Source organism: Crotalus tigris, unplaced genomic scaffold (genome assembly GCF_016545835.1).
Source record: "Crotalus tigris isolate CLP2741 ecotype Arizona unplaced genomic scaffold, ASM1654583v1 scf7180000024316.1084291, whole genome shotgun sequence".
Taxonomy (NCBI): Eukaryota; Metazoa; Chordata; class Lepidosauria; order Squamata; family Viperidae; genus Crotalus; species Crotalus tigris.
The window spans coordinates 793937-920453 of record NW_024100488.1 but is presented as its reverse complement, the minus strand read 5'-3'; the positions used below and the strand labels follow the sequence as shown (position 1 = coordinate 920453).

The window sequence follows — 126517 nt, the reverse complement described above, 5'->3', positions numbered from 1 at the left end:
CTAGCCCATGCTGGTCTCCCCTGCTAGCGACGAAACATCCCGGCTTCTTCGCCTCCTTGTTGGCGGTGGGCTTTGGGGGCAGGAGAAGGGGGCTTTGCGCATGTGATGAACAAGGGGGTGATGAGGGTGAAAAGTTTGGGGAAAGAACATGGAGAGGGAGGGGAGGGGATTATAAAAGTGGCTGGATGGCCTCGTCCTGGGCTAAGAGGAAGGGGTGCTTGCTTCTAAGCGGGTGGGTGGGCTGCATGCCTGCAGAAGATATGGGAGCCACCAGATTTGACACCTGGAAGCCATCAATCCATGGCGTTTCTCAATTTTGGCCATTTTAAAACGTGTGGACTTGGACTCCCAGAATTCCCCAGACAGCTGTTCTGGGAATTGAAGTCCATCCCTCTTAAAGTTGTCAACTTTGAAAAAGCCCTGGCCTGGGACACAAGCTGGGCCGAAACCTGGAAGGCCATCGGTCAGGAGATGCCTCCTGGCTAGCTGTCTCGTTGCCAGGCTAGGCCGCTCCCAGTCACTTAGGCCGATGGAAAATCCCTTTATTTTTTCCTTGATCAGGCCATTCCAGGCCCAGACGGGCAAAAGGAGACTCCGGTTTCCCTTTCCAGGTGCAACGATCGCCGGAATGTGATGCGGGAGGAGGGGGACCTCGGGGGCTTCTCCCCTGGCATAGCGACTACCGCAGGGACGCAGAATCGGGGTGCCACGGCATTCTTGGCAAAGAGCTGCAGACCTGGCGGGAAAGGCTTTTCGGGGCCGTGGCAGCTGGGAGGAGACAATGGAGGAGGAAGCCAAGGGGGGGGGTGCTGCAGGTGCCGGGAGTCACCTAGATCAGGGGTTCTCAACCTTGGCAACTTTAAGACTGGTGGACTTCAACTCCCAGAATTCCTCAGCCAGCTTTGCTGGCTGAGGAATTCTGAGAGTTGAAGTCCACCAGTCTTAAAGTTGCCAAGGTTGAGAACCCCTGACCTAGATGGAGTTGGGGAGCCATCAAGACGTGGCAGCTAGATGGAGGCTTCTTAGCCCTGGAAATAAGGTGGGGGGGTTGGTAATTGAGTAGGTCTGGAGGTGGGGGAGGCTGCTTGTGTATACTGGATCCTCCACGGGGTCTCCTCCCCCTCGTCTTTTTTTTTCTCCTCCTTTTTTCTTCTCTCTTCTTTTTTTCCTCTCCTCTTTTTTCTCCTTTCCCTCCTTTTTTCTTCTCTTTTCTCCTCTTTTTTCTCCGTTTTTCTCCTTCCTCTCCTCCGCCTCCCCCCCTTTTCCTGCTTCTTCTCCTCCCCCTCCCCCCTTCAAATAAACAAGTAAATCCCAAGGTTGCCAAGGCTAGTCTCATTGCTTCCTGTTTGGCCTGGATAATAGATCCACTTCCTGGACCTTTTGACGTTACCTCACCCTTCCCCTCCACTCTGGGAAGAGGAGGAGAAGCTTGACAACAGGGAGACAAGATGGCGGGTGAGGGGCTGCTCCCCTTTTGCGAAAGGACGACAGCAAAGCTCCGAGGTGCTGCTCCATCGTCAGGTTGCCGGGCAGGCATCCTAAAGGCTGGTGGGGATGCGCTTCCGGCAGAACCTGGGAGGCCACTTGGGTGTGGAGCATCCCTGTCCTAGGCATTCAATGTGCATTGAATTCAATGTGCAACGTGAATTCGATTCACATTGAATCGAAGGACATCCTTCGATTCAACGTGGAGGGCAATCTGAGCCACTGCAGGGCCTCAGTGGAACCTCCGGCCTCTGGTTCAGCTCTGGTTGCTTCCTTGCGCGTACGGCTTTGCGTGATCTACTAGGAGGCTAGCTGGCCTTCAAGAATTAGGACTGCTCTACAAGATCCTGGTCTCTGAAGCAGCCAAGATCGGTGGGGTTGCCTAGATCTTTGCTCAACCAGCTTGAGGGACGAACGCCCCTCGTCCCGCAGAAAGCACCCAAGCTGATTTCAGTGGTTTCGCTTAACAACCGTTGCAAAATCAGGTGCGATTCATTGAACCCCCCACCTTGCTCAGCAATGAAAAGGCTGGCCTCGGTCGGTAAAGTCCCTGAAAAAGCAGCATCACAAGGACAGCCGGCCGTTCGGCCTTTTCCTTCGCACCAGCCAAGGCCGAGCTGCCTGTCAAGGCCCAGGAAGGGTGTCGTGTCGTGTCATATTCCGGGTCAGAAAGGTAACTCAACCTGTCGGACCCGAGGGAAGCGCTCCCCAGTCCATTCAATTGCCGGAAGAGATTGTCTGGGTCCCTCATTTCCAGCCTTGTAATCCTAATGGCTCTGCATTTTCTAAAATAATGGGGAGGGGGCCGGTCTCTCTCCTCTTCTGAGGGGCCTCCGCCATTCCTTCCCCAAGCCCAAGCTGGGCTTGGCAGACAAGCTGGAGACAAAGCACCCAGCATTTCCTCCTATTCATTGGCAGAGTCTGTGCCCACCCTCTCCTCCTCTCTTGCTCCTTACCCTCCCCCCCCCACATCCCCGTTGCCTTCTTGGAAGAAAAAAGGGGAGGGGGTAGAAGGTCTGAAGTGGAGGGGGCTGGAGGATTCGGAGCACTTGACTTTCTGGTTACTGGGCAGAGCCAGATGGAATCGATCAGTAAGGTGGTCCTGTGAATATATTTGATTGCCTCTATCCTTTTACTCCTTCTTCTTGCCCCACAACCTGCTCCGAATCTGAAGGTCTCTGGAGATTCTCCGTCATCTAGTCAGGGTTACCTCAAAGGCACTGTTTCAAGACGTTTCACTTCTCCTCCAAGAAGCTTCTTTTTTCATTATTATTTTATTCAGAACAGAGTTAAAATACAAAATACAAAACCAAATAAAAATGCAAGAAGACATAAAAAGAAAAACAAAACACAAAACGATCAGAACATTAAAAAGGTGCATCAAAAAAACCCAATACATTGTACACATATTATCCCCTCCAGTTGAATACTGATTAATATATTACTACAACATTAGTTCCCACCCCTTGCAAAACATGCCCTCCCAGAATTTTTAAACTACTAAACCTATTAACCATTTGTTGACCTGTCTCCCATATGACATATTAGTGACAAAGTAGTTAACAGGAAAAAGAATAATAGTAAAACAGAACAAAATTAAAGTTCTCTTGTTACAACAAACTGTTATTCAAATTTAACCCACTCATAGAAAATTTAACCAGGGCATCTTAACTATCCCAGATCATCCCAAAAGTTATAAATAGATCGTGCTAGGTCAAAAATCCACGTTTCTTTCTTAATATCCTCTGAATGAATGAATTAGGACAGTCAGTCAGAACTGAAGAAGCTTCTCGGAGCTTCTTGTTTTTTCTTCAAGGAAAAAACAAAGTCCAGTTACTGCCTTTTGGGAAAGCACCTTTGAGGCTGGGAATCTGCAGATTCCTGGGGGGAAGGGACCCTTTTCTCCTTCCTGACCCCCCCCCCCACGACCGCAAGGGCCACTTCCAAACTGGGATGCCTTGCTGGTGCCCGACTAGGGAAAGCTGGTGGAGGGTCGAGGGCCTTCTCTACAGACACCAACCCTCACCAGCCCACATCCCTGCCCCTCTAATTCAGCCCAAGGGTAGGCAGAGCAAAGGTCCGCTTTATCCCTGGCACACCTAGGGGTCCTGATTGTTTTCACAGTTGTGTCCCCCTGCTGCCCCCTCCCCTTCCTCGGGACGCCTCAGTGCTCATTTCAGAGAACCCAGAAGCCAAAAAGGAAGAGCTGTAAATTCTTCCTTGCTGACATCCCTTGGAAGAAGGGCGGGGGGGGGGGGGAGTTGGAAAGTTGCCCCCAAGAGAATCCTTCAGCCTTTCATGCCATGCTGTGGTAGCCCTGATCTCTTGGGGGGGGGGCAGAACATTGCTGCAGTGTTGGAGAGAGGAATATGCTCCCAAAATATTGGACAGTCCAGATGTTGGGGTCCTTGGTGCTTTCCGAGGCTTGGTGGTTTTCTGGCAGACATTTCATGACCCAGGTGGGTAGTATCATCAGTGCTAGAAGAGGAGGTAGTTTGCAGAGAGGAGGAGGAGGAGACCACTTCGTGGCTGCTCTGTGGTGCCAAAGTGCCGCTTGCAAAGTGTGTCACTCGGAGGGCCAACCAACCAACCCACCCAGCGAAAGCTGCCAGGCCCTCCTTGATCCGCTCCGTTCGTTTGTTGCCAAACAGAGACCCTTTTAAATGGCAGCTTTCTGGTCCTCCTCGTCCGCCAGGAAAAAGAGCCTTTTCTTGTCGGCCTTTAATTGCCCCTCGTCCTCCTGCGCTGGCAGTGCCAATATTTTGACATGCCCAGCGCCTAATGCAAGACTAATGCTTGTTTACAGCCTGGCGCGGCGGCGGAGGAAGGGAGCCCAGCCCTGGCATCAATGGGCCATTGAAAGCGGCTTGGCTGCTCTCCCGGGAGAGGGCCACCGCCGGTCTTGCTGACGCTAAGCAGGGCAGATCAGCCCAGCACGGATAGCTGAATCGGCGGCCAGCCGGTCAGCCTTATGAGGTGGACCAGATGGGAAAGACGACACGGTGCGCCGATTCCTCTTGAGTGTAATGCAAATCTTGCAAGTGCATTTCTCTGCCCCCTCCCGCCTTCGTATACAGCTCAAGAAATTAGGGGGGGGTCCCTCCTGAGATACAAGCAGACCTCGACTTACGACCTTAGCTGAACCCAAAAAACATCATAAATTGCTTTTTTCAGTGCCATTATAACTTCAGTCACTAAATGAACGGTTGTCAGTTGAGGGTTACCTGAAGTTGCCAGGTCCCTTTTCCTGTTGGGGGCTCAGCTGCCTCCGATCTGATGGTTCTCTCAACTGCATCTCCCCCCCCACACACACACAATTTCCCCTGCTTCCTTGCTCAGCTCCCCCATCCCTTTGGGAAAATCAGCCCAAGCTATTAGCTTTCCTTGGACTTAACAGAGCCTGGGATCTTGTTTCCCCCCCCCACACACACACACACTTTTCTCTCCCCCCCCCTTTTTTTTTTTTTTCTCTTCTTGGAGAGGCTTCTGTCCTTGCCTGGGAAACAGGTGTGTTTTTCCTCTGAGCCTGTGGGAGAGCCTCCTTCTCCCCACCAAGTGTCCAGGTGTGAATGTGTGAGTGTGTCTCCATCCCCCCCCCACCCTGAGCATTTCACACTCTGCAGGCACATGGCAGGAATTTGAGTTCACCCCCCTCCCTTGCCTCCCAGCTCCTCTGACACCTTTCCTGTTGCTTCTGACACCTCCGTCTGGCAAATGCATCGGAGGAGGGGGAGACAGCGAGCCTGTCCTGGGAAAAGCATTAAGGCCTTCTGGGGGCAGGGCGGGAAATCCCTGACCTTTGGAGAATGGCTGAGTTCCTTCAAGGGAAGGTGCCGGCCAAAAGAGGTCTGGAAGTCCCTGATATGTCCTTCGTTTGGGGATGATCGTCCTTCCTTTTTAAAGTTTCTGGTCCTCAAGATGACGGGATTCAGAGCAAGGTCCACCGACTTGTGGATTGGTTCTGTTCTAGGCTCAAGTGTTCAACCCCCCCCTCAAAAAAAGAGAGATGAAATGGACACCCCAGTTCTGTATTTATAAGAGCTGTGGAGCTCTGTGATCTTTCCTTCACTTGGGAGCGATTGTCCTTCCTGTTTAAGTTTCTGGTCCTCAAGATGATGGGATTCAGATCACGGTCCAGAGACTTGTGGATTGGTTCTGCTCCCGGTTTAACTCATGCAGTCTTCTTTCTCCCCACTGCTGATCCTATTTAGCAGGAAATAATCCCTTCTGCAGAAGCTGCTTTCTTCTTGGGCTCCTTTTCTGCACTTCGGCCAGGCGGGGAGACCTGACTTTGCTAAGCCCCCCCCTCCCCTGCAAAAAGATGGCGAGAAGGAAGGAAACAAGCGTGAAAGAAGATAAGCAGGCTTCCTACAGTGGGGAGAGCCCAGTCTGCCTTTCCAGGCTGCTGGTCAAACTGGTGAGGGGCCTTTGCTCAGGGGAAAATTTGAGGTCCAGCCTCGCAGCGGCTGAAACCAAAGCATCCGTGGAGGTCACCAGATCTTCCTCCACCCCTTTTGAGGCAGAATTTAAATCTCCTCGACCTGTTTCCCACTGACCCAACTAGGTTACGGCATCCGTGCTAAGAGGGAGGGAGATTGTTGTCTGGTTTGTCTCCTTTCTAGCACTGATCATGTTACCTAGTTGGGTCATGAAACGTCTGCGAGAAACCACTAAGCTCAGAGGGGCTCCAAGGACCCCACAGTCCTCCTCCTCCTTCCTCTTCTGCCTCCTCTTCCTCCTCCTTCTGCTCCTCTTTTTCCATTAAACCCTAAAGCAGTGTTTCCCAAACTTGACAATTTTAAGGCATGAGGACTTCAACTCCCAGAATTCCACAGCCAGCGTTGCTGGCTGTGGAATTCTGGGAGTTGAAGTCCACATGCCTTAAAATTGTCAAGTTTGGGAAACACTGCCCTAAAGCAACGTTTATGATTTGATCTTTGTATTCACTTTAAGAATCTTCTGTATGAAAATATGACTCCTGCTCCGATATTTCTTCGCTTGTCCACCATAAATGATAAAAGTCCCTTCTTTACATTGGCGTTTCCAACATTCCTCCTCCTCCTCCTCCTTTTTGAGCGCGTATGCAGTTTTTCCTATTCTCATCTTACTTTTACATTTTGCCTTGGTAGGAAGGCTGGGCATAAACAAAATAAATGCATACCTTTCGTGATTTATTTATTTTTAATTTATATTTGTTTGTTTTCACAGGAAAAGTCAACGATGACAATTTATTCATCACGAGATGCCAACAATCATTACGGCTGGCTGGCACGTTGTGATCTTGAACGGATTTTGAGCGTCTCCCGCAATTTTCAATTGGGATTCATAGCATGCCATTAATGACTGGGAGGGGCCCCATGTGCCTGGCCATCTTCCTTTCCGTTCCTTGATGAAGGTGAATATCAGCCTTCCGAGAGGTGTCCTCAATTTACAACAGTCTGTTTAGTGACTGTTCAAAATTACAGCGGTACCGAAAAAAGGGACTTACCACCATTTTTCACGCTTACGGCCGTTGCAGCATCTCCACGGTCACGTGATCAACATTCAGACGCTTGACGACTGACTCATATTTATGACGGTCGCAGTGTCCCGGGGTCACGTGATCCTCTTTTGCGCCCTTCTGACCAGCAAAGTCAATAGGGAGAGGCCGTATTCACCTAACAATTGTGTTGCTAATTTATCAGCTGCAGCGATGCCCTTAACAAGTGGCCCAAGCAAGGTCGTAAAACGGGGCAAAATTCACCTGACAGCAGATATTATGGGCTCCATTGTGGTCGTAAGTCGAGGACTCCCTGTAGGAGCTTAGTCCTTTGCAGCCGGAAAGAGATGCTGGGGGGGGGGTTAAAGTTGAAGCCATCAGTACATCATAAATCCTATTTTACAGTTATGCATGGGGTTAACCAAATTAATTTGGTGGAGAACTGCATTGCTTTGAACGCAGCCGACTGCATCAGCTCCCCCCCCCCCGAATTTCAACATGTCCATGGCTGGCAAAGGGGGGGGGGGGAGAAAGACTCCAGAGGGGGGGCAGGTGTTGCTATTAGCATACAGCTGATGCGTCCCTGCTGCCGCCCCTCCCCCAGCCCTTTCAAGGGAAGACAACCAGGCAGGCAGTGCCCCTCCCGGCTGACCCCCCCCATCAGCTCTTTCAGTGCTTGGACGGGGGTCTTTGTCAGGTCGCTGCGGGTTGCAATACAGGCAAACAGGCTTTGCCCGGAAGCGACCCACTTCCCCGGCCTCAATAGCGAATTTGCTCCGGTTCTGGGATTCGCGCCCGCTGAGCCGCACAAGCCATTTGCACACAAGGCACCCAGAGGCTGCGGGTTCAACACACCGGGGGGGGGGAGCGAGCGGGGAGGGGCTGCTGAAGCTGGGCTTGGGAAAGAGAGCAGAAAGAGGGGTATCTGTACCCCGCAGGAAGCGGTCGGCTTACCAGCCACGCTCCCCAGGCCAGGCCGAAGCCGGGGAGCGGGGAGGGGGGGCTGGCGTGAAGCAGACCCCCCACTTTACAAGGGTGGGGGTGCCCTGCACTTGTGGACAGAGGACAGAGCAGACCCTCCAACTTTTCAGGGATTGTTGGCTGGAGTTGCAAACGAGCCCCTCTCCCCCCCCCGCCAAGAAACCCACGTCAGTTTGGGGGCGCCTTTCGCTCTTCTGCAGCCCCCCCGCCTGCAATGGGACGGCTGTCAAAGGAGGGAGAGGCGCGGGGCGTTTGGGGCACAGGGACTCTTCCCAAGCCAGCCCTGACGGCTCCCGGGCGGCGGGAGTTCTGCAGGTGCGGCTTTCCTCGGAAAGCTACACCGGTTGGGTCGCTGTCTACCAGGAGCGGCAGAGGCAGAAACCAAGCGTGGGGGGCTGCAGGGACGGCGGGGAGGCCTTCTGGGCTGAGCCCCCCCCGCCCTCTCGGGCCCCCGAGCCAGAGGGGGACCCCGCGTCCTTCTCCCCCCCGCAAAGCCGGGCAGCAGCCCGAGGGCGGGGCTTGGGCGTGGCCAGGGGAGGGGAGGGGCGGCGGGGGGCGGGGCCGCGGCGTCCGGCAGATAAAAGGCTGGCCGGGGTCGCCCCTCCGCCACTCCTCTCTGCGCCGCTCCTGTCCCGCAGCCGCCTCTCCGCCTTCGCCGCGCCTCTTAGGATCGCGTCCAGGATTGCTCCGGCCCCCGCAGGCAGCTTGATGGCCCCCCGCCTCGCCGCCGCCGCCGCCGCCCCCCTCCTGCTGGTGCTCCTGCTGCTGCTCGGCGCCCCGCCGGTAAGTGCGCTGCGCGGCCCGCGATCCTCCGTCGGGATGCGCCGAGCGGGCAAAGTCCGTCTGGCGGTCGCAAGCCCGAGGCGCGCCTCCAAGAGCGGCGCAGCCCGAGAGGATGGAGAGACCACCGCTCCCATCGTTCCCAGCCAGCTACGCGGGGGGGGGGAAGGCTTATTCCACCGCTGCGCCCCGAGAAACTTCCGTCCCGCGGAGGCTTTCGCCGTCGGAGCCCCCGCGCCCCGGCCCCGCTTCCCGGGACTCCGCTCCCTCTCGGGATGCGGCGCTCCGGAGCGAGCGGCCCGCAGGTTCGCGGGGCAGCGCTGGGAGGCCAGAATGCGGGCGAGCCGCGCACGGAGCTCTTAATCAGGAGCGCCTCCGCCTCGTCCCCCCCCCCCGGACCGCTCCCGGGAGTTTTCTGCGGGGCGGACGGGAGGAGAGGCTGAAGGAGCCGGGGGAGGGAGGGAGGGGAGGGAGCTGCTGTTTTTTGGGCGGGGGGGGGTCGGGTGCCAGGGGTCGCCCTGTCGGGGCTGCTGCTCCCTTCGCTTAATGTCGGTTGGAAGTCTCCAGGCGCTGGCGGGGATTTTAGAGCGGATCCTGAGAAGGTGTGAAAGAGGAAGGAAGAAAAAGAAAGGGAAGGAGAAAGAGAGGGAAGGAAGGAAGGAAGGAAGGAACAAGTGATCTACAGGGGAAAAAAGACTTGGAGGAAACACTACAAAGTCCTGGGAGGGAGGGAAGCTGTGAGTGATTTAATTCAGCCTGCAGGGCTATAAAGTACCAGGCCTGCAATCCCCGCAGGATGGGTGTCCTGACCCAGCCTACCTTGCAGGGCCGGCACCCCCTTTTACTACTTTCTCCAGCACCCCCCACGGAGCCCTCCTCTCCTGCATTGAGAAGCTGGGGGTCCTGGCCTCCAGCACCCGGGCATTTTCAGCTGTTCTCTTTGTTTTAACCTTGCTGCCACAGGTGGCCTGGATTGGCCTCCCCCCCCCCTTTTGATAAGCTAAACTTCACACTTTTTGTCAAAGCCTGGAAAATTTTGGGCAGTTTCCAGCTCAGGCTTCCTTTCCTTCCATGGGCATCACCCAACTCAAAGTTAAAGCAAGCAAGGCAGGGCAACAGGAGAGGGGCCTGTTTGGAGGGGGGAGGGTCCTCACCAGGCTCCCCCAGCACAGAATTGTGGCCCTTATTTTCCCCCCCCCCCCAGCCCTTGCAAACAGCCAGTCTCCTTCCCTTCCTCCTGCAAACTCTGCAACCTGTCAATCAAACAGAAATACCTATCAAAAAGATTAAGGATTAGACAGCCATCTGACCAGGATGCGATGAAGAGTCCCACCTTGATCAGAGGATTGGTCTAGAAGAATACCTTGCAATCTTAGGATTCTATATTTTATGTTTTATATTTTATGTTCTAAAAATCAGAGGAGACTCCAGGAAGCCTGATTGTAGAGTTGGATTAATCCTGGTTATTTTTATTTTTATTTAGTTACTTGATTTCTGTTTCTATAGCTGCCCCAACTCAACCCAAAGACTGTTGCTGGAACCAAAGTTCTTCCTTTTTTGCTTCTGGCTGAAATGTTTGATTTAAAACAGCTCATTTTGCTTTGATTTAAAACAGCTCATTTTGCTGCAGAATTTCTGGGGCCTGCTTGGGGCAGTGGGGAACTGCAGCCCCCTGAAAAAGAACACTCTACCATTTGTTTATTGAGCTATTTATTTACTTACTTACTTAGTTTCCTAATTACTAGCTGGTGTCCGGTTAAATTGGACTCTTTAAACCTGGATTGTAGGTTTGACTCTTTAATGTGGTGAGAGCTGGGAATGCTGGTTTGGTGGCTGCAAAGAAAGTTTGATAGTTTAGCGTCTGCCCAAGTGGAGGGATTCAAATATGTGACCGAATAGGTTCTCTGTGTGGATGCCACTTCTGGAAGTCCATTCTGGGCCTGGCCAACAAAAAAATTGGCTACCAGTTCTACCGAAGTGGTATGAAGCGGCTGAATCCCCCCAGTGGTCTGCCCACAGGGGCGTGCCTTTGCCCTCTGCCCCGTGGACGAAGAGAAGGATGACTGGTGGAGGAAGGATAACCACACATAGCTGAAATGTTTCCATTTTCTCTTCTCCCCAAACAGGCCGAACCGGCGGGGGTCTTTGAACTCCAGGTGCATTCCTTCACCACCAGCAACCCCCAGAAATTCTGCCGGGGGGCTCAGCCCTGCCACCTCTTCTTCCGGGTCTGCCTCAAACACGCCCAGGCTGTGGTCTCCCCGGAGCCCCCCTGCACCTTTGGGGCAGCCCTGAGCAACATCGTCCTTGCGGACCGTCATGCCGTGGCTGCCAGCGGACTCATCCGTGTCCCCTTCCATTTCAAGTGGCCGGTGAGGGACCCCTTCCGCCGTCTCCCCCCTCCCAGATCTGGGCTTGTCTTCTTTGGTGTCTCCTGCAGCAAACGTGGAACCCCAGGGTGTTTCATTTTATTTATTGATTGATTATGAACTTTATGTGCTGCTCCGCACGTATCCAAGGACTCTGGATCTGGGACTGTGTTGCTCCCCCCCCATTTGTCCTCCTTTCCTGCTCCCGTTTCCTTGCTTCCGTGTGGTTCCTATCGCTTCTCATGCGTGGCTGATTGTCCTTCAGTTTGGGGTGTTTTCCTGGCTTGGAATGTGTGGATCGTACGTACTTCTATGTGCAACGGAGAAGTTGGAAGAGGGGAAGGCGAGATGGGAGGTGGGTCTTCCCACTGTTTGGAAAAGTCAGCATATTTCTTAATTTTCCTCTTCCAAAGCTTGGGGGTCATAGGCCCTGCCCGTACCTCATAGCATAATTGGGGGGGGGGTTCCAAATGCTCATTGGGGATGGGCTAACATTTCAACTTCCTGTTCTGCCCTGAAGGCTTAGACAAAAAAGCCGGCTGCGTGACTTTGGGCCAATCACCAGGAGGCTGGGAGTTCTACTCCAGCCTTAGGCAAGAAAGCCATCTGGGTGACTTTGCACCCATCACCAGGAGGCTGGGAGTTCTAGTCCTGTCTTAGGCAAGAAAGCTGGGAGACTTTGGGCCAATCAATCCTTCTCACCCCATCACCTGGCAGGGTTGTTGTTGTTGTGGGAAGAGGAGGAGGAGGAGGAAGTTAAGAGATGTTTGCCACCTTGAGTTATTTTGTAAAAAATAACAAAGGCCAGAGTATAAATAAATAAAATCCCCTGCTTCCTTTTTTGACCTCAGCCCCTGGAAAAGAAGGTGGGGGGGGGGGAAGAGAGAAGAAATTGACAAGAGAATATTTAGGCATCAAAAGTCCCAAGGTTGGTTTTGCTGTAGAATGTGTGTGTGTGTGTGGTTCTGTGCACTCTTGGAAGCTGCTGATTCCTTTGTTTAGAGGGGCGTCTTCACAGTGTGGCGGTTTTCACTTGTCTAACACTGGATTTGTGCAAATCCTCAGTTTCCCAGCTAGGCATTGACACCCTCTCCTTCCAGGCTTCTGGCAACTTCAGGCGACTTGGATATTTTCTTTGCCGTGTGCCAAGAGTGGCTTGCCGTTTCTTGAGTGGCAAATCTTAATCTTAATGGCTTGTTGAGAAAAACTTCATTAAGTCTTGACGGGGATGTGTCTTTTAGTGGTCCCCCCCACATCTTGATAGTTACTTGGTCTGACTCGGTTTACCTTTCGGTGAAGGTGGTGAGGTGCTGCCCCCTAGTGGGGCATGCCCAAAGTAGATGTCTCCACTCTGTCTTGTGTAGAGTGCAATTTTGTGTGGTTACTTCCCAGTTGTCCACCTTTGGCAACCTTAAGACTTGTGGACTTCAATTTTTGAGGGGCTGCCCCAAAGAAGAGGGGGGACAAGCTATTCTCCAAAGCCCCAGAAGGCAGGACAAGAAGCAACAGATGGAAACTCATCAAGGAGAGAAGCAGCCTGGAACTAAGGAGGAACTTCCTGACAGTAATCAACCAGTGGAACAGCTTGCCACAAGAAGTTGTGGGTGCTCCCTCACCTGAGGTTTTCAAGAAGAGACTGGACAGCCATTTGTCTGTAATGGAGAGGGTCTCCTGCTTGAGCAGGGGGTTGGACTAGATGACCTCCAAGGTCCCTTCCGACTCTGTTATTCTATTAAAAGGCAGCATTTTGACTCATTATTGCAGAACCCTTGTTAACACCTCTGAATTGTTGTGACGTGTCTCTTTCCTCTTTTCAGGATTTTCTAATCCCCCCCCCCTTTTCTTTCCTTCTTTTCAGGGCACTTTTTCCCTTATTATTGAATCCTGGAGGGCTGAATCAGGAGAGCCATCCACAGGTAAGCCGGATCCGCCCCCTTTGTGGGTCTTTCACACTCACTCTTTGTGATCAAACAGTAAAAAGGGTTCGCCTGACTGCTGCCAAGGCGAGTTGCAAAAAGTTGTTGCAAGGGGAACTAAATTGCGGGCATAAAAACAGCTTTTCTGTTCCTAGCAAGTTTTGAAATGAACATTTCCAAGGCTGGCTGGGGAACTATGGGAGTTGTAGTCCACGGATCTTAAAGTTGCAGTGGTTGGGAAACATTAGTTTAGAACAGGGGTCTTCAAACTTGGCCCTTTTATGACTTGTGGACTTCAACTCCCAGAATTCCTCCGCCAGCCCTCAGGGCTGGCGGAGGAATTCTGGGAGTTGAAGTCCACAAGTCATAAAAGGGCCAAGTTTGAAGACCCCTGGTTTAGAGGCTGTTAGTTACTTTCCGGTGGGGTCTCTAGCTGCCTTTCTAAGGGTCTGCGGACCCTCCTGTCTTTCTTTGCCCAGAAGATGCCCAGAGGTTGATCAGCCGGTTGGCGACCCGACGGCGCCTGGCGGTGGGTGAGGAGTGGTCTCAAGACGTGCAGCTGGGGGATCAGAGCGAGCTGCGCTACTCCTACCACGTCACCTGCGACGAGCACTACTACGGGGAGAGCTGCTCCGATTACTGTCGGCCCCGGGACGACCCGTTCGGCCACTATGCCTGTGACGAGCTGGGCCAACGCATCTGCCTGGTGGGATGGCAGGGCGACTATTGCTCAGAACGTGAGTAGCTGGGAGGGGGCGCCTGCGAGGAAGGGGCAGCCCACCCCTCCAGGGGCTTCAGCTTCCTGGCCTGCTCCCAATTGGACCCTGAGACAAAGCCCCCAGACCCAATAGAGTCCTTAGACCAGGGGTCTCCGAACTTGGCAAGTTTAAGACTTGTGGACTTCAACTCCCAGAATTCCTCAGCCAGCAGGTCTTTAAATTTGCCAAGTTTTGGACATCGCTGCCTGAAGACACGCCAGATTTTAGCCCAGGAAAGACCCCATGAAGACAGGGTCCCCCCAAAATAGGACCGTTCTCTTCTCCCCATGTTTGGCAGGAAACACAAGCAAACCCAGGACTGCAGTCTCCAAATGTTCTTTCTTCCAAAAGGACATCCCGACTTCCATGGGGTGCCCCATGGATCATGAGCAGGAGATCGCCCAATGGTACCACCGGGCGACTCTCTTTAGAGAACGGGATATCCTGGGCTGGCTGGAGTTTGAAAGCAGGCCAAGGCAGCCCAAACCATCCCTCCCTTCCCTCTTAGGAGCAAAAAGTGGTCACTTCTTTTGACCCCCCACCCCACCCCTCCCTCCAGAATATCCATCTGCTACTCAGCCGAGCCTGGAGATCGCTCCATCTGTCCAAGCTGCAGCAAAGTTGCCTGAGATTGCAACTGGGAGAGAATTAGGGAGGGTCAGGGGAGCTGCTTGCAGGGTCCTTTGTTCCTGGGAAGGCCCTCCACTGAGGGAGGGGGCCGGTGGGTGGATGGATTACATGTGGGGCTGTGCCCCCCCTTCTCCCCAGGACCTCCACTTTTGCTCCCAAGAAACAAGGGGGCACATGGTCCAGCCCAGCCAGGCCACCCGAGGGTCTCTTGCTTTTGGGGGGGGGGGCAGGCTGGCACAGTTGGAGCTGGGTAGCAGTGCCCAAGGTTGGCACAACGGCTGCCTCCCCAGCAGGAAAAGCAACACTGGCCCCACTCTCTTTCTCTCTCTCTCTCTCTCTCTGCCCCCCCTCCAATGTCCCCCCCCCCCGCTCGCTTCCTTCTTTCCTCCCTCCCTTGCAGCCATCTGCCTGGCCGAGTGCAGCCACAGCCACGGCTACTGCGAGACGCCCGGCGAGTGCAAGTGCCGCATCGGCTGGCAGGGCCCCTCCTGCGACGAATGCGTCCGCTACCCCGGCTGCCTGCACGGCACCTGCCTGCAGCCCTGGCAGTGCAACTGCCAGGAAGGCTGGGGGGGGCTCTTCTGCAACCAGGACCTCAACTACTGCACCAACCACCACCCGTGCCAGAACGGGGCCACCTGCGCCAACACGGGCCAAGGGAGCTATACCTGCTCCTGCCCGCCGGGCTTTGTGGGCACCAGCTGCGAGGTGGAGGTCAACGAATGCGACAGCAGTCCCTGCAGGAATGGAGGCAGCTGCAGCGTCAGTATTGCCCTGACCCCCCCCTGCCCTCTGACCCTCCTTCCCACCCACCCACCCCCCTGTGCAAGCCCTCAAAGCTGGGGGTTTGGGCCAGGCCCCCCAATTGGCCCCTGGCTATCCTGACCCTTGAGAGGGGTCTCTGGAGGACGGGGAGGCTCAGAGGCCTAAATGATGACCGCTGGACATTGACTGAGCGATGTTTCTCAACCTGGGGGAGTTGAAGAGGTGTGGACTTCCCAGAATTCCCCAGCCAGCGTGTTCTAAGATGGGAGGACTTCATTTCCCAGAATTCCCCAGCCAGTGCACTTCCACTGTAGCCACTTAGAGTTGCCTCTTGGCAGGATGGATGATGGGTATATTTAACAAATAAGTAGATTTACAGAATTCATGCCTGCTGGCTGGGGAATTCTGGGAGTTGAAGTCCACTACCTCTTCAGGCTGCCGAAGTCGAGAAACGCTGCCTTAGAGGCAGGGCTGGGGAGCTGAAACAATCCCCCCCCCCCGCGTCTCTCAGCATTTTGAAGGGGGCGCCAGGAAAGGAGGAGGTGGGGTTTCAGATCCCACGATTGTCCCTGCCCCAAGGACTGGAGAGGGCAGCCAGTGGGAAGCGAGTGTCTCTTCGGGGTCCAGAAGGAACACGGCTTGGAGCTTGCAAGGGTTTGGGGGCTGCTTTGCCTCCCCGAATTCCTCACTTGGAAACCGAGCTGGAAATTGGGGGTCAGAAGCACAAGCTTTTCCCGTGGCACCCAAATCCCGCCACGGGACCCCAGCTTTTCCTAAGGGTTGGGGGCAAGAAGGATGGGGAGGAGAGGGAGGACATTTGAGGGATGGCCAGGCGGCCTGACCCCCAGCCAGAGAGGTGGGGCCTCACCTTCTGGAGAAGCCCCACACTTGTTTTATTTGGGGAACTTCTGCCCGGTGGAAACTTCAGGTAGGTCCCTGGCAGCTTTCCAGAGTGACTCTGCACAGTATCCCGGCTTAACGGCCCCGGCCGCCCTATGGCACCCGGTTAGCTGAGCTCCACACCCTGACATGAGAATGAGCCCAACATCTGGAAAAGAATTGGCACTCGCTGCTGGAGTGCTTGTGTCCATGCGCCGTAGGTGCACCTTGCTTGGGTACCTCTGCCTCACCTTGTCCCTTGCCCAAGTGACCCTGCCTCTTTTCTGCTGATATGCATCGTTGGTGGGTTTCTCCGCCTGTTCTTAAGGCCAGAAGGGGGAATGAAGAGATGGGAGACCACTAAGTAATGCACCAGGGCTGTACTCGATATAGGAAAAAAACAAAATGTCCCAGAAGAAGGTCCGGTAGGGGACAAAATAGAAACTTGGCTTAAGGGAGGGAGGTTTGGGAGGGGGGGATTCCTGTTCCGGTTACAGCCACCCTCAGACTTCTGAAGTGGCGTGTTCCCCCCTGCCCTCAAGCTTTCTTTCTTTCTTTCTTTCTTTCTTTCTTTCTTTCTTTCTTTCTTTCTTTCTTTCTTTCTTTCTTTCTTTCTTTCTTTCTTCCTTCCTTCCTTCCTTCCTTCCTTCCTTCCTTCCTTCTTTCTTCTTTCTTTCTTTCTTTCTTTCTTTTTTCTTCTTTCTTCTCTTCCTTCTTTCTTTTCTTTTCTGTTGTTTTCTTTTCTTTTTTTCTCCTCCTGATCCTTTTTCCTCCAGTGACTGGTAGTCTGCAGGTAATCAAGGATGGCTAGCAAAAAGTCTTGTGGCTTCTTTATTTATTTCAATTTTTATCCCACCTTTATTATTTATCAATAATTTGAACCTAACCTTATTTGCACCTAATCCTCCTCCTATTCTGCCTTTAACAACAACCCTGTGAGGGGGGCTTGGCTGAGAGAGAATGACTGGCCCAAAGTCACCAGCTGCGTGTTGCTGCTCAGTGCTGTTCCTCCCCCCCCCCCCGGTGCGGTTCCCCCCTCCTTCACAAGGCTTAATTCCAGCCCCTCCTCATCCTCACGGCCTTCCTCTTAACTGGCACTGAGTTGAAAAGTGGGCGATGAACAGGTGGCATCAAGACCAGCACGCCAAGCCAAAGGACCCTGTGATTTAGAAACGGGGCTTGCCTTGATGCAGCTGACGATCGCATTCGCCTTTTCTGTCGCTGCATCACGGTGCTGGATCTCGCTCAGCTATTCCAGGTGCTTTTCACGTGTCCTATACCTGTGTATTTATTTGGGGTCCCCATCCTGACTGAAGTGGGTCCCCTGGGATTTTCCAGCTCCATTCTGGGAGATTCGGCCCGTTTGTTTAGCTCAGGGGTAATCAACCTTGGCTCTTTTATGACTCGTGGACTTCAACTCCCAGAATTCCTGAGCCAGCCGTGCTTTCAAAAGCCAATAGAATAAAAGGGAGCAGCACAGCTAAGGAAAAGGGGAAAATGGCGGACTGCGTTGTTTGGCGACCCCTGTGAAATGGTTGTTCGACCCCAAATGGGGTCCCATCCCACAGGTTGAGAACCACTGCCCTAGGGCCATCTATGGGTTGGGGTTTGAAGGATGAGTCTGGCTTTCCCGGCTACCTTCTGCTTTTTAGCAGATTTAACAGAATAACCGAGTTGGAAGGGACCTCGGAGGTCATCTAGTCCAACCCTCTGCTCAAGCAGGAGATCCTAAACCGGGGGTGTCCAACCTTGGAACTTCAATTCCCAGAATTCCCCAGCCAGCAAAGCTAAAGCTAAAGTCCACAAGTCTTAAAATTGTCAAAGGTTGGAGGCTTTTGCCCTAGTCCAGTGTTTCTCAACCTTGGCCACTTGAAGAGGTATGGACTTCAACTCCCAGAATTCCTGAGCCAGCCGTGCTTTCAAAAGCCAATAGAATAAAAGGGAGTAGCACAGCTAAGGAAAAGGGGGGGGGGGAAATGGCGGATTGCGTTGTTTGGCGACCCCTGTGAAATGGTTGTTCGACCCCAAATGGGGTCCCATCCCACAGGTTGAGAACCACTGCCCTAGGGCCATCTATGGGTTGGGGTTTGAAGGATGAGTCTGGCTTTCCCGGCTACCTTCTGCTTTTTAGCAGATTTAACAGAATAACCGAGTTGGAAGGGACCTCGGAGGTCATCTAGTCCAACCCTCTGCTCAAGCAGGAGATCCTAAACCGGGGGTGTCCAACCTTGGAACTTCAATTCCCAGAATTCCCCAGCCAGCAAAGCTACAGCTAAAGTCCACAAGTCTTAAAATTGTGAAAGGTTGGAGGCTTTTGCCCTAGTCCAGTGTTTCTTAACCTTGGCCACTTGAAGAGGTATGGACTTCAACTCCCAGAATGCCCCAGCCAGCACAGCTGGCTGGGGAATTCTGGGAGTTGAAGTCCACAAGTCTTAAAAAGTTCCCAAATTGGCTATCTTTATCTTCCTGCACCATTTCAGGCAAATGGTTGTCCCATCTCTCCTTGAAACCCTCCAGTGATGGAGCAGCCACAACCTCCGGAGGTCATTTTAGACCGTCCACCCCTGAAAAGCATCCCAGCATTTCTCAACCTTTTCAAGTTTCAGATGGGAGGACTTCCCACTCTGGAAGGCTTTTCTATCCAGATTACCTATCACGGCTCTGCTCTCAGAAAGGGTACTAACGGCCAGATGACTGCAAAGAATATAAATCCTTCCATTCCCCACCAGAACCGAAGAAGCCTCTTGGATGAGAAGCGAACCATTTTCAAAGGGGAAAAAAGAAACAAGGAAGTCTAATTGACTTTTGGGTGGGTGGGTGGGGGAAGCATATTTGGGAGAATCCTGACCTGGATGGTTGAGACTCTCCAGAGATGTTTATTTGGGAAACTCGGAGGGCCTGAAGCAGCCTAAGTCTTGTGGGTGTGTTGGGCACAGGCCAGGCAAGGTTGTGTTGACTCTCTTGGAGCTTTGGAGCCCACTAAACTGGGTATCTATAAAAGACCCCATGGCACTAAACCAGGCAGTTAATGGAACACGAGCCTCGTGGCCTTCCGGAGAAGGGGCAAAGAGCAGAGGAAGACCACCCTGTTGGGGTGTTGCTGTTGTCCTAGGAACAGAATGCTTCAGATTTTCTTCCAGGGAGCAGAGAAATTTTGGGGGTCCTGACTGCAAAGAGAGGTAGCCAGTCTGTATGAAGGGGGTCTCGGCCTGTTCAAGGCTGCACTGGGTTTTGACTATTCTCTCTTAAAAAGGGATCCAGTTATTTTCACCAAGAATAGAGTAGAGTAGAATAGAATAGAATAGAATAGAATAGAATAGAATAGAATAGAATAGAATAGAAACTGGAAGGGACCTTGGAGGTCTTCTAGTCCAGCCCCCTGCTCAGGCAGGAAACCCTATCCCATTTCAGACAAATGGCTATCCAGATCATAGCATCTAAAGCCAGGTCAGCTTGCTGTCAATAGGTGACTTGACTTATGACCACCACGGAGCCCCAACTTTTGTAGCTAAGCCAGACAGTTAAGTGAGCTTTGCCCCATTTTACGACCTTTCTCGCCACACTTGTTAAGCAAATCCCTGCAGTTGTTCAGATAGTAACACGGTTGTTAAGTGAATCAGGCTTCCCCCCCCCACTGACTTTGCTTGTCAGAAGCTCGCAAAAGGGGATCCCCTCACCTTGGGACACTGTGACTGCCATAAATAGAGTCAGTTGCCAAGCGTCTGCATTTTAATCACATGCTGCAATGGTCTTAAGTGTGAAAACAGCCATAAGTCACTTTTTTCGGTCCTGGTGTAACTTTGGTCACTAAACAGACTGTTGTAAGTTGAGGACTACCTGTACAGTGGGGGCGGGGTCACAAAGATATACAGTAAATCTATATTTTATCATGACATGGGGTGCTGGAAAGGCAGACCCCCTCCCCTTCCCTTCCCTCCCCTCCCCTCGTGCGTCTTTAGCAGAAAATAACAAGAATGGGAAAGGACCTCAGAGGTCTTCTAGTCCAGCCCCCTGCTCCAGCAGGAGATTATATACCACCAGTGTCCAAATTTTAAGTAATGTGGGAGGGCCAAGCACATCTGGAAGGGCTCTGTGGGGAAAGGCCAGGGGACGATTTGGGATACAGGTGGAGGGAACCTCCCCCCCCCAGAGGTTTGCAGATAAAAAAATTGTGGAGGGGCAGGAAGAAGGAGCCATGCAAGAGAGCCAGGAACAGCTGGTGTGCCCCACCACAGCGGTGTCCTGGGCCAGATGTGGGGTTTTTTCCCCTCCTGATGCTGCACTGGGGTTGGGAGAAGGCAGACGGAGGGAAAGTCTGAGCAGCTGGAGCGAAATTGAAAGGCTCCCCTGGAACCAGCAGCATCTTTCAGCTGAACAATCAATTGCCAGCATTTTGGGACCCAAACGAAAGAACAGGAGACGGGAGGAAGGAAAGGCATATTGTACAGGTGGTCCTCAGCTTATGTCCACAGTGGAGCCCAAAATTTTGGCTGCTAAGCAAGACAGTTAAGGGAATTTTGCCCCGTTTTACAAACTTTCTCACCACAGTTGTTAAGTGAATCACTGAAGTTGTCAAGTTATTAACACGGTTGTTAAGTGAATCTGGCTCCCCCCCCCATTGACTTGGCTTGTCAGAACATCGCAAAAGGGGATCACATAACGCCAGGACGCTGCGACCGTCATAAATAGGAGCCAGTTGCCAAGCATCTGAATTTTGATCACACGACCATGGGGATGCTGCCACGGTCGTAAGTGTGAAATAGTCATAAGCCACTTTTTTCAGTGCTGTTGTAACTTTGGTCACTAAACGAGCTGTCGTAAGTCGAGGTCTGCATATACAAGTTTGCAAAAATGCTTGGTCCACCCTGCTCCCGGCAGATTGCAAAAGGCAGGGTCCGGTTGAAATCCCAGTGAAGACCCAGCTGTTGTCCCAAGAGGCAACTGGACTGTCTTGTTTTTCTTTGACGACGTTTCGCTTCTCATCCAAGAAGCTTCTTCAGTTCTGACCGAATGGTGGAGGAGTTACATTCCTTGCAGTTGAAGTCCAAGTTGCCAAGGTTGGAGATTTCTGCTCTAGTCCAAGGCTGGCTAGGGAATTCTGGGAGTTGAAGACCACAGGTCTTAAAGTTGCCAAGGTTGGACACCCCTGCCCTACATCATTCCGGACAAGCGAGTGTCCAGTCTCTTCTTAAAAACCTCCAGTGATGGAGCACCCACAACTTCTGGAGGCAAGTCGTTCCACCGGCTATTTGTTCTCACTCTCAGTGGCAGCCAGGGCCCCTTTGGGGCGTTGCTCAGATGTTGCAAGAACTGGCTCTTTGTCCAGGGACATGCATGGGATCCGGGATGCTGACTTGTGTCCCGGTGCAATTCCCGGTTCTTCTTAGCAGCTTTCTAATTTCCGGGCAATCTGATCCTGTGGGGTCCTTTATTCCAAGTGGATCTCTACCTGAGTTCCTTCTGCCCTGGAACTGAAAGCCCTGCTTGGAAGGAAGGGGAGGGAGGAGATGAAAAATGGGGAGCAGCTTCTCCCCCACCCAAGAAATCAACCTGCAAGAGATGCTCAAAAAAAGGGATGTATTTCAGACCAAAGCACAAGCCGAGGGAACAGCCCCTCCCTGCCTCATTCAATCGGGGGTTAGGGGGTGTTGAATTGGGAAGAGGGGGACCCCAACGTAGCCGACTGCTATGACTTTGCCCCGCCCTCTCTGATAAGCCTGTGGGATGTTCACTTTTCTTGGTTTCGGAGGGGTGAGGTTTGCAGAAAATGTGTGGATGTTCACCGATTCCTGCCCTTCTCTCTGGGAACACGTGTGTGACGTGCTTGGCCATCCCCTTCATGCCACCCTTGGGAGGGAGAAAATTTTGCAATTCTTCAGCCAGGCTCTGAATTTGGGGGAGCAGAAGGAACCCTTAAACCGAGTAGAGGTTACACCAATAGAATATTTGTAGCTCAGGGTTGAAATGAAGGGTCCTGGGTGCTCTCTGAGCTGGGTGGTTTTCTTGCAGACGTTTCATCACCCAACTAGGTAACATCATCAGTGCTAGAAGAGAGTGGGGTTTGGGAGAGGAGGAGGTAGAGGAGGCGTGCGGAGTCCTTGGTGATGTTTGAGCTGGGTGGTTTTCTTGCTGACGTTTCATCACCCAACTAGGTAAATTCTTTCAGAATCCTTAGACAGTTTATTTAAATGTATTAAATTGTTTTAGAACCCCTTGGAAATAGAATTAGGTCACCGTTTTATTTATTTGGCAATAGAATTGGGTCAGGAGTTGATGTGAAAGGAGGCTGGCAGGCTGCTACGTGCTGCGTCAGCAAAATGCAAGCAGGAATACTGGTCTGTTTCCTTGCAGACATTTCACGACCCAACTAGATAACACCATCAGCAGTAGAAGGGGGAGGGGGTTGTAGAGTGATGGAGGAAGAGGAGGGCTGCGGGGTCCCTGGTGCTCTCTGAGCTTGGTTGCTTTCTTGTAGACATTTCATGACCCAGCTAGGTGACATTATCAGTGCTACGGTTATATGTTTGTCCGACAGTGCTGGAGTTTTGAGGTGGGGAAAGTGGGCTGAATCCAGAGCTTGCTTTGACATATATTTTGCTCTCCGTGTATCCTCTTTTTCATCTTTTGCTGCCTCAGGGACATTCAAACTAAGAGGACACCATCGGGATGAAAGGGACCTTGGAGGTCTTCTAGTCCAACCCCCTGCTTAAGCAGAAGACCCTATACTGTCCTGAACAAATTGCTGTCCAATATCTCCTTGAAAACCTCCAGTGTTGGAGAACCCACAATTTCAAGAGGCTGGATGTTCCACTGATTAATTGTTCTTGTGGTCAGGAAATTCATCCTGAGCTCTAGATTGGCTCTCTCTTGGTCTCCTGCCTTCTTGTGCCCCCAGAGTGGGGGTGTTGGTGGTGGGGGCAAGAGGGAGAGAGAGAGCAGCAATTTCACTATTCACTGGCTATTCTCCAGGATAGTCTAGGACTGTAATCAAGAGTGACTTCATTTGGTTTCTCCGGGAGCCAGCCCCCCCCCCCCCGTGCCCTCTCCCACCTTTCCAGCTTGGGCAGAAAGCCCTAACGAGTGGGTCTCCTCCTCGTCCTCTGCAGGATCTGGAGAACGACTACAAGTGCACCTGCCCGCAGGGCTTCTACGGCAAGAACTGTGAAATCAGTGCCATGACTTGTGCCGATGGGCCATGCTTCAACGGAGGGACCTGCATGGAGAAACACTTCGGGGGCTACACGTGTCGCTGCCCACTGAACTACCACGGCTCCAACTGTGAGAAAAAGATAGATCGGTGCAGCAACAACCCCTGTTTGAATGGTAAGTGTGGCTTTGCCTTCTGTGAAGGAGAAGGTCCTAGGTTGATCTTGGCGTGTGTCCTAGTGACGGATCTCCCTAGGAACAAGGAGGAACGGTTCCTATTTCAGGGAGGGCTTCAGACAGATACCCAATCTTCTAAGGGGAGGTCCTCTGTAGAAAGCTCACCTTTGTTTTCTTCTCGTTGCCTGAAATTATGGATGTCCACCTCAAGGGCATCTCCAGCAACCGTTCCTTCCAGAAGCCACCAGGTTCTCCACCCTGATGTCCAACTGTCCTGTACCTGCAGCAAAAGTACAGGGTCTTCCCACCTTCTCTGCTTCTCATATTGTCCTGATGATGATGTTATCCATTCAGTTGAGTCCTTGTTGTGACAATTCTATGGGTCAGGCCACGTCTTTTGATCTTGCATGGCTTCTTTGAGTTTTTCTATGCTCTGGTTTATGTCAGCTTTCATAGTGTCCAGCCACTAACTTTTCCCAACATCATTACTTTCTCCAGTGAATTGTCCCATATGACATGGTCAAAATAAGTGAGACGCAGTTTCATGATTTTGCCTTCCAATGACGTTCCTGGTGTGATGCGCTCCAGGACTTGCTTGTTAGTCCCCTTTGCTGCCCAAGGCATAATGCAGGAGGCTCCTCCAGCACCATAGCGCAAACAACTCCGTTTTCTTCCTGTTTTGCTTTTTTTAAGGTCTCACTTTCACAACCATAGGTAGCTACGGGCAATACAATAGACTAACCTACATTTGGTTCCGTTAACTGTTAGATCCATTGTAGACAGATTCCTGTCTAAGCCATTAACTGCAGCTTTGTCCAAGGTCAGAACCAGCAATGGTCTCCTTGAGCTCAGGACTCCACGTAGATAACAGAATAACACAATCACAGAGGTGGAAAGGACCCTGGAGGTCTTCTACTCCAACCTCCTGCTCAAGCAAGAAACCCTACACCACCGGTGTCCGACCTGGAAACTCTGGGAGTTGAAGTCCACAAGTCTTAAAGTTGCCAAGATTGGACATCTTTACTCTGTACCCTTCCAGACTATCCAATCTCTTCTTGAAAACCTCCAGTGATGGTAAACTTCCGGAGGCAAATTGTTCTTACTATCAGGAAATTTCTTCTTAGTTACTTCCTGGTTGCTTCTGTCCTTTATTAGTTTCCACCCGTCGCTTCTTGCTCTGCCTTCAGGTGCTTTGGGGAATAGGTTGAACCTTCTTCCTTGTGGAGGACCTCTAGGCACAATCTCCTTCCATCCTTTCCGCGTTGCGTCCTGAGTGGATGGTCCACGTGGTGACACATTCCGTATTGCCTCTCCTCCCAGCGACCAGGGCCCAGACAGCACATCAGCCACAGCCAGAAGTGTGTCAGTGGACCTTAGCAATCTTCTCCCTTCTTTCAATCAGGTGCCCGTTGCCTGGACCTTGGTCGGAGTGTGCTCTGCAAGTGCTATCCGGGGTTTGCTGGCTCCCGCTGCGAACTGAATATCGACGATTGTGCCTGCAACCCCTGTGCTAACGGGGGCACCTGCATCGACGGCCCCAACTCCTACTCCTGCTCTTGCACCCTGGGCTACGGGGGGAAGGACTGCAGCGTGCGCATGGACGCCTGCATCTCCAGCCCCTGCCAGAACAGCGGCACCTGCTACACTCACTTCTCTGGCCACGTCTGTGAGTGTCCAGCAGGCTTCATGGGCTCCAGCTGCGAGTTCCGCGTCCAGCTGCCCACGCCCGTCAGCAGCCAATGGATGGCCGAGGGACCCTTCCCCACCGCCATGGCCGTCTCCTTTGCTCTGGGGCTGTTGACCTTGCTGCTGGCGGCCTGCGCCATCCTGGTGGTGCTTCGGCACATGAGGAATGGGCCTCACCCTCTGAAAAGCCGCGTGTGCAACGACCTGGCGGCTGTCAACAACTTCAGAGACCGGGACAACTGCCTCCTTTCACGCGGCTGCTTTAAAGTTTCCAACAAGGAGGCCCGGTTCCACAGGGACCGGTTCAACTGCAAGAGGAAGCTCCTGGATCAGAGTTACGAGTCCATTTGCAAGAAGCTGGACAAGTAAGTGGCACCCGATCTTGGTTTGACCATGTTTAGCTAGGAACTTGGGGGTCGGGATAAGGGCCATCCCATGTTAGCCAGGTTTCGAACGTGACCAGAAAATAATTTTCAGCCTCGTACTCTGGAGGAGAATCCAGGTGCTGTGTTTGAATCAGGTGAACCTGATCTGAAAAAAAAGAAAATCCATTCAGATATAACTCTTCAAGCTCAGAATTCGTGTTTGCATGCTGAGCCGGAGTAGATATCTGTTACACGCCATGATGGCGTCAAAATGTCTGGCTCCTTTGTTGCCTGCCAAACAATTGCAGGTATTTGCAGGGCCTTCTCCAACCTGGCGCCCTCCAGATCTACTGGTTCCTCTTCCCAGCATAGTCCTTGCTGGTAACATGGGTGAGATGTTTAATCTTCCTCCTCCTACTACTCCTCCTCCTCCCCCCTTCCCTACACTTCAGAATCTTAACACCAACCACAGAAGTCACATCTTGGAATGTCAGAACCTGGAGGTGGAGTCAAGAGAGGCATCAGCCTAGAATCCCTACGTAGCTACAAGAGAACTAAATCCAACCTCTCTTGATTGCCACTGACCTTGATCTAACTAACCAGGTGCTCACCACTAGTTGAGCAGATTCCTGGGCATAATCTCTTAGCAGTGCTTCAGTTTTATTGGATCTTCATCTGGGGACCTGACCTTTCGTGCCTGGCAAAGATATTTGAAAAGGAGGCGTAGCCTTTCCTAGCCAGGAGGTGGTGAAACAGACCATCGGCCATCCTGTTTACGGGAGACCTCCAGGAAAGTTTGGCTGGGGTGCCCTGCAGGGAGGGAGTCCCTGCCTCTGGCTCAAAGCTTGAGAAAAAACATCCTGGATCAGGTCTAATTTGCGGGAAGGACGTTTAATGACAGCCTACTTACTGAGTTGAGCAAAGCTTGTCTCTTTTTTTGTCATAGTTCAGAGAAACTGCACGTAAAACGGAGCGGCGTTTCCATCACATGGCTGGGACCTCCTTCTTGATGCCCCTGCAGAGACCCTGCCCAGATTTAGCTTTTGTGACCCCGATTTGCGGGAAGAGCGCTGAGTCCTCACCACCCGCCTGCCTCTTTTCTCCCCTGCAGCAAACCGTCGGAGCCCAGCTGGCCCGTGGCTGCGGAGTGTCCGAAGGACGGTGCTTACCACCCCATCTACATCATCCCCGGCCAGGTGGAGCCCTGCGTTTACGCCACAGAGGTAATGGGCCGATGCTGCCCCCCCCCCGGGGTTCTGGGAGTCTCTGAAGGGCGATCTCAGCCTTTCAAAGGAGGCTAGAAAAAAGAGGGAGACCCTGCAGGGGGAGTGTACTTGAATTGGGATAAGTGGAGTCGGACAGTCTCTTGGAGTCTCTGCCCCTCTTCTATTAAACAGTCAAGGAGGGGCGGCTTTCAGCTTCCTTCAAGCTCTGGCTTTGGGGAAATCTTTTCTCCAAGTTTTCTTTAGGGGCTCTTTCATACCATTCCTGAGGTCAATTCCTTCTCTCTTTCTTTTTCTCCTCCTCCTCCTCCTCCTCCTCCTCTTCCTTTTCCATCTCCTCCTCCTTTTTCATCTTCCTCCTCCTCCTCCATCTATCTTCTCCTTCTTCTCCATCTTCTCTTTTATTTATGTCCTCTTCCTCCTCCTTTTCTCCTCCACTCTCCCTCCTCCTCCATCTTCTCTTTTATCTGTGTCCTCTTCCTTCTCCTTTTCTCCTCCTCTTCCCTCTCCTCCCCTCCTCCATCTATCTTCTCCTCCATCTTCTCTTTTATCTGTATCCTCTCCCTTCTCTTTTCCCTCTTCTTCTTCTCTCTCCTCCCTTCCTTCCTCCTCCTCCATCTATCTCCTCCTTCTTCTTCCTTCTTCTCCTTCTCCTTCATCTATTTATGTTTTCTACCTTCTCCTCCTCCATCTCCTTCATCACCTCAGTCCCTTTCTCCAAAGAGTACAGAAGGGAGAAGACTTTACAACTACCTTGTGAGGCAGGAGAGGAGAACAAAAATCTCTGCATCCACCGGTCAGCCAATGCCATCCTTAACCGGTCAGCCTGACAGGGCAAAGGCAGAATTACACCACAGTGGCACCGCTGTAAACTGGGAAGAGCTAGCAAGACTAGCATGTGATTTTTAGGCCTGGCTTTGTATATCGGAAAAGGCTGACAGGTCATTATAAATTCTGGGACTTGAAAGCTTAAGCCATTCATTGCAAACCAGAGTTTTGCAGTGATGGGAGTTTGGCTCCTGGTCAGCTTGGCAGTTGAGCCCCCCCCCCCCCAGTGGACTCATTTTGGTGGAAAGGAGATGCTGGCCATCCTGCTACAGGCAGCCCACATGGGGGGCTCCCTGGAAGCGTTAAAAGGGGGCTTTCCTTCGTTTAATACAACTCAGTCTTGCTTTGACGGCTGAGAGTTGGATTCGATCTCCAAAACAACACTGGAATCTGGGGCTGAGCTTCCCCTCCTGTCTTCAGCGATTGAAGGCTGCCAGGAAAAATGTGACATTTTTTTGAGATTGAATCTGATGCATTGCACAATTCTCTGTGGTTTGCGCTTGCAGATGATTGTTGTGAAGCAGGCCAAGCAACAGCTAGCTGTGTTTTTACAAAAACAGGAGGAATCATTGTTAAGTGAGACCCAACAGGCGTAGTTCATTTTCATTGGCGCAGGAATTCGCAATGGGACGAACCCTCGTTTGCATAAATAACAAGCCTAAACCCCCAAAGTCCTTTATTTATTAGGCTTGTTTGCTGCCCATCTTGCCAAGGTGGCACTTTTCCTTTTCAGCACGGCATCTCTTGAACGGAGCTGGCGATTGGCTCCTACGTGGTCCCTGAAGAGATAACTTGGATTAGGCACCTTCCCTGGCAGTTTAATCTCCTTGCACCCCCCAAAAATATTACAGCAGCAGAGGAAGAATCTAATTGCTGCAGATCAGAGTAGAGTAAAAAGTGTGGATCGGAGCGGAGAAATGGAAGGTCTCTTCCAAAAAATATATACAGTATATATATACTTAACCAATATTTCAGGATCCAGCGCAAGTTTGGGAAAATACCTCCGCATGAACCTACAGTTCTCTCTCGGTGGGTGCTGTGTGGCCTGGACTAGGTCACTTCTCTTGTGTTCCTGCAAGCAAAGCCACGGGACCTAGCAACCATGATTCCCCTCTGGTGGTAGAGAAGATAGGTTAGATGGTCTTCTGAAATTGGGGCAGGGGTGTTTTGTCTTTCAGAGGCAGATCCAGACTAATCTTAGAATCTAGATGGGCTCAAATCCACACAGAAGATCTAGACCAGAGGTCCCCAACCCCAAACCCCCATCCCAACCAGGGAGAGTGGTTTTTCCACAGACCGGAGAGTGCGTTGTTTTGTGTGCTACCTGCATCCCACGGATGGGCCTTTGCTTGTTTGTGCAGACCAGTTGCTGGCATGCCGCAGACCAGTACTGGTCCATGGACTGGGGGTTGGGGACCCCTGATCTAGACCTTCAAAAGCTGAGGTCAGTTTTCAGATTTTTTTCCCAGGAGAGCCCTCTCTCTCCATGGGAAGGAGAACAGGAGGACTTATCTGAAGGCATCAGCCCAGGTTTAATTTTAACAGTAGATTTAACCCAACAGTAGAGCAAATTTACCCCAACCCACCACAATATTAAGTTTGCTGGTTTGCCCCGTGGCTTTCTTGCCTGCCAGAACAGGTTCTAGAGTGGCCTACTCCAGAACCCTCTCCACCCACCGAGGAGAGGACAATTTCCACGGTAAGTCCCACGTTCTCATCTCCGGCGTGGCTGAAACATCTGTTGCATGGTCCAAAGAGGTCCTTGCTGGGTCTCTTAGAGGCAGGCTGGACGTGGAAGGTCGTAGTTGGGGGTGGTCTCGAGGAGATGGCCAACGAAGGGTCAGTCCCTTCAGAAGTGGAAGAGAGTGCTCCAGCTGACCTCAGGACCACAACCCCTCTTCGCAAGCCAGGATTTACCTGGCCATAAATTTGGGAGGTAGTGGTCACCTCGCCATTGTCCCTTCTCGCATCCTTCAGGTTACCTTAGAGCAGTGGTAACTTGAGGGCTACCTGTCGTGTTGGCGGTCTCTTCTCCTGGCCTTTAAGACCCATTTTAAGCAGACAAGTGATAGAGGAGTCCAAATGGTTGCAAGGCCTGATCTTGGCCTGCTTAAATTAGACATTGACCAACATTGAATGGGGCGCTTTTTTTTTGATTAAATTGATAGATTTAACCCACTCCTTTTGATAAATTTTGCCCTGTCCCATTTCCTCCTCCTCCAAGACGTCCCAGCAATGATAATCTGGACCTTCCTAGTTTGAAGGCTTCAGTTCTAGCCCCCCTTTTCCTGCCCCATTCTGCACCGCTAGATTTTCAGTCTCCCTCAGGACAGGCAGGCAGGAACGGGGCAGGCACAGGAAGCCCCCTCCCATTTATTTGGAGAAGCAAGGGGTGACTTCTCCAGTCCCATCAGATGACAAGAGACTTTTTTTAAGGAGACTGGACGGTCATTTGTCCAGAATGGTACAAGATCTCCTGCTTGAATAGGGGGCTGGACTAGAAGACCTCCGAGGTCCCTTCCAATTCTATTATTCTGTATCCCCATTGACAGTGAGAACAACTTGCCTCCAGAAGTTGTGGGTACTCCATCACTGGAGGTTTTCAAGAAGAGACTGGACAGCCATTTGTCCATAATGGTAGAAGGTCTCCTGGTTGGGCAGGGGGGCTGGACTAGAAGACCTCCAAGGTCCCTTCCAACTCTGCTCTTCTATGTTTTGCCATAGTGGGATGTTCTAATTTCTTCCCTGCTCTTTTCCAGGTCTAAAGAAGATCCACCTGCCGAGCCTCGGACTCTGGCCTCTGTCCACTATTTTATTTTAATTCTTTTCAGCTAAAGGAATGTTTACAGATTGCGCACACTGCATGGACTCCTGGAGCAGTCAACGACGTGCTAATAATTATTTTTGAAATCACTAGAGTATTATAAGAAAGACTCCTTTTTTAAAGGAAGATATTTAATATTTATTCTTGCTGCTATTTTTATAGTTATTGTTGTTATTGTTATTATTATTATTATATTATTATTATTATTGGCATCGAGAACAAGAGACAGAACTGTTGGATCTGACTGGAACGGAAATGACCAAGAGATTGGAAGAAAAAAATGCAAAGCGAGAGCCGGATTTCAAAGAAATTTGTCTTTTTTTTTCGGGCGAAAAAAGAGAAGCTGATTTGGGGAAAAAAGGAAGATGAGAAAGAAATAAAACTGCACTAGGGTTCTCTGAATGGGGATAAAAGGCAGGTCCTTTCCCTACATAAATGCTGGAACCGAAGTTGGTTTTTGTGACGCTTAATTCTTTTTTCTTTTCTTTTTTCTGGTGTCAGTCCGGTGGGATTTTTCCTGGTCCACTAGAAAAAGAAAAACATTGCTTGGGACAGAAAGCTCTAAAGCAGGGGTCCTCAACCGTGGCAATTTCAAGACTTGTGGACTTCAACTCCCAGAATTCCTCAGCCAGCAAAGCTGGCTGAGGAATTCTGGGAATTGAAGTCCACAAGTCTTGAAGTTGCCAAGGTTGCGGACCCCTGCAGTCTAAAGGACAGCATTAGATTCCAGCTCTGCCTTTGATTTGATTTGATTGAAGCAGAAAAGTTTGGTTTGGTGACCAAGAAACGGCAGGGCCAGCTCAGGAATATGCAGTGTTAGAAATGAAGGCAATTACAGGTAGTCCTCGCTTAGTGACCATTTGAAGTGACAATGGCACTGAAAAAAGGGATTTAGGGCCATTTTTCAGTTACGACCGCTGCAGTCTCCCCAGGGTCACCTGATCCAAATTCAGCGGTTCCCTTAACGTCTGTGGCCAAGAAAGGTCATAAAATGGGGCAAAATTCACTGAACAAATGTCTCGCTTTGCAACAGAAATTTGGGCCTCAATTCTAGTCGTAAGTCGAGGACTACCTGTAGGCACATAGAAGTCTAATAAAGTAAATAAATATTTTTTGCTGATGGTGCGTTGACCAAGCCATGCCCGTCTGAAAATGGCTTCTCCCTGGTTATGCCACCTTTTGCCACACGAGGGCAGCACCAGGAAGCAACAGATTCTAGAGCTGTTTTCTCTGGAGAGACCCCCACCATCATTTCTTGTCCGGCTTGATGACCTCTGTATTTCCCCGAAAGCCACCCTACACTGACCCGCTCTAGACCTGCAGAAGATTTTGGCTCAACCAAATGTTTGTTCTGCAATCTAGCTCGGGACGGTCCTTCTCAGCCATTAAAATATATATAATTTTTCAAGAGAAGATCGATCCACCTTGGACTGGCAGTGGACAATTTGCAGAGGGAAGCGTTTGTCGTTGCAATGGGTAAACACGTTTCGGGAAGAGCTTGCGATTGGTTCTGGTACTGAATCAAACGTTCCTGAGCTCTGGATATGCTCAGAGGCACCCAGGTCCTTAATTCTTAGCAGGCTTGCATCCCTAGTTTGCATGTGTTTTCTGTTGCTTGATCTCAGGGTCAGAATCAAAAATGGAATTGTGGAAAGAAATCAAAGAAAAACAACTCAGATTCCGCTGATCTGGAACCTCCCACCCCTGCCTTAGAGTTCCCTGGGTGTGGAGGGGAGGATGGGAATTTGAACCCCAATTGGACGATGAAGAATTACTACGAAGGGCTTCGGTTTTTCCCTTGCATTAAGTGCTTTTCTATAAAATTTCAGCAACTGCAACCAATAGAATCTGTGGCCGTTTACATAAAAACTTGTGCGCACGTTGTAAGTTGCTTGTCCATTGTGTTAATTTTGTTTCAACATTTTGGGGCGGTTTTGTTTTTTGAGAAGGGACCTTACCATTTTCTTTTCGCCAGTTATGGAAAAGTTAAGATTTTTTTCCCCAAAAAAAGAGTGAGCATTTTTTGGAATGAAAACCGAAGTATGAAGAGACAGAATCCTACTTTTAAAGCATCGCTTATATAGCAACAGAGTCATCTTAATTTAATTTGAAGCCCCGTGGCAGCTGCCTTTTTGGTTTATTTCAAAAAATTTAAATGTGTAGCCTCGGATGGTAAAAATCAAGAATTTTAAACATCCCAAGGAGGGCAGCAGTTCTTTTTAAATTATCTCTCCCTCCCCTATATTTCTTCTTTTAATTTAAAAACAAACAAAAATATTGTACAGTATTAAAAAAAAGGAAAAAAGAAAAGCCTCCTGGAGATAATTATATAAATATTTATGTTGTTTTTGTGTATATTTATGTGTTCTCTTGATGTATCTTTTCCCAGCTTCTGTAACTATTCTGTGTGGAGTTTTTTAAAGTGTGTTTTCTCGCAAAAGAAAGTTATATAAAATATCTATTTTGCGCAAGTTGCAATCCGTCTGATATTTTCTGTTCTGATTGCCTGCCGTGTGGCCGAGTGGGTGGCTGGGCACATGAGGTTAAGTCAAAGTTTTTCAAAGATTTGGTGTAAATGGTGTGCAAGTTTTTTAGCCTTGTCCAGGCTACTCACTTATCCCGCTGCTGGGAATGACTTAGTTGAGCAAATGGTTCCTGCGCGCGAGCGAGCGAGTGTGTGTGTGTGTGTGTGTGTGTGTGTGTGTGTGTGTGTGTGTGTGTTTTCTTTGGTTCCGCCTCCTCTCTAACCAACCCAATCCAAGAACAAGGGTTGTCTTCTGTTGTGGCTTATGGGAAGAGTTAACCCCATCAGGGGATCCAGTGCAATTCTGTGGGGTCCTGAGTACTCTCTGGGCTGGTTGTTTTCTTGCAGACATCTCATGACCCAACTAGGGAACATCACTAGTGCTAGAAGGGAGGGGGGTTGTGGAAAGGAGGGGGGGGGAGGAGGACTGGGGAGGGGGTGCTTGGTTTTCTTGCAGACATTTCATTACCAAACTAGGTAACATCCTCAGTGCTAGGAGAGAGAGGGGATATCTATCTTCTCTTCCTCTTTTCTTCTACCCTTTTTAGAATTATCCAACTTTTCCCTAAACTTTGCCTACTGTCACCAGCCTGGGGGAGGGGCAAAGATCCCCAGCCACGGATCTCTTCCGGCAACCCCTGTTTTTCGACACCCCCCCCCCCCGTCTTTCACTTGTGGGCTGGGAGGCGCCCTCTTTCCAGCCATCCCCCCCCCGGTGGAAAACCCCCCCCCAGAAGACCCCCTCCCCTTGACTGCAGGGCTGCCCCTGGGCTCTGCTCAGACGCCAAGCGGGCCGGATCCCCCGTTTCTTTCCATGCGACCCCCACCCACCCCGGAGCCGTCACGGGGCTGAGGTCGCCCGAGGTGCGGAGCCCCCCGAAGGGGGCGCAGGAGCCCCGCAGGCGGAGGGCGGCCGTAACTGGAGCCGGGAGCAGCCTGGCGGGGCTGGGAGCCAAGAGGGGCGGAGCGGGGCGGTCCGGCCGCCCCCCGACCCCACCCGACCCCGCGGCGACGCCTCCGCTTCCCGGGCCAGTCCGAAGCCTCGCCCAGGCTGGGGGTCGCCATGGGCGCGCAGGGCTCGCAGCAGCAGCGGCCGGTTCCGGAGCAGGAGGCGATCATGGCCGAGACCGGCTGTAAGTCGCTGCCCTCCGGCGGACAGCAGCCCCGCGCCCGGGCTCCCGCCGCCAGCACTCCAACTCCCATCATCCGCGGGAGAGCCGAGCTGCGGCCGAATCGGGGGCTCGGGCGAGGCTGGAGAGCGCGTCAGTCGGGGCTCCGGAGGGGAGGGGCAGAGTGGGGGGCTCCGCGGGGCCCCAGAGGGAGGGGAGCTCAGGGGTATCAGCGCCCGCCTTGGCTGCGCCCGCTGGGCGGTGTAGTCGAACAGAAAGGCTGGGCACGGGGGGGGGGCGGTGTCGGCAAAGTTGGGTCTTGGTTCAGCGGGTAGGGGTTGATCTCGGCTACTTGTGGCTCCCTGGGGAAGGGGAGGGCAGAGGCGCTGCTTCCCCCCTCCCCGTCTGTGGTAGGACTGCCTCCCTCCCCCTGCGCCCCTCCCCCAAGGCCGAGTCTCCGACGACCCCGGCAGGGGGGGGCTGCTTCTTCGCCTGGTGGGGGTCCCGGCCGGCCTCGGCCAAGGAGCAGTTGGGCGAGAAGTCTCGCCCACTTGCCCGGGAGGGGGTCGCGGTTCTTCTTCTCGACCCCCCCGCCAGCTTTGAAGTTTTCCGGCCGGGAAGAGAAGGGCTGACTGAGGTGGGGCCCCGGCTCGCTGCACCGGACGGACGGACGGACGGACAGATATCTTGGGGGGGTGATCAGGTTATCATTTGGGGGGGTGACGCGGAGCTGGGCAGGGGGGCGGGAGGTTGCCTTCCACTAGTTTTAAGCCCGCCTGGGCTACTTTGTCTCCCAGGGGGTTACCTGCCCGCTTGGGAGGACTCTCCTGCCCCCCCTCCCTTGGCCCGCTTCTGCCCCCCAGCAAAAGGTCCACCTGAACTGACACCATCCCTCCCTATCTCCCCCCTCCCCACACCCCTATTACCCCTCATGCAGAGAGCAAATGCCCCCCCAATCCAACCAGACTCGCTCCCCCCCTTGCAAGCGAAGCCCCCCCCCTCCCCAAATCAACACTTGTAACCAGCACAAAGTCCATGGCTACTTTACTCTTAGTAGCCGCAAGGTCAAAATAACCTGCCAGGATTTCCTGCAATTAATCATTAAATCCGCTCTTTTTTCGCCCAGTTTCCGAAGCCAGCCTTGCCCGCCTTCACCAGCGCTTCCAGGCCTTGGACAGGGAGGAGAAGGGCTACCTGAAGTAAGTGGGAAGGGGAGGCAGAGCCAGGAAAGCGTCCTGCCTTATTTATCTTGCCCTGTAAATTGAGGCCGCTGGAAAGAAGCTATATTTTCAGCCGTCCCCCAAAAGGAGCCCGCCAGGGTAGCTGCAAACAAAGGCTTCGCAGCAGGTAGTAATCAGCAGGAAAACAGCCGATTCCAGAAGAAGGCAGAATCAGAAAGCTGATTTTAGATAAGCATCTCAAAATAACTCTCTGTTTTGGAAACAATGGACATCTGCGTTTGATTATTTGTGCGTCCAGGTCCCACCCTGTTTTCACCACCCTGGAGCTCCTCTGAGCAAAACGGTGGAACGTATTAGAAAATGCTATTAATTCTAGCGTGAATGTACAGTTGAAGCCATCGGGGCCCAACCTTGGCAATTTTAAAACCTGTGGACTTCAGTTCCGAAGCTGGCTGTGGAATCCTGGGAGTCCACAGGTCTTAAAGTTGCCACGGTGGGAAAGCCCTGGCTTAAGCTGTTGCCATAAAGTCACGTTTTTCTCTCTTGCTCTCTCTAGCCGATACGATCTGGAAGGGATCGGGGAGTTGGCAGTGAACCCCATCGGAGACCGCATCATCAACGCCTTCTTCCCGGACGGGTGCGTGGGGAGCAACCTCCAAAGTCCAGCCAGGGAGGAGGGGCTGGGAATGGCTGGCCCTCTTCCTTGTGCCCTGCCCTAATCAGAGACTCTGATTCACCGTCCACCCACTTTTGTTTACCAGCAGGCAGAGAAAGAGCATCTGAGCAGCCAGGCTAAGTCTTTGTAGGGACTCTTTGTAGCTCAGGGCTGAACTGTGGGGTCCCTGGTGCTCTCTGAGCTTGGCTGTCAGGGCTATAAGGCAGGGGGGTTGTGGAGAGGAGGAGGAAGAGGAGGAAGGAGTGTGGGGTCCTGGGTGCTCTCTGAGCTTGGTGGCTTTCTTAATAGATGTTTCATGATCTAAAGGGGAGGAGAAGGAGGACTGTGGAGGCCTTGGTGTTTTCTGAGCTTGGTGGTTTCGTTGCAGACGTTTCATGACCCAACTAGGTATCATCATCAGTGCTAGAAGAGAGTACGTTCGTGAGGAGGAGGAGGAGGAGGAGGAGGAGGAAGATTACTAAGGGGTCGGTGCTCTTTGGGCTTGGTGGTCTTCTTGCAGACGTTTCATGATCTGATCTAAGGCCACACTTGGAATCCTGCATCCAGTTTTGGTCACCACGATGTAAAAAAGATGTGGAGACTCTAGAAAGAGTGCAGAGAAGAGCAACAAAGATGATTAGGGGACTGGAGGCTAAAACATACAAGAAACAGATGCTGGAATTGGGTATGTCTAGTTTAACAAAGAGAAGGATGAGGGGGGACAGGATAGCAGTATTCCAATATCTCAGGGGCTGCCCCAAAGAAGAAGGAGTCAAGCTATTCTCCAAAGCCCCTGAAGGCAGGACAAGAAGCAACAGATGGAAACTCACCAAGGAGAGAAGCAACCTAGAACTAAGGAGAAACTTCCTGACAGTGAGAACAGTTAATCAGTGGAACAGCCTGCCTCCAGAAGCAGTAAATGCGCCAACACTGAAAGTTTTTAAGAAGAGACTGGACAGCCATTTGTCCGAAATGGTGTAGGGTTTCCTGCCTGAGCAGGGGGTTGGACTAGATGACCTCCAAGGTCCCTTCCAACTTTACTACTACTACTACTACTACTATTATTATTATTATTATTATTATTATTATTATTATTATTATTATTAGATAACCTCATCAGTGCTAGAAGGAAGTGGACTTTGCAGAGAGGAGCAGGAGGAAGATGACTGGGGGGGGTCCTTGGTGCTCTTTGAGCTTGGTTGTTTTTATGTTTCTAGAAGGGAGTGCGGTTTGCGCTCTGTAGCTTGCTTGTAGTCAGCAAAGATCATTCTCTTCTATTCTTATTCTACTAATTATTTTATCCGGAAATGTCCATGGATGAGGAACGTCCTTAAGAAAGACCCCAGAAAAATGCCAGGTCTCGTTCTCCCCCAGGGGTGAGGAGGCCGACTTCCGCTCCTTTGCTCGGGTGCTGGCTCACTTCCGGCCGGTCGAGGCCCCCGGCAACTCCGAGGACATCAACAGCCGCCTTAGCAAGCTGAAGTGTGAGTGTTAAGTATATTCGCGGCCTTGAATTATTTGTAAAAATGAATAAAACGAAGGCACGAACAAATGAATGAATAATAAATAAACAAACAAACTCAGTCTTATGAGTGCTGGCATCGTATTTCCGGTTCTTTAATCTTCTGACTGTCATCCTCGGTTCTAATTCTTGGCTTTTTCTGATTCTGGCAAAGTTGCTTTTCAGTTATACGACCAAGATAAGGATGGCAAGATCTCCCGGGCTGAGATGCTGCAGGTAATTGCTGGCTGATCTATCCTCCAAAGCCCCTGAAGGGAGGGAGGACAAGAAGCAACAGATGGAAACTCATCAAGGAGAGAAGCAACCTGGGATTAAGGAGGAATTTCTTTCATTGTGAGAACAATTAATCCGTGGAACAGAAGTTGTGGGTGCTCCATCTCAGGGGGGGGGGTTTCAAAAAGAGGCTGGACATCCATCTGTATGGAACGGGATGGGGTTCCCTGCATGAGCAGAGGGTTGGACTAAATGACCTCCAAGGTCCCTCCCAACCTTATTATTCCAGCTAAGCTGGCTGGGGAATTCTGGGAGTTGAAGTCCACCTGTCTTCAAGTTGCCAAGGTTGAGAAACCCTGATCTACCCTTTTCGCCGACGCCTCTGGCAAAAAGAACGTCCTGGGTCTCTGCTGAGCAGCTGTGCTTTATTTTCCCCTTGCAGTGAAAAGACAGATAGTGGCAGTTCCGAGTTCAAATTCACCCGTGAAAATGGTAAACGGTTAACTTGCACCGTGAAGCCAGAGTCGACCTCTTCTTAAGTGAGGGTCGGTCCTTCCCGGTAAAATCCAAGTTTGGCCTTTGTCAAGAGATGATCCAGGGGTGGGAATCCGCCCCCCCCCCACTCCCAAACCTCTCTGGCTACACTCAACTTCTGCTTGTCTCCGTTCGCACCCAGGTCTTGAGAATGATGGTGGGCATCCAGGTGACCAACGACCAACTGGAGAATATCACGGACCGAACCATCCAGGAGGCTGACAGAGATGGAGACAACGCGATCTCCTTTGAGGAGTTCACCAAGGTCTGTCAGACAAAAATAAATTGACAATTTCAGGGGGGGTTGCAGATACAGAGCGGCTGGGGAGGGGGAGGCAGCAGTTTCATGCCACAGAGAGAAACATTGGGCTCAACTGTGGTCATAAGCCGAGGACTGCCTGTTAATAGGGCAGGACATTTTCCTAAATCTCCCTCTCTGCTGTTTTTGCAGTCGGTGGAAAAGCTGAATATTGAGCGGAAGATGAGTCTGCGCATCCTGAAATGAGGAAGGCGCAGGGGGCTCCCCAAAGAGGATTTTATGGCGAAAGGTCAGGAAAAATATGAGTTGCAAAGCATCCGGATCTGGTCCAATCTTTCTCGGGTTCCCGACAGACTCTTGGGAGCCCCCTGCGCAGAAGGTCTGTTTCGGAGATGTGACCACGAGTTCGGGCAGCTGTGACTTGGCCTGCGGTGTGAGTCTTAGGCCTCCAGTTATGGATTAGCTTAGTTAGTAGAACTGTGATCCGAAAAGGAGCAATTTATGTAATGGTGCGGTGCTTAAAGGCAGTCCTCGACTTACAACCATTTGCTTAGTGACCGTTCGAAGTTACAACGGCACTGAAAAAAAGGACCGTTTTTCCCACGGCCATTGCGACTTCCCCAGGGTCATGTGAGCAAAATTTGGACGCTTGGCAACTGACTTGTGTTTATGACAGTCACAGTCGTGTCCCGGGGATCACGTGATCCTCTTTTGAGACCTTCTGAGCAAGCAAAGTCAATGGGGAAGCCAGATTCACTTAACGTCCGTGTTTACTACCTTAACGGGTGCGGCAATTTGCTTAACCACCACGTTACTAATTTAATCCCAGCAGTGATTCAGTTCACAACCGTGACAATGGGGCAAAATTTGTTTAACGACCGTCTTGCGTAGCAGCAGAAATTTGGGGCTCAATTGTGGTCATACGTTGAGGACTGCATGCATTTTGTGCGTTCGTGTGTATTGCAGGCGCTTTGATCTGTTTCAGAGAAGGGGAAATCTGTCTAGCATTCAGGGCTCTTTTATCCCATTGGCACAAATATGAGGACTTGCAGGTTTTCTGGATGTTTTACAACGGATTCCGGACGTAAAAGATGCATGAAAGTAGTCCTCGATTTACAGCCATTTGTTTAGCGACCAATTGAAGTTACACCAGCACTGAAAAAAAGGGGACTTACACCCAGTCCTCGCACTTACAACCATCGCAGCATCCCCACGGTCACGTGATCAAAATTCACTCTTTGCAACCGGCATGCATTTACGACAGTGGCAGCATCCTGGGATCTTGTGATCGCCATTTGTGACCCTCCCCGGTTGACGTCCGGCAAGCAAAGGGGGTGGGGGAAATGGCCACTAAGTGGAGCCAACAAAATCCTGTGCTGGATTTACACTTATATAGATTAAATGCTTCGTCAGCCTGGACCCGTTTCTGGGTTTTCTTTTTTATTTCTAGCTTTCCTTCCAGGTGTTCCACTCGCTGCTTCTCCTCCTCCCCAACCAGGATGGATCAGATTAGATTAGATAAACTTTATTGTCATTAAAAACGAAATTTAGTTGCTTGCTCTCAAAGTGTACACATACATAACACCCATTTAAAACATACTATATACAACGTATGTATAGACCTTCACCCTTACATATGAGTAACATATAAATATTAGTAAAAATATTAATTAAACAGGTGGTCCTCAACTTGTAACCATTCATTTAATGACCGTTCAAAGTTACAACGGCGCTTTCTCTCTTTATCTTACTTTTTTCCTCTTTCTGTCTTTCCTCTCGCTCCTTCTTTTTTCTTTGTCTCCTCTTTCTCTCCTTTCTCTTTCTCTTCTTTCTCTTTTCTTTGTCTCCTCTCTCCTTCCTCTCTCTCTCCTCTTTCTCTCCCTCTCTCCCCCCCCCCTGTGTGTGTACACAGAACCAGGAGGGAGCTCTAACTTCCTTTTCGCTGCCAGGAAAGTTCGCCCACCAGCTATTAGCATCCCCGATGGGCACAGCATTCCTGGCAGGGGCTGAGCTGCCAACTGCCAATGCCTGGGAGCCAAGAATTTGCAAGGGGTGTGTGGAGATTTTCCCTGGATTTCTTCAAGGGAAGGAAAGCAAGGCCGACCCTCCCCGGCTGCAAAACTGCATCTTTTATGGGCTAGATAGAAGATGCATCCCACCTATTGTATGTGAGTCCAGGGTGATTTATCTTATTTATCAGATGGGTATCCTGCCTTTATTGTTTTTATTAATAACTCAAGGTGGTGAATGTACACCATGTTCCTTCCTCCTCCCATTTTCCCACAACAACCCTGTGAGGGGGGTTGAACTGAGAGGAGTGGTTGGCCCAAAGTCACTCAGCCGGCTTTCGTGCCTCAGGTGGGACTCGTCTCTCCTGGTTTCTAGGCCAACACCTTAGGCACTACAACAACCACCCCCCCCCCCGCTCGCTTTCTCTTTCCCCTCAACAACAGCCCTGTGAGGTGGGCTGGGCTGTTTCCCAGATAAGTTTTCCATAGCTTTCGAGCGGGGGAGGGTGGAATAGACCCCGAGTCCCCTCCGTGCCAGCCCCTCCTTAAACTCCAACCCGGCTCCAGCGACTTTAGCTCTCTGCCTCCAGCGAAGACCCCCCCCCGACTTTGGCCCTTCAGCTCAGGAAAAGCCTCCCCCCCCAGCACCGAAGGCATTTTTTGCAACATCACAAGACCCTCTTGAAGGGGGGGGGAGGTCTCCTCACCCCTCCTCCCTCTTCTCAGGCCGGGGCAGGAGCTCCACGCGAGGGGCGAGGAAGTGTCCGTCCACACGTGCGCAGACCCCCGCCCCACCCGGGTGGGCACGAGTCCAGAACGACGTTAAACTCCCCCCCCCGGGTGCTCGATGCGTCTCTCCACGCCTCTCTGCCCACCCCATCACCCCACCAGCCCCCCCCTCCCGGGAGACGACGCCCCCTCCCCACCTGCGCGATGCATAACGCTGGCCAGCCGATCCTCGCCCCCCCCCCACTGCAGCCCGGCTCTGCATGGTCGCATGACGTCATTCCCGGGGCTGGCCAATGGCTGCGCACCCAGCTGGAGCCCCCACCCCCGCCGCCGCAGGACAGCCGGGCCGGGGACGGAGCGCGCCAGCTGCCGCCGCTGCTTTAGGGGCGGGGGTCGCCGCGAGGGTCTCTTTGTCTCGATCGCGGAGCCGCCGTCACGTTGCATCGGGGACCGGCCGGGGCTTCCCTCCGGCATGGCCGGCCTGAGCTTCAGCTGCAGCTCCCCGGGCGGGAGCCCCCCACGACCCCCCACCCTGCAGGTAGGGTAGCCCCCCCCCCGGCTTGACCTCCGCCTTTGCCTCTGCGGAGCGCATCTCTGGCCCCGCTCCAGAAAAAACAAAAACAACACCCAGGTAAGGCAGCGCTTGCCGCCTTCGCATCGGACGACCCCGACCCAATACAAGTGGGTGGGCTAGGGCTTCCCAAGTGGGGACCCTCGGACCGCAGGAGGCTGGTTGGGGGACTCAGCAGGGAGGGCCTCAAACCTAAACTCCCCCCCTCCCCGCTGTGTGACCTGAAGTCTTGGCGTTGGGGGTCCTCACTCATTTTAGAGGGGGGGTCCTGTATTAGTGGAAATGTGAGGTGTGGATTGCCCCCGAGCCTCACGGCAGGGCCCAGAATTTAGGCTGCACCTGCGTTTGGGAACAGGCTCCCCCTGATAAATGTGCATCCTCCCAAGGCTTGGGTGGGGGAACCCCAGGATGGAAAATGCATGGATTAAATCGGCATGGGGCTGCTCAATTTAATGGGGGTGGGTGGGGTTCCTCTTGGGTCAACCCCAAATAAACGCAAAAGCACTGAAAACAAAACGAGACACAATGCATCTGGGGCTATCAGAATTCAAAAACAAGGACACAGAATAAGAGTTGGAAGGCACCTTGGTGGTCTTCTAGTCCAGGGGTCCCCAAACCCGATCTGTGGACCAGTACCGGGCCCCCAGCATGCCAGCAACCGGTCCACACAAACAAGCAAAGCCCTATCCGCAGGATGCAGGCAGCACACAAAACCACGCACCCTCCGGTCCGTGGAAAAAACTCACTCCATGGAACCGGTGGTCCCTGGTGCCCAAAAAGTTGGGGATCTCTGTTCTAGTCTATCCCCCTGCTTGAGCGGGAGACCCTGTGCAGGGATACTCAACCTCACAACTTTTAAGACTTGTGGACTTCAATTCCCAGAATTCCCCAGCCAGGATTTGGGTATGGCCAGCCTAGAGAGAAGAACTAGGGGTGACAGGATAGCAGTGCTCCAATATCTCAGGGGCTGCCCCAAAGAAGAGGGAATCAAGCTATTCTCCAAAGCACCTGAAGGCAGGACAAGAAGCAACGGATGGAAACTAATCAAGGAGAGAAGCAACCTAGAACTAAGGAGAAACTTCCTGACATTTAGAACAATTAACCAGTGGAACAACCTGCCTCCAGAAGCGGTGAATGCGCCAACACTGGAAGTTTTTAAGAAGAAACTGGACAGCCATTTGTCAGAAATGGTATAGGGTTTCCTGCCTGAGCAGGGGGTTGGACTAGATGACCTCCAAAGTCCCTTCCAACTCTTGTTATTCTATATTTAATTTTAAAACCCTTTCCATTCACCATTACTTCCTGGAGGTGCTCTAACACAGGTGCTCGTGCCTCAAATACATTTTTTTTTCATTTAAAAGTTACCAACACAATAATCTTGGACCCACGCAGCCTTACGTGCCCCAAAGACAGTCACAGCTAGGAAGCCACCCCACCTTCCCTGGCGAAGTCAAACCGGGGGGACGCTGGACTTTTGGAAAGGATTGTGGCTACCATGTCAACCATCAGCCCCGAATAGTAAGTATCCTGCAGCCCAGAAGGCTCCCTTGCCGGGAGGGTCTTCCCTACATCCTGCCAAGCACAGCATGATGGATAAGGAGTCACGCATGTGAGATGGGTGGGGAAGTAGATAAATAATAAATAATTCATCGAAGGCCTTTTAGAGGTAGCCTTTGAATTACGACCACAGTTGATCCCAAAAACTATGTTCCTGAATTGTTAAAAGTGAGCTTTGCTCCATTTTACGGCCTCTTGCCAGAGTTGTTAAGCGAATCGCTGCAGTTAAGTTTGTAACATGGTTGTTGAGTCTGGCTTCCTGTTGACTGTCCGAAGGCTGCAAAAGGGGATCACGTGACCCCGGAACGCGGCAACCGCCATAAATACGAGTCGGTTGCCAAGCCTCTGAATTTTGATCATGTGACCCTGGGGACATGGCAAGGGTCACTAAATGAACGGTTGTGAGTCAAGGGCTACCTGTATTTCTAGGGTTCCCCTCCTTCGGCCCTTCCCAACTGGGGGGCCTGGGACAGCGACAGATCGCAGCCACAAAAATGTGAGCCCAAGAGCATCGGTCAAAGGAGAAAGAAGCATCCAGACAGGGCTGTTTGCAATACAGGGGGTCCTCAACTTACGACTTGCTAAGCAAGGTGGTGGATTTTCACAACTGTTTTAGCCAGGGTCATTGAATTTGCTTGATGGAAGCCAGCTGGAAGGGTCGCCAATGGCGATCTCGTGACTGCAGGACATTGCAACTGTCGTAAATACCGAATGCCCTTAAGCCGTAAGTTGAGGACTACTTGTGCGACGCATTTAAAGGCTGACCCTTTTTTTGTCTCCTTTTGCTCCTTTTTGCAGCGATTATTTATTTAAGTTGCTGCTGATCGGAGATTCCGGAGTGGGGAAATCCTGCCTCCTCCTCCGTTTTGCGGTAAGAGGGGATCTTCCGTGGAAATTGATGGGGGGAGGGGGGGAAACGGCAGGCAGGACTCGAACCCAGGGCCTCGTTCTCAAGGCCAGGTTGAGTGTGGGTCTAGAGAGGAGGAAAAGGCTTCTGAGAAAATACTCAAGAGGACCTTTTTGCAATCCTGCGCTGGCTTCTGCAGAAGTCCCTGGGGCTGGACGGACACGAAGGCAATGAACCTAATGCAGATTCAGGCCAGCTGTCCCTCAAACCTCTTGGGGCTAGAGGGCGAGGGGCATCTGGGCAGGGGTCAGATCAAAGTCCAGACGAGGGTCACTTTCAGGAACACCCCTCACCTCCAGCCAAATCCCAAAGTTGCTTTTCCAAAGGCAACTGGACTTTCTTGGGGGTTTTCCCTTGAAGATGTTTTGCCTCTCATCCAAGAAGCTTCTTCAGGTTCTGAGCTTCATGAACCAATGAAGCTCGTGAGGATAAGAAGCGAAAGGTCTTCCAGGAAAAAAAAACCAGGACAGTCCAGTTGCCTTTTGGACGGCACCTTTGGGACAAGCATGAGCAGGATGATGGCGAATCCCCCTTCACACGCCAGCCACATCCTTGTTTGTGTGTCCAAGCGGTGGTTTCAAGGGTTCTCCAGTTCCAAGAACTTATGGAGCCCACCAACCTTCCTCTCTTGGAAGACATCTAGAACATCTGCACTCTTAAATCTCTGGTGGTCTTCTTCTTCCCCAGGATGACACCTACACGGACAGCTACATTAGCACCATTGGAGTGGATTTCAAAATCCGGACCATCGAGTTGGAAGGAAGAACCATCAAGTTGCAGATTGTGAGTATCTCCGGGGGGGGGGGTTTGGAGGAGAGGTTGAGCATCAGGTCTTCTGCCGCTTCCTCCCATCTTTAGGGGCGTCTGGTGTAACTTCAGCGACTAGGCCGAAAAGAGGGCAGGGTTGGCCCTTCTGATCCTTCACTCGGAAAACTGAAGTTCTTACTCCGGAGTTACTCCCGGGATGGAAAACCCATCAGTCAATAAAGACGGCCGTTACACACGTTATTGTCACAAAATTGTGTGAAATTCGGCATTGTATCAATGCCTAGGAAACTTATGGAATGCCAAAAAATGGAACGTTCAACTATGAAACGCTTAAAATTTCACCCATTTCTGGGGCATCCCGTGCAAGGCCAAAAGGGAAGCTGGCAAAGGACGAACTACTCCTGCTAGGAGGCCGTTCCAACCTTCCTTGTTGCAACTCATAGGTCCACATTGATGTTTGTCTCTCGTTTTCTTCAGTAAGAAAGTCCTGCGCTTTATTTTGCATTTCTTGTTTCATTTTCATACACGGCTTTTCAATATAGACCGTCCTCAACTTACAACAGTTCATTTAGTGACCGTCGAAATTACAACAGCTCTGAAAAAAGTAACTTAGTATCTCCTCTCTCCTTAGTGGGACACGGCTGGCCAGGAGCGCTTCCGAACCATCACCTCCAGCTACTACCGAGGCGCACATGGCATTATCATTGTCTACGATGTGACGGACCAGGTGGGGCAGCTGGTTCTCCAAGGCAGGCAGAGAAGAGGCCCTGTTAGGTGGTCTCCATCCAGAGGGTCTCCTGCCCAAGCAGGAGAGTTGAGCTAGAACAGGGATTGCCAAACTTGGCAGCTTTAAGATGTGTGGACTTCCAGGTCCCAGAATTCTGGCTGAGGATCTATATCTAATCTATATATCTATATCTCTGTCTATTTGTTTTCTGAGGTTTTCGCGGGTGTTTGTACGTAGGTCTTTGGTTATTCGTGTTTTTGGCTTCGTGCTTCAAGCACGAAAACACCAGCCTGAAGATGACGAATGGAACTTCGTCAAAACGTCGCCAAGACACTTCCAACCCGAATAACCAAAGACCTACATCTCTGTCTACCTCTATATATCTATATCTCTCTCTGTCTCTATATCTATCTATCTATCTATCTATCTATCTATCTATCTATCTATCTATCTATCTATCTATCTATCTCTACAGATGATAGATAGATAGATAGATAGATAGATAGATAGATAGATAGATAGATAGATAGATAGATAGATAGATAGATATTCCAATGTGCAATGAGAGAGGACTAAATGGTTGAAAAGCATCTGAAAACCCCTGCATGAAAAAGCTTCTTGCTCATCCTAAACAGCCAATATGTATGCAAAATTTTTGCCTGAGAAAAAAACAGATATCTGGGTTAGATACAAACGAAGCGATAACTCCAAATGCAGGTATTTCACGCCCTCTCTTCCTCCCCCTTTCCTGTGCTTCCAGGATTCGTTCAACAACATGCATCTTTGGCTGGAGGAAATTACTCGCTACGCCAGCGAGAACGTCAACAAGCTGATTGTCGGAAACAAGAGTGACCTTTCCAGCAAGAAAGCAGTGGATTACACAACTGCCAAGGTGCCTTTGGGGAGGGGGGGAGGGGAAAGGATATGGGTGGATCACACAGCAGTTTTGACCCAGCATTGCTGTGAAATGGATCCAGATGTGGTTGAAGTGAACTGCCAACTCACGAGCCCCTTCAACCACAACTCCCAGTAGTAGGTCAGTGGCAAGACTTCAGGGTTATCCGAAGTTGTAAGTGCCCCATCTCTACACCAAGTAAAAATATAAATATCCTGACTAAATGAATGGATTTTATATCGAAGGCAAGGAGTTACAAAGTTTACGGTACTGTACCAGGAGACGGTGAGTTCTAGTCCTGCTTTAGGCATGAAAAGTAACTGGGCGACTTTGGGCCAATCACCAGGAGACGGTGAGTTCTAGTCCCCCAGCTGGGTGACTTTGGGCTAGGGGTAGGCAACCTCGGCTCTTTTATGACTCATGGACTTCAACTCCCAGAATTCCTGAGTCAGCCATGAGTCATAAAAGAGCCGAGGTTGCCTATCCGTGCGTCTGGGCCAAACACCAGGAAATGGTAAATTCATGTCCTACTTTAGGCATAAAAACCAGCTGGGTGATTTTGGGCCAGTTTCTCTCTCTCTCTCTGGGGTGATCCATCAAACTTTGGTTGGTGATCAATCGGTCATTAAGCGAGGACTGTCCATTAAGCAAGGACTGTAAGAGCTTTTTACCCTGCTCTTATTCTGCCCTCTCCGAACGCAGGAGTACGCCGACTCGTTGGCTGTGCCCTTCCTGGAGACCAGCGCCAAGAATGCCACCAACGTCGAGCAGGCTTTCTTGACCATGGCAGCCGAGATCAAGAACCGGGTCAGCAGCGGCCCGACGCAGAACGACAACCACAAGTCGGCCGTCCACATCCAGAGCGGTCCATTACGGCAAGAAGGCGCAGGGGCCGGCGAAGAGGGGGTCAGGGGATGCTGCTAAGGGGCCACCGTCCGTGGAGCAATGAAGGGTAGATTTTGGACAGTGCCCACGAAGGGGGCAATGCCAGCCCTGGGAAGCCCTCCCCCCGCCTTGCCAGCTTACCTTTGGAGACTCAGAATGTCAAAATGGAGCATCTGATGATAACGTCGCCTTGCTTTGTTCTGCGCCGGCTTCGTTCCACTTTTCTGGACTTCGTCCTGAATCCGCCTCTTCTATGCCGGGCTCTTTCGCCATCAGGATGCCCTGGAACAGAGGGCTGACCACTGCACTGTCCAGCCGTGGTCATCTCACCGTCCAGAAAGTGGCCAAGTTGGAGCAGATTCAGAAGGAACTCATCGACACCCCCCTTCCCCACTACATAGTTTCCTACTTGAGCAGGAGGTTGGACTAGAAGACCTCCAAGGTCCCTCCCAACTGTTATTTCGTCATAGCTACAGCATGCCCTCCATTACACCATGTGGGGGTCCCAGCCCTCTCCTCTTGTTTCTTTTAGCCCCCTTATTTAATGGTTGAAGACCCTTAGAGGACCCTAAAAGATAAGTCTCCCTTCTCCTCTCCCTCCCCTTTCCATTCTCACTTGGGGGACGAAAAACGTATGGCAAATACTTCTATGGGGTTCTAATGGCTGTGAAAATTGCCTCTTGTAATTCAGAATGTCTTTAATTTGCTTTTTTACCTTATTTGCCTGCTTCCACAGAATTTAAGGTTCCCCAAGGAAGAAAGGCTAAGCTTTTGAATTAAAGGTGAAAAAAATGGTAGGAATGCACGGTTCTACTTAACATGCACCAATATTTTTTCAAGGCAGGCCATTTTCTGATGTGGGGACCTCAACTTCCAGAATTTTGGGAGTTGAAGTCCCCTCGTCAGAAAACAGCCTGGCTTGAAAAATATTGACATAGACATTTTTCTGGTGTAAATCTGCCCAAAAATGGAAGCACCCTCCAAATTTGGGGGAAGAAAATCAATTCAAAAGACCTCATGGATTGTCACAAGCCTTTTCTTGGGCATAAAGGACCTAAATTCAGCAAGATGGAATACCAGCCAGGAAAAATCAGGTATTTAATCCCTGTTCAGCAGATATGCAAACCTCAGATTCACACCACTTTTGAATAATGGCACAGCCGCTTTTTTTTAACCTACAAACCCCTTTTCCTGTGTATTTTTATCCATGCAACACAAGGGTTCAAGAAAGTCATATTTAGGTTTATTTCCAGCTTATTTGCCCTGTTTTTCCTCCCTCCAAGAGCTCATTCTCCATAGGACTAAATGAGTCAGAGAGTTTAATTTAATCTCCTTGCTTAAAAAAATGCATCTTTTTAAAGTTCAGGCACTGGGCTGAATCGTACCTTAACCGAACGACACGCTAAACCGTAAACAACGAGCCCAAGTTACGGACTAAAAGGAAGCCAACTTTAAGAGAATGTGCAATTGTACGGTTTGTAACTACTCGGGTTAAAAGGGTTGTGCGAATCAATCAGCCAGCAGCTCTGTCAAAGTTGTTGCTCGGAGGATGAGGAGGGTGTGGACAGAAAAGAGCCACGCAGGCGTTTTATTTGTTATGTAGAGGAGAGAGAAGAAGGGTTTTGCGACAGCTGCAAATTCGGGTATCCAAAGTGCTTCTGGTGCATTTCTACATCAATTCCTTACATTTAGGATCCGTATTCCTCTTCTCTGCTCACACAACAGAATCATTGGACTGATTTATTACTGTGCAAACTTGGTTTTCCAGCACAACTGGTGTTCTGCTGCATTAGACGACATTAGACAGGTTTCAATCTGAGTCCCTTTAAGAGGGGTGGGCTTCAACTCCCAGCCAGCATGCTTTAAGATGTCTGGAGCCAACATGCCGGCTGGGGAATTCTGGGGGTTGAAGCCCACCCCTCTTAAAGTTGTCAAAATGGAAAAACTCTGCTTCAACTCTGGTTTTAAACTCAATGTTAAGGTTTTCTCAAGCCACTGTAGCTCTGCCCTCAAAGCATCCTTTTTTCAGAATGAGGCATTCTGGGACTTCAACTCCCAGAATTCCCGAGCCAGCATGAGCGGCTGGGGAATTCTGGGAATTGAAGTCCATAGCTTTTAAAATGAGGGGCAATGCAGATAAGATCCCCTCTTCTTAAGAAATTTGTGCCCTCCGTTGAGAGCCACAGTGGATCCCAGAGAGATTCTGGAAGGGGAAGAAAAATCCTGCTGGAACCACGTGGGTTGATCGCGTGACCTTCCGTGGCACAAGAGCCGTTTTGCATCCAATAATGCAGCTGGTGACAGGCCAGTTTGGGAGCACAACTTGGGAGGGGGAGGGGGAGGAGGGTGGGCTGAGCTGTCAGACCCCATTTGCATGACTTCTGATCTAATTGCTCCCCTTTTAGATCCGCTATGATTTTTACACCCACCAATTTCATGTCCTCCTGCCCGTTTAAAACACTTGTAGTAACCTATGCTGTTGCCCTTGGCCCCTCTTAGCCATGTTGTATGTGTTCAATAAACCATTTCTCCCACATACATGGCTCTCTCTCTAGGTCAGTAAGGAGGAAATCAGGGGGTCTCCCCTGGGTCTGCAGAAATGGGGCTGGATGGGAGGGGGTAAGAGGGCCTCGTGGGGGAGGGGGCATCCTGATTCAAGGTCATTCACCCCAAAGACTGTCCTCTGGGGCTGCTACAGCAATGAAGATGCTCCTCGTTTGCTTGTTATCCTCCCATCAAGGTGTTGAACATATCCAGACCTGCTTGCTAAGCCCAGTTTGCTTAATTATGGTTTATTGAATGAAACACACCTGATAGGGTCTCACCATGTATCCAGACAAACCCAGATAATCCACACTTGGGCTTAGCGTGACTCCAAACAAGGTTTCAATGCTGGAGAGCATTTTGGAGCAAGACCCTAACAATGTCTGATATCACCACTTTCTAAATTGGATGTTGGGCGGCCAAGTTGGGTCTACAAAAATAGCAGCCGAGCAAACATATTTCCAAACAAGCAAAATAACATATGTCTTTAAAAAAAATCTGCATACATTGCAATTTCGTCAAGGGCGATTCTAAAAATTAACAAGGGGGGCAGGAACACTGAAATTAAGAAGACTGTAATTTGCTTAAAAACAACTCTACATGCTTACCTGGATCCTACTGTTAACTCTGAAAGAATAGAAGGTTTCCATCTACAGAAGGTAATATACAAGTGAATATATTTTGTACAGATTAAAAAAAAAACATTCCACCCTCAACATCATTCAAAATTTGCTTTTTGGAAGTATCTGGATTTTTTTCCCAAAAGTAGTGCAACTGTTTATTCGTGCTGTTTTGCTCTCAGGTATTTGTGTGACTTTTTTTCATGTGTTAACTGAAAAACAGTGAAAACCTGTTTGTGAAAAACACAACAGACCTACGTTCTAGATCAGGGATCTGCAGATGTGGCAACTTTAAGACTTGTGGACTTCAACTCCCAGAAGCGGGTTGGGGAATTCTGGGAATTGAAGTCCACAAGTCTTAAAGTTACCAGGTTCGGAGACCCCTGTTCTAGATAAATTCAGGGGTCTTGACTGAAGGAAGACCTGAGAGTACAGCCTTCATTTCTGCTCACCAACACAGTTTCATCTCGTCTGAACATTAGGCCTGAACCCAAAATGGGAGTTAACCATTCTTCCGGCTTGTTGAAACCAGCTACTTTTACAAGTCTTGAGTTGAAACTTACTAACATCAACAGTCCCATAAGTTAGGGAACGAAATTGAGAAGAAGATCTTGCTTGAACTTGCTCCTATCCACTGGCTGGAGTGGTCTTCAGCTGCCTAGGCCAGTCTATCTGCAAAAACTGTCAACCAGGTGCTTTTGAGGCCACTTACTCAAACCCTGCACACTCAAGTAAGTGTATAGTTGGAGCTTTGCATTCTGGTAAGCTGTAGCATGAACCTGAGTGAGGAAAAGAGAAACCAAAGCTGAGCATGTCTTCAGTGTTTCTCCTACACTTTGAGTTCCTCAATTTGGCGACTTTAAGAGGTGTGGACTTCCACTCCCAGAATTCCCCAGCCAGTATTAAAGTCTATACATCTCAAAAAAATGCTGGCTGAAGTCCACAGCTCTTAACAGTTGCCAACTTTGAGGAACATGCGTCTAAGAGGAACAAGAAGGAGATACTCAACGGGGTCCACCTACGTTGATCCAAGAAGCAAAAGACCACTGACTGGGGAAAATTGTACAAGCATTTCCTTAACCATGGTTTCTTGAATTAGGTCACCCAAAAGAGAGTAAGTCTACCTCTCTTAATAAGTTACCAGGTCTGAGAAACATAGTCTAGGAGGAACATTCAAGAGATACTCAACTTGGGTCCTCTTTCCTTAAATCAAGAAGCAAACAAAGGATCCACACTGATTGGTGAAAACTACAGACATCTGCTTAACCATGGTTTCTTGAATTAAGTCCACCAAATGTGGGATTTTGTGTACAGTGCATTAAACCACAATCAAATAATTTCTGTGGGGACACCTGAAGAACAGAGATCAGATTGAGAGGTTCACCTTGGCTTCATGGTAGGTGGACAGCAACACCAGGTCCTCTCTGTTCATCTCCTGGGCCACCTTCCTGAAGGATTTCAACATGGCAGCCTTACAGAGCCGGCTAGGTTGGGATTCGCCTCCTGGATCTGCAATGCTGGGGGGAAAAAACAGAATAACAAATCAACCCCAACTCAACCTTGACAATTCCAAGTCAATCTCAAATCAACCCCAAGTCAATCCTAAATCAATCTCGTCAATTCCAGGTCAATCTCCAATCACTCTAAATTCATCCCAAGTCAATCCCAAATCAAACTCAACCACCCAGCCAACGCAGACTAGCCTTGGTCTCCCCCAGCCCCCTGACCCCACCGCCTCCCCCAGCCCTCAACATCTTCCACTCACTCCCTTTCTGCCTTCCCGACAGCTCCGTCCACACATTCCAGCATCTCGTCTCCTGCGCACCAGTTGAGACTCAGCAAGGCGCATTCTGACGAGGAGCTGGGAGGGGCCACGGGGGGGCCTTCGAAGAGGTAGATCTTCTTGTGACAGTACGGAGCAGGCAAGCCCTCCCCCGGTCCCAGCTGAACCCGCTCGTTGATGAACTGATGGAGACTGTCACAGTTGTGGTAAGGGTCAGCTGAAGACGGACAAGTCCAAAAGCCAAAGGGAGAAAAAACAGGGGTCAGGGCAACGCTCTACGGCCAGTCCTTGACTTACAACTACATGTCCAGCGCATCCAATAATCACCTAGGACAATGCTGGTGATGTACACGGGTTGAAGGAAGTGGCTGAGCAGGGCCCCTTGGACCCCCAGGACACTCCAGCGGGTCAGCTTGTCACTGCCAGAGGCACAGTAGACGTGGCTGGACAGCATGGTGGGAGAGCAATACGAGACCGAGGTGAACTGCCCTTTGACCGTGACGTGAAGGTCGGCCGAAGGGTTCGACTGCAACAAGCGGGAGCTGGAAGGAACCAAGCGCAATAGGGAGAGGTCAGCTCGGCGGAAAAGAGGGGGCAAATATTGGACCACTCACTCGCTGGACACTCACTGGAGTTTGCTTGCTGCTCCGTGTGGCATTTGGCTCAGGTAGAGGTGCAGGTGGCACTCAGGCTTCAACCTGAGGTGCTCCTCGCCTTTGACCCAGCAAAAGATGCCCTCCTTGAGCGCAACAGGATCCTGGCTACAGCACAACAGGAGTTGCTTGTAGAGGTACCTGAGCAGAGTCAAAGGATGGGGTGAGCACAGATTTGGGGAGCTACTCAATGGCACCTCCCATTAAACAGGGACTGAAGCAGCCCAACTGCACCAAGGAGCTACAGGTAGTCCTCGGCTTACAACAATTCCTTTAGCAACCAAAGTTACAACGGCGCTGAAAAAAATAACTTAGAACCATTTTTCACATTTACGGCCGTGGCGGCATCTCCAAGGTCACGTGATCCAAAGTCAGAGGCTTGGCAACCGACTGGTATTTATGACGGCTGCACATCCCAGGGTCACGTGATCCCCTCTGGCGAACTTTCCGACAAGCCAAGCCGACGGGGGAAGCCAGATTCACTTAACAACCGTGTTACTAACTCAGCACCTGCAGGGACTCACTTTAACAGCTGTGTCAACGAAGGTCCTAAGCCTGGGCCAAATTGCGACCGTTGGGTTCGGCTGCGGTCGTAAGCCGAGGACTACCTGTGGAAGGGAGGCATCTCAACCGGGATCCCTCCCTCTCCCTTCCTCAAACACAGCTGTCTTTCTGGGTAGGGGCCTCACCTCATCAGGGCTCGGCGGGCCACCACCAGGCCGTGCAAGTCATGGAGTCTGTGGCCATCAAACTCCATCCAGCCGCTGTAGCAAGCATCCCCCGTCCCCAGGGCCACCAGCTCGTACGTCTCTCGGCAAGCGCCCTGGCTCTCAGCCACCTCTTCAAAGCAGATTTTATTTAGTTTGTTTAGCGTGTGCCGTTTACAGAGGTCAGGCAGTCACTGATGCACAGCACTCGTAAAACATGTTACACGTACAGGCACAAATGTAAGTTTAAATAAAGCATCAGCGTTTGCAGGAAGGTGAAGTGTGGGGACGCTACAATAAACAGGATAAAATATTAAATTAGGGTATAAAAACCATGATAAAATTAGGGCACTGTGGCATCACGACAAGATTCAGGGGTAGGCAACCTTGGCCCCTTCATGACTCATGGACTTCAACTCCCAGAATTCCTGAGCCAGCCGTGCTGAGGGGAAAGGGAGAGGTTTCCATGCTGAGCCATGCTGGCTGAGGAATTCTGGGAGTTGAAGTCCACGAGTCATAAAAGAGCCAAGGTTGCCTACCCCTGGGATAGATGCTCTACAAGGAGTCCTCGGCTTACGACCACCATTTTCTGTTGCCATGTTATGAACTTTCTGGCCACTGCAGTAGTTTGAGTCGCGCAATTGTTAAGCGAAACTGGCTTCCCCATTGACTTTGCTTGTCAGATGGACGCAAAATGGGATCACGTGACCCCAGGAGGCTGAAAATAAGTACATGCCAGTTGCCAAGTGTCCAAAATTTCATCATGTGACCTTGGGGATGCTGCAACGGTCGCGGGGAAAACGGTCCTTTTTTAAGCGCCATTGTAACTTCAGTCACTAAACGAATGGTTATAAGTCGAGGACTATCCATGGTTTAATATCCAAGGAAGCTAACCATCTACCTGCTTCTGGTGTGGCTTTTTCAGAGAAGAGAGAGGATTAGAGAAGACCCCGGGGGCTTCGCAGAGAGGAAACACTCCTAGACTCCACGCAGTGGAGAAGGCGGACTTGGGCTGGCCCTGGGGTGGCCCTGCGTTAGGGCTGCCCCTCTGGCCAAGCTGGCCAGGAAGACCCCAGATGGGCCACCTTCCAAAAGCAAAGCGGGACTCACCTCGCTCCAGAATGAACGCCGCCAGGTTGCCCAAACAGTCGTGGTAGGCCGGCTGCTTCTCCAGAAGCATTTCACACAGGACCTGGGTGACGGCGGCACATCGCTCTTGATGGAAGGATTCTGGGGAAGGAAGACCAGGAGATGGATCAGGCCGGACACCCGCTTATTCCACCTGGAAAGTGGATCACTTGTCCTTTTGCTCCCCAAAACTGGTCCAGAATGAGGATCAGGCAGGAGGGGGAGAGGTGAGGAGGAGGAGGGGTGGGGTGGGGTCCTTACTGCTGTCTGAGCTTGGTGGTTTTCTTGCAGACATTTCATGACCCAACTAGGTAACCTCATCAGTGCTGGTAAGGAGTGAGGTGTGTGAAAAGAGGGAAAGAGAGAGGAGGAGGAGGAGGAGGACTGGTTTTTTTTCAGACATTTCATGACCCAACTAGGTAACCTCATCAGTGCTAGTAAGGAGTGAGGCGTGTGGAATGGAGAGAGAGGAAAGTTACAGATTTTGCAAAGCTTCTAACAAGGAGGAAATCTCAAGATTTTCTTATAATTATTGCACAGTGTTGATTATTGGGTTTTGAGTCCTGAGTTTGATTCCCCCGTAATAGTGGTATGAAAGAGAGAGCCATCCTGTTTTAGATCTGTTTTGCAAAAACAATAACCTGTTTGTACACACACACCCTGTACACATGTATTTATTTTTTTTCTGTATGTATTAAATTTGTTTGCCCCTCACCGCTGGGTTTTGAAGGGGGGAGGAGGCAGAGCTCAGCTTCAGGGCCTGCCTTCTGGGCCAAGGCTGGACCTGGGGAGGAGACAGAGAGAGAAGAAGCCGTCTTAGGCGAATAAAATATAAAACTTGGGCAGACAATAAAACAATAATGGTTAACACTAACTTTGATCCATGCTTTTGTATTTACACTTTTTTTTTTTAACGTCTGGAGTCACTTGGGGTAGGGAGGCAGGGAATTTAATTCAGGTAGTCCTCAACTTACAACCACAATGGAGTCCAAAATTCCCGTGGCTAAGGGAGACATTTGTTACGTGAGTTTTGACCCATTTTACGACCTTTAAAATCCAGGATCCCTCAACCGGGCCCGTGGCAACCTGGGACGCCTGCAGCGGGGTTTCCACGCGTTGGGGGCGCTGCATTCAAGCCCCCCCCCTACGCCGGTCCCTCTGCACCCTGCCCTCGGAGACCCCCCTCCCAGACCCCCTTTGCCCCCAGAAGCCCCCCCCACCTCTCCCTGCAGCATCCCCAGGATCGTCCAGATCTTCCCGGACGCCAGGTGGGAGCTTCTCCTCCTTCCAGGGCGGGGGTCTCTGCCCTTCCCGGTAGGGGGGCGCAAAGCCCACTTCCCGGCAGTTGGCATCCTCCATTCCGGTTTTTTTTTCTCTCTTTCCTTTTCCTGCAAAAGTGGACGAGAAGCACGCCCGCAGTTTCAGCAGGGCGGCGTCTAAAACGGCAAGCGAGTGGAAGAGGAGTGGGCTTCAGTTCCCAGAATCCCCCAGCCAGGCGGTGGCTGCCTGGGGGGGGCAGGGGGGGCGTCGAGGGAGGACCCGCCCGCCGGGCCGGGGAGGAGCGCGTGCGGAGGGCGCCCGCTTGCAACAGGTGGCGGGAGCGGAGCCCGGGGAGGCACGGCTGGGCGGGGCGTGTCTGGGGCGGGGCCTGACCACGCCTCTCCTTCCCCGGGGAGGGGGCCCGGGAGGGAATCCCCTCTGCTTCCCCACGAGCCAATCAGGAGCCCGGAGCCTCGTGTTGCCGAGTTAGGGGCGGGGTGGGGAAGGGGTGGGACTCCAGTTTGGGAACTCCTCCTGCCCTCCCCAGCCAGCATGCTAATGAAGTTGAAGATGGGGGGGGGGAAACTCCCAAGTCCCAGAATCCCCCAGCAACATACTCTGGAACCTGAAGGGGGGGGGATTTCCAAAATTCTGTTTGCAAGCTATCCTGAAAATTTTGTGGATTTAAAAACTATCCCCAAAAAATGGTTATTAGGAAAGCACCACATTTTCCTTGCCCCAGAAAAGACAGCAGGTATTTATTAAAGTGTTTATTAGATCTATGTATTCTAATTTTACTCTGCTAAGCCTCAGGATTGGAAGAATTGCTCATTTTCATGTTTAAATACAATACAAGTGTGAAAAATCACCCACAACTTCTGGTGGCCAGCTGTTCCGCTGGTTAATTGTTCTCACTGTCCGGGGAGTTTCTCCTTAATTCCAAGTTGCTTCTCTCCTTGATTTTTCAGTGCCGTTGTAACTTTGGACGGTCACTAAATGAACTGTTAAGTTGAGGACTGCCTGCACTGTCAAACTATTTAAGGAAGGTTTTTTTTTTAGTTCCATCATAATTGCTTACAGCTGCTCCTGGACTTAAAACCATTTGTTTAGTGACCGTTCCAAGTTCTAACATCTGGGTTGTTCAAATCCTCCAAACTTTGGTGGGGGAAGAAGACGGATGGCTGTCTGGAGACGGTTGCTGGAGATACCCCGGCTGAGGATGATGGGTTTCCTTCCAGTTCCTTGCTTTCCCTCGCCTCCAGTTGATCCCTCTGCCAGCCTGGGATCAGGGGCAGGGGTGGCGGGGGTCCTCCTGATTGGGAGGGGCGTAAAATATCCCACCCTGAGGCTTGCAGGGATGGTAGGGGGAGATGCCCATGGGGGGGTCTGCCACGCAGCCCCTGGAGAAGTTGCTGAACAGGGAAACCTTGATCTGGACCAGCATCTCTCGCCCCTGCGGACAGAGAGACGAGAGTCAGGCGGGTCACGGTGGAAGAGGCCCGCAGTGCAGGGAGGGTAGCAAACCCACCTGCCCGTCCGTCACGCACTGCAACTGGTACTGGGGTCCCAGGAGCGGCTCCAGGGCGTCCACGAAGGAGCTGAGCTGGGGAGAAGAAACCGTGGAAAGAGGGAGGGGGGGTCAGGGAAGAGAGAGACCCAGCAATTCTGGGGGTGGGGACCCCAACAGCCCTCTTGCAGCTCAGAAACTCACCCACAGACCCAGTTGAGTTGAAAGGTTCTGCCCAGCATTATGACACCATGTAGTCCTTGTTTTACGACCACAATTAAGCCCCAAATTTCTATTGCTAAGCAAGACACTTCTTAAGTGAGTTTTGCCCCATTTTACAACCTTTCTAGCCACAGTCGTTAAGTGAATCCCTGCAGTTGTTAAGTTAGCAACACGGTCGTTAAGTGAATCCGGCTTCCTGTTGACTTTGCTTGTCAGAAGGTCGCAAAAGGGGATCACGTGACTCCGGAACAGTGCAGTCGTCATAAATATGAGTCAGTTGTCAAGCATCCAAATTTTGACCACAGGACCTTGGGGATGCTGCAACGGTCGTAAGTGTGAAACACGATCACAATTTTTTCAGTACAGTTGTAACTTCGAACGGTCACTAAATGGATGGTTGTAAATCAAGGATTACCTGTGTAGTATACAGGTAGTATGTAGAACAGTACACATATACAATAGAGCAGGGGTCTTCAAACTTGGCAACTTTAAGACTTGTGGACTTCAGAGTTGAAGTTTGAAGACCTCTAGTATACAGTATGTAGCTACTCCTCAACTTACAAAGATTAGTTTAGTAACTGAAATTACAGCAGCACTGAAAAACAAGTGCCTTGTGTTTGGTCCTCATACTTACGACCATGTCAGCACCCCACATAGTCGGGGGATCAAAATTTGGGTGCCAAATCTCAAGGTCATGTGATCACCCTTTGCGACTTTTCCACCTGCTTCCGACAGCAAAGTTAACCGAGGAAGACGGATCCCCTTAGTGACCAAGTGATTCAAACAAGAGGTTATTGTGGCCATATTTGGCAGACACTCAATTCTTGGGAAGTGAAGGAAAAAAAAAACGGGTACCTGGTAACTCCGCCTGCAGGTGGGAATAATCTCAGCCTTTTCAAAAGCCCTGCAATTAAAAAAAAATGCAAGCAAAAAGGAGTTAATTAATGAAAAGGCAGAATAATTCTGGCTTTATTTGAGATTTATTTTAAAACTGGACTGTGCAAGTTAATCCTCTCTAAGGCTTCCTTCCAACCTTGCTATTCTGTTATTTCTTCCTTCCAGAGTAACTGGACAGTTTTCCCTTAGAGCAGTGTTTCCCAAACTTGACCATTTTAAGGCATGTGGACTTCAACTCCCAGAATTCCACAGCCAGCGTTGCTGGCTGTGGAATTCTGGGAGTTGAAGTCCTCATGCCTTAAAATGGTCAAGTTTGGGAAACACTGCTTTAGAGAAATCACTTTACATTTCTGCTTCAAATTCCCATGAAAGTCGGGGGTCCCCTTGGGGCCCCCTTTTTTTCTGGCTCACCTGTCAATATTGTATTTGGTGCGCAGGAAAAGTGCAGCCCCGAAGAATTTATTTGGGCTGTTCAGGGTTTCAAGGCAGCCAGCGCAAGTTCCATGTTTTCTCCATTCTTTCTCCCTGGAGGAAAAACAAATCACCCTTTGGTTAATATGGAATATTTCTAGACCTAGAGGAAGTCCTTGACTTACGACTGTTTGTTTATTGACTGTTTGAAGTTACAGCACTGTTGAAAAAAAAAAAGCGTCTTCCGAAAAAAAGTGTTTTACCAAAACTGGAAGTTGCTCAGATTAGTGAAAGTTGGCCAATGACGGTCCAGTTGGGGCACCAGGTTCTGCAAGAAGGAAAAAATAAAGTTGACTTGAGACATCAGCCAGAGATTGTGTCAGAATAACAGAGTTGGAAGAGACCAGGGAGGTCTTCTAGTCCACCCCTGTTTGAGCAGTAGACCCTGTGCTGGGGGTGTCCAACTTTGGCAATTTCTAAGACCTGTGGACTTCAACTCCCAGAATTCCCCAGCCAGCATGCACTGGCTGGGGAACTGTGTGAGTTGAAATCCACAAGTTGTAAAGTTGTCAAGGTTGGACACTCCTGTTCTATGCCCCCCCCCCGGACAAATAGCTGTCCAGTCTCTTGTTAAAAGCCTCCAGTGATGGAGCACTCAATACTTCTGGTGGCAAGTTGTTCCACTGGTTAATTCCCTATCAGGAAATTCCTCCTTAATTCCAGGTTGCTTCTCTCCTTGATTAGTTTCCACCGTTGCTTCTTGTCCTGCCTTCAGATGCTTTGGAGAATAGATGGACGCCCCCCCCCTTCTGTCTTTGTGGCAGCCCCTCAAATATTGGAAAACTGTTCTTATGTCACCCCTGGTCCTTCTTTTCATTAAACTAGGCAGACCCAATTTCTGCAACTGTTAATTGTATGTTTTAGCCTCTAGGCCCTTAATCATCTTAGTTGTTCTATATGCATGTCATATTAGGGGGCAGGAGAGTCACACACACACACACACACACACACACACACACCAGTTTTGTAGATCCTATTTTTCCTTTTGGCTTGACCTGTAAGGTCCTGATCCATTCGGTGTGTGTATCAGCAGCCAGAGGGAGAAACAGGTCTACCTGTTGCGTTAAGTCAACATTTGGTTGGTCCGGTTTAGTTGAATACAGGTAGTCCTCGACTTACGACACAATGAAGCCCAAAATTTATGTTGCTAAGCGAGACAGTTGTTGGGTGACCTTTGCCCCATTTTACGACCTTTCTTGTCACAGCTGTTAAGTGAATCACTGCAGTTCTTAAGTCAGTAAGGTGACTGTTAAATCAACCTGGCTTCCCTTTTGATTTTGCTTGTGCGAAGGTCGCAAAAGGGGATCGCAGGACCCCGGGACACCGTGACCGTCATAAATACGAATCATTGGTTGAGCATCCGAATTTTGATCAGGTGACCCTGGGGATGCTGCAATGATCGTCAGTGTGAAAAGTGGCCATAAGTCCCTTTTTTTCAGCGCCGTTGTAACTCAAACAGTCACTAAGCAAACTACTGTAAGTTGAGGACTGCCTGTAAGCTACAACGTGCAAAGCCCGTCCTGGGTTATTTGACAAGAGGACCCAGCCCAAGAGCAAGACTACAATAACAATGGACTACAATAACAATGAAGCTTTTGACTCCCTTAGGAGAGAGGTTTACAGACCGCCAGGTCGGAAGGGAAGAGACCCCAGTAGAGACAGCATTCCTGGATGTCGCTCGGCCTGTGGGGTGAAAGGGGGAAGGCCGTTACAGCCAAGGGGGAACCCCTTTCCCAGCTTCCCTTCTCCTTGGGGAAAACCCCACTTCCCAGGGTGCCCTGGGTGGGAGCCACGAGGGTCACAACGGGGATGGAAGAGGGGTCGGAGTTACGGGAAAGGCGCATGTTTTGTTTCAGACGGGAGCAGCTCACCACAATCCGTGGATGGTCCAGTTCGTTGCATTCTCGGACATGACGCAGTCCAGCTGGCTCGGTAGAGACTTTGAACAAAAGAGGAAAAGAGAAAAAGAAATCACGTTGTGAAGGCCTTGATGCTCTCTGGGCTTGGTGGTTTTCTTGCAGCTGTTTCGTGACCTAAAGGGAAGGGAATGATGGAGGAGGAGGAGGAGGAGGAGGAGGAGGAGGAGGAGGAGGAGGAGGAGGAGGAGGAGGAGGAGGAGGAGGAGGAGGAGAGAGGAGGAGGAGGGAGGAGGAGGAGGAGGAGGAGGAGGAGGAGGAGGGAGGAGGAGAGGAGGAGGAGGAGGAGGAGGAGGAGGAAAGACTGTGGTGTCCTTGCAGTTCTCTGAGCTTGGTGGTTTTCTTGCAGACATTTCATGACCCAGTTAGGTAACTTGATCAGTGCTAAAAAGAAGCACCAAAACACTGATGATGTTACCCAGTTGGGTCATGAAATGTCTGCAAGAAAACAGCCAAGCTCAGAGAGCAGCAAGGAGCCACAGTGTCCTCCTCCTCCTCTCTTCCTCCTCCTCCTCCTCCTCCTCTCTTCCTCCTCCTCCTCCTCCTTCTCTCCACAAACCCCCCTCCCTTCTATCACTGATGATGTTACCCAGTTGGGTCATGAAACGTCTGCAAGGCAACCAACAAGCTCAGAGAGCGCCTAGTTCAGTCCTGAGCTACAAATATTCTCCTCAACTGGTAAAAATAAAAATGATCCTCTCTTTACTATCCTGATAATACTATCTGACACAGCCGTTAATCCCCAAATCCAACACACGCAGGGCTTATCCCACTCCAGCCGGAAGATGGCTTCAAAAGCAGATTGTCAATTTGACTTGCCCCTTCCTTCTCTGAAACCCTCCAGGGACGGGGCGCCCACAACCTCTGGAGGCAAGCCGTCCCGCTGGTTGATGGTTAATTAACAGTTGACATCCAATCCTAGAGGAGCTCTTTGCCTGGGGTGATGCCTTGAACCCCCCTCTTCAGAAAAAAAACTGGCGATCCACTCACCACGCAGAAGGAGCTGGGCCACATCTGGACAAAGATCAGGCATTCCCAAGGACAGAGCCTGCGGGGAAAGTCAACCGCTTGATCACTCTGCCTTGGGCTCCCCAGCCCTCACCCTTGCAGGGCGTCCCACCTACCTGGAGTGGTTTTTCTCCGACTTCCCCCACACCTTCTCGAAGCTCAAGAGGTACAAGAAAGAGCCGGTCGAGAGGAAGCCCAGCATGGCCCAGCTGAGCGGCATGTCTGCAAGTCAAGCGGAAGAAGGTCAGAGAAAAGGTGGTCCTCTCCTTGCATTGTCCCATTGAGCCCGAAGACCTTGTGTTCTTCCCAGACTCAGGAGGAGCCTTTTGGCTCCAAGAACAGAACCAAGAAGGTGGTCCAGTTGATGAGAAGTCCCAGGTTCCTGGTGGAACCTCGACTTTGTGGCAGAAAATTCCAGATTGGGTTGGTGAAGTCTTTATGGAAGTGTCCGAAATGCCAGAGGACTCCTGGACCACACTGGTGGTTCCCTGCTGCAGCTTTCTTGGCTCCCCTTGGCCGAGGTTGACCTTCCCTTCCACCACACAATCACAGAGAGGAACGTACCTGAGACCCCCACACCTGTCCCCTGCAAGATCCAGCCACCAACCTGCTCTGCAAGGAGAAGCCTCCAGCTGCTTTCACTTCCTCTTGGTGGGAGGAACCAGGGCTCAGCTGGGACCCAGCCCCAGCCCCTGTGGGGCCTCACATCCTCCTGAAAGGAAGGTGGAAGAGGTAGATGCAGACCTCATGGTTTCGCAGGACTACTCAAGGCCCAATTTCTCCACCTCGGCCCCTGGAAGATGGACGGACTTCAACTCCCAGAATCCCCCAGTCAGCAGGCCAGGGATAAAAGCGAGGGTTCCTTTAATCCAGAGTTTAATGCAGAAATATTCCCTGTTCACCACAGTGTGATTTGTTTCTCTCGACTTGCTTGCCAGTGGACAAAGTCACACCAGCAAATGCCCGGCTGTTGACTGCAGGTCCCTCAAAACAAAATGCAGTTCATGTAATGATCCAACGAATAGCAGGAGCTGGAAGGGCCCTTGGGGGTCATTTAGTCCAACCCTTTGCTTAAGCAGGAAACCCTGTGGCAGGGGTGTCCAAACGTAGCCACTTGAAGAAGAGCTGTGGACTTCAACTCCCAAAATTCCCCAGTCAGCATGCATGGGGGGGGTTGATGTCCACAGGTCTTAAAGTGGCCACGTTGGGAGGCCCCTGCTCTAGGCAGGGAATTCTGGGAGTTGAAGTCCACAAATCGTAAAGCTACCAAGTTTGGACACCTTTACTCCCTACCATTCCAGACAAATGGCTGTCCAGTCTCTTCTTGAAAACCTCCAGCAATGGAGCACCCCTAACAACTGGAGGCCAGCCGGTTAATTGGGGCAGGGTCTTTAAATCTGGTATCAAGGGGAGAAGACCCCCCCTTTGCCCTCCGCACCTCCCCCTTCGGATGGGGGGGGTGGACGCTCAGTTGCAACTAGTATTTTGACCTTCCCAGCTTCCCTTAGTCCTGGCATCTGGTCAAGCCACTTCCAGCTGTCTCCACCCCCTCAGCTGTTTTGCCACTAGGAGTAGTATCCTTGGAGAATCCCCCACAGAGGACGAGGCCCACTCGAGCGACAGAGTAAACCAGAGAGAAGCAGACGCAGGAGAAAATGAGATCTCTGCTGGTAAAAACAGAAAATTGGGGGGGGGGAACAATGGCTAATTGCAGCCCCCTCCCCCTGGGTGGCTGGGGGCTGCTTCTCAGCTGTTGCCCTTCGGCCCTGCAAGTCACACAAACAATGTTTTGGAAGGGTAACAGGTCTCTGCTCGGGCTAAGGGTTGGTGGGAGGCCAGACAGCTGGCAACATCTGCAGAAGAAAGACATTGTAATTCTGCTTTTCGGTCCCCCAGGGGAAAAAAAAAAGAACCAGAACCAGGAAATGCAAGTGGGTGGGTGCGTTTTCCACTTACTTACTTACAAAGCAGAAGTTGGAAAACATTCTGCAGTGCAGCTGATTCGGCTGAATCCTTTGACGCTAAGTTCCTTTTGACTTTTTTTTTGGGGGGGGGGTTGCGATTTCCTTGCAAGCTTAGTTAGTTTCCTTTCCCACAACCTCCTCCCCCCCCCCAGAAGGAGGGGGGTGTTCTACCCTTCACACACCCCTGTGCCCACAACAGAAGAGAAACTGCACAGGCAGTTGTGAACGAGTCACAAACTGCTCCTGTGGCTGCATTTTTTTTATTTTATTTTTTTTGAACCCGAGAAGGTATGGAAAGCAAATGAATTTTATTTTATTTTTTGGCCACGGCCCCTAACTCAAGGGGCTGCCCCCCTTTGCGTCCCAAACGGCTTTTTCTGTCTCAAATGCTTGTGAAAGAGCCAGATTTGGGGGAGGGGGAGGCATTGGGGTAGTGGGAAAGTAAATGGGGTGCTCATAATGGGGAGGCCAATTGTCCGAAATGGTATAGGTTTTCCTGCTTGAGCAGGGGGTTGGACTATATGACCTCCAAGGTCCCTTCCAACATCATCATCATCATCATCATCATTATTATTAATATGCGGTAGATTGGGGGGGGGTCTGCCATCAGGGGCTGGGTACTGGCCTCTGGGTCAGCTTTGGAAGGTAAACTTAGCTGGCACCCACCGAATGACAGGGATCAATATAGGTAGCGCTCGACTTACGATCAAAATTTCTGTCGCTAAGCGAGACACTTAAGTGAGTTTTGCCCCATTTTACAACTTTTCTCGCCACAGTCATTAAGCAAATCACGGCAGTCGTTAAGTTAGCAACACGGTTGTTAAGCGAAACTGGCTTTCCCATGGACTTTGCTTGCCAGAAGGTTGCAAAAAGGGGACCCCGGGATATGGCCGCCGTCATAAGTATGAGTCAGGGCCGAGCATCCACCAGTTTTGATCACCTGGTTGTGTGAAAACTGTCATGGGTTGCTTTTTTCCATGCCGTTGTAACTTCGGTCACTAAATGAATTGTCATTAAATCGAGGACGGCTTGTACTGCCCACAATTTCTCCTTGCTGGATTTGTTAAAAAAAAAAAAAAGAGAGAGAGAGAGAGAGAGAGAGAGAGATTGGGGGGGGGTTGGGGGGGACAAATCTTTATTACAGCTTATTTTGCTTAGGTGAGTCGCTTACAATCCCTCCGATGCTTCACGACTTCAGCCCGGCAAATGGAAAACAAAGTCCCTGAATTTCAGAAGATCTTCCAGGTGAGACGTTGGCCGCATCCCAACAACCCTTGTGACCCCGTTAGCAGCTGCGGCGCTCTCAGCCGGAGTGCCAGGAGCCCGAGCGAGGACCTGAGAACCAGCAGTTAAAGCCCCGCCCCTTTTTCACCGGCATGGCGCCTGTCACGTCAGAACGTCCATTGCTGAGCAAGGCAGTTGTTAAGTGTGTCCTTTTCCCGAGGGAGTCATTAAGCAAATCCAGGTCGTTGTTAAATGAACCAGGTGGTCGTTAAGCAAATCTGGCCTCCCCCATTGACTTTGCTGGTTGGAATCCAGCTGGCAAGGTTGCAAATGGCGATGGCTTGGTTCTGGGATGCTGCAACTCGTGCCTAAGGCAGGACTAGAACTCACCGTCTCCGGGTGATTGCCCTGAAGTCACCCATCCAGCTTTCATGCCTAAGGCAGAACTAGAACTCACCATCTCCTGGTGATCGGCCTGAAGTCACCCAACTGGCTTCCATGCCTAAGGCAGGACTAGAACTCACCATCTTTGGGTGACTAGCCCGAAGTCACCCATCCGGTTTCATACCTAAGGCGGAACTAGAACTCACCATCTCCTGGTGATTGGCCTGAAGTCACCCATCCGGCTTCCATGCCTAAGGCAGAACTAGAACTCACCATCTCCCAGCTGCCTTTCACGGCAAAGGCAGGACCAGAATTCACCCTCTTTGGGTGATTGGCCCAAAGCCACCCAGCCAAATTTCACGGCTAAGACAGAACCAGAACCCACTGTTGCCTGGTTTCTGGAGTGGCGCTTTAACCGCTAGATCACACTGGTGCCAGGTCTCTTTTGGGGCTACTCGGCAGACCAGGAGCAGTTGGGACAGTCGTAACTCTCCTCCTCACCGTCGGGTCTTCTCAACCTGAGCCCTTTGAAGGGGTGCAGACAGCCACTAATTAAGGGGGGGTCTCTTTTGCCCACCTCCCCAGGCGGACAACGACTTGCCGGTGCACCTGAAAAGGGGGATATCCGATATGTTGATGTATCGCGCCACCATGCTCCTTGCAGCTGGGGGTGAGTGAAGCCGACCCTTCCCCATCTGGACTTTGGGTGCCGAAAGGCAGGGGGGCTGCCGAGGGGAGAGCAGGTGGTCCGAAAAGCGACCAGGGTTCACGTGAAAGAAACAATGGCGTCAGCTGACAGCAGACTTTTATGGGTAACGTACGTACACACAGACCCACAAACACAATACTCGGTCACAGAAACCTGCCTCACACCCCCCCCCCCAATTCAAGGGTGGGGGTAGGGAGCCCCTATGGAGGTTGTTCTCCCCAGCTTCCCTGGGGTCCAGCCGGATGAACTAAGGAGCCAAATCACCGGTACACCTCGCTTTACGGCCACAACGGGGCCCCAAATTTCCATTGCTAAGCAAGGCTGTTGCTAAGCGATTTGTGCCTCATTTTACGATCCCTTTTGCCACAGTTGTTAAACGAATCACTTCAGTTGTGTAGTGACCCATGCGGTCATTAAGCAAAGCCGGCATTCCCCATTGACTTAGCCCAGGGGTAGGCAACCTTGGCTCTTTTAGGACTTGTGGACTTCAACTCCCAGAATTCCTGAGCCAGCCATGCTGAGGGGAAAGGGAGAGGTTTCCAAGCTGAGCCAGGCTGGCTCAGGAATTCTGGGAGTTGAAGTCCACGAGTCATAAAAGAGCCAAGGTTGCCTACCCTTGACTTAGCCGGTCAGTAGCCGGCTGGGAAGTTTACAAATCGTGATGACATGATCCCGGGGATGCTGCCACCGTCATAAATACGAGTCAGTTGCCAAGCACCCAAATTTTGATCACATGACCAGGGGGATGCTGCAACCGTCGTTAAGTGAGAAAAGCGGCCGTTAGTCTCATTTTTCAGTGCTGTTGCACCTCACTAAAATAGGTTTAAGTCGAGGATCACCTCGAATTAACTGTTTCTAAATATTTCTCTGCAGCCACTAGCTATGCGGTCTATTGCATTTATGACCTTGGAAAAATCAAGAAGCATTGAGAAGGAAGCCGGGAATGCCAGCCCAGACCCTGCTGGGACCCCCACCCTATCCCACTTCACCCACCCACCCCTGGCTGCCGCTCCTGTGCAGAAAACTCCGGAAGCAGATAAGAGCAATTTTGGGGCGCTCGCAAGACCCAAATCTGCAAGGAAAGGGGTTTTTGTTTTCAAAGCGTACACGATCCCTAGAGCGACACGAATAAACAAAGACAACAAAAAACGCATTTTGCCTGGACTTTAAAACCCACCACTCACACCATAAGTCAGAAACAGATTTTTTAAAAATAGAGAAACGAAACAGGCACACAGTGTTGAAATCCACAGTGACAAATAAGCCAAGCCATATTTTCAGGGGTGGTGCGTGGACTGGACATTTGGAGGGGCTGCCTTCTCGCGCTTGCTGGCCTGGGTCCTACTCTGCATCCAGCCAACGCTCCCACTGGGCCACGCCAGCCTTGCCTGGTCCGGTGCCCGGCCAAGTGGGCAGCTTGGTTCTCCTCTGTTGTCTTGGACAGAACCCGGAGGACTTGATTGGGAAAGGCTGGATGGAGCCTAAATATAAATTAAAACACTGGACTGTTGGTTTTTCTGAATGGACCCGCTTCTATCCGCATCAGGGTGTTGATACCCCAGAGGAGATCAGCCCTGCCTCTTTCAGCAGTCACCCCATCCCTGTTTGGATGACCTCAAGTGTCCCACCAGGGCTCTTGGCTTCCCCAAGCTCTGTAGCTTTCAGCTACAGAAACATTCGTGGCCACACTAAGCCAAATTGGGTGGACGTTTATTTTCCCATCGGGCTGAAAAATAGCTGTTCCTGGCTTTTTCCCATGGGGAATCCTGGAAGCAGCCTAGTCAGTTTCTCAGTTTTCCTTTCCTCTTCAAGAGAGCAGTTCCTCCAGCAAGGGGGCTGCTCATCGGCCATCCTAGCCATTAAAGAGGGGGTGGGCTGGGTGGCACCCAGACAGCCCAGCGGGTTCTTTGTACCAAGGGAAACACACACACACACACACACACACACACACACCCAGGGCCAAAGCTCAGGTTAGCCTCCCCCCCTTGCCGTTTACATGGGCATCACTTTAGCATCCTGAAAGCATGCATGTTGGTTCAGAAAATGGATGAGATTCACACAGGAAACTTGGTTTAAATCACTTGGATCGGAAGGCGTCCACTTTGGAGCTGAGGACGGAAGAAGCCGGTAACCGGTTGCATTTGGTGAAAGTGGGGGGCGGGAAGAGGGGGGTGAGGGGCCGAAGTAGCTTCAGGCTTTCTTCAGCATCTTCGTGGTCTGGTTGTTGGCTTCGCTGATGCTGATCACATTGGCAACGGCCTGCCAGGGTGAGGGGGGGGGGAAGAGAAGAAAAGAAGCACTGAGCAGGGGGTTGGACTAGAAGACCTTAAGAATCCCTTCCAACTCTGTTATTCTGTATTCTAAATGGTTGCCAACTTAACCCTGGGGAGGCAGCTGGAGGGAGCCTTTACTTTTTAAATCAAGGGTCTTCAAACTTGGTCCTTTTATGACTTGTGGACTTCAACTCCCAGAATTCCTGGCTGAGGAATTCTGGGAGTTGAAGTCCACAAGTCATAAAAGGGCCAAGTTTGAAGACCCCTGTTTTAAATAATAAAGCAATAGTGCCCTCTGCTGCTGAAGCAAGAAATAGCCACAGCAACATACAGATCATCCCTGACTTACGATCACAATTGAGATCAACATTTTGCTCCATTTTATGACCTTTCCCGTTGCCGTTGTTAAGCGAAACATTGCTCACCTTCTCTTTGATATTCTCCACCTGCTTGCTCTGGACATCAATCTCGTTGCTCATGTCCACCGCCATGCTGCGCAGGTTACTCAGCATGCTGTCCACCTGGGTCAGATTCTGCTCTATCTCGTCCTCCACGTCGTCCTTCATTACCCTGGGCAAGAACACACGTGCAGAGAGCGCTGTGGGGCTCAAGCGTGCCCACGCATGAACACTGGGAGTCCCAAATGTAGGGTTTGCAGTTTACAAGCTCTCTCATGTTAGCAGGGCCTGAGCCCTGCGTTCGAGATTCCAGTCGTCTCCTCCCTCCTAACACTGATGATGTTCCCTAGTTGGGTCATGAAATGTCTGCCAGAAAACCACCAAGCTCAGAGCGCACTGAGGACCCCCACAGTCCCCCATTCCTCCTCTCCTCCAGAGACCCTTTGCCCTACCGCTGGATGAAGGGCCCGCTCATCATCATCTGTGTCCCCGCGGTCATCATGATGGGTTGCTGTGAGACCACATCCTGGGTGTTGCTAGAGGCCGCCTTACTAGCCTCCATGGCCTTCATGTTCTTTAACCTGGAATGAAAAAGGAAAAACATCCTTGCTTGCACCCTCTCTGAGGCTCCCTGCTAGAAGACACGGGGGTCCAGGAGGGTCAAAGAAGTCAAGATGGCAGCCACCACCGTGCGCTTCAAACCTTGCTCCTTTTTCAGGCTGCCCTCTTGACTTCTTTGACCTTCTCTTCCTGCCCTGTAGACGCTTCTCTGGAAGAAAAGCTGCCAGGGTTCCTTCTTTGGAGGATGAGAGAGCACAGAATAAATCCACGAAGGAAGCCAGCAAGGAACCACAAGGAGGAGGAGGAAAGCCTCCTTATACAAGAGCAGTTTATCTGCAAACACCCTGTTTGGGAAATACAGGCCTGAAGCACCCTGGTCCAATCCAGGACTGACTGACTGTTGTGTACACATGCACACACGATTACCGTGGCTCACAGCATGCTTAAACCACGAATCCTGGCTTCCCGCAAGGAGTTGTGCCCACCCAAGAACTTACTTGGCGCAGGGGCAGACGAAAAGGCCACAACACTTGGCCATGTCGCTGAGGTTCTTCTCCGCTTCCTTCATGTCTTGGATAATCTGGTCTAAACCGTCCTCAATGCGGTCCAGCTGCTCTGAGCGGGAGGAGGGGGAGAGAGAAGACCGTGAATATGGGGCTCAGGAAGGGCCCTCCCGAGGCCATCCATAGGCGAGCGGCAGTTGTGTCCAAAGAGGCTGAAACCATGCAAATTTTAGGACCACCTTTTGCCATGGTTGTTAAACAGATGATCGTTAAGTCTACCTCATTAACTTATCATGAGGGGCCTGAATTTATTTTGCTTTTTTTCTGTGATTTCTTTGCCCCGGCCAGAACTGTACAATTGGGGTGGTGTATAAAAATTTGGAAAGAAGCACAGATAAACAATGAATGGGTTCAAATTTTAAGCTGTCATAATGTGGTTTGACTTAGCATAAGGGGTATAATTGTGATTTATAACGGGGGTCTCCAACCTTGGCAACTTTAAGACTTATAGACTCCAACTCCCAGAATTCCTCAGCCAGCCATGAATTCTGGGAGTTGAAGTCCATAAGTCTTAAAGTCGCCAAGATTGGAGAACAGTGGTATAAAACTCCCATAAACCATGATTAAAGAAATGCAGTTTAGGATGTGGGGATATTTTCCCATTGCGAGAAATCCTCAGAATTTACCCCCTTGGTCATCCAGCATCACCAAAGTTCGAATCCCGGCATCTTTGCTCTGTGGGAAAATCAGAAACAAACGAGAATGAACAATGGCTAGGCTAGAATTTAAAAAAAAAAAATGGGCGTCTCATTTTTCCCCAAGTGTTCCCTGTTAGCTAGTCATAAAAATGCTATTCACCCCTCCCTCGCTTCGCCTCTTACCTCATCCACCAGCTGCAGCATTCGCCTGGTACTTTCCAGAGACTGCAAAAAAAATTTTTTAAAAATGAAGAATGCAATATTATGAGAGAAAAACAGTCACTGTCCTTCCATATTGTCTGTTTCAGAAGACTGGACTAATATATATATATATATATATATATATATATATATATATATATATATATATATATATATATATATCTTGTTTTAAGTGAGAATCCTGAAACCCCACTGCAGACATTCCAAAATTTCAGATTTAAAAAACAGCTTGTTTTTTTTTAAAAAAAGAATCAGCTTCTACTGCCTGCTCTGCATATTTTTCTCATTAATTGGAAGTGAAAAAGACGATGCTTAATCAGCTCTAAAGCACTCAAGGTGTTGTCAGCACCCACAAACTGATTGCAAAAGGAAAAACCCAGCAAATATTTGAGCTCAGCATATACAATATAGATTTGTCCTCAAATTACGACAGTTCACTTAGTGACCGTTCAAAGTTACAATGACACTGATGACCATTTTCCACACTTACGACCGTTGCAGCATCCTTGTGGTCCCATGATCAGAATTCGGATGCTCAGCAACTAACTCATACTTACGACGGTCGCAGCATCCCACGGTCACCTGATCCCCCTTTTCAGACCTTCTGACAAGCAAAATCAACAGGGGAAGTCAGACTCACTTAACAACTGAGTCACTAACTTAACAATTGCAGTGATTCACTTAAGAACTCTGGCAAGAAAAGTCATTGAATGGGGCAAAACCCACTTAACATCTGTCTCACTTAGCAACATAAATCTGTACTGTTCAGATTCTGGAAATGGAGATTTCCTTGAACTGTCATTATTTTAATTTCTGTCTAGCCCTTGACAAAATATTCTGGAAGTCAGTCCTTCCTTGTGGTTTTCCCTCTCTAAAGTGAAGAGAAAGGGCTCCTGAACCTTTAATTAGAAGCTTTCTCTTTTTGCCATTAATTGTTATTCGTTCCACACAGCAGCAACATGACTGGTAAACTGTTGATTAAGCTGCAGTTTAATTGCCCTGCGACTGGATGGCTTTAATTACAATTTTCTCATTTTTCTTTCCTTTAATAAAAAAAAAAACAGCCCAGCACTGTTCTGCTAATAGGAGAATAAGAAAATGCAAGGATTTGGGCAATTAAAGATCAATTAAGAAGCAATTAACCAGTTATCCACTGGTCTATCTCCCACTCTGGTGAAATAGGAGGTACTTCTAGGCACTGGTAGCTGCTTAGTTCAACGGGGGAAAGTATTAATTAAAGCTGCAGGAGTCCTGACAAATCTCCTAATCCAAATTGAACAATTAGATCCTACAATTTTATTTCATTGGAGGGGGTAGGGAGGAACCCAAACTACAAATGGGGTCAGAGAAAGGGGGATGCAGCCCAAAGGCACAGAAATACACAGGAAGTCCTTGACTCACAACCGCAACTTAAAATTTCTGTTGCTAAATAAGACCGTTGTTGTGAGTTTTGTCCCATTATACGACCTTTCTTGCCACAGTCGTTAAGTGGATCATTGCGGTTGTAAAGTTAGTCACATGGTTGTAAAGTGAATCTGCACCCCCCCCCCTTGACTTTGCTTGTCAGAAGGTCTCAAAAGAGGATCACGTGATCCTCGGGACGCTGCGACCGTCGTAAATGTGAGTCAGTTGCCAAGCGTCCGAATTTTGATCACGTGACCCTGGGGAGGCCGAAACGGTTGCAAATGTGTAAAATGGTCATAAGTCACATTTTTCAATGCCGTTGTAACTTCAGTCACTAAACATATAGATGTAAGTGGAGGACTACCTCTAGCAAGTTGGAAATTTCGCTCCCTGTTTGCAGAAAGGAGTAAATTTCATAAATGAATAAATGTCTGTCAAGAATATGAAGATGAGGCTGAGCCAAGGGGAGGCTTCTTGCCCTCCAGGGTGCCCCATTGGCGCCCTGTCCCGTTTCTGGTGGGGGCAACAGCCATCCTGATGAGAGGAAGGGGCTTGGAGCTCCCTGTCCGCCCCGGCAAAGCCCCCCACCTCGTTGTTGATGTGGTGGATCCGCTGCTCCAGGCCTTCCGACTCGGATCCCGCCACGCTGCCATGCTGGGCTGCCATGCTGGGCTGCCCCCGGGGAGCACAGAGGGACAGGGTTCCTTCGGACGGGAAGGGCCAGCTTCTCCTGCAAAAGAGAACGGGGGGGGAGAGGGGGCACCAAGGGGAGAAATATCTTTTGGGTAGGTGGGCAGCCCATCCGTCAAACGATCTACCCCTATCTTTCCCCAACCTTGGCCACTTTAGGTGGGTGGACTTCAACTCCCAGAATTCCCCAGAGCAAGCGGGGAATTCAAATATGACCTCATAGCCATGAGGGCTAGAAACTTGGCTTTAAAAAAAAACCCAAATCCCACGTTTTTGTACCAAGCACTAGAAAATGCTTATTGTTTCCTTATTTGTTTATTACATTTATAGACCTGGCTATTTCCTAGGTGTGACTCTGGGGCCCCCACCCCACCCCATAAAAAAAACTCTCAAAGCGAATGGTCAAAGCGATTCAAAACAAAATAATTAAAGTACCACGGACCCCATCATATAACAATGCAGAATTGCGACATGGGTGCCACTGAATTTATACCTGAGCATGAATGGATGGATGGACGGACGGACGGACGGACGGACACACAGCCCCATTCCCTTTCAGCGCCTGGCCTCGCAATCCTTTGCGTGAAAAGCGCACCGTGACACCCAGTGACACAACTTTTCAGGTGCCACGCGACTCGTGCTCCACATCGCAACCTCACTCGGCGGTGGTCGTCCTATTGTTGCTGTTCCCCCCCCCCACCCCAAGAAAAAGAAACCCAATAGGGCGGCCCTGAGCCCCCCCCCCGAAACCTCCGCAGTCCCCTCCTCCCCGCGATCCTATTCTCCCGCACCGGATTCCAAGCGTGTAATTATCACGTGGGAAAAAAGCGCAGCTGTTGCGAGTCGGGAGCCAGAAACAGCCGGGCCCCCGCCCGTTCCCCCTCCCCAGGCCGCCCCCAGCTCAGGTCTTCCCCGCTCTCTGTCCCCCCCCCCCTCCTGGAGCATCCCCGGCCCCTCTTTGCAGAACAGGTGTTGCCTTTGTGCGCGGATCTTGCGCCAAGCGGAGCGCGGCGAAGAGGCGGAGGAGGGGGAGGCACAGAGCCGACCCCCCCCCTCCCGGCAGCCAAAGATAGCGCTTGGGGGGGAGGAAAGGAGGGTCCTCCGGGTAAAAAAAAGCCCAGGGATGCCTCGGGAGAACAACACCCGGTGTTGCTGTCACCTTGCACAATGCACAAGAGGCGGGCGCCGCGTTGCAAAACAAAGTGCCCTTGTTAACTTTCTGTATTTATAGCTGCAAACTTGGGAAGCTGCGGGTGCGATTCCCAGAGAAGACAATGCTTGGCTCCGGGGTGTGGGAAGAGAGTGATGGGTGTGGGGGGGGGGCTCTCTCCCCCATCTGCTACCTTCCAGAAGCAACTTTGTGGGTGCACACCCACCCCCCTCTTTTGACAGTTCTTCCTCCTCTTGAAGCAAGCTTGGCTCAGATCGGTTTGCAAACAAAACAGAATCCTGGCTGGCCATGTCCCACTTCTAGGAGCATTGGGGGTGCAGCAAAGGGATCTACTTAGGAATAAAAGGAGGGGCCTTCTTGGGGGGAGCAAGTCCCCCGGAGTCTTCCAGACCCAGTTTCATTTCTCAAGCTGCTGGATGCGGCCCGTGTCCTCCATTCCAATCAACCGACCACCCCGTTTCTTAAATCTCTGGAAGTCTCCATTTTATTGAAAAAAGAAAACTCCCCAAATTGAATCAGCGCTTGCTGCCAAAAGTTGTGGGTGCTCCAACACGGGGGGGTGTTTGCTTAAGAAGAGATTGGATTTGTCTGAAATAGTTCAGGGTCTCCTGCGTGAGCAAGGGGGGTTGGAATAGAAGACCTCCAAGGTCCCTTCCAAGTCTGGAAATTGCGGCCTTAATTCTGGCCACAGAAGCAGCTGGTTGTGGGAATCTGGCATTCCGAGAGTGTCGGCTGTTCCCTTTCCAGCAACTTTTGCCCTGCTCAAAATTTTCCCCTCTGTTGCTCAGAGCCGGTCTGTGTTTCTCTATTTTGCCTTCTGAAAGGATTTTAAAAGAACGGGGAAATTGCCAAGGTCTCAAAACGGCCTTTCAAGCTGCCAGCTGACAAAGCCCCCCCTAGCCCCGTTACCATACATCAGGGGTCCTCAAACCTGGCCACTTTAAGACTTGTGGACTTCAATTCCCAGAATTCCCCAGCCAGCCATGCTGGCTGGGGAATTCTGGGAGTTGAAGTCCACAAGTCTTAAAGTGGCCAAGTTTGAGGATCCCTGCCGTACATCCTGCTCTTCGCTTTCTATTTGGATTACCTTGAGCCCCCCCTTCCCCCCACGAAGAAACACAAAAGGAAATTGGCTGATCAAAAGCAGCCATCCCGTCCCCGTCTTCCATCGAGGCAACGCAAGGTTTTGGAAGATTTTTTTTTGTCTAGATGCGCTTAGATTAAAACCGGATTAAATTGGCGCCAGCAAAGAAAAGAGCTCTTCAGACAGAGAATGTCCTTTTCAGACTTGGTGGGGAGAAGCTGCGGTGTTTCTGCCATTATTTCTAGCAAAAAAAGAGACGGCTGTTTCAGGCGCACCCAGGACATCGGTTAATTGAGCTGTTGAGAGTGACTCAGTCCGAGGGATATTTTGGCCTGCTCTAAAATGGAAAAGAACAAGTCCTTGTCTGGGGGGGGGGGTGGGAGAAGGAAGAAGAGGGTCCTTTTAATACCATTACAGCAAAGCTTTCTTTCTTTCTTTCCTTTGTTCAGTTCAGGAACCCACACAGGGTTGTCATCGCTTTCCAAGAGTCCCTCACAAAGCTGTTCCATCACGTCACCCACAACAATCCTGTCAGGTAGGCTGAACTGAGAATGATTGGCTTAAAATCACCTGATGAGTTTCCATAGCTGAGGGCAGATGTGGACCTGGGTCTGCTCAGATTGGTCCAACTTCTGCACCACAACACCACTGTGGTTGCCAAACATCTCAACATGCTGTCTGTCTGTCTCTCTCTCTCTCACTCGTTCGTTCTCTCACTTCCCTGTCTTTCCGTCCGTCCATCCATCCAATTTCTGTCTGTCTCTGTCACTATGTATTTGTATCAATCTATCTATCCTATTTCTGTCTATCTGTCTATTTCACTGTCTCTATTTGTATCTATCTATATATCATCTATCCTATTTCTGTCTGTCTTTCATCATGTATCATCTATCTATCATTTATCATCTATCTACCTATATCTATGTATCCATCTATATATCATCTCTCATCTATCTATCCTATTTCTATCTGTCCATTATCATCTATCTATCTGTCTATCTATCTATCCATCCATCCATCCAATTTCTGTCTGTCACTATTTGTATTGATCTGTCATCTATCCTATGTCTGTCTGTCTATCTATCTATCTATCTATCTATCTATCTATCTATCTATCTATCTATCTATCTATCCTATTTCTATCTGTCTATTTCTCTGTCTCTATTTGTATCTATATCTTATATATCCTATTTCTATCTATCCTATCATTTATCTATCATACATCTCTCATCTCTCCTATTTCTGTCTGTCTATATGTCCGTCTCTGTCTGTCTGTCTGTCTATCTACCTACCCACCTACCTATCATCTATCTATCTATCTATCTATCTATCTATCTATCTATCTATCTATCTATCTATCATCTATCTATTAATTGTATATGCCGCTCATGTTACTCTGCAAAGTGACTTCTGGGCAGTTTTGATTCACTCCTTTGCAGCTTAATAATGCCCTTTTATCAAGAACAAGAAGTCCTTGCCTGCAGGATGAGGATCAGAGCAGACCCAAGCCGTCCCTGCAGCTTGGCTCCCCCACACGGGACAAACAGCATTATTTCCTTCCAACTCATTGGCGCTTGTTCCATTCCATTCTTTCTGGATGGCAGAGTTGGTTTTGGGGGCTCTTTTTTTTGCCTCAGATCACATTTGAACAGAGAGCGTTCCCTGTCTAATTATACCCCAACTCATGAAAATGTATGCATGAATCGAGAAGGGTCCAAAGTATAACGAGAACATGCTAACTTTGTTTCCGACACCATCTGCTTGAGAGGCCTCTTTGCAAAGATCAGCAGAAGCATCTTGAAATGAGAAAGCCTAAGAGGGAAAGTGCCAGTGTTTGCAAAAGAGCAGGCTGACATGCTACAGGTTGGCCTTCTCAAACCAAACCTACCCTCTGCAACTGGAATCTCCAAGTCTGGAACAGAAGAGGGAAAATTGCAAGAAAAGGGGGGAGCAGCTTAAAGCTGAAAGACAAATCAGAGGACGAATTGAATCCTTAAATACAAATTCTTCCTCAGGAGACACTGTGGAGAAAAGGTTGAGTCCTGTTTAACCAACTTATCCAGCTGTGGGGCTGGACAGACCAGAGGTGTCCCCATCACTCACATCTGGAAAACCTAGAAAAAGCAACTGCGTAGAAATACCCTACAGAGAGATATTGATCAGAGTCCATTCAACCTCCAGACTGGATCCTCTGGCGAAACAATTTGGCAAGCTTTCTGCAGAAAGTTCCTGGGTTACACCTTGCAAATATATAGAAAAAAAACCTCTGGGCTCATATTTTGGGGTCTCCACAAGGCTGGAGAGGAGGGGTAACGTGAGGCATGGGGAGGGCGCCAGGTTGAAGAAGGCAGCTCTGTCCAGAGTGTCTGGCTGGTTGCTTCTCCAAACAGCCTGCACACAGGCACAAACACACACCAAACACACACGGACGCACGCATACTTCCCTGGTTCCCAAAAGACACAGCTCAAAGACTTGCAAAGAACAGTCACCCTTCTGAGGCACCAGCCAATTTTGATTGTTTTTTCCTGGCAAATTCACTTTTTAAACCACAGACCTCCAAGCCCTTTGCCAGTTTGCAACCGGTCCTTAGTAAACAACAGGTCGCTGAGAAGTCGGAGGACCCATTTCGCTGCCTCTGACGCACCAGAGAAAGAGGTTTGTAAGTGATCTAGGATCATGCAACCCCCCCCCCCCAAATTGGGAGTTTGTCCCCAGGGGAAAACCAAGACTGGGTGCAGGTCACCAGGATCAGCTTCGCATCAAGTTCGGCATCCGGGAAGATTTGCAAGGATGCTTGTGGCAAAGGTTGACTTTCTTAAGGGTCCCTCCATCCGTTGGGGTCTCCTTTTGCAGCCCACCACCCCAATATGTGCCCCTCCCACCCCGTCACCCCCATCCCCACATACCTCTTCCTGCTTCACTGCTTTTCTTCTCTGTTCAGCCCAAGCTTCATCCAGAAATGAGCCACGCCTTCCCATGCAAGATCAAGGCAGCCTGGCTCCCGCCTCTGGAGGGAAGCCATTGGGCAGAGACCCTGAAAGGCAGGCGGCGGAATCTCCCCATTGGCTGCCTGGTTGGGGGAAAAAGGGTGGGGTAGGACTGGAGTTGGTACCCTCTCTTTCCCTCCCTCCAGGGGATGCTGTTGCCAAGGGCAACCTGATGAGAGGCCGGGAGGATGGAGATGGCAACTTGGTGCCGTCACCTGAGTAACTCTGCGGCCGACACAATGAACTTTAGGCCCCCAGGGACCCCTCCTCCAGTATGAGGCACAGAGAGCCAGAGGGGCGGGGGGTCAGGTTGGACACAGCAGGCCTGTGAACTATGGCCCGGCTTCGCCTCTTACAACTGGGCCAAGATTTGGATACATCCTGGGCTTTTTGGCACATCTCTGTAACCCGGGGCAACTGGAACCTCTTGGTTACCCGGCAGATGTCTTGGTAACCAAGGCAACCACAGCATCTTTGGGTAATTGGGCAACGCAGCTAAATAACTTCCAGTTTGGCAAATGCCAAAGACGGTCCTGGTTGAGGGACAAAAGAGAAGGCTTCGTTGGCAGGCCGTTCTTCCTGGAATGGCAGTCTATCTGAAAAGGAAATTTGGACAGAACAGGACAACAGAGTTGTAAAGGAACTTGGAGGTCCTCTAGTCCAACCCCCTGCTCGAGCAGGAGACCCTACGTCAGAGGTGTCCAAGCTTGGCAACCTTAAGACCTGTGGACTTTTAACTCCTAGAATTCATGGCTGGCTGGGGAATTCTGGGAATTGAAGGCCACAAGTCTTGAAGTCCCCAAGTTTGGACATCCCTGCCCTATGCCATTCCGGACAAATGCTGTCAGTCTCTTCTTGAAAGCCTCCGGTGATAAGAGCACCCAAAGCTTCTTGAGGCAAGCCGTTCCACTGGTTAATTGTGGAAATTTCTCAGGAAATTCTTTGTAGTTTGTAGGTAAGTTTTTCCTTACTCCAGCCCAATGGTTCTGGGCTCTTCAGTATTCATCCACTTCACAAAATGCAGAACAAGTGCCAACATGGGGGTCCTCATAGAGAAAAATGTCAAAAGACAACTCGAGAAAGCGAGTCAAGTTACATTTGGTTCAAAGTCCCAGGGACATCCCTCTCTACAGCTCACCCTTCAATTCCTGGGCAAAACCTGCTTGTTTGGCATCAAAGACAAAACAGGGAGCCCAAATGTCATTCTCCAGATGAATATTTAGCACTTGCTGTGTTCCCTGTGTTTGTCAAAGCAAAACAAAGGAGGAATAAATTAATTTCAGAAAAAGTGGGAGGTGTGTGTGGTTTGATGCCAGTGGCATAAATCCACTGTTGGTTTCGGTGTGTGTGTTTGAGTGTGTAGTTCGCTGCTCACAATACACACATCGCTGAGAATGTCGCTCTCATCTGGATTGTGACTGCAGATAATAAATGTATTGTGGGAATCCGGCTTTATTTGGACAGGCAGAGATTCAAAGGTGAGATTTATTCCCTGCCAAGGAAGCATCGTTGTGTGACAACCCGGATAAAAATCCAGGCTGATTTCTTGTTATGCAACTTTGATTCCTGTTTCTACTGAGCTTTTCGAAAACAGAGTGGGTGTCAGAGACAACAAGACAGGTGGCACACACGCAGGCATACCCCTTTGCCGAACCCCGGAGGCGTTGATCATGGGGGGGGGGGGACTTGCAAAAAGACGCCACTGATGGGAGAGAAACTTGGCTTGTTGTGAGCTTTCTTTGCAAGAAAACCCCGAGCACACCCTGCCTCAGCTGTCAGCTGCAGCCCATTGTCACCCTCGCTTCCCAAAATCCCCCGGGGAATATTTTATTTTCACAGGTGGTTCTCAAACAGGGTGGAACACAAAACAAACACACACACACAGAGAGAGAGAGAGAGAGAGAGAGAGAGAGAGAGAGAGAGAGAGAGAGAGATGGATGAGACACAATAACAAAAGAGGTTTTAGCAGATAGAGATGGATGGATGGATGGATGGATGGAGAGATAGATGGGAGACAGAGGGAATGAGAGAGATGATAGATAAATGGATTGATGATAGATAGTAGATGACAGATAGATAGACCGACAGACAGGTAGACACAGACACACACACACATCTGTTTTGGGTCTGGTTTAGAATAATCCCCTTTTCTGTTGCAAGATAGGTGCTGTAAACCAAGGGGGACCCCAGTCTTCCCTCAGGGTCCCCTTCCCTTCATTTCACACCTTAAGACCTCCAACACCCCAAATCCCTTCCACACTCGGCCGTTTTCGAATCCCTTCCATTTCTCCCAAGGACAGTCACAGCCACCTTCTCCTGACTCAAAGCTGGTCCAGCCTTCAGTGCCTGTGACTCATCGGCAGAGGCAGCACATCCATCAAAAGAGACCGCCAATGTGCCCAAGATGTGACAGAGGGGCGTTCGCCCCTCCTTACAACCCCCAGTCGGCCCGTCTGCAGACAAAAACCAGGTCTTGAGCCATGCTGGAAAACAGAGCCTCCACGTGCTCCAAAAACAGCAAGATTAAGGCAGCCCTTCAAATGTGGGGCCTTGGTGCTCTCTGAATTGGCTGGCTTTCTTTGCATACCCACAAGGCAGCTTCTTCAGGGTTCAATGCTTTTTCTTAGCACTGATGATGTTACCTAGTTGGGTCATGAAATGTCTGCAAGGAAACAACCCAGCTCAGAGAGCACCAAGGACCCCACAGTCCTTCCTCCTCCTCCTCCTAACAAACCCCACTCTCTCCTAGCACTGATGATGTTCTCTAGTTGGGTTATGAGATGTCTGCAAGAAAACTGCTAAGCACAGAGAGCAGCAAGGACCCCACAGTCCTCCTCCTCCCTTCTAACAATGATGAAATTCTCTAGTTTGGTCATGAAGTTCACACAGATTTAAGCAGCAAAGAAGGCTGAGTAACGCTGAAACAGACTAGCATTAACCGAAAACAGAACACATCCTCCCTCTGCTGGAGAAGGCGCTGAGCAAACAACACAACAGAGGCACGCGGATTCTAATTGTTATGCAACTTTTACTCCGGTTGCTATTGAGCTATTAAAAAAGTGAGCATACAGTGGGAGGCAGCCTCTAACCCTGGGGGTGTTTGTGGGGGACGTGGGGGGCAACAGGAAAAGATCTGCTGGCAGTTCTAAACAGAGAATATTAGCCCCATTTAGAATTGCAAATTATTCATCACAAGATTCTTTTTTTTTTTCACCCCAGCAAATTCTCTTTTTGAGCCAGCAAAGCCTTTGGCCAGAATTGGGGGAAATTTCCAAAAGGACTATTTGCAAAAGCTCCCCCCCCCCAAGTCCTTCTCATTAATTTTAGGAGGAGAAAAAACGTGATTCATTAAAATTTCAAGCCAACAATTGGACTTGGAGAAGCTGAATCCAAAAACAAATTGGGGAAAGCATTTGCAGCTTTTAGAAGTATAAAGAGCCCCTAGTGTTACTCTGGTTCCCTTCTCAGCCCTTTCAAAAAGGGAGGAAACCAGGACTTATAAACTCACAATGTCCACATTTCATAATCTGATAGGGTTCACACATCCCTCAACACGTTTTAAAGGAAACCAATTCTCGAAATGCTGCCCATAAAATTCGGAGTTCTCCTTCATGTACTTTAGAGCAGGAGTGTCCAACCTGTGGACTTCAACTCCCAGAATTCCCCAGCCAGCAAAGTCCACAAATCTTAAAAGTTTCCACAGTTGGACAGCCTTGCTTTATAGACCTTCAAAATTCACGCAGAGAATTGGCATGCGACAAAAGTGCATTGCTGAGAAATTTGCATGGTGCAGCCACATAGTGTGCGATAAAGATGCTTTTTCTTTTTTTAAATAGAATTCAAAAGCCAAGTTTAAAGAGTCTGGGCCGAGCCTCTATCGGCAGCCCCTGGAGCCTGAGAAAAAAAGGGCCAAGCTGTCATATATCTGGATTATTTAAGTAGCTTCAGCGTTGGTTCCCTAAACTGCTAAGTTATTGCTTTTTAAATCATGTCCAGGCAAAGGGTGCTGGGGATTTTAAAAAGGAGGAAACATTTTCTGGGGTTGAGAAGTGGTAGGCAATGACCATCAAGCTCAGCTCATCTTATTTCTAGTGCAATGACCTGGCTCTTTTGGGAAAATACAAATTACGTCCAGATGAAAGTCCAGAGGATCCATCACCACTTCACAGTGTCCACAAAGAGATCGCTTTAGCCCCCATTTATAAAAACCCGTATACACTGCCCCCCCACATACAAGGAACCTGGTTTTGCAAGGAATTGGTGCTTTGCAAGCCCATCTCTCCATCCAAATCTCACACGGCTCTTACAAAATGAAACTTACTCAAAAAAAGGGGGGGGGTCCTATCAAATCTGCATGGCACCATTCGAATCCAAGCAGGTTGGGGAGGGGGAGAAAAGGAGCTTCTCTTTCAAGAGACAACCCCCCCTCTCTTGGTGCTTTGAAAAGGCAGCAGCGACAGCAAGTGAAAAGCTAATGGAGAAGAGCAGCCGTTGCTTTTACAATGGGGAGTAAAAATTGCAACGCAAAACACTAGAGTAAAAACAGGAAGTTTCCTGGCTTGGTTGCAGGAGAGGAAGCAGAACCGCAGAATAGAATCTCCTTGGATTTTCCCAGGGTGAAGACACATCTGCAAATAGGTAATGCCGAATTCTATACCACTCCAGGACAGAATTGGGGATGGTAGAGGAAAGGGTGGTCTTCCTGACAGCCGGTGGCTCTTAGGAGTACATGGTGAGCTGCAGCCACTGTACACACAAAAAAGAGAGAGACTTTTCACTTTCCAGATCCTCTCCAAGCTTCTAATCCCCAGGTTTTGCCTCTCCCTGTCCATTCTCTCCTCTTTGCATCGCTCTTGTACTGAGGTCTCCAAACGTGACAACTTTAAGACTCATGGACTTCAACTCTCAGAATTCCTCAGCTAGCGTGTGCTGATGGCATAAAAACATTCTTATTTATTTTATTTATTTATCAAATTTCTGTGCCACCCATGTCCCCTACAAGATGACTTTGGGCAGAAGAAAGAAAGAAAGAAAGAAAGAAAGAAAGAAAGAAAGAAAGAAAGAAAGAAAGAAAGAAAGAAAGAAAGAAAGAAAGAAAGAAAGAAAGAAAGAAAGAAAGAAAGAAAGAAAGAAAGGAAAGAAAGAAAGAAAGAAAGAAGAAAGAGACAAAGGAAGGAAGGAAAGAAACAAAGGAAGGAAGAGAAAGAAAGAAAGAAAGAGACAAAGGAAGGAAGGAAGGAAGGAAGGAAGGAAGGAAGGAAGGAAGGAAGGAAGGTAGGTAGGTAGGTTAGATAACCTTGGTCTAAGTTATGCAAAGAAAGAGTGGGGTGGGGAGGAGTGAGGGCATAATCCTGCTTCTTGGCGCCCTTTCCTTCAAAACTGCCTCTGATATATCCTGGCACATTGTGGTACTTGCTGAAAACTCGTATGCAACGCACTCTGCAGCCTGAACTGAGCAGGAGCCAAAAAGCTCTTTCTCACCTCCTTCAGAGTCACACGAATCTGTCCGCTGCCATCTCGGTCCAAAGATTTGAAGGCACCTATAAGAAGAAAGCCGGTGTTGGGAAACTAGGCTAGATGGGGGAGGGGGTCACGCATGGGCTTAGTTTCAAGACCTTTGCGTAGCTGCAAGAGGCACAAACATTGACCGCTCCCAAGATTCGTGAAGATCCCAAGATCTGGTCGTTCCCAATGGAAGGAGAGCAGCTTGGGAAGATTCTTGTAGTACAGGCGGAGAACAATAAAGTTGATAGTTTTAGCCATTTGTGAATGGCTCTGGTCTGTTGTGCCTGACACCCAGGGATGAATCAGGCAAGGCTGCAGAAGTGAGGCACATCCTCTGCCCCTTCAGAGGTCTGGCACTCCGACTTCCATAATCCCCTGCCTATCACCAAAGCCCACTCTGGTTAGAGATTCAGGATGCTGAATCACGTCAGCCCCTCTAACTGGCACCCACTGGCTGGGGGAGTCCTCGGAGAGGATGGCTGACTGCTGGGCAGGACGCAGAGACTGAAGTGGGGCAGAAGTTGCACGGGTGACATCCAAGCTAGGATCCCCTTCAGCCCCATGGAGGAAGAATTGAGTAGAGCTGGAAGGGACCACTGAGGTCTTCTAGCCCAGCCCTCCCCCCGCTCAAGCAGGAGAACCCGAGAGACAAAGAGGATGCCAATGGGCACGGCTGCCCCAGCCACTTACGGAACATGGCATCCAGGCGCACCAGGCAGCTGATGAAGTTGTCAAAATCCATGTTGCCGTTCTCGTCTGAATACCTGCGGACGATCATGGCATAAAGCTGCTGGTTGAGGTGGAAGCCTGGAGAAAAATGGAGAGTGTGGGGTGGAGGGTGGGGTGGAGAGAAGGAAGCATAAGAAGTTGGAACTGATTTACAGGCAGTCCTTGACTTACGATTTATGATTTCTTTTGCTAAGTGAGACCTTGGTTAACTGAATGTTGACCCATTTTACCCTCTTTCTTGCCACAGTTGTTAAGTAAATCCCTGCAGTTGTTAAGTGAGTGACACAGATTGTTAGCTGAATCCAGCTTCCCCCATGGACTTTGTCAGAAAGTCACAAAAGGGGATCACAAGAACCCCGGAACGCTGCGACCGCCATCAATACGAGCCGGTGGCCAAGCGTCTGAATTTGATCACGACCGTGGGGAGACTGTGACGGTTGTAAGTGTGAAAAATGGTTGTTAAGTCCCCTTTTTTCAGCGCCGTTGTAACTTTGAACGATCACTAACTGTTGCAAGCCGAGGACCACCCGTAGACCATTTGTGCGATCTTGAAGTTTTGGTTTTCTGATATGGGGCACGATTCACCCATTAAAAAAATAAAATAAAGTCAAAAGCCACCCAAGGAACAGCCGTTCTTTTTTTCTTTTTTAATTTTAAGGAGCAGAACGGGTGCCTGAGGTTTCTGTCACTTGCAGGCTGGAAAAAGAGTCACCTTGTTCCGATCAAGCTGCTCACCTGCGGCCTCAAACGCCCCCGGCAGTTCTTGGCTGCCGATGGTGCCGGATCGGTCCCTGTCGTATTGCTTGTAGATGCACTGAGAAGTGGAGACAGGGGGGGGGGTGCTTAGCCTCTGGCCAGAAGCCAAAAAGGGTCCTTGGCCCCCCAGGCAAGACCCCGCCTGTCCCCTAAGAAGGGGAAGCAAATTCGCTACCTGCCACTTCTTGATGTTGTTCCAGAGATACTTGAACTCCTCAAAGCCCAGCTTGCCGGTGGTGTCGCTCTGGACGGAGCATCGTCAAGAAAAACTGAAGGATGGAGGGGACCTGGGACTACTTCAGTGTTTCCTAAACTTGACAATTTTAAGGCATGAGGACTTCAACTCCCAGAATTCCACAGCCAGCAACGCTGGCTGTGGAATTCTGGGAGTTGAAGTCCTCATGCCTTAAAATTGTCAAGTTTGGGAAACACTGGACTACTTGAAACACCGGCCTCCGTGTTGAAAAATGACAAGGGACGGGAGGAAGAGACGCAGACCGGAAGGAGAGAAAAGGCTGTCCCCCCAACCCTTCGGCCCAGCCCCTTTAAGAAGCCCCCCCCCCTCCCAGTTCAACCGCAAAAGGGTACGTCCATCACGGCCACCATGGAACGACAGGTGTCAATCCCGAACCCATCAGTCTTCAAATCCGGATCTGAAAAGGGGAGAGAAATGGGCTGAGACGTGTGAGCTTTCGCTCTCGATGGTACCCCGTTTGGGGAAGAAGAACCGCTTGCGATCCAGGGGAGCAACCGCTGTTTGCCTGCCTTTGCAGCAGAGAATTTACTCGGTCCTTCTACTGGAGCTGCAGGTGGGTTGGGGGGGGGGAGGTGTCTGCCTATATAAGGGAATATTTGTAGTTAAGATAACTTTTATTGTCATTTTTTTACTATGGGCAAAACGGCACAGGGTTGAAATGAGGGGTCCTTGGGATTCTCTGAGCTGGATGGCTTTCATGCAGATGTTTCACAATCCTAATTAGGCAGCATCATCAGTGCTAGAAGGGAGAGGAGTTGCAGGGAGAGGGGGGAGGAGGAGGAGGAGGACGACATGTGGGAATATTTGTAGTTAAGATATTTGTAAGGGAATATTTGTAGTTAAGATAACTTTTATTGTCATTTTTTTACTATGGGCAAAACGGCACAGGGTTGAAATGAGGGGTCCTTGATGCTCTCTGAGCTTGGCTGCTTTCTTGCAGACATTTCATGTCCCAACTATGTAACAACATCAGGGATAGAAGGGAGTAGGGTTTGTGGAGAGGAGGAGGAGGGGGAGAATTGTTTTGTTCTTAGTGCTCTCTGAGCTTGATAGTTTCTTTGCGGACATTTCATGACCCAGCTAGGTAACAACATCAAGGCTAAAAGGGAGAAGAGGAGGACTGTGGGGTCCTTGGTGCTCTCTGAGCTTGAGGATTTTCTTGCAGCACTGATGAATGTTTGGTAATGAAATGTCTGCTTTCGTTCTCAGAACTGAAAGATGTAGAATCGGCAGGGGGGAGGTGACAACCCCCCCCCAGCTCTGATTCTCCACGGACCACCCTGAAGGAGTTCTCTACTTACGCCGGGTGACTACTTTGTTCAGGATGTTCATCAGCTCCGTCGCGCTCACTTCCATGTCCTGCCGAAAGAGAAGGCCCTCCATCAGGAGCAGGGTCTTCGAGAGGGGAGGGGCCAAAAATGGGACCGTGGCCACCATCTTGCCTTTTTGAACCCCTTCCCCCACACACCCTGTTCAGGAGAGCAAGAGGCTTTTTTCTTTTCTTTTTTTTTTTTTGAAGCCAAGGATCAGAGTTATGGGTTGAGCGGCCTAACAAAAGAATATCAGTCTGAGATCTAATTATGATTCAAAGCAGATAGATCCAAGATTTCAATAAATCCCACTTTCTTTGCTTTGGGGGAAGTTTCTGAAAACAGCTTTTCAGGCGAGCCTTTGAACTGTGACTTTTGCTATATGTTACAGGTAGTCCTCGGCTTACGGCCACAACTGAGCCCCAATTTTCCATTGCTGAGCCCCCCTCGCCCCATACTCACGTCCCCGGCCAGTTGGGTGAAGAGTCTGCGGAACTGCCGGACTTCCTCGCTTTCGTTGGCTTCAATGTTGGAGAAATGGCTGCGAGGCGGCTGGGGAAGAAGACAGGATGCGAGAGACCACTTACAGGAGGAAGAGGAGGAGAGGAAGTACCCAAATAAACTGGGTAATGGGTAATAACATCCCTGCCTGTGGGGGGGGGGGGGCTTAAGGTTGCTGGTGGTTTAAATATGGTCGCTTGCTCTGCCAGTCTTGGCTGGGAAGGGAGCGTTCTTTCTTGGTAGTTTGGGGAATAAAATAATATTTTTTTCTTCTCCGATGCTTCAACTAGATCGGGGTAGGCAACCTTGGCTCTTTTATGACTCATGGACTTCAACTCCCAGAATTCCTGAGCCAGCCAAGCTGGCTCAGGAATTCTGGGAGTTGAAGTCCATGAGTCATAAAAGAGCCAAGGTTGCCTACCCCTGAACTAGATGTTGCTTGCTGGAGTGATAAGATAAGCAGCAGCAGAGTCTGCAGTTTTATAGTGGGTGGGGCAAGAGGTTCAAAAGAGACCTCCCCTCATTTCTTGGGTTCACTGGGGGGGAGGGAGGAGAGAAAGGGAGAAGGAGAAAGAGAAAGAGAGGGAGGGAGGAAGGAAGGAGAAAAAAAGGGAGAAGGAGACGGAGAAGGAAAAAGGAGGGAGTAAGGAAGGAGAGAAAGGGAGAAGGATGAGGAGGAGGGAGGGAGGGAAGGAAGAAAGGAAGGAGAAAAAGGGTAAAGGAAAAGGAGGGAAGGAGGAAGGGAATCAAGTCAAATAAAGGCAGATCCCTTCAACCATGCGAGAAGAGCTGAGGGGTCTTACCGGAGGCTCTGGGTTATACTGGGCTGCTGCTTCACTGGCAGGCAGGAAGGCATGAAAAATAAAAAGAGAATTTCAGAAAAATCTCCTTCCACAGAAGTTTTCTGCTGCTGGCAGACATTTGTATGCAAACAGGCTATGCAGAATGGCTACAACCCCTCTTTCATCAAACAAAGCAGTTCGGAGCTAAGTTGCAAGCTCTTCTTGTACCCGCCCCCTCTCTCAAACACACACAGTGTGTGTGTGCAGACTCCTTAACATGAAACATGTCTTGCAATGGCTGCATCCAGACACAGGGTTTACTGATATCACTAATTTATTCTACTAATAATTCAGGCCATCCTTTAAGTCACTGGTGTGTTTGTGTGTGTGTCCCTAACATTTCCTTTTATCTTTGCAATAACCCTGCAAGGTAGAATTGGAACAACAACAACAAAGCAATGGGTAGCAGTTCCTCAAATTTGCCACTTTAAGATGGGCGGACTTCAACTCCCAGAATTCCTCAGCCAGCAAGGTTCACTGAAGGAGGCTGAGCAAGGCTGGCTGAGGAATTCTGGGAGTTGAAGTCCGCCCATCTTAAAGTGGCAAAATTGAGGAACTACTTCTGGACAGTAACTGATTGAGCAACCGTAGACAGGCCCAGACCACCTCTGACTGCAGCACTTTTTGCAGGAAATTATAACATGGGGACAGGCACTCAGGAAACAGGGGTGTCCTGCACACCTGCGTCTTCGCTGCCAGAAACTCGCTGCACCCCTCTGCTGCTGCTGTCCTCTCTCTCATTCAAGCACCAAGAACAGAAGGAAATTCCAGAACACCTGAAATTGGCTCATTTTAATGCCAATTGGTGTTTTTTTTTTCATGGCTCATAAATTGGGAATTTCAGCCATTCAGAACCGCTGACCTGAATTTCAACTCAGCATTGTTGGTTTCTGGATGGCGACGGTGTTGCAGGGCTAGCAAACCGGTTTGACTGTAAACAAAACCCCAGCAGAAGTTTCTCGTAATGGGGAGCGCCCAGGGCGTCCCATGCCAGTAGACCCAGATGCAAAAAGGAAGCAACTTTGTGTAATTTACTCAGCTTTCTCAGAGGCACCAAAGCAAAAAGCTGAGGGGGTGAAAATAAAGGGGAGGTGTGATTTAAGTGGTGTGCAAGGGGTCTGTAAAGTGACAAGTGGAGGGCAAGGGGTCTGCAAACCCATCAGATACCTGGTTCCTTGCTCCATCTTAAGCCACAGCTAATTCTAAAAACAGAGAACAGGATTGGTGATCTGATGTACCACAATTTACTTGTCTTCCCACAAGAGATTAAATTAAGGTAATCCTCAAATCAGGTTGTGTGTGAATCTGACTGGGATGCAGCCTTCCCATTTTCAGCTCTCTGGCAGGTTGAGACACACAGAGCTGGCCATGAGGAAGAAAGACCTCAGGCCGTCTGCAAAATTGTTCATCTTGGCGCAAAGAACCTGAAATACAACGTCTCATAATGCAAGTTGCTAGTCCACAGTGGGGAATTTTTGAGCTAAGCCTCCAGGCTTGCAACACCTTTATGTAGCATGTCCCTTGAAAGGAAAGTGTCAACCATGGTTTAGGAAGTTTCACTTCCTGGAGGTGTGGAAAGTACTTCAGGCTCGCCAAAAGCAATCAGGAAAATAGCCATTTCTCACATTCTTATGAGTGTAATATAAAATATCAGTGTAATACTATAACACATATTTCTCTATTATTGTACATCTTCCAGAGTCACTCTGTGAGAGGGATGGTCTCCAAATATAAAAAATAAAATAAAATATAAATAAATACAATACAATACAATAAAATAATAAACAATAAAAATAAAATAAAATAAAAATAAAATAAAAATAAAATAAAATAAAAATTTAGAGCGCATTCTTACCTGATGGCACTGATGACTCCTCCCAGAAATTTCATGGCTCCTCCCCCTTGGCCTCCCCCTCCCCCTCCACCCCCTCCCCCACTTAAAAATCCTCCAATGACATTTCCAATGTTGATGTTGCTTCCACCACCGCCACCACCTCCTCCGCCTCCAAGAAAGTTCTTGACCAGGAACATTTTCAGAAAATGCTAAGAAAGGGGATCTAGAGAGGGAGAGAGAGAGAGGGAGAGAGAGAGAGAAGGAAAGAGATAGAAGATACAGTAAATGGTCATAAATTTAATAGGGTGCAGTACACCTCAGGTTTCCGCCTTGATTACTTTGCATTCGGTATTGTTACTTATTTGCATGTTGAGGAAAAGAAAAACGGAGAGAAAACAATACACAAAGCAAAACTGACAACTGTTTTTTTAAAAAAAGAAATAGAAAATAGGGTGTTTTTCAAATAGATCTCTACTTTGGAAATAGAAGGCAACAAGAGTTACTGTGTGACAAGATGGGCAACTCATACATTTTGCAAACAAACAAACAAACATTTTTTCCAAAAAAAGGAAAACCCCAGAGAGAAAGGGGCAGGGTTAACAAAGAAGAAAGCTTTTAAAATCTTTCGGATCTTTGATGATTCATGCCTAAAGATTCTTTTTGTTTCTGATGAAAAAATGAGTCAACGCCTCTTGGTGGAAGCGACCCACAACTCACAAAAGCTTTTTCAGTCCCTAGAGCATGTTTCTCAACCTTGACCATTTTAAGGCATGTGGACTTCAACTCCCAGAATTCCACAGCCAGCATTGCTGGCTGTGGAATTCTGGGAGTTAAAGTCCACATGCCTTAAAATGGTCAAGGTTGAGAAACACTGGAGTTCAACAGAAAAAGTCCTGTTGGACTCCCAATGTTGAATTACTGGTGGGCCCAACTCTCGTTCCTCTCTAGCATTCTGGGAGTTGAAGTCCACAGGTCTTAAAGTTGCCAAGGTTGGAGACTTCTGCTCTAGTCCAAGGCTGGCTGAGGAATTCTGGGAGTTGAAGTCCACATGTCTTAAAGTGCCACGGTTGAGAATCCCTGCATTAATGTGCAAAAACTACACAGGGTTTACTCAGCTGCAACAATGAATCATCTCTTCCTTAATGCAGGAGGTACAAAATCTGGCGTTTAACTCCTGGATACACTTTCAGAAAAGTAGCTCAAACTAGCTACCAAGTAAACCTGCCCCACTTGGGTGTGTGTGTATGTGGGGAGGGAATGGCTTCACACTTCAATCACAAGTAGTCCTGGACTTACAATCAGTTACTAGCAACCGTTCAAAGTTACGAGGAACCTCCTCAACAGGTACTTGCAATCCAGATGCCCCCCCCAACAGGGTCCTGTCACAGCATTTTTGGGCATCCAGCAACCGGCCCACACTTACGTCCTGCGGTCATGCGACCAAGATTTACTATGTTTTTGCTAGAAACTGGCTTTTATTTCCAGTTTCCAGGGAAAATCCCTCTAGTCTGCTTAACGACAGCGAGGTTCACATTACAACAGCTGCAGAAAAAGGTGGCAAAATCGGCCAGGTCACTTGATGACCCCCTTAACGACCAGCACCATTCATTCATTCAATTTACATGCCTCCCATCTCATCTAGAGTCGACTTACGACTGTAATTGTAGGCTCAATAACAGTCGTAAGTTGAGGACAACCCGTATAGGGTACAAAAACCAACTGGTCAGCATTAAATAGACTGAAATTGAATTGGATTTTTTTTAAACATACCAGCAAATCTAACTTCCAAATCTAACTCCTCCTAATGATGTAATAAGGGGTCAGACTAGATGGTCTCTCAGATCCCTTCCAACTCAGCTGGTGCCCTTCCGTTATTATTCCCCAGCTAGTTCTCTCCCCTTGGGAAGACCGGATTCCACTCACCAGGCTCGCTGCCAAGAAATGGGGGTTCCCACCCACCCCAAGAGCCTCAGTTTCCCCTCTTAGACCATTTCCCAGATCTCTGATCTCCCGACCTGCTAAGCTGGGTAAGGCAGGGGACGATCACTAGATAAAAGAACCATCCCTTTCAGGTACTAAGCAAATAAACCTGACATACAACTGGATTTGCAAGCCAGGCTTACTCATAGTTTACTCAATCCACATAGTTTCCTTGGTTTGCAGGTTGTCTCCAAGCGTGAAGTACCTCAGTGTCTTCACAATGGACTACAGCGAATTGGTTTACTTGAGAATTGTTTAGTGGGTAATAGAAACTCAGTAACTAGGATCGCTGAAGAAAGTGACGTCTAATAAACCGGTGTTTCTCAATCTTGGTGGCTTTAAGATGGATGGACCAACTCCCAGAATTCCCCAGCCAGGGGAGTTGAACTCCACCCATCTTAAAGCTGCCAAGATTGAGCAACATGGAAATAAGTTCCAGAATTCCCTGGTGAGACTTCAATTCCCAGAAGTCCTTTTGTTGGCTGGGGAATTCTGGGAGTTGAAGTCCCCAACTTTGACAAGGTTGACCCAGACTGGGAAGGTAGCCAAACCAAGCAATCTTATTTCAGGAGGGCAATGCACAAACTCCACCAGGGGTGCAACAGTTCATCCTTATGACTCTCGGGGTCCCTGCAGGTACCCCAATGGGGGCACCCACTTTGGCCTCTGTGGGGCTGGCTGCCATCTGCCATAGGCATGTAGATCTAAGCAAAGACCAAGGACTGCAACACCCATGACTCCTGTCAGCTGGCTGTGGCTGATGGGAGTTGGGGAGTCCAAACAAATGCAGGACTGTTAGGGGGGGAGCCCGGTGTATATCCAATCCAGGACCCTGGTGGTCCCTCGGAACGTGTTGGACTGCAACACCTATCTCTCCTCTCAGTTGGCTGTGGCTGATGGGAGTTGGGAGTCCAAACAAATGAAAGAATGTTAAGGGGAGCAGAAGGAGGAGTCATCCTCCTAAGCAGGGACCTAAAACGGGGTTCCCATTCTGGTACTCTTCAGTTCCCCTGGCTGGGCCTGATGGGACCTGGAGTCCAACAGCTGTGCGGCTCCCCTCTGTGCCCCCAAATAAGGCTATAGGGAAAAGAGCGGGAGGTGGCCCAGGAGATCCAAAGAGGAATATAGGAGGAGGGATCTAAGGAGATCCCTTCTTGTAGGGCGGAGGAGAAGCGATCCACGACCGATCCCGGGGAGCGGAACGCTCTGGAACCGGTCCCGGAAGGGGGGGTGGGGGACGCAGAAGGCCAGGCCAGACGCGGCCCGGGCAGGAAGCAGATTTCCTCTCGCGCTCCGGCGAGGGGATCTCAGGAAGCCAGCGGGATCTAGAGCACGGGAGAGAAGACCCGCGACCTCCCAAACTCCCCACCCCCAACCCCAGCCCCGCTTACCTTGGCCGCCAAACGCTGCTCGGGGCGACTTGTCCGGCGGGCGGTGGATCTCTTGCGGGATCTACCACACCCGGACTACTCACTGCAGCGGATCAGCCGGGGAACCCGCGGGGTCCTAGCGCCTCTTCGCCTCCACGCAAGCCTTTTGCAAGCGGGCGCCCTCCAGAGGCTCTCCGCGCCTCCGACTCCCCGACTATCCCGGGCATCATTGCGGGGGGGCTATGCCCGACCTAGACTCGGCCCGAGACGGATTGCAAAGCGGCGCTGCGGAACAGACCGCAAACGAGCAGGACCAGGTGCTTGCTTGACGCATTTCTTTAATTACATAATTAATTACCCCGTTAATCCCTCATCCAGGGTCCAGCGCTGGTGGGCTCGAAGCGGTGAGGCAGGTAGTCCTCAAGTTATGACCACAACTCAGCCCAAAACTGACGTTGCTAAGTGAAAAATTTGTTAAGCGTTTGCCCCAATTTTAGGACTTTTCTTGCCACCGTTGTTAAGGGAATGGTTGCATTTGTTAAGTCGGTAACATGGTTAAGTGAATCTGGATTCCCCCGTTGACTTTGCAGGTCACAAAAGCAGGTCACCCAACTTTTAGACACTGCGTCTGTCATAAATAGGAGTCAAGCCTCTAAATTTGGATCACGTGACCACGAGGAATGCTACAGCGCTTTTTCACAGAGTGTGAAAAGCAGTCTTAAGTCACTTTTTTCAGGGCCGTTGTAACTTTGAAAGGTCACTAAATGAACCATTGTGAATGGAGGACTGTCTGAAATACCGAGTGAAAAAACTAGCGAGCATTCGGGGGCCCTGACATCAGGTTAGCCCAGCTACGCTTAGGGAAGCAAAGTGGGCCAGAGCTGAGTTCAAAATGTGCGTCCAATTTTATGGGGGCCACAAAGAGCCCGTCTGGCACGTTTGAGGCTCCAGACCCCATCACAATGGAGGCCGCAGCTTCGCTTTGCACCAGCCGTCGGGCACAAAGAAGGCTCCACACATCGCTGCCCCTTTGCAGCCAAGCCCGTCAGTGGGCGGCCAGGGCAATTAGGGCGCACCCACCATGGGGCAACGAAGGTGACCACTGCCCGGGCAGAAGCGTTGCAATTCAAGCCAGGGTGCTCCTGAGCAGGTGCAGAGCACCGCAAAAGCGGAGATAGCTGCTTAGCCCAGGGCTTCTCAAACTGGGTAACTTGAAGAGAGATGGACTCTTAACTCCCAGAATGCCCCAGCCAGCACGCTAAGGAACTTGAAGAGGGGTGGAATTCTGGGAGTTGCAGTCCAGCCCTCTTCAAGCCGAGCAACGCGGGCTCAGCCGAGGCTCGGGCCGCCCTGAGGAGGCGTGACCTCCTTCGCCCCGCCCCCCGGGCCTTCGCCGCGCCCGCCCTCGCCCCGCCCCCCGGGCCACGTGACGCGCAGGCCGGAAGAGGATGGCGGCGGCGGGCTGCGGCGCGAGGAGGTGGCGGCTCCCGCCGGGGCTGCCGCTGCTGCTGCTGCTGGTGGCCGGGGCGGCGCTGGGTCCTGGGCCGGCCGGCGGGGCTGCGTCGGAGCCGGGCCGGTGGAGGCGGACAGCCGGCGGGGTGAGCGCGGGGGCGGGGCCTGGCGCGACCTGTGGCGTCACCGGGAGGGGAGGGGGCGTCGGGGGGATCCCGGGAGACCCCGCAGCCTCCGCCGCCCCCACATCCTGCACGGCGCCTGGATCGGGAGACTGGGCAGGGTGGTGTGGCCGGGCGGCCCGAGGGGGGCCCGGCTCGCTTCTCTCCCATCAGGTCCACCCCAGCTAGGCTAGATGGCCTCGGGGTGCCCCCTGCCTTCAAAGGGGCCGCCTGGTCGAGGTGGACAGCCGGGAGGACCTCTGGCCGGCCTTCCAAGGAGCTGCCCTGGGGGGGTCTGCGTCCTCTCCTTGCCCCCCCTCAACGGGCTGGGGTCCCTCTCTCTGCCAATGTTGGATCGTTACCCCTCACCCACGCTCCCCCCCCCCGCCAAAGATCCCAGCAGCCTCCCATAGTAATTGCTTTCACAGAGGCGACAGACAACTTTTTTTTTATGAATGGGGGTGGGCACACAGGTGGTCCTCGACGTACGACCACAATAGTTTCAGTTGCTAAACAAGGTGGTGGGTAAGGGAGTTGCGCCTAATTTTATGACCTATTTTTGCCACAGTTGTTAAGCAAATCAATGCTGTTATTAAGTGAATCATATGATGGTTAAGCGAATCTGGCTTCCCCTATTGACCTTGCTTGTCGGAAGCCGGCTGGAAAGGTGGTAAATGGCAATAACTTAACAACTGGGTCTCCTGCTCAAGCAGGGGGTTGGACTAGAAGACCTCCAAAGGTCCCTTCCAACTCTGCTATTCTGCACTCATCTGTTGCCATTGGGAAAAGTTATTTGCATTTATTTCCTCTTTTTACCTTAATGTGGTCAAACCAGTGTGGGAACCGTTTGCCCTACTTTCTCTTGGTTGGTGAGAAATAACTTGCAATCTTGAACAGGAAAAAGCACCGTCTGTGGCTAATGAAAGCCCCTCGCTGCTTTTTCCAACCACCAACATTCAAATCAGAAGACCCAGCCAGCCAAGGGACTGACTCCCCCGCTCACTGTTAACCATGATAGCTTAGCCGGCTGCATGAATCCGATATAAGAACTCTTGGCTTGATGACCTTTTTAACACGCCTCTGCAACCGGACATTTTTATTGTTCAGATTGTAACCTGCCAGGAATCTCAACTACAGCAAGTTAAAATAAAAGTTCAGTGAATAAAATAATAGGCGTTGGCTATCAGCCGGTAAGGCAGACCGGCAGTGAGAAGAATTTCTGGGTTTAGTCTGCCTTACATCATTTCCACTGAAAGTTTCTTTGTCCAGAGGAAATCTCTGAGTATATCCTGAGAAAGAAAGTTATTCCGTGGTAATCTAGATGGATCTTAGGAACGGGATGGATTTGAACTCAAGCCCTTTTGTGAGGTGGCCAACCCTTTGTGCTGTTCTTGTCTTGCAGAACCAGGGAGAGAAGCTGTTTGTCTTCTCCAAGACGATGTTTAAAGGGACTTGGATTATCCTCAAATGTACGTGCTGAACCTCCTGCAAGCCGGATAATTAATTTGAAATTTGCACTAGCTGGGGGTTGCAGGATTTATGTGTGTGTGTGTGTGTGTGTGTGTGTGTATATATATATATATATATATTTATACTGACAGTTCCTAATGAAGTCTGCAAAGACTGGGATGGGCTCCTGAACGTGACCTGGTACCTCCGCAATTCCCGCTGCCACCATGAAATTTATATAACTGTGAGCTGCTGATCTTCTCAGGGTGGATTTGGGGGGACGGGGTGGGGAGGGCTGGAAATCCCCCCACCCCAGGGGCTGGGCTGGAAGGAAGCCCCCTCCTCAGGGCTTGCTATCTGGGCCCACTTCAGAGAAGGTGGATGGGTTGAGGTTTTTGAGTGGGTGGGCTCTTAGTAATTTCCCCTCTGTTTTTTTTTTTCTTTCTTCTTTCAGGATAATGAAGCTTTGACCTACTTGAGGAATCCTGACATTGAGGCCAGCATCCCTGGAGATGGCCAGTACATCTGGAACTCCACCTTGGTTAAATGCGGTCAGTTTCACAAGGTACGGATCCAGCCTGCAGGACTCTCCAGGGGTGGCCTTAAAGTGAGGGTGTCCTCATTGTGGGTGAAAGTGGGGGGCTCCTGAGAGAAGAGAATATTTATAGCTCAGGGTTGAACTGTGGGGTCCTCGGTGCTCTCTGAGCTTGGAAGTTTTCTTCCAGACATTTCACTACCGAACTAGATAACATCATCAGTGCTGGAAGGGAGGAGGGGAGGAAGAGGAGGAGGACTGTGAGGTGCTTTGTGATGGTTTTTCTGCAGACGTTTCATAACCCAACTAGGTGGCATCAACAGTACTGGTTAGGCTCCACCAATCAACATCTAGATAAGCAGGGATTAACATCAGACAAACAATAAAGGAGAAAACACCCTAATCAAGAGGGAAAACACACCCACTAACACGGGCAGGGCAAACAACTGAATATAAACAGAGGCCAAAACCCCCCCTCTCCCTTCTACCACCTAGTTGGGTCATGAAATGTCTGCAAGGAAACCGCCAAGCTCAGAGAGCACCCAGGACCCCAAAGTGGGGAGCTGATAACTTAGTCCAGGTTGAGGGGGGAGGGGGAGCATTAGTTGGAGGGTCTCAAGTAATAAAACTGTCTTTTCTCCTTTCTGTTTCAGTTGAGTGTCCAGGAACTCCCACATCCGAAAAAGTTGAAGCACCTGCCAATTCAAAAGGTAACCGATAGGGACACTTTGGGGTTCTGGCAATGGTGGAGAGGAAATTGATGGGGAGGGGCACAACTTTGCTTTCAGCTCTGTTGTAACTTGAACAGTCACTAAATGGACTGTTGTAAGTTGAGGACCACCTGTATTTAAAAGAACAAAAAAAAAGGTTGTACATCTTCGCTTTAGAGGCTCTGCAATAGATGGGACATGGGGGTCCCCCCCTTCTTCGCTCTCCTGACTTCCGCTCCGCTCCCCTCTTTTCTCTGCAGACTGCTGTGGGAAAGAGGGAGGCTCCCAAAGCAGCAGAAGACAAGGCAGACAAGAAGGAGAAGGGGTCCAGCCCCCCAAATCCAGAAGCCCAGAAGCCCAGCGAGACCAAGGACGCAAAGCTGTCTCCCTCGGCCGATGGGAAACCGACAGAAGACCCCAAGAAGAAAGTCAACGGGACCAAGATAAAGTTAGAGGTTGGTGGTCTCCATTCCCCCGGGGCCTTTAGTCTCTGCTCAACCTTTCCCAACTGAAGACCATCCAGATGTGCCTTGATGGCAACTTCCAGAATTAATCCCTCCCGCCCTCTGTCCATCTTGTACAGCTGCCCATCTCCAACCAGTAACTCTGAGTGGCGAGCAGTCATAAAAGCAAAAAAGGAGCAATCCAATCCAGTGTTTCTCAACCTTGACAATTTTAAGGCATGTGGACTTCAACTCCCAGAATTCCACAGCCAGCATTGCTGGCTGTGGAATTCTGGGAGTTGAAGTCCACATGCCTTAAAATTGTCAAAGTTGAGAAACACTGATCCAATCCAATCCGCACCCAAGAATGAACTTACTTACGTTTTTAATTTACCTGGTTTTTATCTTTTATGATTGTTAAGCCGCTCAAAGTTACCTTGAGGTAAATTAGGCAGCCAGTAAATTTTACAAATAAATTAAATTTAGCAGCCAAGAGATATTATAATTGGTTACTGTCAACATAGCTAGGAAACGGGACCCTCACACAGACACACACCCAAGACCCTAGGCCCAGGCATACAACCAGGTCTTCAAAGACTTCCGAGAGGGCAGCAGAGTTGGGGTCTTCCTGATCCCTGGTGGGAGGAGGTTCCAGAGGGCAGGGGCTGTGGCGGAGAAGGTCCGTCTCCTGGTGCACCACCGGTTGAGACTCCTTGGCCAAAGAGCATCCTGGAAGCTTCAGATCCAGAGCTCCAAGTTAGAGAAGGTTAAGGATGTGGTTCTAGGCTTTGGAGCAGAGGTCATCTTCAGAGGTGGAGAGATGCTGAGGCTGTCTACTGTTGGAAGTTGGTCTCTGGTGCTCCATAGCCTTCGCAACATCTACAGAAGGACCATTGAGATGGTCTACAAATGGAGGAAGATGGTATGGATCCCATTTCCTGCTGAGAAACTGGCCAACTGCTGTCTCTGCTGCTGCTCCCTACGCCTGGCTCTGAATGGGGGTAGGGAAGACGGTGGTCCATCCTGTGTTGCAAGCAGCTTCTCGATTTACCTGAAATATATATATTTTTTGTCTCTGGTCTAGCCTGTCACAGTTGCTGAAACTTGGAAGGATGGCCCATACGTCTTCATCCTCAGCATCACGAGCCCGTCGCCCAACTGGGACCTCTCAAGTGAGTGAAGGCTCCAGTTGTGATGGACCAAGCAAAAAAATACCTTCTGATTTAAGTTGTCTTCACACGCAGAGAAGACTATTACATCCTCTTCAAAGGAGACTTCAGTTGGGGTGACTGGGGGCAAGGATGCTTCTTTTCCAACGGTTCTGTCCCTCCCACCCAATCCCTTTTGGTCACGTGGTCTCCTGCCCAAGACTTTGAGGAGACCACAGGACAAGAATGCATCCAAGGCTTTCTTGAATCACCCTTGTCCTGGGAAAGGAGTGGTAGCTTTCAGAGGCCATGCGGGGGGGGCTGAGATACAGCTGCTCTGTTTTGAAGAGCGGTCAGATGCCCAACAGTCTGGCAATCCGAGGTTGGATTGGAGTTCCATCAGGGGCATCTCACCTCCTGCTGCTTCTCCAGAAGTTGCTGGTCTTCTGTGAACTTTTTCACCTGTGTCTTTCTCCTGTTCTGCCTTGTAGTTGACGTTCACATGAAACATCCTGAATACGTATACATCTCTGCCTCGGAGTGGCCTCTCAAGGTGGTAAGTTGAAGACCCCGTTTCATGGCTCGGGAGATGGATGAGCAGAGGGCATCCTCTCCTCCCCCAGTCTTTGCTCGCCCTCCTGGGCCGGCTCCCTTCATCCTCGGTGGGGCTCCTCTCTCCCCCAGTTCTACATGGTGATGTGCATCGTCTATGTGCTCTACGGTGTCTTGTGGCTGAGCCTGCTGGCCTGCTACTGGCGAGATATTCTGCGCATCCAGTTCTGGATCGGCGGCGTCATCCTGCTGGGCATGTTGGAGAAAGCCGTCTTCTACGCCGAATTCCAGAGCATCCAAAGCGAGGGAGAATCAGGTGGGTAGAGACCCTGGTCTGCAGTGAGGTCAATCTAATGGCTCTTCCTATTGCTCAGTGCAGGACCCTCTGGGGGGACTAGACTACAACTCCCAGGTACAAAACATTAAAATGTTAAATATTCCAAAATATAAATAAGTTTTTTTAAAAAATGTGTGGGCTAATTGAAAAATGTCCACCCTTTGCACAGTGTTTACCGGCTGTCCAGTCTCCCTCGCCACTTCAGAGTAGGATGGGCATGGTTGTTGATTGGGGAGGATGGGTATTTGGGTCCTTTTCCTCCATGGAGCAGCCATTTGAATAAGCAGGGGATCGGCTTCCGTCTGTCAGAAATGGTGTCGGGTCCCTTGCTTGGGCGGAGGGCTGGACTAGATGACCTACAAGGTCCCTTCCAACTCTGTTATTCGATTCTGTTCTGTGCCGAGGTTGGGCCCGTTTCCTCCCCTCCAGGCTGTTCACCCTTCCTCTCTCTGCTCTGCTCCTTTCTCCAGTTCAAGGGGCCGTGATTTTTGGGGAGGTCCTCTGCGCGGTGAAGCGGATGCTAGCCCGGGTCCTCGTCATTATCGCCAGCCTGGGATACGGCATTGTCAAGTGAGGAGGACGGAGGGCACGAGGGAGGGATGCCCGGGGCACGGACGGAGGGCACGACAGCCGCCTGGGGGACTTCGGGCTAAATGCTGTTTTGCAGCCCGACCCACCTCGCAGGCTCGTGGTTTGAAGGGGGAAGAGGAAGAGGATCTCTCCCGCTTTGAGTCCTGCAGAATAAAAGCAGCTTCTAAAACTTGTCATCTTCCCAGAGACCTTAAAACCTGTGTTTATTTTCACTTTTGTTGAATGACATGAACCAGGGTCAACAACCCCTGTCACAACACAAGGGAGATTGTGTTTGTTTTGGTCATAAACAGCCAGAGTTCAGCTTAATGGCAGGATTCGTTTCCTTGTTTATATCCTGCCTTGTTCTTATAAACGTATCAAGCAGTGAACATACTTAACACTCCTTCCTCCTCCTCGTTTCCCCACAACAACCCTGTGAGGTGGGTTGGGCTGAAAGAGTGACTGGCCCAAAGTCGCCCAGCTGGCTTTCATGCCTAAGGCAGAACTAGAATTCACCATCACCTGGTGACTAGCCCAAAGTTGCCCAGTTGGCTTTCATGCCTGAGGGAGGACTACAACTCACCCTCTCCTGGTCACCCAGCCGGCTCTCTTGCCTATGGCAGGACTAGAACTCCCAGTCTCCTGGTGATTGACCCAAAGTCACATAGCAGGCTTTCATGCCTAGGGTAGAACTAGAACTCAAAATCTCCTGGTCGTCGGCGCAAAGTCACCCAGCCGGCTTTCATGCCTGAGGCAGAACTAGAATTTACAGTCTCCTGGTCCTCGGCTTAAGACCTAACTACAATAATGCTCCCCCCTGCTCCAAAATCTTGACCCCCATTGTGATGCCCTCGGCTTCTCTCTCGCAGGCCGCGGCTGGGTGCCCTCCTGAACCGCGTGGTTGGCGTCGGGCTGATGTACCTGGTCTTCTCCATCATCGAGGGCGTTTTGCGGGTGAAATCCGTAAGGGGAGGGACTCGGGGGCAAGGTGGGTGGGTGGGCCGGGAGGGAGTCTTGCAGCTGGGTGGGCCAGGGTCTGCTCTCTCAGCCTCTGATTGTTCCCCCACCCCAGGAACAAGCTAACATAGTCACCCTTTCCTGTGAGATATTTCTTGCTTTTGTGGACTCCTGTATCGTCTGGTGGATATCCTTTGCCCAAAATGGCCACCCCGCTCCTCTTTCTTGCTTTCAGGGTGTCCAGCGGGAGGGGGGGAGAGGAATCTGGTTTTTCCAACAGAATTAGCCCCTCACACACACACACACACACACACACACACACACACACACAAAATTAAGTGACTTCTTGGTCAGTAAAAAAAAACCAAAAAAAACCCCTGGTCCTAGATGAGTTAACTGACCGATCTATTTTCGATTTGCACGGCTATTCGTTTTCTAAGAAAAGAACCCCTTCCCATTTTAGATAGTGGAAGATCGTGAATTTGGGGCTTTCCAGATGCCTCCCCTGCATGGTTAAAACCTGGGTCTTTCCCCAAATGTGTGCACTACAGGGACTCCTCAATTTAACGACCAATCGCTTAGTGACGGTTGAAAGTTACAACCGGGCTCCCCAAGGCTACTTAACAACCCAGTTTTGAATTTTCGACAGCAGGGGGGGTGGGGTTGCATAGCCATGTGACCTCTTGTTGGGCACTCTGCAACTGGCCTCACTTTATGTCCATTTGCAGTATCCCATGGGGTCAAGTGACTCCCATTTTACGACAGTTTTGCTTTAAGCTAGCCTTTACTTCTGATTTTCAGCCAAAATGGTCCATTGTGTTCATCATAAAAGTTGCAACATTGAGTCAGTCCTGTGACTGACCTGCTTTACGACCATCATGGTTATAAGTTGAGGACTAACTGTAAGCAGGCTCAAATCTCATGTGTGGGTTTGAAAGCCGCCATCTAACTCTTTCTTTCCTCCCTTGGTCTTCCGATCCTTTCCCCGTAACCCACTGACCTTTGCAGACCGGTCATCCCCACCCTGTGTCGTCCCCTGCTGCTTTCTCTCCTCGTTCTTCCTCTCCGTCACGTTTTTTTTCTCCTTCTCTCCTTTTTCTTGTTTTATCCCAGGCTCAGGATGATTTGGTGCTGCTAGCAGCCATTCCCCTTGCTCTGCTTGACTCTGCTCTCTGCTGGTGGATATCCTCTGTGGTCCCGGCCTGCCGGGGGGGGTCAGGTGGGGGGGCTGTGGGTCCCAGCCCTGCCTCCTCCTCCTCCTCCCCAAACAGTTGGTCAACCTGTGGGCTTTCGAAAGAGAAGAGGCTGCCCAGGTGATAGGAAGCTCTGCTCGTCTTGAGGGGGTTTCAGACTGGGGGTTGGACGGCTTCGTTGAGTTCTCTTGACCCCTTGATGGAGCTTGGAGTCTTTGTGAACGATCCCTTAAACATGAGCTAGCCTTGTGCGGCAACAGCCAAAAAAGCTAATACAATGCTTAGTTGCATAAACAGAGGCCTGGAATCCAAATCACGTGAAGCGTTAGTACCGCTTTGTAAAGCCTTAGTAAGGCCACACCTGGACGACGGCATCCAGTTTTGGTCCCCACAGTACAAAAAAGATGTTGAGGCTTTGGGAAAAGCGCAGAGAAGGGCAGCTGAGATGATTAAAGGCCTGGAGACAAAAACATGAAGAACGGCTGCAGGATTTGGGTTTGGTTAGTAGTCTAAAGAAAATAAGAATTAGGGGAGACATGATAGCAGGATTCCAGTATCTGAGGGGCTGCCACAAAGACTTCAGCTCCCAGAATGCCATGGTGGCTAGCTCAGGAATTCTGGGAGTTAAAAGTCCACAGGTCATAAAGGGACCATAGTTCCCTAACTCTGCTGTAGAGCAGTGTTTCCCAAACGTGACAATTTTAAGGCATGTGGACTTCAATTCCCAGAATTCCACAGCCAGCGTTGCTGGCTGTGGAATTCTGGGAGTTGAAGTCCTCATGCCTTAAAATTGTCAAGTTTGGGAAACACTGCTGTAGAGGGTTTGGGGGCCACAGAGTCACAACAGTGAAGGTTGCCCATTTCCAGTTCTGGGTGCAAACCTTCCCGGGTGGGCCCCACGCCAGTTTGGTTTTGAACCACCAACTTGCAAAGTTCTCCTCTCTGGAGAAGCGCCCAGGTTTCCCTTCTCTGGACAGGGACCCCGTCTCAGCATCTTCCCCCTTTCCCACTCACTCCCACTCCATCGCCATGCTGTTCTCCTTGACCCCTGGCACATCCTGGTCAGCCTGGTGCAGACCATGAAGCTGCTGAAGCTGCGAAGAAACCTGGTGAAGCTCTCTCTCTACCGCCATTTCACCAACACCCTCATCTTCGCCGTCATAGGTGAGATGGGGCCTGGGGTTGCTTTGCGGGGTGGGGTGGGGGACACACTGCCTTCTCGTTGCTCAGGTTGGGGGGGGAGTTCCTGGGGGTGGGGGCAGGACTTGCTTTGAAAAACCAGTTTGGTCTAGGCCAGGGGTAGGCAACTTTGGCTCTTTTAGGACCTGTGGACTTCAACTCCCAGAATTCCTGAGCCAGCATGAGGGAATCTTTGGCCCCTTCATGACTTGTGTACTTCAACTCCCAGAATTCCTGAGCCAGCATGAGGGAAACTTTGGCCCCCTCATGACTCGTGGACTTCAACTCCCAGAATTCCTGAGCCAGCCTGGCTCAGCTTGGAAACCTCTCCCTTTCCCCTCAGCACGGCTGGCTCAGGAATTCTGGGAGTTGAAGTCCCCGAATCATAAAAGAGCCAAGATGGCCTACCCCTGGTCTAGTGGTTAAGGCACCAGACTAGAAACTAGGAGGCAGTGAGTTCTAGTTCTGCCTCAAACGAATCAATGCTGGCTGGGTGACTTTGGGCCGATCACTAGGAGGCTGGGAATTCTAGTCCCACCTTAGGCACGAAAGCCTGCTGGTGAGTTTGGACAATCACCAGGAGGCTGGGATTTCTAGTCCTGCCTTTGGCATGAAAACTGGCTGGGTGACTCTGGGTAATCACCAGAAGATGGTGAGTTCTAGTCCCACCTTAGGTATAGAAGCCAGCTGGCTGACTTTGGGGCAGTCACCAGGAGACGGTGAGTTCTAGTTCTGTCTTGGGCATGAAAGTCAACTGGGCCACGTTGGGCCAGACTTTCCCTCTTGGCCCAACCCACCTCACACAATTATTGTTGTAGGAAAACAAGGAGGAACATGTATTGGATACGTTCAGCGCCTTGAATTACTTGTAAAAATAGAAGAGGGTGCAAATAAATAAGATAAATAATAAATAAATTGGGTGGGGGGAAAGAAGGTTACCTTGCCAAAAATCAGGCGGACGATGAAGCTGGATGAAAATCACTGAATTTTGCTTCCTTGGTATTTCAGTTCAGCAGCAGACGTGGCTGAGATCGCAGCAATTACGTCCTTCAGACATTCTCAGCTTTAAAATTAGATTTTCACAGCGCCCTGCCATCTTATATCTGCTCCAATTTATTTTTTAAAGCTCCTTGCTCTCATCTTAAACCCTCCGGCATTCATCAGATAGGCCGGGAGCATAATGCTCGGAGCAGGATATTAAATCCCTTGATTGAATTTTAATTCCGAAGATGTCCTGCTGCCTCCAGGAGATGCTTCCCGCGCCTTTCGTTTAGCTTCCCGCCCTCCTGCAGTCAGCCGCAACACGTATTTTCTCTCTTTTTGTAGCCTCCCTGATCTTCATCGTCTGGACCACGAAGACCTTCCATCTCGCCACTTGCCAATCCGTGAGTAAGCAGGCTGCCTCCTCTCCCCATTCTTTTTTTTTCTTCTTTTCCTTCTTTTAAAGCAGGGGTCTTCACAGGGCTGGCTGAGGAATTCTGGGAGTTGAAGTCCACAAGTCTTAAAGTGGCCAAGTTTGAAGATCCCTGCTTTAAAAGCCACAAATAAATAATAATAATAATTACAAGTTGACCCTTGCATCATTGAAATTTCGTTCCTCCCATGTTTTGGAGGGTCTGAAGGAAATTTTATACAGGTAGTCCTCAACTTACAACCACAACTGAGCCTAAGCGACAGAGTTGCTAATGTTACGATCTTCCTCGCCACCTCGTCGCTAAGCGAATCCCTGCAGTTGATCAGTTAGTAACCCGGTTGTTAAGCGAATGCGGCTTCTTCCCCATTGACTTGGCTTGTTGCAAGGTCGCCAAAGGGGGGGGTCACGTGACCCTGGGAAACTGCGACCGTCGTAAATACAAATCAGTGGCCAAGCGTCTGAATTTCGATGAGGTGGCCGTGGGGAGGCTGCGACGGTTGTAAGTGTGGAAAGGGATCATAAATCCCTTTTTAGTGAGCTTGTAATTTCGAACGGTCACTAAATGGGACTGTTGTAAATCGAGGACTACCTTGGGTTTCCTGCACAGTGACCTTTCCTGTTTTCTCTTTTAGGACTGGCGGGAACTCTGGATCGATGATGCTTTCTGGAGATTCCTCTTTTCCATCCTCCTGCTGGTGATCATGTTCCTGTGGAGACCCTCTGCCAATAATCAAAGGTGCCGGGACTCGAACCCAGGGCAGCTGTCTCTATCCCTTGCCCACTGGGCTCCCGTGTTCCGTGCTCCTCCCAAGGAGAGAAAACCTTTCTTCTTCAGAGGAGATGGAGGGTCTCCTTCAAGCCCGGGAGAGAGGGCAGGTCTCCCACGGGGGAGCCTCCACCGGGGGAGCCCCCAGCCCCGTCTGATGCCCCGGCCCCTCCCCACAGATACGCCTTCATGCCGCTGGTGGACGAGGGCAGCGAGCAGGAGGAGGAGGGGGAAGACGAGCAGGTGGTCAATGAAGTCTTCGGTAAGCCTTGCCTGGGGGGGGGTCTCTTCCGCTCCACGGCCCCAGGACCTCCGCCTCCGGTTCTTGAAGCCCAGTCCGGGTCCTGCTGGCGGGCTGGCCTGGCCCGACTTTGCTCGAGTGGTCGGTGTGCGCTTGCACGCCTGTGGGTGTGCCACACACACACACACACACACACACACACACAACACACTGCACCCCGGTGCATTCCAGCTGATCTCTTGGGATCTCCGTGCGGGAGACATCTCCGCCAAAGGAAAATATTGCGCACCTGCGCCGGTTCTAGATTGAGCTGGTATGTCGGATCGGGGAGGGGGGTGTCTTTGTCCTCCCCCCCCCCCCGCTTTGGTCTCTCTACTTTGCTAATTCTCTTTTCTTTTGCCCAGGGATGAAGATGAGGGGGGGCAAGCCAGAGGTGAACGGGATTTTGAAAGGCAACCGAGTGGTAAGAATCTTGGATGGAGTTTCTCTTTCTTCTCTTAATCTTCCTTGTCTCCTTTTTTCTTCCTCGTTCTCCTTTTCTTCTTTCTTCTCTTCCTCCTTCTTCTCCCCCCCCCCCCATCATGGGCTTAAGTTCTTCCCCCTCGTTGTCCTCCAGATGCAGGATGAAGACTTGAAATGGGTTGAAGAAAACATTCCCTCTTCCATGGCTGATGTGTAAGTCTTTTTTTTTGGGTCTATTTTCCCTGTGTTTGGTTCACTGGGCTCCCAGCAGTTCTAGGCTTTTAGTAGAAGATTGCAGGGATTATTACGTAAACCTTTCAATTCCTGCCTTTTAGTCAAAAAGCTGAGAAGAATCTCGGTGGGTCTTTCTTGGTTCTTTTCGGATCACGGCAAGAAAAACTTCCACAAAGTTCGGTACTTCCAGCGTTCAACCCAGCGGAGTTAACCCATGCCATAAACTGAGAATTTTTAGAATTTTATTGTCAGCCGTCTTTGTGTATTTATAATCCACATTCCCTCTTCTTTCTCTTCCAGCATGTTGCCTCCGTTGCTGGACTCCGATGAGGTAAACCTGCCATTTTTCACCTTTTCCCCCAAAATCCAAATGTATCTAGATCAGTGTTTCTCAACCTTGACCATTTTAAGGCATGTGGACTTCAACTCCCAGAATTCCACAGCCAGCAACGCTGGCTGTGGAATTCTGGGAGTTGAAGTCCACATGCCTTAAAATGGCCAAGGTTGAGATACACTGATCTAGATATTTGTTCAGTTTCTGTAGCCCCTCCCCTGGTTCACCAGCAGGCTGGCTGGGGGATTCTGGGAACTGAAGTCCACCCATTTGAAAGCAGCCAAGTTTAAGGCGTCCAGAGAGCCTTTAAAGGAGGCGATCAAAAGAAGGGGAAAGGCACGGAGGATCCCTGGTGAAGCCGAAATTTGGGAAGGAGCCATCCGGCTGAAAAGCACACAAAACTCATTTCTCCTTTTCTCCTTCTTTCCACCTTAGGAGATAGTGACCACAAAGTTTGAAATGTCCAAGATGGAATAAAATTGTCGTTGTGGCCAGTTGCTTCGGCCGCGTTCACTTTCTGACGGGTTTTGTACAGTGGCGGCATCGGAGAGGCCCCCTCCTCCTCTTCCTTTTTTTCTTTCTTTTTCCAACTGGTGGCGATATATATATATATATATATATATATATATATATATATATATATATATATATGGTTTTTATCCATATATGTATATATCCATATATACATACATGAGCGTGCACACACATACAAAAATACACACCCCTATACATATATATATATATATATATATATATATATATATATATATATATATATATATATATATATATATATTTGTAAATGGTTATAAAAAAAATATTTTATTACTTTCTGCATTTCTAATCCTGGAGTTTTGGCCGGACTCCTGACCCACATCTTGCTGGAGAGGAAGACGGAGAAGAGCAGAATTTGCCTCCCGGCTCAGTTTTGGCAACAGGGTTTTTTTTTTTTCTTTCTGCAATCCGGTGAACATCTGGTGTTCGTTCCCAGCAACTTCAGGAGCTGCCCACAGCAGGTTCTTCACGTGAGGGTCGGGTCAGGTCCGAGTGCGAATCCAGAGCAGAAGAGAGCCCCGTCCACTGCTGAGTTGCAACTCGAGCCTCTCCGTTACGCTGACCAGGGACTGAAGGTGGTCTCTGTCCATCTTGGTCTGCAGGAGGGTGGGTGGGAGAGACGGAGGCTTGGCCTTGGGAGAGGCGGATAAAATGCCTCTTGTCCGTTCTGAGGGTGTCCAATTTTGCAAGGGAGAAATGGGCCGTGGGCTGCCCACACCTGGCCCTCCTCCATTTGTAGACGAGGGGCACAAGTCAGCCAGAAAGATCCTAATCCCTGGATTATACAGATGTGAGGGTGTGTTTGGGTCAGGGTAACCTCTGACTCCAGATTCAGCAGAATTCAGCTCCGGAAACTTCCTTGAACGGGGACGAAAAGCAGATTTAGTGCCAGAACTGCCGAGGTGCTACCGTATTAAAAGTTCCCGCGTGGGTCGTGGGCACTCAGTATTTCCTGGCAGGATTTTGGCTCCAGGAGTGGAGCTGTGTTGCCCTCAACGTGGCCTGGTTGCACGTCCGAGACCTTGAGACCAGATTGATTAACTAACGTGGCATAGCAGGACCGTCCGTTTCATCCTTCCTGGCTATTGGGTGTGACGCGTGACGAAAAATATCTCTTTTTCTATCTCATCCAAAGCATCTTCTAAGTTTACCATCCCCGGCTTTGGTCCCTTCCTGCCTCCCAAGAGATTTGGGGCCCAAAGAGACACAGTCAATGGGTGTCCGGTCTTCTTCGCCCTTCCAAAATTGCTTTCCAATATCTTCCCCTTTCCGATTTCTGAATTGATCTGCACTGCAGCGATCAATTGGGAAGCATCTGATGACAGCTTTTTTTTTCCATTTGGTATCCAATCTAGAGAACTGGGGTGGCTGGTAAAGGACTGGCAGATTAAGTACTTATTAATTTATTTTCAAATTGTGAATATGACTTTGGAGAGAGAAAGCCATGAGTGTTTAATGCAGTAATATTTTTAAAATAAACCACTATCGCACTAATCGGTGTATGTCTCTTGATTTATTTCAGCTTTTGCTGAAATGTGGCCTTAGCCGGGAATTCATTAAGCATTGAGCCATTTAGGAATTCTGGGAGTTGAAGTCCACAGGTCAGAAAGGGGCCGTAGTTCCCCACCCCTGCATTAAATGAACCTTTAGGCTAGATTTGTATCATGCGCTTGACTAAAAAGTCATGTGAACCAGAACATGAGAAGCTGGAGAACAGGATTCCTTGGATCGGTGGTGGAAAAATTGGATCTCTACACTCCGGATCTGTGAACTCAAAGCCTTCTACCCTTTTTGCTCCCACAGATATTTTGGACAAATAAAAGTACAGTAATCAGTTTCCCTAATAAATTGTTTCTCAAGCTTGGAGACTTTTAAAATGTGTGGACTGCAACTCCCAGAATTCCCCAGCCAGTATGCTAATGAACTTTAAAAATAGCTGGACTTCATCTTCCAGAATGTCCCAGTCGACATGCAATTCCACTTGAAGACGCTTCAGTTCCCAGAATTCTGGGGGTTCCCAGGGAATTCTGGGAGTTGAAGTCCACTCATCTTAAAGTTGCCAAGGTTGACAAGCGCCATCTTCAGGGTCTCTCAGATACTCGCTTTCAGGTGGGGGTCTTTTTTTGAGGGCCAAATGTGACATTGGTGCCATCTCCTGGCTCACATCTTCTACCTGCCACAACCAATCACACAACTAGACCTTTCTCTCTATTAGAAAATGGCGGATGCCAAAGGTACAAATAGGTAGCCTGTGTACAAAAATATCCATTTTCCAAAGCTGGAAGTTACCCCCCCCCCCCAAGTCAAAATGGATCTCTTTTGAGAAACCTTCAGTCCAGAGCAGATGTTGCTGCAGCTCCATTCATCACAAGCTTCTTCAAAGATCAGCAGATGCCACCTGAGCAGTCACGGCCACAGGTTGATGTCCTGCCTCTTTGCATGCATGACCTTTGTTTGAGAAAAACCGGCCCCATCTTTGCACTGGGGACTACTCCAAGGTGGCTCCCCAGACTTAAATCCAACCTCTTTCCCTGAAATTGTAGCTATCTTCTGGATCTCCTGATCTGGAACCCGTCTCCGAGCAGATGCAGGCACAGCCCATCCAGGGAAGGCCACTTCTTGAAAGTCCAGAAGAAGCTGGTCCAGGAGCCCCATTTTTTCCTGCAGGACTCTCCAGTTTAGTTGATTGCACTGTCCCCGTTCCCCAACATCCTCTACGTGGGAGGGGGGCCCTCGTATTTTAGCATAAGGTGGAAGGATTTGGCAAAGCCGTTGGTCTGGAGACAGGGGGGCTGAGAGAGGGGGAGGAAAGTGGACTGGCACAGCAGCCACACCAGCACCGCAAAGGTGGTGGTCAGAAGCAGCCAGAGGACGGAGGCTCTGCAGAGCTTCTGGGGCTGGGCAGAAGTCTCAGTGGGCAGCTGCAGGTCACATCTGGAGAGAGAAAAGGGGGAGACGGTTTCAAGCTTGGAATTCAAACTTATTTCCACTAAGTAGAGGTATCCTCGATTGACAACAGTTCATTTAGTGACTGTTCAAAATTAGGACGACACTGAAAAAAGTGAATTATGACCATTTTTCACACTTATGACCATTGCAGCATCCCCATGGTTACATGATCAATATTTGCACACTTGGCAACTGGCATGTACTTAGGACGGTTGCAGTGTCCCAGGGTCACGTGATCTCCCTTTTGCGATCTTCTGACAAGCAAAGACAATGGGGAAGCCGTATTCACTTAACAACGGTGTCACTCACTTAACAACTACACTGATTCATTTAACAATTGCAGCAAGAAAGGTCGTAAAATGGGGCAAAACTCACAACAACTCTCTCACTTAGAAACAGAAATGCTGGGCTCAGTTGTGGTCGTAAACTGAGGACTGCCGTAATCCCAATCCAACAGAATCTCGCTATTGATCTATACCCAGAATGCAGGGATACCCCAGTTGCATTCCTACAACACACACAGCCTGGTTACTAAACGAATCCAATTTTTTTCCCCCCCAATTTGCGGCATCACGGTGGCTGAAACCGGCTGCGTTCATTGAAACCCTAAATTATTTATTTATTTATGAGACTTATATACCGCTTTAAGTGCAAGCACTCTCTAAGCAGTGTACACCAGTAAGCAATGTATATATATATATTTACATTGCCCCCAACAATCTGGGTCCTCATTTTACCTACACTGGAAGGATGGAAGGCTGAGTCAACCCTGAGCCGGTGAAATTTGAACAGCTGACCTGCTGAACACAGTCAGCTAAAGTGGCCTGCAGTACTGCACTCTAACTGCTGTGCCACCTCGGCTCCTATTATTATTCTCAAAAACTTCTAAAAAAGCCACTTACTCTTTCTCGATGGTAACCATAATTTCTGCTGACTGGGAATTTCGCAATGTCATCTTGGAGATCTAGGAAAAGGTTCACACGAGGGAAACAAAATCAAGCTTTTTTAAAAAAAAAAAAACTTGGAGCTTTTAAAAGCAGCACCCACTTTTAAAATTTCCTTCTAAAACAGGGAGGCTTTATTGCAGCTGGTTCTAGTGCTTAAGGCACCAGGCTGGAAAGCGGGAGACGGTGAGTTCAAGTCCCGCCTTAGGCATGAAAACCGTCTGGGTGACCTTGGGCCAATCACCAGGAGACGGGGAGTTCTATTCCAGCCTTAGGCACAAAAGCCAGCTGGGTGACCTTGGGCCAGTCCCTCTCTCTCAGCCCCACCTCGCAGGGTGGTTGTTATAGGGAAAAAGATGAGAAGGAAGACATGTTGGATAAGTTCACCGCCTTGAATTATTTGTAAAAACAATGAAGGCAGGATCCAAATAAATAAATAATAATTTCAAGAGAGGGCACTTTCGGCATGCTCAAGAGATCCTTGCCAATTGCCCTTCTGATCTCCCAGGTAGAACTTGCCCACATTCACTTTTGTTTCATTTCTCGTCTGTCGCTGACTTGGATCCCATCAGCTTTTGGCAAGAAGCGTGGGCTGGCCTTACCCGTCGCTCCTTCTCCAGCCACACCTGGCCGGTGATGAGGTTCCGTTTGCCTTTTTTCCTGGACCGTCGCTGGACCTTCTGCCTCCGGGGCTGTTGCCCCCTTGCCTGAACCTGCAGAGGGAGCTGCAGCTCCTTGGCCAGTGGGAGCACATCCACAGGGGTTACGGAGTCCTGAAAAATGGAGGAAGAGGAGCAGCCTCGCCGAGGTAAGCGAGACAGTCGTTTAGTGAGTTTCGCCCCATTTTATGACATTTCTTGCCACGGTTGTTAAGCGAATCACTGCAGTTGTTAAGTTAATAACACGGTTGTCAAAGGAATCTGGCTTCCCTTACTGACTTTGCTAGGCAGAGCCAAATGTGATCCTGTGATCCCAGGACACCGTCGTAAGTGTGAGTCAGTTGCTGAGCGTCTGAATTTGGATCACGTGACCACGGGGAGGCTGTGACGGTTGTTAAGTGTGAGACATGGTCATGAGTCACATAGCTCACTTTTTTTAACGTCGTAAGTTTGAACGGTCACTAAACAAACTGCGATAAGTTGAGGACTGCTTGAATATAGCTTAGTCCAGTGTTTCCCAAACTTGACAATTTTAAGGCATGAGGACTTCAACTCCCAGAATTCCACAGCCAGCAACGCTGGCTGTGGAATTCTGGGAGTTGAAGTCCACATGCCTTAAAATTGTCAAGTTTGGGAAACACTGGCTTAGTCTATTTAAGTTGGTGTGTTTTATATTCTTTTTAGCTTTTTGAAATTGCTGTTTGCATTCGATCATTTCCAGACTGCTCTGATGGCCAGAATCGAGATGGGATTCGGTTCAGAATCCTCGCTCTGCTCCTGAACTGGGTCAACAGATTCTCAGCTTCAGAATTTAACTCCTTTTTGCAACCTTGCAAGTTCTGACTTTGCTTCCCTGGGAGAATTGCATACCTCTTTGGTCTCTGGCGGCGTTCCCCTTTGGTTCTGGCGGTTCTGGTCCAGCCAGCTCTCAATGCGCTTGGGATCAAACCCCATGGCTTCAATGAGTGGGCAGCAGACCCCCGTCCTGGGCTGCCGGCCAGCTCCTGGTTCCAGGGGGGCGGAACGACCTACCCAAAAGGAACAACAGAGTTGAAATGTGCCCCAAAACAAAATTGCTGGCCAAAGAATCTTCAGCAACTGTCAGAAAAATAAACCTATTTAAGTTTTTTTAAAGCAGTTTTCCCCTCCAGATGCAGCAGCATCACACCGTTGGCTGTGGAGGATGGACACTGTGATCCCAGCAGAACTTGAGGGTGCCCAGTTGGCTAAAACTGCTCTGAATTAGAGTCATCGTATAGGGCAGATAGGCGGCATAAAAAAAATTAATAAATAGCTATAAGTAAATAAATAAACCAGTAGCTTTCAAAGGCACGTTGGCAGAAAAGGTGGGCTTAGGGGATTTCTATTTAGAGGAAACTGCACAGGGTATCCTCATTTAGCGACCGCCACCGTTCAGACTGACGACCGTGACTTTGCAACCAATCCTTGCTTGCACAAGCTTTGCCAGTCTGTGAAGCGAAAGAAGGCTGAAGCCTGATCATAAGCACCTCGTGTTTTCATTTGGTGACTGCTTCACTTAACGAGCGAGTTGCTGTTTCCAATCATGGTCGCTAAACGAGCACTAGCTGGGAAGTGGGCGAACAGTTAACGGCATGCAGACATTCGCAAGAACACGAAAGGGAAGGGCTACTTTTTTAAAAAGGAAAACGGTGGGGAGTGAAAAGGAAGTTCCTGGGCTTACCCCAAACATCTGTTTCCACTGGATCGGCCCCCAGGCAGCTGCAGGGCTCCCCCTCCTCTGGGAAACCGCTCTGCGCCTGTACAGTCGCCAGAGAATCGGGAACACGCTAAGCACACGCTTAGAAAGAACACAAGACCCTCAAAGAGCTTCACATCTGTATGGCTTGTTCCCAGTCAACGTCCACAAACGGAGCCCCCCATTTCTGTTGCTAAGCAAGACAGTGGAGTTTTGCCCCACTTTACGACTTTTGCCACCGTTGTTAAGTGAGTCACTGCCTGGACTGACTGATTTGATTATTGGAGTCGCGTTGTAATTCCGCATCCGGCCCAAAGCAGGAAAACAGGACCTGCTGGGAACTATGTTATAAATTGCCCGGTGTGACTTGGACAGGTCTATAAATTTATTTCACAAATAAGTAATAAATGCAGGTAGTCCTTGACCTACGACCACGGCTGAGCCCAACGTTTCTGTTGCTAAGTGAAACATTTGCAAAGTGCATTTTGTCCCATTTTACGACTTTTCTTACCACCGTTATTCAATGAATCACTGCAGTTCTCAATTTAGCAACACGGCCGTTAAGCGAATCCAGCTTTTCCCCCTTGAGTTTGCTTGTCAGAAGGTCGCTGACATAAATACGAGTCAGTGGCTGAGCATCTAAATTTGGCTCACGTGACCTTGGGATGCTGCAACCGTCACAAATACAGGCCGGTTGCTAAGCGATTTAATTCTGATCACATGACCCCGGGGGGGATGCTACAACTGCTGTGTGTGTGTGAAAAATGGTCATCGGTCCCTTTTTTGAGTGCCACTGTAGCTTCAAGCAGTCACTAAATGAACGGTTGTAAGCCGAGGACTGCCTGTAAGAAGACTATTAAACACAGGAAACCTCCCCCACCAGTGGCAGTCTACCTGTCTTCTGAAAGGCAACTCCTGGCCAACCGAGAGCATTCCTGCCGAAAAGCAGTGGCTGGTCCTCGTGATTCATTTCCACCAGCAGCCCGGGGGACTCAGCCCCCTCCCCCTTCCCCCAAATTCCCCCCGCCCTGTTCCTCCGATACCCACCGCAAATTCCTCCTCTCGGCCGCAGCTCCAGCGCAGGGAACGGTTCCTTCTCCAGAGAGGCTCCTCCTGGCCTGCGAGACACGAGGAGATCCGCTGTTTTCCGACTTATGGGGGGGGCCATAATCTGAGATCTTGGGGGGGGGGGCCCTCTAGAGAGGCCTCGGCTTACGACCGTAGCTGAGCCCCAAATTTCCGTTGCTAAACAAGACAGCAGTGAAGTGGATTTTGCCCCATTTTACGACCTTTCTTGCCACAGTTCTTAAGCGAATCGCTGCCGTCGTTAAGTTAGTACAGGCAGTCCTCAACTTACAACAGTTCGTTTAGTGACTGTTCAAAGTTACAACAGCCCTGAAAAAAGTGACTTACGATCGTTTTTCACACTTACGACCGTTGCAGCACTCCCCGTGGCTATGTGCTTGACAGCTGACTCGTATTTACAACGGTCGCAGGGTCCCGGGGTCACGTGATCAACTTTTGTCACCTTCTGACAAGCTAAGTCAATCGGGAAACCAGATTCACTTTACAACCGATTTATTAACTTACCTACTGCAGGGAGTTGCTTAACAACGGTGGCAAGAAAAATCATAAAATAAGGCAAAACTCACTTAACCAATGTCTCGCTTAACAATAGAAATTTTGGGCTCCGTTGTGGTCTTAAATCGAGGACTGCCTGTGACATGGTTGTTAAGTGAATCTGGCTTCCTCGTTGGCTTTGCTCGTCAGAAGGCCACAAAAAGGGATCCCTGGGACCCCAAAACCATCTTAAGTACATGCCAGTTGCCCAGTGTCTGAGTTTTGATCACGTGACCACAGGGAGGCTGCAACGGTCGTGTGTGTGAAAAACGGTCACACGTCCCTTTTTTCAGTGCTGTGGTAACTTTGAAAGGTCACTAAATGAACTGTCGTCAGTTGAGGACAGGTAACCCTTGCTCCTCCAGGCCCACACCTACCCACAACCGCACTGCAATAGGAGGAATCTTCGTCCTGCGAGGTGGAGCCCCCCACGTCCACCGAGGGGTCCCACTCCAGGTCTGCGGCCGAGGAATCGCCGATGGGAGCCGGCGCTCTGCAACACCGGACGGATTGCGGGGTGGAGTGGAGCAGAAGACCCTGGGGACTCAGGGCGGCGGACTCAGGGTGCCCCGTGCGAAAGGGCAGCGATCCTTCCGTGAAGCAGTCTGACTCCGAGTCGCTCTCTCGGTCCGACTCCCACTCGTCCTCGAAGACCTGGAGGCAGGAGGGACACGTGCAGACAAGGGCCTTCCCCACCCCCCACCCTTTGCACAAAGTGATCTGGGCACGTGGGAAGGCTCCCCAGTGGGACTCTGTGGCGGAGGCCGAAATTGGATGCAATATTCCAAGGGTGGTCTTAACAAGGCCTTGTAAAGTGGTGCTAAGACTTCCCTTGAAGGGTGAAGTAATAAAAGAAGAAAGAAGAGGAGAAACTGGAGGTGAAGGAGAAGGAGAAGAAAGAAAGAAAGAAAGAAAGAAAGAAAGAAAGAAAGAAGGAAGGAAGGAAGGAAGGAAGGAAGGAAGGAAGGAAGGAAGGAAGGAGGAAGGAAGGAAGGAGGAAGGAAGGAAGGAAGGAAGGAAGGAAGGAAGGAAGAAAGAAAGAAAGAAAGAAAGAAAGAAAGAAAGAAAGAAAGAAAGAAAGAAAGAAAGAAAGAAAGAAAGACTTACCAGCCTCATGCTGACCAGGCGCTGCCGAAACTGCAGCACCCTTGACAAGACCACCTGGTGGAAGACAATCAGCTCCTTCAAGTCTTCCTCCAGGGTCTCAGCATCCTCCGGCTGGCTCTTCTGGATCAAATACTCGGCGTGCACCACAAGGTGATCGACGTGTTCCGTGTTGGTCTGGACGTCTTGCTGGAATGCCTGGACATCCAAGAGAGAGGCCAAACCAGGGCAGGACCCCGATCAGCTTTCTGCACGGACATCTTCAGAAAGAACTGACAAACATCTCAGGGTTCCCCCCCCCCAGGTCTGACCACTGAAGGATGTGAGGATTCCAGATCCAAGATTCCAGATTGGATGAATCTTGAGGAAAATCCTGCAGGAACCAGCAAAGGTGAGCAGAGGAGCACCTGCTTCTCTGTCTGCTGGACACCGAGCCCATTTTACCTGCAGCTGTTGCATTTTCTCCAGCCACGTTCCTGCGGAGAAGTGTTCCACGTCAGTCAGCCGCAGGTCCAGCTCCATCAGCCGCACCTGGATGTCCCCCTTCTTCTGTCCAAACTCCTCCCATTGATTGACAAAATGCTGAGGGAGAGGCAAAGCAGAGGGTGACAGGCGGCTTCTCATTCTGTGAGCCAAGAGGGACCTCTGAGAAGAGAACCTTTGTGGTTCAGAGTTACACTTCGGAGTCCTGGGTGCTCTCTGAGCTGGGTGGCTTTCTTGCAGACGTTTCACGACCCAATTAGGGAACCTCATCAGTACTAGGAGGGAATGGAGTTTGTTGGGAGGAGGAGGAGGAGGAGGTGGTGGTGGTCCTTGGTGTTCTCTGAGCTCGGTGGTTTTCTTGCAGATGTCTCATTACCAAACTAGGTAACCTCATCAGTACTACAAGGGAATGGAGTTTGTTGGGAGGAGGAGGAGGAGGAGGAGGACGACGACAACAACAACAACAACAATGACTTTGAGGTCCTTGGTGCTCTCTGAGCTTGCCTGTTTTCTTCCAGACATTTCATGACCCAGCTAGATAACATCATCAGTGCTACAAGGGAGAGGGGTTTGTGGAGAGGAGGGGGACGGGAAGGACTGTGGGGTCCCTCTTAGTTAGGCTGTTTTCTTGCAGACAGTTCATCATCCAGTTAGGTAACTTCATCAGTGCTGGAAGGAAACGGATATAAGCAGAGAGCTACCTTCCTTCTAGCACTGATGATGTTCCCCAGCTGGGTCATGAAACGTCTGCACAAAACAACCAAGTTCAGTTCCCCACTATCCAGTCAGAGCTGAAGAAGCTTCTTGGATGAGAAGCGAAACGTCTTCAAAGAAAAACCAAGTTGCCTCCTGAAAAAGCACGTTTGGGACAGGAGGACTGAGAACCTCCCTAGAAGCCAAGTTCAATGAGCGCCCAGGACCCCACAGAGACGTCTAAGGTTTGGTGGGCAGGACCACCACTTAGGGCTGCGCAAACATGACCCCAAATCCACAGCTGGCTGGGACCCACCCCTGGCACCGGGACCGAGTCAAGGGTCCTCCAAGCTGACCTGAAGCCTTCTGGAAACAGCAGCCGCTCGTGTCTGCAGTTCCTCCCAGCGCCGGTTCACCTCCTGCACGGAGGACCTCAGACGTGGGCTGATGCCCCCCATCCACACCAGCTGGTGGTACTGCCTGTTCAGGGACGCCAAAGGCCAGACCTTCTCGGAGACGTCCTTCTGCAAGGCCTGCGGGGGCGGAGGGAGAAAAAAAAATCCCAGAAGAGTTGGCCCAACATTTGTGTTACTAAGCCAAACATGTTCTAGGGCAGAGTGTCCAGCCAGGAGGTGTCCGACTTGGGGAACTTTAAGACTTGTGGACTTCAACTCCCAGAATTCCCCAGCCTTACCACAGGGCAGCTTACAATATTAAAAGATAAAACAATACAAATACAATATTACAAAAGTATAAATATGCAAAGTTAGCGTAGTATTCTTCAACGGTGTCGACTTTAAGATCTGTGGACTTCAATTCCCAGAATTCCTAGAGTTGAAGTCCACAAGTCCTTTTGTTTGTTTGTTTGTTTGGACACCTCCTGATCTAGGGTCTTCTGCTTGAGCGAGGGGTTGGACTATAAGACCTCTGAGGTCCCTTCCTATGTTCTTCTATTTCTATTTCTAGGGCCCTTAGATTTTGCCTTTTGAGTCAGTCTTCTCGCCTCGACAGACACATTCAGAGCAGGGAGCACAAAGCTGCTTCTGTTTGTCTCTTGCTTGCCCCACAAAGGTGTACAGAGGCCTCTCAATGCCGCAATTGTTTGCTGTTACTCCTTGTGGTTTTTGGCAATCAAAGAGCTGTGTTTATCTTGTTGATCTCTGCAGATCCGGAAAGCCACCAAAATCCATCCTTGCCAGGAAAAGAGGAGCATGTAAATTTCGGAAGATTACTTCCTTTGACTGACGTCTCATTCAATTTATTCAGCCACCCTCTCGAACGAATGAGCCTGGCTAAGAGCGTGAACAAATATTAAAACACTACTACTAATCATTAGTAATAACAACTGTTAAAAATAATGATGGAATTAAATCATTAATAATTAAAAACATTTTTTTAACAAAGATGCGATTTAAAAAACGTATTTTATTTTTAAAATGTTTCGTTTTAAAAAGAGTTTTTTTTAAAATAGGCTCAACTTGAAAAGGAGTTTTGGAAACGTGTTTGATTTTAAAAGTATTTTTTTAAAGTCCTAGTTTTGACATTTATAAACAGAAAGACTGAAAGAGCAAAAAATAAAAATAAAAACCAGTCACAGAACACAGGGGCCGGGCTACAGGTAGTCCTTGCCAACCGACTCACGTTTATGACGGTCGCAGGGTCCCGGGGGCTCCATTGTGGTCGTAAGTCAGGGACTACCTGTACCTACTGTCCTGGCAACCGGTCAGCTTGTGGCGAGATAGGGGGGGGGGGACAAACCCACTTAATATATGCAATCAGACCCAGAAGCAGCAGCCCTCTGCTTACCCGGAACCTTTGCAGCTCTTTTCTGGAGTCGTTGTGGGAGACCAGTGAGGACTTGGGGGAGGAGGCCACCCTCTCAACTGCCCAGAGCCAGTCCTGGAAGCGGAAGAGGCTGTCCTGGAGGGTCTCCTGCAGGGTCCAGGCCGCCTGCTCCCTGAAAGAAGGGCAGGGTGTGAAAGACCGAGATGGACATCCCCGGCCCCGGTTCTTTCTTTCCTTCTGAATGGAAAAGGATGGAATATTTCCTGACTGGGGAAGCAGAGGCCGGCATGTCAGGAACAACAGTCCAGCAATGGGGGGGAGGGGGGGCTGTTAAGCAGTGTCCTACTCCAAGGGAGAGATGGATCAGTAAAGGGAAAGCATGCAGAGAGAGAAGATCTATCTATCTATCTATCTATCTATCTATCTATCTATCTATCTATCTATCTATCTATCTACCTACCTACCTACCTACCTAACCATCCATTCTATCATCCATCCATCCTATCATCCATCCACTCAGTACTATCTATCTATCTATCTATCTATCTATCTATCTATCTATCTATCTATCTACCTTCCATCTATCCATCCATCCATTCTATCACCCATCCATCCATCCATCCATGCAATCATCCATCCATCCATCCACTCAGTACTATCTATCTATCTATCTATCTATCTATCTATCTATCTATCTATCTATCTATCTATCTATCTATCTATCTATCTATCTATCTACCATCCCTCTCTCTCTCTCTCTCTCTCTCTCTCTCTCTCTCTCTCCTGTATACTCATCTCAAGGTTTTTCATCCATGCTATGTCAGCTCAGTATGAAAATTGGCTGATGGATGGCAGGCATAAACCCAGAAAGCCTTGCCACTGTTTCCAGCAAAATTAATTTTGTGCATTGCATTTATTATAGCCACGCACTCCAACAACTCTGGATGGTTTATACAGTCCCATCCAAAATAAAATAATTAAAAACATAAATAAAACCATGCAGCCTGGACTGAAAGCAGGTAATAAAACACTGTATGGCAGCCTTTCTCATTCAAAAAAGCTTATTAACCTGAGAACTGGCACCAAAACCAGGTTTGGGAGTCTTTCAGAACCTCAAAAAACACATTCCTTTCTATGACTGTTCCACATGTTGTGCCTGTTTACTCTCTTACAATTCCTTTCTCTCCAATGATCGTAAACACAAATATTAATTCCCTTCTTGCTAATTATCCCAACATTCACAGGGGCAGAGGAGTGAAGAAAAGGAAAACACCATTGCAGTCATGTGATTTTCCATTTAGTGACTGCTTCGCTTAACAATTGTCGGTCCCAATTGTGGTTGCTAAAGAAGAACTCCTTGTCCTTCTAAGGACTCCATTCCCCTCACCTGATCCGTTTCTCTACAGTCGCCGTGGAAAGGCTACAAGCAGCATTTACTGGCATCATCGGCTCCCCAGGCCATTTGTGGCAACTCTGCTTATCCGGGAAAAGGTTGAAGTTCACACTTTCTTCCTGCATCCCAGTTGTTGGTTTCAGCCTCGTGGCTCTGTGGCAGAAGATGCCCCAAAACGGCCCTTGAGGTGTCTCAGAACTGGAGAAAAACCCAAATGCCTCCAGGTTGGTCCCATTGGCTCGGAAGGAGGCAAAATCCTCTCGCCAGCCTTATTTGGAGAAAACAAAGCAAATAAAAACTGAAAAGAAAGAAGTGAGCAGCAGAAGAGCTCTTAAGAGCGCAGCAGGCTTTTCAGGCAGACCCATAATATATCGATTTTTAGCATTTTGCCCCCCAAACGCATCACCCACCAACTTTGCTTAAAGTTTCGATCTAGGCTAAAGGCATCACTATTCACTTTGCAATTCGAGATTCCTGGGATGGAGTGTCAAATTATGATCGTTTTTTACCTGATTTTATTGCACTAAATCTGCTTTATGACATGCAGATCTACTTTTAATGAAGCACAGCCTTGAAGATGCCTGGCGCTGGATAAATAAATAACACTAGTCACAACATGGATCTGCTGCAGGCTGCCTTTATCTAACAAAGCACATCCAGCACGTGCTGAATGTATTTATATAACCGCAGTTCATCTGGCTCCAGGGGAGAACAGCCACATCCAATAGAAAGGTGTGTGCAACATTTTTTCTTTCTGACTTCTTCTCTTTATAATTTATACTCAGAGTTTGTTGTTCCCTGTATGTATACTTTTGTTTATGCACGAAAGATATCCCACTTTTGCCAACCCTTGGGTTTTTTTTTTCTGAAATGCCAGCTCCCTCCCACTGCTGCTGTTATCAAAATAGTAATGATAATAAACACCAGCCACATAACACCACAGAATTAACCACTGTTCATAAGGAAGACAAAAAAGTCTGGGTAATGGATGCTGCAGTGCCTGGAGACAGCGGAGGAGAAGAGGAAGAACTGGAGAAGATCCCAAAATACAAAGACCTGCAAATTGAAATAAAATGACTATGGTCCTTGGGTGCAATCCCAAAACATCTGGAGCACTATTTGAACTCATATCGGCATTGACAAATTCACCGTCAGTCAATTGCAAAGGGCAGTTTGACTTGGGACAGCTTCCAACCCGCAAGGAGAGCTTTAAAGTTCAAATAACAACATCTGCCTATCCCAGGTCCTTAGGAAAGACTTGATAGGCGGACAATTCAGTCTGAACATCTGGCTGACTGTGCAACCAACTATACTGAGAGCCCTTCAATCTTGAGAAACAGACTGAATTGTCTGGAATCTTTAACACATTATCTGTATTTTGCAGTTTTGTAAGCCTTGGCTGTTCGGCCAGCCCCAAGCCCTGTGGGCTAAAATTGCACAGATTGCTGGTTTATGAAGCTCCAGACTCCGTGCAATTTGCAAAACATATGGATGGCATTTCTATGGAGATTTCCAAAAGGCAACTGGACTTCCTTGGTTTTTTTCTTTGAAAGTATTTTGCTTCTCATTCAAGAAGCTTCTTCAGTTCAGTCCCTTGAGATCATCCAGCATTTCCCGTTTTGTGAAGGTTTGAACAATCCCTGACCCATAGCTGTCGAGGCTTTGTTTGAACTTACCCAGGGAAAGCAAAAGAGAAAGGGGAAAGAAGGGAAGGAGGCAGGGAGGGAAGGAAGGAAGGAATATAGAGAAAATGGAGGAAGGAAGGAAGGAAGGAAGGAAGGAAGGAAGGAAGGAAGGAAGGAAGGAAGGAAGCCCTTCCCCCAATTTATTCAACTGCTTTTATAATTAGGAAATTCTCCCTAACTTTCCACTGGGATAATCCTTTCTCTCGTGTCCATTATTCCATCCTCCAGCAGCCTCTGAGCATATGCAAAGTGCACCTTGCCTACCTACCACTTCTGCCCATCTTCTGGCTGAGGCATTTTTTTCAGGGGCATCTGAAAGAACCAGACACCCTTCAGTTTTATAGCACACAGTCATCCTTGCTAAAAGTCCACCTTTCACACAGTTCTGCCTTTTCTGAGTCCTGAAACTAAATATATATATATATCACCTTGAGAAACCACCCGTCTCCTTCCCAGAGCACGTTTGTGTGTGCGTGAGAAAAACCCCAGCCCCTCTTAACGTGCCTGTCAATCACCTGTCGCTTTAACCTGCAGCCCCACCTCGCACAGATCGCGCTCAGTTTCCCGCCCTGCAGCTTTCGCAAACTCAGCCCCACAACCAAAACAATCCCCGTGGGACAGACTTGGCATCTCCCTGGCAGGTCACCCCCCCCTTCCAGGCTCAGAAGACACCCCAACTTCAGGCAGCAATCCCCCCCCACTCCCCCAAAAGAGAAGCTCTCCCATCTACCTGCCGTCCAGAAGCTGGGATCCTCGCTCTGAGCACCTGCATTTCCCCTGCCTGTCAATCATTAAACGGGTAGCAAACAAGGATCGAGACAGAGAGCGCCATCCTCTTCCTCCTGGGCCAACGTGACGGAAAACAGGTGTGCAAAGGCTTAGCTGAAAGGGCCCACCCACCCCGTCTTCACCTCTCCGGCTCTTCAAGCAGAGAGTGGCTCTCCGCCTCACCTGCGCCAGGTAGAAGCAGGAGAGCAGGGCGGGCTGGCAGGTAACTCGATTCTCTCGGGGCAGAAGGATCTGGCCCAGCCCTTTTCCAGCGCTGGGTGGCAGCTGCTTCTCTGGCAGGGCGGCGTGCCAAAGTGACAGATGCCACCTGCTGTTTTCCAAGCCGGGCGGGGGGAGGACCTCGTCTTAGCTGCTCGGTGGAGCTGGCCAGGTGAGTGCCCCACCCGAGAAAAGGGGCATCCTTATAATACAGGGAGTCCCCGACTTACCACCACAATGGAGCCCCAAATGTATGTTGCTCAGTGAGACATCTGTTAAGTGAGTTTTGCCCCATTTTACGACTTTTCTCGCCGCGGTTGCTAAGTGAATCACTGCAGGTTAGTCCCACGGTCGCTAAGCGAATCTGACTTCCCCACCGACTTTGCTGGTCAGAAGGTCGCAAAAGTGATGGAGCACCTAGTACTTCTGGTGGCAAGTTGTTCCATTGGTTAATTGTTCTCAGTGTCAGGAAATTTCTCCCTATTTCTAGGTTGGTTCTCTCTTTAAATGAGTTTCTGCTCACTACTTGTCCTGCCCGCAGGTGCTTTGGAAAATAAATTGACAATAAATAGGTTGAACCCCCTCGTCTCTGTAATAGCCCAACTGGAAGACTACTATCACATCAACTTTTGTGGACTTCAACTCCCAGAATTCCCCAGCCAGTTACTACATATATGCAGCAAGGATCTCCAACCTTAGCAACTTTTAAGACTTGTGGACTTAAAACTCCCAAAATTCCCCAGCCAGTTACTACGTATATACAGCAAGGGTGTCCAACATTGGCAATTTTTAAGACTTGTGGCCTTCAATTCCCAGAATTCCTCAGCCCGCCATGCTCAGGTTGAAAAATATTAATCTGGAAATATTTAGCTGCAAGCACAAAATGCCCCAAGTTATTAAGCATAAACTATGCTTTATTTCTTCGCACCGAAAAGTCACAGCCGCACTTTAAGGAAGTACAACAGAAACTTGAGAAGCTAGAACAGTAAAAGTCAGGAAGCCTTATCAAGATTTAACTCAACCGTCTGCCCCACAGGGCTCCAACCTTTGCCCCAAACAGCCGCCAAAGCTGGGCTCTAGAGTCCAAAAAGCAGATGACAGCATCATAATTGCACAAAACCAAACAAAGAAGCCGACGACAGACTAAAATGTTTGCATTTTTTTTGCATAACCTCAAATCCGGGAGAAAAGTAATGTGACTTTCAGATGGGCAGCCACGTCTGGGAGATGCAAATAAAGATATTTTTGACGGCTTAAAAAGCAAAAATGTTATCCTAGATTTCTTCAAGGTTCACAATGCACGGTTGTCGCATCCCAGGTTCACGTGATGGCCATTTCCTAGCTGGCCACCAACAAGCAGAATCAATGGGGGGGGGGAGGGGGGAAGCTGGATTCACAATTGCAATGATTTGCTTAACCAGCTATGCAAAAAGGTTATTGACATCAGGCACAAACTCAACCGGGACCTGCCGAGTTTAGTAGCAGCAAGTCTGGTCAACCAACACTTGTCATAATTCAAGGACTACCAAAAGCTAGATAGTTCTGATAACATTTTTTTGTGAACACATTTATATTGATGATATTTATAAACAAAATCTCCCCCACGATTTATTTCAATTTGAACTTGATCTCGGGAGGAATCTGCAGAAGGCTGCACAAGTAGACCTCAACATTTTGATTTAGTGATGGTTCTGGATCGTATAGCTCTATGTAACCCTAACTATAGAGCATGTATCAGTATGTTAGAATATCTGGCATATATTGGGTTAAGTGCTGTCTCCTTACGAGATGGATTATGGGAAATGCAGTTTAGCTAGTCAGTCATCCCATGTTAATGGGCCAGTGGGAGGAGTTTCTAAAGGCCATTGGGAGACTTCCTGGACACAAGCCAGATTGGAATGTCTTTGTCTAAAGAAGAGCATGGGCCATCAGATGTCACCCGATGACCCTGTGCCGCTATAAAGATGGTATGGAGGGAGCATCATTCTTTCACCTATAGCAGTGTTTCTCAACCTTGACAATTTTAAGACATGTGGACTTCAACTCCCAGAATTCCACAGCCAGCATTGCTGGCTGTGGAATTCTGGGAGTTGAAGTCCACATGCCTTAAAATTGTCAAGGTTGAGAAACACTGACCTATAGAGATGAACAGAGGTATATTGTCAGAAACAACCGTCATGAATGCAAGTAATCTTTCTGATTAAATATGTCTTTGTTATGAAATTATTCCTATTGAGTTTATCTATCTGATCTGATTTATGAGGCGTTTTAACATCAGGATCAGCATAGTGACCGTTCGAAGGTACAACACTGAAAAAAGCGACTTATGACCGTTTTTTCACACTTACGACAACTGCAGCATCCCCACAGCACATGACCAAAATTCAGACCATTG

At 49.8% G+C, this 126517-nt stretch overlaps 10 protein-coding genes across 15 annotated transcripts; 5 read left to right on the top strand and 5 right to left on the bottom strand.

The window, feature by feature from the left end:
- Window positions 1-8571: 8571 nt before the first annotated feature.
- On the top strand, window positions 8572-32762 carry DLL3 (delta like canonical Notch ligand 3). 2 transcript variants are annotated; one of them, XM_039325036.1, is made up of 9 exons: window positions 8572-8728; window positions 10852-11097; window positions 12953-13010; window positions 13493-13747; window positions 14799-15160; window positions 23149-23365; window positions 24768-25416; window positions 26528-26639; window positions 30227-32762. In XM_039325036.1, exons 1-9 carry the CDS (start codon window positions 8654-8656, stop codon window positions 30230-30232), a joined length of 1980 nt encoding a protein of 659 aa, XP_039180970.1. In that variant the 5' UTR covers window positions 8572-8653; the 3' UTR covers window positions 30233-32762. The 2 variants fall into 2 exon arrangements, with proteins under 2 accessions (XP_039180970.1, XP_039180969.1); XM_039325035.1 differs by having other exon boundaries at window positions 13490-13747.
- Window positions 32763-33813: 1051 nt separating this feature from the next.
- On the top strand, window positions 33814-39707 carry CHP2 (calcineurin like EF-hand protein 2). Its single transcript, XM_039325038.1, has 7 exons — window positions 33814-33948; window positions 35051-35123; window positions 35662-35742; window positions 37135-37244; window positions 37437-37498; window positions 38172-38294; window positions 38481-39707. The coding sequence occupies exons 1-7, from the start codon at window positions 33879-33881 to the stop codon at window positions 38532-38534; spliced, it is 573 nt and encodes a 190-aa protein (XP_039180972.1). The 5' UTR covers window positions 33814-33878; the 3' UTR covers window positions 38535-39707.
- A 1650-nt stretch (window positions 39708-41357) lies between these two features.
- LOC120299869 (ras-related protein ORAB-1-like) lies at window positions 41358-48982 on the top strand. 2 transcript variants are annotated; one of them, XM_039325137.1, is made up of 7 exons: window positions 41358-41564; window positions 42959-43115; window positions 43953-44025; window positions 44749-44844; window positions 45461-45556; window positions 46317-46448; window positions 47154-48982. In XM_039325137.1, exons 2-7 carry the CDS (start codon window positions 43093-43095, stop codon window positions 47373-47375), a joined length of 642 nt encoding a protein of 213 aa, XP_039181071.1. In that variant the 5' UTR covers window positions 41358-41564; window positions 42959-43092; the 3' UTR covers window positions 47376-48982. The 2 variants fall into 2 exon arrangements, with proteins under 2 accessions (XP_039181071.1, XP_039181072.1); XM_039325138.1 differs by lacking the exon at window positions 41358-41564 and adding an exon at window positions 41594-41657.
- Window positions 48983-50093: 1111 nt separating this feature from the next.
- On the bottom strand, window positions 50094-56376 carry LOC120299859 (adenosine deaminase domain-containing protein 2-like). Of its 2 annotated transcripts, none has more exons than XM_039325125.1 (9): window positions 55992-56376; window positions 55487-55555; window positions 54754-54873; window positions 53626-53776; window positions 52913-53077; window positions 52611-52825; window positions 52326-52500; window positions 51885-52017; window positions 50094-51279 (listed from the first exon to the last, which is right to left on the bottom strand). In XM_039325125.1, exons 1-9 carry the CDS (start codon window positions 56128-56130, stop codon window positions 51169-51171), a joined length of 1278 nt encoding a protein of 425 aa, XP_039181059.1. In that variant the 5' UTR covers window positions 56131-56376; the 3' UTR covers window positions 50094-51168. The 2 variants fall into 2 exon arrangements, with proteins under 2 accessions (XP_039181059.1, XP_039181058.1); XM_039325124.1 differs by having other exon boundaries at window positions 50095-51279; window positions 52266-52500.
- A 410-nt stretch (window positions 56377-56786) lies between these two features.
- LOC120299860 (ribonuclease T2-like) lies at window positions 56787-62704 on the bottom strand. Its single transcript, XM_039325126.1, has 10 exons — window positions 62617-62704; window positions 62169-62274; window positions 62035-62092; window positions 61000-61067; window positions 60754-60811; window positions 59332-59396; window positions 59069-59182; window positions 58616-58664; window positions 57560-57634; window positions 56787-57484 (listed from the first exon to the last, which is right to left on the bottom strand). Exons 2-10 carry the CDS (start codon window positions 62270-62272, stop codon window positions 57317-57319), a joined length of 759 nt encoding a protein of 252 aa, XP_039181060.1. The 5' UTR covers window positions 62273-62274; window positions 62617-62704; the 3' UTR covers window positions 56787-57316.
- Window positions 62705-63566: 862 nt separating this feature from the next.
- On the top strand, window positions 63567-67482 carry LOC120299862 (cytochrome c oxidase subunit 7A2, mitochondrial). Its single transcript, XM_039325130.1, has 4 exons — window positions 63567-63722; window positions 65175-65261; window positions 66210-66294; window positions 67207-67482. The coding sequence occupies exons 1-4, from the start codon at window positions 63708-63710 to the stop codon at window positions 67260-67262; spliced, it is 243 nt and encodes an 80-aa protein (XP_039181064.1). The 5' UTR covers window positions 63567-63707; the 3' UTR covers window positions 67263-67482.
- A 2-nt stretch (window positions 67483-67484) lies between these two features.
- LOC120299861 (synaptosomal-associated protein 25-like) lies at window positions 67485-78311 on the bottom strand. Of its 2 annotated transcripts, none has more exons than XM_039325129.1 (8): window positions 78245-78311; window positions 72981-73122; window positions 70950-70991; window positions 70755-70803; window positions 70063-70180; window positions 69457-69585; window positions 69032-69176; window positions 67485-68592 (listed from the first exon to the last, which is right to left on the bottom strand). In XM_039325129.1, the coding sequence occupies exons 2-8, from the start codon at window positions 73056-73058 to the stop codon at window positions 68524-68526; spliced, it is 630 nt and encodes a 209-aa protein (XP_039181063.1). In that variant the 5' UTR covers window positions 73059-73122; window positions 78245-78311; the 3' UTR covers window positions 67485-68523. The 2 variants fall into 2 exon arrangements, with proteins under 2 accessions (XP_039181063.1, XP_039181062.1); XM_039325128.1 differs by lacking the exon at window positions 78245-78311 and adding an exon at window positions 73576-73751.
- Window positions 78312-81333: 3022 nt separating this feature from the next.
- On the bottom strand, window positions 81334-93582 carry CAPNS1 (calpain small subunit 1). The gene is made up of 11 exons (XM_039325083.1): window positions 93430-93582; window positions 90080-90281; window positions 88186-88219; window positions 87344-87433; window positions 86873-86930; window positions 85904-85968; window positions 85491-85559; window positions 85295-85373; window positions 84521-84637; window positions 83807-83865; window positions 81334-83071 (listed from the first exon to the last, which is right to left on the bottom strand). The coding sequence occupies exons 2-11, from the start codon at window positions 90253-90255 to the stop codon at window positions 83045-83047; spliced, it is 774 nt and encodes a 257-aa protein (XP_039181017.1). The 5' UTR covers window positions 90256-90281; window positions 93430-93582; the 3' UTR covers window positions 81334-83044.
- A 1239-nt stretch (window positions 93583-94821) lies between these two features.
- LOC120299866 (transmembrane protein 87A-like) lies at window positions 94822-108061 on the top strand. Of its 2 annotated transcripts, none has more exons than XM_039325135.1 (20): window positions 94822-95006; window positions 96424-96490; window positions 96623-96714; window positions 96925-97035; window positions 97659-97715; window positions 97976-98170; window positions 99243-99330; window positions 99798-99862; window positions 99991-100174; window positions 100666-100765; window positions 101638-101731; window positions 102839-102907; window positions 103974-104082; window positions 105424-105482; window positions 106144-106247; window positions 106457-106539; window positions 106923-106981; window positions 107135-107193; window positions 107515-107545; window positions 107984-108061. In XM_039325135.1, exons 1-20 carry the CDS (start codon window positions 94857-94859, stop codon window positions 108023-108025), a joined length of 1818 nt encoding a protein of 605 aa, XP_039181069.1. In that variant the 5' UTR covers window positions 94822-94856; the 3' UTR covers window positions 108026-108061. The 2 variants fall into 2 exon arrangements, with proteins under 2 accessions (XP_039181069.1, XP_039181068.1); XM_039325134.1 differs by lacking the exon at window positions 102839-102907 and adding an exon at window positions 101841-101912.
- A 427-nt stretch (window positions 108062-108488) lies between these two features.
- Window positions 108489-121607, bottom strand: LOC120299816 (nesprin-2-like). Its single transcript, XM_039325039.1, has 12 exons — window positions 121445-121607; window positions 120079-120229; window positions 118629-118805; window positions 117541-117678; window positions 117100-117294; window positions 116370-116646; window positions 115420-115490; window positions 114358-114433; window positions 113526-113683; window positions 112599-112769; window positions 111955-112016; window positions 108489-111037 (listed from the first exon to the last, which is right to left on the bottom strand). The coding sequence occupies exons 1-12, from the start codon at window positions 121573-121575 to the stop codon at window positions 110818-110820; spliced, it is 1827 nt and encodes a 608-aa protein (XP_039180973.1). The 5' UTR covers window positions 121576-121607; the 3' UTR covers window positions 108489-110817.
- Between the last annotated feature and the right edge of the window lie 4910 nt (window positions 121608-126517).

Coding starts and splice junctions, on each gene's coding strand:
- DLL3 (XM_039325035.1), top strand. CDS start 8,654: ATGGCCCCCCGCCTCGCCGCCGCCGCCGCCGCCCCCCTCCTGCTGGTG. Junction 13,011..13,489: donor ATCAGGAGAGCCATCCACAG/GTAAGCCGGATC, acceptor TTCTTTGCCCAG/AAGATGCCCAGAGGTTGATC. Junction 25,417..26,527: donor ATTTGCAAGAAGCTGGACAA/GTAAGTGGCACC, acceptor TCTCCCCTGCAG/CAAACCGTCGGAGCCCAGCT.
- CHP2 (XM_039325038.1), top strand. CDS start 33,879: ATGGGCGCGCAGGGCTCGCAGCAGCAGCGGCCGGTTCCGGAGCAGGAG. Junction 33,949..35,050: donor GATCATGGCCGAGACCGGCT/GTAAGTCGCTGC, acceptor TTTTTCGCCCAG/TTTCCGAAGCCAGCCTTGCC. Junction 35,124..35,661: donor GAGGAGAAGGGCTACCTGAA/GTAAGTGGGAAG, acceptor TGCTCTCTCTAG/CCGATACGATCTGGAAGGGA.
- LOC120299869 (XM_039325137.1), top strand. CDS start 43,093: ATGTCAACCATCAGCCCCGAATA. Junction 44,026..44,748: donor GCCTCCTCCTCCGTTTTGCG/GTAAGAGGGGAT, acceptor CTTCTTCCCCAG/GATGACACCTACACGGACAG. Junction 45,557..46,316: donor TCTACGATGTGACGGACCAG/GTGGGGCAGCTG, acceptor CTGTGCTTCCAG/GATTCGTTCAACAACATGCA.
- LOC120299859 (XM_039325124.1), bottom strand. CDS start 56,130: ATGGAGGATGCCAACTGCCGGGAAGTGGGCTTTGCGCCCCCCTACCGG. Junction 52,501..52,610: donor CATCACCAGCATTGTCCTAG/GTGATTATTGGA, acceptor GTCCGTCTTCAG/CTGACCCTTACCACAACTGT. Junction 52,018..52,265: donor GTCGGGAAGGCAGAAAGGGA/GTGAGTGGAAGA, acceptor TTTTCCCCCCAG/CATTGCAGATCCAGGAGGCG.
- LOC120299860 (XM_039325126.1), bottom strand. CDS start 62,272: ATGCCGCTCAGCTGGGCCATGCTGGGCTTCCTCTCGACCGGCTCTTTC. Junction 59,397..60,753: donor TCTTCCCTTCCGACCTGGCG/GTCTGTAAACCT, acceptor TCCTTCTTGCAG/AACCTGGTGCCCCAACTGGA. Junction 57,635..58,615: donor CCTGCAGGCGGAGTTACCAG/GTACCCGTTTTT, acceptor TCTTCTCCCCAG/CTCAGCTCCTTCGTGGACGC.
- LOC120299862 (XM_039325130.1), top strand. Junction 65,262..66,209: donor AATTTCAGAAGATCTTCCAG/GTGAGACGTTGG, acceptor CCACCTCCCCAG/GCGGACAACGACTTGCCGGT. Junction 66,295..67,206: donor CATGCTCCTTGCAGCTGGGG/GTGAGTGAAGCC, acceptor ATTTCTCTGCAG/CCACTAGCTATGCGGTCTAT.
- LOC120299861 (XM_039325128.1), bottom strand. CDS start 73,631: ATGGGGCTGTGTGTCCGTCCGTCCGTCCGTCCGTCCATCCATCCATTC. Junction 69,586..70,062: donor TTCGTCTGCCCCTGCGCCAA/GTAAGTTCTTGG, acceptor TTTTCATTCCAG/GTTAAAGAACATGAAGGCCA. Junction 69,177..69,456: donor AGCGGGCCCTTCATCCAGCG/GTAGGGCAAAGG, acceptor GTTCTTGCCCAG/GGTAATGAAGGACGACGTGG.
- CAPNS1 (XM_039325083.1), bottom strand. CDS start 90,255: ATGTTCCTGGTCAAGAACTTTCTTGGAGGCGGAGGAGGTGGTGGCGGT. Junction 85,374..85,490: donor ACAACATCAAGAAGTGGCAG/GTAGCGAATTTG, acceptor TCCACTTCTCAG/TGCATCTACAAGCAATACGA. Junction 83,866..84,520: donor GCGCCTGGATGCCATGTTCC/GTAAGTGGCTGG, acceptor TTCTTCTTATAG/GTGCCTTCAAATCTTTGGAC.
- LOC120299866 (XM_039325134.1), top strand. CDS start 94,857: ATGGCGGCGGCGGGCTGCGGCGCGAGGAGGTGGCGGCTCCCGCCGGGG. Junction 100,175..100,665: donor CCAAAGCGAGGGAGAATCAG/GTGGGTAGAGAC, acceptor TCCTTTCTCCAG/TTCAAGGGGCCGTGATTTTT. Junction 106,248..106,456: donor CCCTCTGCCAATAATCAAAG/GTGCCGGGACTC, acceptor CCCTCCCCACAG/ATACGCCTTCATGCCGCTGG.
- LOC120299816 (XM_039325039.1), bottom strand. CDS start 121,575: ATGCAGGAAGAAAGTGTGAACTTCAACCTTTTCCCGGATAAGCAGAGT. Junction 120,230..121,444: donor ACTGTAGAGAAACGGATCAG/GTGAGGGGAATG, acceptor CCCTTCTTTCAG/GGAGCAGGCGGCCTGGACCC. Junction 118,806..120,078: donor AAGAGCTGCAAAGGTTCCGG/GTAAGCAGAGGG, acceptor CCGCCCCCGCAG/GCCTTGCAGAAGGACGTCTC.